The 144,179-nt window shown below is 41.4% G+C and overlaps 1 protein-coding gene across 1 annotated transcript; it reads right to left on the reverse strand.

Annotated features, from left to right (window-relative positions):
- Positions 1 to 1,806: 1,806 nt before the first annotated feature.
- On the reverse strand, positions 1,807 to 61,427 carry ptchd4 (patched domain containing 4). The gene is made up of 3 exons (XM_030405563.1): positions 60,366 to 61,427; positions 47,089 to 47,584; positions 1,807 to 17,763 (listed from the first exon to the last, which is right to left on the reverse strand). The coding sequence occupies exons 1-3, from the start codon at positions 60,963 to 60,965 to the stop codon at positions 16,082 to 16,084; spliced, it is 2,778 nt and encodes a 925-aa protein (XP_030261423.1). The 5' UTR covers positions 60,966 to 61,427; the 3' UTR covers positions 1,807 to 16,081.
- Positions 61,428 to 144,179: the final 82,752 nt, after the last annotated feature.

A 144,179-nucleotide genomic window follows, 5' to 3' on the forward strand; every position in this document is an offset into this window, starting at 1 on the left:
TGTTGTCACCTTCTTTCCAAAAAACTGAAAAAAAAAACTGAACCAAATATAGAGTATGTGATATTTATTAATCCTTTCACACAAAAAGGTCGTGACAATAGATGACTATATACATAGTCCCTTGGGGTAAAGCTTAGAAAGTTGCCTATGACATTCTTTGACATAGGCCATTATACTACAGGGTTAGGGTCGCATGATCTGTTCAACTGAGGATGTAAGTGACTTTACCAGATGTGACCTCGGCAAAAATGAGGCCTAGGCCATTATTTTAAGAAGGTGACGATATTATAACTTCCCTTTTTTTAAAACATTTTAATATGTTGTTCAGAAATCAAAGTGACATACATGTAGCTTTAAAATGTTCTATAGATTTTGCTTTGTAAAAGCAGAGGGGAATATTGTAGATACTAGGTGGAACAGATCTCTTATGATTCCTAGTACTCAGTATTGTTACGCAGCGTATCTATTTGTTCCCAGGCTGATACCGTGCGCGCCTCTAACCTTGATTTATCCAGGGAAGCTTTGCTGAGTGTACACGGGCTGTTTTCACATCGTCCAACTACCCACTTTAATCATCCGACACTCTCCCACGTGGAAGCTGCCCAGTAAAACCTTCCTTTTCTTCCATTTGTCCGGGAGCAGCGCCGCTGGAGCAGTGACTTAATTTGCTAAAGGACACTTTGATGGATGTAATTTGTTGAACGGGGAAGTCGTGAGCAGCAGTTGATGCTAGTTTTCTCTTCACTTCAGCTATTCAGCTTGAGATGTCAAACTTTATTTTTATGTGTGATTAATTAGGTAATGGATGCATGGTGGTTGCAATGTCTGCCCGCTGTGGACTACAGTAAAATATGATGTGCTGGTTAGTCAGATTGCGTCAGTCGCTGTCAGTTTAAGCTCTTTACTACTCTGTCAGGTTTAGTAGGCCCGTCTCTCCTGAAGGCAGAAACACAGGGACAATAGCTGTAAAACACAGACATGCGCTGGCAATTCAGTGATTGCAATGAGCGTAGTAAAAACAGGAACCGCAGCTGCACACAATTTGTCTCGGAGAACACCAGACAGAAGCCTCTCACCATCGAGGATGACCTTGGGTGTGACTTTATCTAAAGGATGCTGCTGAAAAACAATCTTTATTTAACCTAAAGCCGCTGCCGACCCTCCAGTGGTAACAAGGCGTGATATTAAGGTTGTATGAGAAAACACAACGCCCTATCTGTCTATCTATCTATCTATCTATCTATCTGGTCTTCAGCGTTACACTATGACACTGCACTCCCCTCTCTAGTGTCACATCTCACATAATGACATGACTTTTCTGCAGATATACTAAAGGGTTTTACAAGCCAGGACAGGCCGATGCTAGCTGGTTAGCATGCTAACTTCAGCAGAAACCTCTGCAACTTGCGTACCACACAAGACACAACTGACCTCGCATCAACACTGTTGTTTCTTCACATTTATATTCATAATGTTTATTTTTGGAATGTTTTTTACACAAATTCTGTCCATATCTTACAAATTGCCCCTTTTAAATATAATCCGTAAAAAATGTTGCCCATTGCAGCTTTAGATGTGATGTTGCGAAAACAAACTCAACGTTTTTTGTCTCACCACAATGATACGATTAGATTGCAATCAAAAGAATACCAAAGACTGAAATAACTTCTACAGACAGCTTTCTAAAGAACAGGACTCAGTTGCTTCCTGTCCACAGCCATGACTCCTAATCTCACTGATGGAAAATATACCCATGAAGTGAAAATGATACCGACAACAAAAAACAACAGACGTCACTCACAGGTGTTTCATAGACAAAAGCTCTTTTAATGAAAATCATTTTTTGTTTTTTTTCTTTTCTGTCCAGTAAAAAAGATTGATCATATGCATACTATTTATAGCTTCAACATAGCAGGCAGTAGAAAAAGAGTTTACATTTAAAATACTCAGAGCATTCAAAAGCATACATCGTCTAATAAATTGAAACTGAGACATTCCCGTACATCATCGACTCACTACGCTTCTACTTTTGGCTGGTCTGACCGGTGGCGTTCAGCTCCTCGCTACAAGAGAAATGTATACAGTATGCAAGCCTGGGCTCAAATTCTATCCAAAATCCCTCCACGTGTACGCCCACACCAGTGATATGAGGGATATCAGAATCAGGCTGTCAGGGAGCTGCTGTAATGTGTTGAGTGAGCTCGATCTATCGCTGTGAAAAGCTTTAGAATAAAGGATTCGGGATAATATTTTCACCCAGATGATTTCACTCTGACACATCTGACTTTTATTCATTTTTTTCTTTCTTTTTTGTTTCTTGTTTTCGTCAGCGGAGATGGCTAGGCTGGGATGTCCGAGAGAGCTTTGCTGCTGATCATTTATCTGCATTTATGGAAGACTGCTTGTTCATTTGCTGCTGCTGTGAAGCTTTGTGTTATCTCACACGGCTGATGTTGACATCTGAGAAGAAAGTTCATGAGTGCACAACTACAACAGAAGTCACACACGTCACAAAAATATACATGAGCTGATGTGTGTCATCTAACCGTCACCGGACACCGTGTGCGTTTATTTCACTTGCGACTTCTATCACAGGGCCAGTGCACGTCTGCTTATTGATATATTGGTGGTTTTGCACGTGTATCATGCATGTAGTGTGCTGCTGATCCTCGTGTGTGATTCAGTTCTTGACTGCAACTGAGGAGTTCTATTAATTTAAATAGTGCACACTTATTGTTTTAACCTAACATTTGGGCAGCATGATACTAAAGAGCTGGAGGCGGTTAAATGTTACAATAAAAACCACAATATCTGATCTTACACTGCTGTAATGAAAATTAAATGTGTATCATAAGTTCTGGTTTTTAATTAAATCATTTAGGAATTTTTTGTGCTATTCCTTTATTTGCGAGTCTTGGAAATGATGAACATTTTAACTGTTTTATGCTACAGAACCAGCAACTTTGCAGTCACATCCACAGGTTTTGTAGCCATCAGGTGCTAAGTCCACACTAAGCCAGCTAATTTTTGTGAAGATATCCATCTGTCGTAAAAAAAAAAAATAATAAAAAAAAAATGCCTGACAACTGCACAGAAAGTCATTCAGTGGCATACAGAAGTGGAGAATTTAGCTTGTCATTGAGTTACCACACCAGTGAAATAAAACAACAGACTATCTGGTGGAATACTGAGCATATTATATCATCTCGTATGGGGTGCTTAATAGACTGGACACGATCCAGTTACAGCATGTTCAGATTGTACAAATTCACCTTTGACTGGCATACACTGATTTACGTTATGTATCAATACAAAACTAAACAGTCTACACTCAGTCTTCAGTGGCATCAATACTAGTATTATTGTACTAATAACGCTCAGACACACGTCTTAATTTTCCATTCTTCTGAAACAGACTACTGAACTGTGCTGTCATGCAGTGGTTATAAATAACCTAACCACTAACTGAAAATTCTACAGGTCAAAGATCGATATGGGAAGTCTTATTATTCTCATGAATTACACCTGTAGCACACCTTTTCTGCCCTCACAGATTATGGAGCCAAAAGCACCATTCATTAATCAGTTTTGCTTAGATGATCTGCTTGAGAATGAGAGCTGCCAGTAAGCCAGACAAACAGTAACTCCTGCTGAGATCACATTAATTTCATGATTATGAAGTTGTCTCACAAACTCAACATGAATACACCTTAATGACAACAGCCATATTGATCAATCAGCTATCATTACGGTAAAATGAGTGATCGCAGAGAGGGTTCAAATTAACAAATTGCTTGAACTTAAGCCAGCAGGTCTAACATCATAGTTTCCTGAAAGCTCAGTTTACCCGACAGAGAAACACACCGGCTTACATAATACCTTTTACAGTCCTGTGTAAAGAAAGTGAAATTTTGGCAAAAGCAGCAGCTTCAGAATTTCATCTATGTCTGCGCAGGATGCATTTAGGCACAGTGTTAAGTAGGTCAGCCACTATTTTGGCAGCTCTCAGAGCCCAACACACAGTCATCTTAGTAATACTTGAAAATGCACTTGAAGCATAGAAATAGTCTATGATTTGGAAAGCAGTTCAGGCGGCAGTAAAACCAGCCCCATCCTCGCCAGGAAAAACAACCACATAAGTGAACTGTGAACAACGTTTCTTTGTAGGCAACTGATACGGCAGTGAAAGAAGGAGTTAAATGAAGAGGTATAAAGAGTGACAAGAGCTGTGAGATCGGGGGTGGACAGTTAGGTCGAACAAATACAGGACTTTCACCCAGGTGGTCGAGTTCAGTGTGTAAGCAAAGATTAACAATGAGTTATTTCAACTTAATCTGAGCAGGGACCTGTACAGAATGGTAAGTAATGTTGTGATCTTAACCCGAGCCACACTGTTTTCCTTACCATAAACAGAATTTTTGTTGCCTAAACCTAACCAACCTGTGACTGTAACAGACATGTGTTCGCTATAGTATGCTGTAACTGTTTTGGAAACGGTGATGTATCTTGTTTTGGGAGTTGCTGGCAATCGACCTGTTCAGTCATTGGGATACAAGGATGTGTTGGTCTGTGTCTACTCGGGATAGCTTCGGGCGCAGTATTACAGGTCAACAGCTATTCGGCAGCGCCCTGAACCTAGCACACAACTACTGTATTTACACCCGACAAACAGAAGAAAAAAAGACTTAAAGCATCTAAATATGTTTCGGGAAGTGGTTAAAGCTGCATGGCTGAAGTGAAACACGAGTTCTTCCACAGCCTCCGTAGACAGATGGATCGATTAAAATAGGAGCACATCTGGTGAGACACACCTGAAGTACATGACAGATGTGTGCGGATGGACGGCCAAAAAGTGACTCATTTTCAAATTTAGCTGGTTTAGTGTGGACGTACTCTGACTGTAAAGTTTAAGATAACATATCCTCATTGTATTTCCAGTGTTTTGTTTCTCTTAACACACTAATTTTTCATAACTGTCTATCATCATTCCATCTTTTGTAAGCATCCTTGCACAGTGATAGTCACAAACTGTCAGTAACTAATAAAAATCTCAGTTCACCCACTCTCACGTTCAGCAAAAGCTGATGGATTTGCCGTCTCTGTGAAATATATATTCATATACTACTCAACTCTATTCATTGCCCAAAGTCTTCAGGATCTCTTTTTAGCTGGAGAGAGGAAGAGCAGAAGAGAGAATTCTATGGAAGTAATTATCACAGCAGTCCTCAGCAGGGAGTTCAATAGGTTGTTAAAAAAAAAAAAAAAAAGCAATCCAAATGAAACAGATAGTGTGGAGGGGTACATTAAAGGAAGGTAGTGCTGTTAACAACAATATTGATCTATTTATATATTTATTTATATATGTGGAGTATGTATGGTGTATGGGGAGAACTGCAGATATATTATATAACTTAATGAAGGCATAAATTATAGAACTGATTGGTTCACAGCCAGGGAGCACACACTTGAAGGCTGGGACCTATGCAGGCACACAATAATGATGTGACACAAATCTATAAAAGGGGAATACCGATGGTGTTAAAGGAAGGCGCTCAGGAGGAGAGGGTGGGGGAGGAGAGAGAAGGTGAGAAAAGAGAGGAGGTGGGGTGAGAGGGGAAGAAGGTGGGATAAGAGAGGAAGCATGAATAATCCATCGGAGAATCACGACAGGATTAAGACAAGGTGGGAGCCAAAAATATCCCCGGCCAAGGCGGCTTGGCGCAATAACGCTGCAACGGAGCACAACACGACAGCAGCCACTCCTGCTGCCAGTCTCCGTCAGCTCAGGAAGTAAAACGCTGGCAGGGATTATAAAAAGCCACTGTGATGTCGCTGTGTACAGTAAAACTTCCAGCGTCATGCAGTATAAAGCTGAGACTCACACCAGTCTGTGCCTGTACATAACCCATAGAAGTTTTGGTGAATATGACGACAAATGAAGGAGTAGAACTTCCATTTTCCTTCGTCCATACAGAATGTTTCCTAAACCCCCCCAAATTAATTCTGATTGATTTTAATTTGCTGGTCTTTAAAGAGGCACTCCTGCACATCTAGTGTGTGTTTGCCAAAGAGAGTACTACTGCCTATGTGAAAACAGGTGCATAACGTATGTGAGCAAGAAAAAAAAACACAAGACAAAAACCTGATGATGTCATCAGTGTTATCTTAGCTTATGCTTAGATGTAACACATTTTAAGAGAAGGCTCACACCGGCTGCGAGTCCCCGCTTAGCTCAATTTACGACTTGCGGCTTTTCTCAGCTTGAGGAAAGTTTTACAAACATAAAACCTTTATGGGTCAAACACTGGGAATGTCAATCAGTGAGACCAGCAGAGACACAAAACACAAGTACATAAACCTCTCCTTAAAATAACCAAAGCTGCTCTTACATAACAAAGAACTAGATACCATGATGGCGACTGCTTCAAGGTCTACATCCAGTTATGCCGCCCACTGAATATGCGCAGTAGAGTTTCTTCCGTTAGTTAAACCTTGACAGGGTAATATGCCATTGAGTGAATCCTGGTTGGTTGCTGGAGGACGGCTCATTAGGGGCCCAAAATTCATTTTTGCCCCGATGCCCTATAATGAGTAGATTCAGCTCTGCACAGTGGGAACTAGAGTCAGGCTATCTTGGTCTTGGTTGCATTTATTCTGAGCTCTCTCTTTCTTTCTTCAAGTCACCCACCTTTATGGAAGTAGAGTACAAACATGCCAGAGTGCCTCTTTAAACATGCAATAAAATCTGAGATCATTCTGAGGTAATTCCATTTTCTCTCCCAGACTGAAAACAGCAGTGGAGAAATCTGCCCTTTTTAAGATAAGAGTCACTTTGTTTTAAAACAAGCAATCTGCTTTTGTCACAAGCAGCAACTTTACACGCTGTGAGTAAAATAAGTCAGTGGGACCCGTAACACCGGCGAAGGACTCGACTTGAACATTTCTCGCCGTGCCGCAGTCGCCCCCCCATTCAGACAACATAACCCATCCCCAGAAAACTTCCCATCATCCCTGCTGCTGGAATCTTCTCAAATTCAGATGAGGGCTTACCTCCTGCTTTGCCGGCATCCTTTTTCTTTATCTCTTCCCTCCTCTAGCACTCTCATCCTTGCCTACGTTTACTCACTCTTTTTCCACCCTGTATTTCCCTCTCTGTCACTTCAGTCAAATGAGGTTAAATCTCCCTGCTGCTTGGTAAGAGGCATAGATTAGCAAAACAGAGTTCAAGCTCTGCCAACACCTAAGAAGGCGAGCAGAAAAACAAGCACAACAAAGACCTGGCTGGTAATTTTTCCTGTTCTTTAAAGAGTATACCTTGGCAACATGTGCGCACATGTGTTTGTGAACGATACAGCGGCATGTACACGGGTCTCACAGCTGAGTGACGTTAGCATTTACATGACATAGGGAATGTTAACAGTGAACTAGAAATGGTGAGAAGGGGATTACAATTAATTCTTTTGCAAAATCCCAACATGAGAGCTGTAATTTTCTAGGCACATGCATGCTCTTCTCTCAGTTTCGTAGCGACAACATAGTTACAACCTCATGTGGCTGTAAGTGATTGTTGTAAGCTAAAGAGATATGAGAAAGGCAATAAGAATGAACAGCATTTGAAAGCCTAAATTCCACAGTACCACAACAATATCAAACGACAAAGTACCCTCCAACTCAATACACTTGCACTCACCTATTATACACCACACAAACAGCAAACATCAGACAACATTGTCGTCTCATCACAGTGTAGCTTTACTGCACCTGGTTCTAAAGACGCACTTCACATTGACATCTCAGTCACAATGTACGAAAAATACTTCACCTGAAAAATATTAACATCTGTACTGAAATATTGGAAAACACATGTAAGGCAATGCAGCTGATAATGTGAAGAGTACAGACTTATGAAGCTTTCAGGTGCTAACAACACTTAAAGAGGAATACCACCCAGTCTGAGAAACCACACCTGTCAGGTACAGAACGTCTGATCTGTCATCACGATCATGACTACTTAGAATTAGTCAATAAAATAAACTGAACCAAGGTGAACTTTGGAACAGCTCAGTGAGTTGGCCAGGGAGCTGTATATTCTGAAGTCAATTCTAACGCTGACACAGAAAGCAAAGCAATTTTTGTGACCATTGGATTTACATAAGTCAGTGCAAGGACATGAGTACAAGTGGTGTGAATAATTAATCAAAATTTGTGTAATTTGGACATTTGTATGAGAGCAAAATGTTCAACTTTTGATAGAAATGTGCATGTCTCCATGTCAATGGTGAACAGAGTTCAGTACTTTTTTATCAAAAACTTGGCCGGGGTAACCGAGCCAAAGCTGAAATCTTCTGGAGGAATAAACACCCGGAATCCCATTAGATTCTGCTCTGGTTCTGAGCCTATCACTGAGGTAAGAAGAGCTCAGAGAAGCTCAAAAGTGGATTTATCTTCCAACTTCCATTTATCTACCTGACCGCAGCAGTGATCCGCGGAGGTCACCTCCGTTGTCGGGTGTTTGTGTTCTGTAATGTTGACTGCTGAATGGAGCTGGAGGGGAAATGTACTTTACTTGATGAAATTACAGAGAATAGAGGGGGAAAAGATGAGAGAGAACCAGAGTCTCTGGTAAGTGCTGATGACTACAAACAAGCAAACTGAGTTCCATGTGCCTCACATCCTGCACTGTCCACAATCAGCAAATCAGCAATCATTTGCTTTGCAGTTGGTGTGTACACACCATAAGGTGTACTGTATCTTTAAGTGTTGATGAAGTGTTAAGTGTTGAAAATGAAAAGGTTGATCTTAAAAGGTCTCTTTTGATGACGTGTAAAAAGAAGTGGTTTGAGGGAGAGCTGACCATGCGAATACGACTGACTGGCACATGTACCTTCTTAAACTAAGCGGTAAACCATTTTAAGACACAGCATATAAGGCTCAGACTTTGGCTAAATCAAACTGACAAAAATCCCCAAAATACATGGTTACATAAAATAATAACTCAGAGTATTATGTGTCCATGTAAGACACCCTTAGAGCGTCTAAGACTTACGCAGGTATGCTATTCTTGTTGCAGGTGTTTCTGTCATCGATGTGAAATCAGGAGAGTTATACTAGATCAGTCAGACAATGCTGTATGTACAAGGATAAGGAAACAATAGCGCTAAAATATGCAGATATAAAGGTATATGGCATATGTTGATACTTCAAATGAATCATGAAGTAAAAAAAAAATAAATCATTTTATAAACATACTGAAGATAGATAGATAGATAGATAGATAGATAGATAGATAGATAGATAGATAGATAGATAGATAGATCCCTGTATTTAAGCTTACTGTTCTAACAGTGTATAAAGCAAAACACTGGCACTGAGCTCAAATGGGACTGATGTTACTAAAATAACTTCTCCTCCTTTTAAGCTTGTTACCTTCTGCACAATGTTGAAGCATTATGAAAAATTCTACTAGATGCCATTAAATAAGAGGTTTGATGAATGGGGTTGTTGTGAGCCTGTTTTTTTTTTTTTGTCCAGTAAGTTGACACACAGGATAGATGATTTACAATAAAACAGCAATTTGTCCTCTGAGGCCGTGGTCGAAACAGATCTGCCATGTAGATTATTCAACAAGCGAGGTGGTTGCATATTTTTATTGCCCTGTATTGTGGAAATATTGTGCTGTCCCTGGTTGTATAAACTGAAAATGTGCTGGTGCATGGTCAAAGGACTCTGCGAGATTTACAGTACACCCATCTACCTGCCCAAACTGTGACTTTACCACCAAAGATTAAAGTAATTTATTTCTATTTCAACTGTTTTTGCTGTTCGATGATCATGCATTAGTAGTTCATTAGTTTAGAGAAAAATAGATTCTGTGGCAACATCCCCTCATCCCATTTGAAGCCCATCTCTCATATGAATATTTAGCTGTAATGTCACAGTATCAAATACATTTCAGTTATGATATTTCCATAGAAGATAGAAAAGGGGCTACAACACACCATATAGCAGGAGTTTATAGAATGGATTCAATGAAACTGTAACATTAGAAAATGTGCAGCACTCGAAGAGGTATCATTGACTATAAAATGCTCACCATTATCTGTTTATGAGAAGGAATGCTGCATTTATGGACGAAGGTTAGTTTTTACATGATGATAAAGCAGGTGGATAAATCAAACAATCTCATTTCAGTACAAATGCATAGAGTCAAACAAACAGTATTTGTGCACAGACACGTACTCAGATGAAAATTTGAAAAAAACAAACAAAATAAAAAGCTTAGCTTTTTAGAGCAGAAAGCATGTCAACCTTGAGAGTATCTGTTTCCCAACCAATAAGGCTTGCAATGTTCTGAATCTTACTGTCAAAAAATCTCATTGAAAAGACCAAAACCGCCAAAGAATTTATCCTATTTACAAGTATTCTGTGTGGTCCCAAGGCCTGATTGGTCTCATCACTTTGTGCCTTGGAACTCCATGTTGTCCAAAAACTTCTACGAATGCACTGATGACTCTTGACTAAGTAACAATTATTAATACTGCAGTGTCAAACATGTTTAGGAAATAATTTAGCCTCCAAAATAAAAAAATAAAAAAATCAACAATATATAAAAAAAACGTACCTCTTCACTTGATCCCATTGAGGATGGGAAGAGATTGAACCCCTGGACTCATTAAAGATGGATACGAATAGGCTCGGTTCCCACTGAAGATTGCTTACCATCTAGGTTCCCATCTTTAATGTGGACAAATGGGTTTCTGGCTCAGTACCACAAACGGTACATTGGAAAGGGATGAGAGACGGACTAAGACATTGTTGGTTGTGGTCTTTGGTCAAGTGATTTGTTGACAATGGGAAAAAACTATGGAAAATACTTTAAGCTGGCTTTTCCTCAAAAGAAGTTCAAACGTTTGTTTAAAATACCAGCTATTACATGCTGTTTCATTAACCCACTAGGTACAGCCCAGACGCCAGGATAAAATATTGGAACAAACAGTTTTCCAATCCACTGATACTATCACATTTGTATGTGTCATAGGCTACGTAGCTTATTGACATTTCTATAAAATGAGTCATAGGGTTGCCAGGCCAGTGACTGCAGTTATCATTTTCAACATTTTCCACACATTTTTAGGGAGACCTCGGCCCAATTTTCAGTGACGTTTGTGGTGACAAAAAGACTGCTACTTTTGAAAGGAAGTCAGGACATCCCCTGTCATGTTTGTGCCTGACCAAACCATGCATCTTAAGCCAAAATATGATCTTTTTGTAAGCATTTTTGGTGCCTAAACCAAAACTGATCCTAAAGAAACATAAAGTTACATGCTAACAATGATAAGTTTCAACATATCTGTGGAAAAAATGCACATTGCCCATATTTATTCTGGCGATTGGATTGATTGGTAAGACTCAATGTGTTGCCATAGAAGAATCAATTCTACTAATTTCTAATGCTATTTAAATACACAGTAGCCTAATCAGACAGCATTTGGCATTGGTAATGATGCTAATTGTAAGAAAGCTGAAAAGTGGTCGATGCCACTAGGTCACAGCAATAGCCTTCGAGGCAGCAATGACAGGTTGCCTAAGAGGGCTCCAAATATATTAAGGACTGAAGAGTTAACAATAATGCTAAATATTGACATAATTGCTGCTAAGTTCTTCCTGCCATATAGCAAACTGTAACTGATGTATGTCAGACATAAATTGGAGATTCCATCTATACCCTGGAAATTTCTAACCTACATTTTTGTCTTTATAAAGCCTTATAGACTGTTCTGATTTCCTTAAATGTGAGGGCCAAGTAGAGAATATGAAAGAGTCAAGACACACAAACAAACAATAAAATGGTGGCCACAGTTTCCCATATAAAAACGTGAATCATCAACAAACATTGACACTGCAGTGTGCAAGGAATAAGATCTAGTAGTATACTGGTAACATTCCACTGTTTATTACTGGCCTACTGTGTTCAACTTTTTTCCCTTTTTATTTTTTTAAGAAAATTCTGTCATTAAAAATCTTTCTATAGTATATTTTTTTCTTAGAAAATATAGAAAAGAGTAATTTACAGTTATTTTACACATGGGATATCCTCTGGCTTTTGTTTTGGAACAGATATGACTCATTTTGTTCTTTTGCAGCACATGGTGTTACAGAATATGCATTGAAACAACAAACATAAGTCACTACAGCGTAGCCAAAATGAAAATACGCAGACTTCATACAGAAAAATTAAATACATGCTTACATACAATACAGTGCCATGCAAACACAGTCCATTTTGGGAAGTAAATTATTTAAGATTTGCATTTCTCTCCCGTGTTTCAAACATTTCATGCCTTCTCGATATACATACATGACATGGCTTTTACATAATGTGACGTTCACTGCTGCTACTGCAGGAAGTAGCTTGCCAAAAACTCCTCATTTCTAAGTAGGGCATTGTTTGGCTGATGAAATATAAGGTTTTTATCATTGACAAGTCAGCACTTAAGACTACTTTGTAACTCCACAGAAGCAGGGAATGTGTTTCAGGGAAAGTATGACAGTTAAAATATCATTATTTTCCATATTTGTCTCACATTGATTTCATCGCTTTTTTGATATCTACTGATTTCTCACTTGACACTGAATGACAATCTTCTTCCCTCACATACTCCTTTGTCCAGCATTCACACATATTTTCTCACTGACATTTGGTCCAATATGAGCATTTGAGTCTCCCCCAGCTGCCTGGTTAGCTGTCCTACACGAGAGCAATTCAAATTCTCAGTGGCAGCACAAAAAATACCCGGCCAGCAGTGTCCCTACAATGACAGCCCCTTAAAAACCAGCCCATCGCCCGAGAAGGTATTGACTGGTCTGCAATCAGCCACATCTGCTCAAATATGGGGCCTCTCTATCACATGCCACCAGCTAAGATCTGCCTGCCAGGGGTCAGTGAGAGATAGGTATCTGTCAGGGCTGTTGACCTTGAGTGTGTTTGTTTTGGGACTGCAACAGAGATTCTTATCAGGCCTTGGCACACAGAGATAATACTGTTTACCCTCTGGGGAGACAAAAGCCATTTAGGACTTCTTAGACTGAATACTGAAGAAAGGTATTTGTGGAATAGAACCCATTTTTGATGGAATGTTACTCTGAAGTATTAGGGCAAAATAAATTCAGTTACTTCATGGACAAGACCAGCTCCAGCCCTACAGGTGGCAGCAGTAGTCTGCACCTTCCCTTTTGCAACCAATAAAGAACTGAAGTCTTGACATCACTTCCAGGCTAGATCAGCTTCATTAGCCTCTGTAGATCAGTGGAATCTCATTCAGGGTGTCTTTAATTGTCTTTTCTGGAAACCTGATTTCAAGGGGTTTATTGTCCATATTCTAAGATCAATAAAGGTCTTTTAAACTAGAGTTATTGGCATTTGAACCAATCGTAATTGTTAAAAGGTTAAACAAAGAATTTATTGGCATTTAAAAAACTGTTACATCTTAAATTTGAAATCATGACCTTTTGCATTGGTTCAACTGGTTTATTTCATAGCATAGCTAGTATTTGTCCCATCATTAACCAAAAGCAGTCTAATGCATGGGGAATATTGTGTTCATGAAAGCACCGCTAACTTATTTTTGTCACTTTGTCTCAGCGGAACATCGTAGAAACACAACTTGCTGTGGCAAAAGTTTTCGGAAAACTGCCCTTTTAAACATACAGATACAGAGCAACATTAGCATTTGGGTTGTGTTTCAGAATGCCTGACTAATTATAGCAACATTATGTAACTATTTTACCTTAAAGGGTTAAATGAATTTTGAATGTACATTGACTGGAAATGTTATGAGTGGTGTCTATCTCAACCACACTACACCATAGATTTCTGCACTATGTAACCTTAGTGAGCACTTAACATCACAGTGCATAATGCTGTCAGGCAATAAATCACAGACAGGACCAACTGTCATCAGTTTGATGAAACTGGATCATATTTTATTGGAAGAACATAAAAATATCTGGTTTCCTTCTGCCTCAACTCTGTGATTTACAGTGTTTCCTGAAAGCAATCTCTAACTGCCGCATACCGTAGCTAGGAGGTAGCTCAGCTAGCTGAACCTACCTGGAGCACTGCCAGGGCGTGTTGGGTTTACCCCGCTTTCACAGCAGCTTTGAACCACCAGGTGGAGGAGGTTTTTCATGTCTGGGCGAGCAGGCAACGTAACTTGGTTTAGACGCCTTTGTGTAAAAGGCTACTAAAAGACACAGAGCCGCACTTGTTGTTGTTGAACAATAAATAATATTTGCTGGCTTGCTAAGTTGTGTCTTGTGCTCTTGCACTAACTTGATATTGTTAGCAAAGTCGTAAACTTGCCAAGGCAGCCCATTTTGACAGAGGTTTAGCTGTTAGCATGTTATAACTAGGTGTTACTGGTTACATTAGCTTGGCATGCTGTTACAGTTCTGTTCTGTGTGCAACGTTTGCCCTGCCAGTTTTCAAGACATTCATATGACCTCTTTGTAGTAGGCACGTACATTACATCTTACAAATTGTTCGAGAAACTGGGGATTTGTATTTACGATGGTGGTGTTCTCAAATCTCATAAAATACCAAAGTTCACCATTCCTTTAGGCTCTTTCCTGATCTCCTCTGACTCAGATCCAAATGTGGCCCTTAGCTGCTCAGCTATGTTCACCACCTAGTTAGTAATTTCATCAAGGAGATTATGAATGAGGTTTTTAACTTCTGCAACAAAACCTGGAAGTTCTAGTCTGACTTTAGCTCTCTATTAGTTTATTTTACACTATTCAGAGAAAGTGCCTCACTGTTCAATTTAAGCCTGTTATATAATCTGCTTCACAAACCTGAACATTAAGTCACTAAATTCTCTTAAATAATTCATGATTCATGACTTATGTGAAAGTTCAAACTTACTGAAACTTTTTTGTTTGTATAGAAATGTGTCAAACAAAAAGAAATTCTGTACACTATTTGGCACCGCTGCAAGTTTTGAGTCACATTCAGACCTTCCAATTGCCAGTGCCATACCAGTCAGCTTTTATAAGTGGATCACAGAGACATCCTTACTCTCATCGAAACTTTTCATTGATCAACCTGCTAGAAAGTTCAACATTTCAAGCCTTGGAAATGCTCTTTACTTTTGGTTTTTACTGCTCTGTTGCGAAAACAGTTAAGGATTTACTTAAGTCATACTCGGGCTTACTGCCTTTTCAAATACTGCTGCACGACAGTCACTTATTACTTCCTGTTCATACACTGCAGCCCACTGCGGTTTCTTTTGCCATTGCCAAGACTTTATATGACCTCAGAATTAAAAGCAGAAATATTTGCCTCCTGCTACTATAAACCTAGACTGTTCTATTCATAAGATGCAATGTGCAAGATAATTCTTCATTATGGACACAGTGTATGCCATCTGCCCAGTTCAGCTGTTCAGCTTTTACAGAAAAGCATGCGGTGTGCTTTCTTTCCACAGTTTCTCTCTTTCCAGCAAAATTTGGTTACCTTTCTTTTTTCGCTGTTATCGAGGTGTGCGCAGTAAGGTGCACAGCCATCTCCTGCCCTGACTTATTTATACACTTTTGTATGATCACACTTACCACCTCCACCAACTTGTCTGAATGTCCTTGGCTTAACAGACTGCTATGCTCCTCACTCTCTTCCTTTGAGATAAGGGCTGCAGGAGATGAACACTGAATTGCTAATATTTAAATGGAGTAACATACTGTATGTTTAGAATTTTCTTACAGATTTAGCAAGCATAAGTTCTGGTAACTAACTTGTTTTTATACACCAAATAGTTGGGAAAGAGCTGTAGAACCATGAGCGTGTTGCAGTTTGTGCAAATGAGATACACTGTCCAGACTGAAGGACTGAATGACCGACCAAAGGGGCTGCGCTCTACTCTGGCCAGCTGAGCTGCTATTGGTTGGGAGTGACCAGTGCCCACTCTGCAGGGGACATCTCGCACTCCCCCGCACCTCAAGAAGTGCCTCACCGTTTGAGAACACCTCTAATCCACCAAGAACTGACGGATACCCACTGATATTCATTGCTAAAATCACAAACTACTCAGACGTTTGTCACATGATCAGGATTCTCCCTGACTTCGATGCACTCTATCTCCTCCCTTTCTCTTTCCCTCTCCCTTTCCCGCTCCCTCTCCCTCTCCCGCTCTTTGCGCTTGGCCCGTTTCTTTTTCTTGTGTCTCTTTTTGGACGGCGGGAAGAAGGTCAGGAAGACAGGCAGGATGACAAAGCAGTGCAGCACGGTGCAGCCCGCGGTGAGGAGCGAGCACTTGAACAGTGTGTAGGTCAGATTGGAAGGCACAAACACCAGGGGCATGATACCAATCACAAAGCAGGAAGTGTTCTGCAGGATGGCTGCCCCGTGCTCCTCCAGTGCCAACTTGATGCACTGCGTCCTAGTGTGCTCGGTGGCTAGCACAAAAGTGTACAGGTGTGGTGCACAGTGATCCATGGCGAAATTGAGGGTATAAATAAGGCACAGGATTGAGATGCTGTCCATGCCAACGTTCCAGAGGGTCATCAAACCCAAGACGCCCAGCTCCACGGACGTTACAGTGAGGATGAGCCAGAAATTACCCAAGGGGTTGATGACCAGGAAGAAAGTGAGGATGAGGATTGTGAGTACGCTGAATCCTGAGGTCAGGATGGGCGAGATGACGGAGGAGCTGTAGCGGTCCATGAACACAAACGTAGGATTGAAGGCAATGAACTTGATGCTGTTGATCAGCATCAACGGACGAAGCTTTTCTAGAAGCTCCACCACCTCTTCGCGCTTCTTCTCCGTCGTCCGTGCCACAAGGTACATCCGTGAGGCAATGATGTCGTACTCATCAGTCTCACGGTTCTTGGAGAATATGATGTCCTCAGTGAAGTGCTGGTACTCCGGGCTGCGTAAGAAGGAGCCCTTGAGGATGTTGATGAAGTCGCTCTTGGTTGACGCACTCACATTCACCACCCGAAGGTAGTGGAAAAAGTTGTCCATCCAGGAGATCTTGTTGAAGCCATGACTCAGAGTCTTCAGGTGCTCCTGCACCGTGGAGTTCCAGTACTCAATGGGCTCATATATGTAAAACCCAATCACAGGACTGTAGTTACTGAAGTATTTTTGCTGGGTCAGAGCATATGAAACACTTGGAGAGTTACTAGCCAGTAGGTTCACAATATTTGATCCATCACTGATTTGTAAACATCCCATGAATGAGAAAGAGGCATAGATGAGATACAGAATGACCACAAAGGGTTTAACATAAGTGTTGGTGATCCATTCCGTGTAGTGCTCACGCAGGAAGTGTTGGATGAAGTGATTCTGGTAGGGGACGCTGTCGTGGTGCGTAGACAGGTCATGGCCATCACTCATCATGGTTTTAAACCATGTGGGCTGGCGGTCCAGATACTCCACTGAGGGGATTTTACAACAGAAAACACTGTGGTAGCGGTTCTGCTCCAACTGTCCGGCAAACACCAGGCAGGAGCCGTAGAAAGAGAAAACATAGAAGTAGTTGACCAGGATGGCAACGCACATGCTCTGGCAGAAGATTTTCACAGACTCAATGTTGGTAAAAGGGCTAGCTCCCATGCCAAAGGTGATGATGTAGAGCGAGCTGGTCATGGTGTAGCACACCATCACATCAGCGAAAGCATCGGCTACGCGCTCCTTGAAGGGGAGGTTTTCCCTTGTTCTCCTCCAGCCTGCCAGCAGCTCGAACACCCCTTTAGTTCCATGGCCTGGAAGAAAAGAGAGAGAACAAATTCAGTAAGAATGATGTTTGCACTGATGTGTTAGCACTGTGTTCATCAGAAATGACATTGAAAGAAACATTTTCTATTTGTATGATATACAATCATTCCTAAGAAGTGAAATGGTTCATTTCTCTGAAGGTTTTCAGAATATTTCTTTGTACAACTGAGAAACATCATTTGAATACTTTCCTGAAATTCAATATTGGTTACTGTTACACCATATCGAGATAAAAAAACTTTTTTTTTTTTTTTCAATTATAGCATCAATAGAAGAAATATAATTTTGCCAATAATCTCTCTTTATTTTAACATTATTGCTGTTGGACTTTGTGGGATGAGTGCAAGCACTGCTGCGCTGAAAAGAGAAAGAGTGGCGAACAGGTCAAAGTGACTGCCCACAGTAAAGGAGCTGCTACAGCCAACTGATGATGCCAACTCTCACCATTTGTTCAAGTTTTCCATTTGAGTTGTTGTATGTGTCTAAAACTGATAATAGCCAAACAGACAGAGAGTGACAAGTGCAAAAGAGAATGTTAAAAGATAGTTAAATGCTCACTATGTAATGTCTGCCAATTGTTGACTCAGCTCTGAAGGAGAGAGTCAGGTACAGAGCCAGACCTTCTTAGAGGAATAAACACCCCCATTCCCCTCTAATTCTGCTCTGATCCAAAGCCATTAACCAATGAGAGGAGAACTAAGAGATTTTTTTTTCTGAGATTCAAAAGTGGATTCATCTTTATAACTTAAAAACCTGATTGCAGCAACGATTTGCAGAGGTGGCCATTGTCGTTGTTTATGTACTGTAATGTTGCCTGCTCACTAGAGCTGACAAGGACATGTACTTTATTAGGCAAACGACTTCACAGAGAGGACAGGGGAAGAGAAGAGAGAGCATTGGAGTCTCTCCAGACTCCAGTCTGAGTGCTGAGTTTAGTTAGAGGTTGACCTGAATTCAAACAAACAGGCACACAAACCCTTGGTGAATGCTTTTGCTTGTAAGCTTACAGCTAATGTACAGTCATCTAGCTGTTCGGGACCAATAAACACCCCCGTAGCTTACTCAGGCACAAATGTTCACAGATGAGGTAATGTTTTAAAGTTTTATTCATGTTAAGTGTTTTGTTCACAGACTTCCCTATCCCAAAAGTAGCAATGCACGACAAAATTAAATGCAACGCTGCCCCGAGCAAACAGACTTCTTGGTGTTTAAACATTGCTGGGAATATTTGTGATTATGTGAGTAACATCTCAAACAAATACACAACAAAGGTATAGTCCTTTTGTTGCATGGAGAATGCTTACATGAGAAAAACTTTCTTTCCATAGTAATGGCAACTGAGGATCATTATTATAACACTCAGTCTTCCAGAAAAATATATGTAGAAACACAAGTGAAACTATGTATTTTTTTGTATTATCCGGCAGACGTCGTTGAAGAATATTGAGGAGATAACTAAATTAATATCAAAGTCTCATCAACTAAATTATAGGGCCGATATGTTAGGGTTAGGGTTAGGGTTCTATTTAGATGTTTTCTTATAATACGAAGATAAATCTTTGTGGGCTTTCAACCCTCCGTCACCATTCATTGGTGTGCGTTAATACGCATCTGTCAAGGTGAATAAAACATGTCCTGATGTTGTGGGTATTTTGTTTTTACCTGCAATGCATGCCTGCTAAACAATTTGAGCATGACAAGACAGATTAAACATTCAATTAAAACATACATTTACGCAGCCTTGGTTTGACTCCTCTAATAGAGACATGGGCTTTCCTATTTCTCTTCATATCTGAAATAGAGCTGTACACTGTCCTCTCTACCATGCATCAGCAAACAGCCTCCAAATCTGTCTGCAGCAGGTTCATTCATGTGAGTCAAATCTGTGGGATTTAAAAAAATATAGACATGAATACCCAACATTCAAAGGCATATGCTCCATAGTGCAAAATCTCCCACACAGGAACACCCGCCCACCCACGCTCACTGCTCATTTATTTGTAAAATGCCGGAGCGGTATTTCTGATGGGGGAGAAGACTGCTGTGAGGGAATGTGTTATGAATTCGTGACCACTTGAATCAGTTCAATGTTCCTCCAGCATGTAAATATTTCAGTGCAAGTGAACACTGGATCTGGCTCATCCGTACATTTCACTGTCAACATCAGCTTTGAAATATTCCTTTCTCATGTAGCAGGTGGACAGCGCTAACCCTGACAGCTTTATATATTTCCCCTTGTCTGACTCAGAGAGAAAAGTTAATTAGCTATAAAGGATTAGTCGTATGTAATGAGTCGGCTAGATGACTCTTTCTGCTTTTAGTTTTATTAAGCAGTGCCGCAAGTCAATTAGTTAGTGTCAGTTGGTTTAGAGGGTGTGGAGGGAGAGGGAATTCATGCCCAGGGTTTATACAACATTACACCAGGGGAGTCCACATGCGTTTCCCTTCACCAGTTGCCGAATAGAATGTTAAGTAGTGAGTCACTGTGTTTGACATGATTAGAAGAGCTCCTGGATTCATTACAGTGATTGATCTGGCAGGTGAAGATAGATAACTAACAAAAATCTGTTTACCTCATATTTCTACACTCTTCACTCATATCTAATCTAATAATGTGTCAGTAAAGGTTTAGAAATAGAGTACTGCAACCATATATTTTCTGAGATATAGTTAAAACATTGAAAAATTAACAAACAATGATTCTGTGCCAAAACATGCATAATGATTGGTGTGCATCTAGTTACTTTCGATTCTGAATCAAACTATTTTTTTAATCAAACAATTCTCGATTCGAAATTGATTGTCAATCGAATGAACAGAAAAGCGGGCTCTATTTTAATTTTTTTGCTCCAGTGTGTTGTGCGTTAAACCGTTAATTGGGGTCCTTAATCTGCTGAAACACAATATGAAACCCAACTGGAAATTAAGATAAACGATCGGCAGCCTTTTAATTAAAAGAATTAACAGCATCAATTAATGAATATATTAATTTGAAAAGCATGCATGTATGTGGATAACAAAGTAAAGGGTGTGCTCTACTGTGTTATTAGGGTTATAAGTCCAGCAGTGAGAGCAGCCTCTCTGCTGCACTGTGAGCTCCGAGGGTCCATCACGGTACAAGACTCTGAGCAGAAGCAGAGTTCTGGAGCAGGGTTATTTTCTTCACCGCAGAGTTTGTTTAACGTGTTGATGTTGCGGTGTGTTTGTTAGCTTGTGAGTGGTTGTCAGCTGTTCTTGTTTGTTGCTGACCGCTGCTCCGCTCTGTTAACGTTACATCATTACGTCTGGTGACACGGACATGTGGCCTGCTTAATGTTCATCTTGCAAAGGTAATTATCTAGTCATTAAATAAAAGAAAGGTTTTCAACTGCTTCCTTGTTTGAAGATCAACTTTAAGGTAACTCTAGCTTGTTAAATTGTTCGGCTGCGGCGTTATCCTCGCAGTTTAGCTTCACCTTTATGTTGCATCAACATAACACTACTTACGAATGGATAAGACATGGATTTTTTACAATTGTGAATAGATTCTGAATCGTAGGAGATAAGAATGGCGATGCTTAACAACAACCACCCATGACATACAACACAGGTCCCTGACTGGAGCTGATCAACGATGCCATGGCCTCACGGCATGTGTCCTAAACACTAGGCCACCAGGATGCCCTGAGGATGATTAATGGTGGAAGATCATGAAAACTTTTTTTCTGTCTTGATGACCAGATTCCTTTTACAATATTTCCGTACAAGTTGTTGTACAATATGTAACATTATCTATGATAAAATATGGTGCATGGATAGTCATGGTGCATGGATAGTGAGTTAACTGCGTCCTGCTGGAGTTGAATGTGGAAGGAGACACAGGACCTCGCAACATCACTGTGATTATTTTCATTATCAATTTATGTGTAGATAACTGATTAATCGTATGGCCTGTGAAATGTTAGGAAATAAAGAAACAAGTCTGACACAATTTTTTCAAGCTTTTTTTTTTGTCCAACCAACAATCCAAAACCAGAAGATATCCCATTGAAATACGAAAAAGAAATAGATGAATAGTCAAAAAGATTAATAAATAATCAAAATAATTGCTGATTAACTTTCTGTTAACTGACTGATCTATAAATTGGTGCAGTTCTATTTGGTTTCATCAAAATCAAATTGAACTTTATGATCCAAATAGTGTAATTAATTTGTTAAGTAAAAAAAAAAAAAAATAGAATAAAAAGATCTTTGTTCTTCCACTTTAACTGCTAGCTTCTCCCTCACCACCCATCCTCCCTCACAAACACACACAAACACCCCTCTCACATAGTCAAACTAGTACAGTTGAAAAAATCAAATAAAAATATATTTAAAAAAAAAATCACATCTATAATAATAACAAGTGTAAAAAACAAGTGTCGGGAGCTGTCTTCAGCCGGCAAATATTATTGTTGCATGATGATACAGTTAAATCTGCTGACTGAACGTCAGCAGATTTAACTGTAGCATACTCGTGTTTTTAGTTAATAGGGTAAAAAATTCCAAAGCACTAGTGAAAACCCATCAAACGGACACAATTTAAAAAGCGGTCAGACTAGTGTTAGTACGATGTTTTGATCAAGTCTGCTTTCTAGAAAGCACAGAACAATTTTTTTCAATGACAAAGGCTTAGGAGATTTCAAACCTGTCTTGTCTCTCTATTAAACTACCTCTGTCTTTGAAAGCTCTGTACTCAAAAGTGAGAAGAATCCCAATTAGAAGAGGTGAGAAGATCAAAAGATCAAAAACAGCAGCACACTCACTGGGGTGACGTGTAGGTCTATTCACACCCATGTCAAAGTAAGACAGACGCTTCAGTGAGCAACATGTTTGAACTGAGCAAAGGAAACAGCAAGGACTGGATGTCTAGTGAATATAAATGTGTTGCTTTCTCATGCATTTCCCCAAATCTAACAGGACATTTTGGTAATGTCTTTATTCAAACAAGGATTACAAATAACTTTGAAGTATAAAACATGTTGCCTCAGGTGAAGGTTTATTTGATTTGTATGTCAGTATTTTCCATGACAAAACAGAGACAAAGCTGGACTGAAGGTACGGGCTGCACCTTTAACTTAGCTTCATTATAATGTAAGTGGAACTGCATTAAAATGGGTTGCACCACATCAACTGCTTCTTACATCAATGCTAAATAGTGACAGCCTGCAACTTCTAGGCTGAACTGTTGGCTAAACTGATTTATGACAGAGCTAACATATGCCATTAAGACTGAATAATAAAATAGGCTAGGTGACACCGAATCTGACATAAGTAGCCTACAGTTTAATAATAATGGAAATTGGAAAGATTTTAAAATTCTACTTCACACAAAACACAATGGCACTAAAATGTAAGATGTAATGTAAGATTTGGGCTGTTGACTTCAGCTGAACATTTAATACAAACTCACCCATGACACTGATAGTATAATTACACAAAATAGGCTTCAGGCCTCAGCATCACACACAACTAATCCTAACCTTGGACACTGGAGCCCCCCAGGGCTGTGTGCTCAGCCCTGTCCCGTTCACACTGTACACCATGACTGCATTCACGGACATCAGTAGCACTCTATTGTGAAGTATGCTGCCGACATCACCATCATCGGCTGCATTATAAACAATGATGAGAGCTTGTATTAAGAGAAAATCAACAATCTTGCAGAGTGGTGCACAGAGAACAATCTACTACTCAACTTCAGCAAAACCAGGGAGCGGATTGTTGAAAGATGGACACAAAGACACACTCCACTATCTACATCAGTGAAGCTGAGGTGGAGCGGGTGAACTGTTGCAGGTTCTTGGGAATCAACATTACAGAGAACCTGTAGTGGTCTTGGAACATTGCCACCCTGGTAAAAAAAAAAAAGCACAGAAAAGTGTCTTTGTAAAGATATTTAGGGAGGCAAAATTCCACTATCAAAATCTCGGCAACCTTTACAAAGTAGCAATAGAAAGAATCCTAACTGAAGACATCACCAACTGACATGGTTCACTAAAACCACCAGGACATCACTGGTACCATCTACAGGGCATCAGTGAAGTGAGATATCTGCACAGAGCCCAAAGGATACTAAAATACAACACCCACCACTCAGCCGGTCTCTTCACCCTGCGGCCACCTGACAACAGATACAGGAGTACCTGATGCCGTACCTTAAAACTAAGAGCAACTTCCGCCTTCAGACTCCTAGAGCCATCTTCAAAATCAGGGACTTACAACTTACTTTTTGTTGTTCAGCCATGCGTTGTAAAATAACAATTAAATGGACCTTCAAATGTTTGTTAGCATAATTGAATGTTTCTAAATATATTCATCATTACTCATTCTAAACTGCTTAATTATTGCTAACTCTGACACACATTTATATGTGTACATATGAAAATCAAACAAAGTAATACTAATTAACAAAGCAAACCTTTCAATAGGTTTGGTCTCCTAAAACTGTGATTACTGGAAACTATACTCTAGTTGGGTGCACCAAATAAACTACTTATTGCGTAGTTATTTGTTATTAATTAATTAAACCAACTGATTGTTAAGTGTTACTATTGCATAGCTAAATTAACTGATGAAGCAAGATTCAGCTTGCTGATATAGCACTCATTTAGCTAGGAGCGAAAGAAGTAATATGGGACATGGGCAACATACGTGACCCAACACTGACCCAACACTCACCCAACACTCAAATAACCCAGTTGCCTTGCATGTGTGATTTTACATCTTAAACACTTTGGTTTGAAGTAAAACACTAGTTAGTGAACTTGCCAGTGTAGTTATGTAATTTTAAGAAATTTAGATGCAAACTTTCATCCAATGGGCAAATATAGGAGAAGTTTGCCCAGTGTGGACAGTGCAGGAGCTTAAATCAATGAAAAAAAAAAAAAAAAAAAAGCAGGAGAGAGAGGAGCACATGGCTTGCAGCATGACTGCCACTCAATGCTAATCAGCTTTGGAGGACACTGACAGTTCTCTCATCGTCTGAATGCTGATAGATGCAAAACTCAATGTCCATTTCTTACTTGGGCCTCTGCCTGTTAAGAAATACGAATGGATGCTGAAGGAAGAGCGGGGGTTGAGGTAACACAGCAACGGAGGTAGAGAGAGACTGCATTCCCGATTATTACAGAGATAAAGCTAAACCAGTGTCACCGTGATGTCCCCTAAACAACACCACACACACATAGACACACACAGTACATCTATCCTCTTAGAACTTTACAGCCGCGACTACGAGTCTGCAGGGAAGACCAGACTCTCATTTGCTGTTGCTCTTGCCATCTTCACCCACACAGAGACACCCCCACTGAAACACACTCTGAAACAAACACAATCGCACACAGACAGAAAAATGAACAAGTCTGCCTCCTATCACCTCCTGTTTTTCTCTATATATGAGACTGCAGGTGGTAAAATGCACTTTGTGGCAGCTGCAGTGAAAGCCTTCACGACTGGTCTTCAATATCTGTGAACAGCTGAGTGCAATGACTGAGGATTGTGTTACAACAGTAACAGCCTGTTAGCAGAGATGTCAACTAACAAAAACAAAAAAAAAGCTGAGGCTACTGTTTAGGGCAATGAGGTCATGTAATCTGTATTCTAAAGCTGCTATAAATGTAATTTTCTTATCAAAATAGTGTTTAATAGCTTTATATTATAGAAATCACTGTTATAGTGTTTGGTCAGATGTCCCACCTCCCTTGACTTATGCAGTAAAAGAGAAAAGACATTTTCTAGTATCCCTGCCCTCTTTATCCAACCAGGACAGAGAACCTCACAAAGAGGCGGTCCTGTCTGCTCGGGGGACCAGCGGAGAGCAGGGTCCTTCTGTTCTAGTACCTACACCGGCAATGGGGGAACAAGAAAAGTTACCAATTCAGTGGCTGATTCTACAAATGTGTGAGTCATGCAAGTGTGTTGACATAGAGAGGAGAGACGGGATTGCTTATCTTAAAACGCACACAGAAGCACACAGTACATCTATCCTCTTGGACCTTTATAGCCACCACTATGAGTCTGCAGGGGAGATCAGGATCTCATTTGCTGTTGCTCTCATCATCGACACCCACACAGAGAGGGGATAGATGGAATGGTACCATGGAACAATTCTCTCGACGTTAGGTCTTGCACTGATTAGCCAGCCAGTGATTTCACTGCATGAGAAGACGTAGTCAGTTCTGGTGGGTGTAGTCAGTTTCGTTTGTCATTTCGTAACAATAGTTTCTTTAATAGGCAGACTGATCGGCTCTGGCCAATAATTTGGGCCAATATTCAGCATTTTCTGATTATCTGTATCACCCAATACATTTACATGTTGTTAGAAAAAGTCAGTCTGTTGTGTTAGTCCCACTAACCGGACTTTTAAAGTCTATGTTAACAGGTTAGTCTCAAAGTCGGACTAACACCCAGATTATGCTGTTCGAAGTTGATTTACTCTTTCATGTATATGTTGGACCTGAACCGGCCTAGGTGTTCTGCACATGCACCACAGTCCCTGCATTGGGCAATGACCCAGATGTCGTCCATGGCATAAATCCATGGCAAGAAGCCGGGAAAAACAACAGACATCGGATTGGACAACATTGATCCAGTGCAGTGACAGACGTGTGAACAAAGAAGTGGGTGCTTGGGCTGAATTTTCTATCCAAACACATGCGACTTATTACATTTTACAGTTCGCAATTTATTTGTAGTTGCAAACGTGAGAACAATGCTCACACTGTACAGTCCTGGTTAAGACAGCTGCTGAATGTAACTAATGAAGTAACTTTAACTTAGTTAAATAATCAGTAAAGTAACTAAGTTACTTTTTCAAGGTGTAATCAGTAATCAGATTACTTTTTCAAGGTAACTGTGGCAACACTGGAGTTGGGGGTAGTGACATGCATGCAGTGATTGACTAGAATGTTTTATAGCCCTTGCAATAATAACTAAGAAGGCAGGGGTTTACTGAAGGGTCAATTGTCTTTCCCAATGTAGGCTGGTGCTATGGATTGGTCCCCCATTATCTCTTACATTGCTGCAATTAAGTGGTGAAGGTCCATTCAAAGATCCTTATAATTACTCCCTCCCCTGCTCCCTGTACCTGCATTATTAACAGTCTAACATGTACTCTGTCTGTGCTCTATCTAAATGAAAAGCATGTAATCTTGGTGTAATTTTTGGACTCTGAGCTGTAATGCGATGCTGAGGTCACTAAAGTACTGCAGTCTCTATTTGAGACGTATCACCAAAATCAGGTCATGATTTCATTTGCAGATGCACAGAAGGTCCTGCCTGCTTTTATCTCCTTTGGTCCTGACTATTGTCACACAGTTTTTTCAGCCTCAGCAGGCACTTCCACTCAAGACCACAGTATTTCAAAATCCATGACTAGGGCCACTGCTATTCCTTCAATATGGTCGCTTTATTCTGGCTATTCCCTGGCCGTGAATACAGGCCTAACTAATGTAAACCTAACCCTTGCCAACAACACTGATGAACTGTTGCAATAACACAGCAGGTACAAAACTTAAAAAAAACATCTGTACAACCTCTGCAAGCTTTTACTGAATCACCTGTTCCCCTTCCCTCTAATGGACAACAACCTGTGCTGTCTGCCAGCCACTACAGCAATGTGTCAGGAAGCAGGAATGGCTAAAAAGATAGAGAAAGATGAGAAGCTGTAGCTCAGAATGAAAGGAAGAAGAGGCAAGAGGCATCGTATCTCAAGCCTCTCCCAGATGCAGGTACAACCCTGAATGGATTGTAAGAGGGCAGTTTGTCACCGTCTGTCCTGCAGACTATTTTCTGCCGAGAGGAGAGGCGGGGGAAGAAAAAAGAAAAGCCTATAGTCTCACAGCCTGACCACGTTGCTCCGATAATGGAGGCCGAGGCTGCATTTGCCCTCCCCTTCTCCCCTGGCCCACACCAAAAAGCCACCGAGTCATTAAACTAAATTACTGCTGTAAAACTTCTGTGGCACGCAGGCCCGTAAAACACATCCATCACGTGGCGAGAGAGCGTGTCAGGCGCTCCCGCCCACCCTTGATTCTTCCAATCAGGATGCCTGTTAACCATGCCGGCTTGTCACACAGGTAGGAGATGACAGAGGAGCCAATATCACGAGGAGGAGGTCTCGGCACAGAAGGGTGATCCAAACTCAATAAAAACAGATGATGGGAGTGAAAGTAAGGACGAACACAGGGGAGCCCAAAAGCAATCTTCACATCTGAATCAATATTTAGGTGATAACACTCTTGAGAAAGCCAAGTCTCTTTTGTTTCTCAACAACAAACGGAATTTCTTAAATCAATTAACTGAATTTCAGCAACGCTTCCTTCACTGGTTGGCCTGGCAAATTTTTTTTTGCTGTTATGCTCATACACTGTTTTAACTGGAGGTGAGTTGAACTTCTGCTGCAGTGTCTTACATACCAAAGTCATGACTACTGAAAGACAGTGTCATTGCCCAGACTGCAGAGTGAGTTTCACATAGTGCTCTTGGGAAAAGCATCCGACAGCAATTAACGAAAACTAACAAGTTCAGGGACTCATTTCTTTTTGGCTTCAAATCCAGAAGCCAAAATGTCACAACATTAAAAAGACTGACAAATCATCTTGTTACAATGCCATGCTGTGCTTGGAAACCTTGGGTCCTGGCCGGCATGTGTAAGTGACTCTTTGTTTACCTTTGGCCTCACACGGGGCACCAAGTGGTTTCCTGTGTGAAAATCATGTGTTTGACCTGTCTGTCCACTCTGACCTCCTCCATATGTGGACTTCATCACCAATTATGCCTTGTCAACTGACTTCCTCCTTTGCTCCCATCATAATAACTACACATACTGAACAAACAGAAATATGCATCATGATAATCTGCCAGCACAGACATCCTATATCATCAGTTTTTTAGGAAGACGATTTTCAAGTCTATTTTTGGATATTTTTGGCATGTTTCAGGGTAATTTCTTGTTTTTCACTGTGTTTTATGATGCACTGTATGCCTACTGCTGCTTTCAATTGTCTATATGTTTTGTTAACCAGTCCAGTATATATTGGACAACTTAATTGATATTAAATTCAGTCCAAAACAGGCTGAAGTTTCCATTATTGACCTTCTTTATCTTTCTAATTGATCTGCGTTTTAGTTGCCTTACCCTAAAACTCTTACCCATACCATAACTGCTATGTTCGGATACTGTATAAAGCACAAAGGTAAAGAACGTCATAAAGTACAATCTTTTGCAGAATTGTCCTGTAGCCTATGTTTTCTTGTCACACAATAGGGTTGGTTTCACATAGAGTTTCCATGCCGAGTAACAATGTAATTCACTTGTTTAAGCCTATTTCATGATAATTATGTAGGTTTTGTATCATTAAATAACAGTCACTTTACTGCATACAGAAATATGCAAACTGTATGGAAAGAAAATTCCACCAAAGATATAAAAAACTGCTCAGCTTTTAATATCTGCGGGTTTTGCTGCATCGCAGATTGCTGTCTTGTATTTTATGATATGGGACACACTCACCCCCATCCACTCCCCCTCCCCTCCTAGAAACAGTTCAGCAGCAACACCATCCTGGATTTTGAGTAGGAGTCTGGCTCAGTTTGAAACAGATTCTCTGGAATAGCCCCCAGGTGTGAAACAGCAAATTTGGTCATTTGCATTTTCAAGTCCTCTCCTTTTGGAAGAATTATTGCTATGGCTTTCCTGCAGCAAAAGATGGCATTCACATCTATGGGTTATATTGTTTATGTCTCTCCAGCAGCAGGTTTTGTTGTACAAACCAATTAAAATGCACAAGAAGTAACCACAGTGTAATTTGTCGAAGAAGTTTCTCTGTGTGTTGAGTACTTTCAGCGTTGAGACTAGGCTGTGTGGTTATTTTTGTTGTTAGGTGAGTGAGCTACCTGCATTTGTTTGTATGCATGACTCCATTTATTTATAGACTTTTGCCTCTGCTTGTGTCTGCCTACAAATACATAACTCACAAATTGTCTCTGTCAGTCTGCCACACTAACATGGCACCCAAAACATTAGCACTCCCAGTTGTAGGACAAGTAAATAATCCTAGCTGTTTAACAAGATATGTGTTGTTAGTTTGTTACACTTCACATCAATAAAATGATGCAAATAAGAACCTTTTGAGTCACTGTCGGGTTTGGCCTCCCCTACCCAACATTAGCTTATACTTTTAAAATAAAGGTATTAAAACTGCTTGGTTTGGTTTAGGCACCAAAAGTACCTGATTAGATTTCAGCACTCAAACTAATTGGTTTCTTTTAGGCACAAAAACTACTTGGTTAGGGTAAGGCACTACCACTATTTTGCGAGGTTTAGGAAAAGATAACTCCATCCTTTAAACCATCACCGCAAGTTGGTTATATTTAGGAAAACATCACATTTTCACTTAGGACAACTTCATTCCGAAAAGGATTCACTACTGACTGGTTCTCACAGGACTCAAACCCTGATCTACTCAGTAAAAGTCATAAAGATTAACTACTGACCATCCCCAACCTTGTCCCATCGCAGAGTTCTTGCCTCTTTTTGCTTTGCATGTGACACTTAGATGCTGCCCTCAAGTAGACTGGTGGGTCTGTTACACACTTTGTCACAAGACTAGGCTAAGTATTTGTGTTTTGGCTGTATAGCATTTTGCTGGAGTTGTATTTAGCTGTTGGGATTTTCACTGAATTCTGAAAAAAGAAAAAGAAAACAAGAAGCCGAAAAAAACTTTTGAACGCTTTAATTAAAGAATAATTAATTTGATGCGTTTTCCCCTGTGTTCCTCCTGAGGATGACAACAGATGCTGAAGTACAAAGAGCACATGGTTACACCCAGCCCTTGAACCAATCAAATGCCTTTTGATTTCAAAATCTTTCCCAAGTGACTATCCTTTCACAGAACTGTCAAGTAAAACCCACATCTACCAACACGAGACTGAAATAACACGAGAGAGAAACATTGCTGTCACTCTCTCATCTTTCATGTGAAATGACTTCACAAGCAACCAGTGACATGCCGTGCACAAAAATACCAAAACAGACCAATATACAGTCGCAGGAAGTGTGATGTTCAGCGAACAAAGGCTGGACCTTTTTTTTCTGTTGATCCATTAAAAATGCATGATCTCACAACTCTTTGATGCTATATTTAGCATTGTTAAGCGGGGTCCTTTCAAGACCCTACTTCCTGAATACTGAATGCCATTAAAAATGGATAAGCCCCCAACACACCTGCTCATTGACTCAAATAAGTAAAAGTAGTCCTCATCCAGGTCAATATCCATACAATCGCACAAATGTCAAATCTAATGAGAAGGTGGAATGTAGGGGGTGGCATAATGTGGCTTGTTCAAATTAATGACTGGGGCTTTTTCATCCTGTGCACAATCAAAAATATATTGATTACAGCATTCATGGAAATGGTTAAGAAGCGTTAACCCAAAACAATGCATACAAATCTAATGTTACTCTCTCTCAGTGAGTGACAAGGCCTTAATCTAGGCTGCACATGTATTCCAATCATGATTTCTGTATAATGATTAATTTGCTTTTTGAGGTCCTGCCAGTCAGTTTGCTAGGCTCAATCGTGTACCCCAAACTGGGATACTTTTTTATTTGTTTGGGCGGGGAAAAATTGCATGATTAGCGTCTGATCGTTTTACCATTTGTGCAGTTTTTCAAAATTAAAGGTTAAGGTACTTTATTGTGCCTTCTCTCTTCCATTTACTGGGACTGTGGACTGTGAACCAGTAAACTCAACACTTCAGTGACTAAATTTATGGTGAAAAAAAACAAATTACATTTCAGTTAATTACAGCTTCATTGAATCTTTTCCTTTCAAATCTTTATCTGGTGATAAAGGCCTTGCAAAGCTGTTGCGTCTCCTAGATGGAAAAAAGGACTGGGAAAGTTTATGGCTCTGGCTGGGCTATTGGTAGTAATGGAATGTAACCAAGTAATATAACTCAAGTTCTGAACCGAAATACATTTTCTGGTACTCTATGCTTCCACTTCTTACTGATTGGTTTTTAGATTAAATGCTGCATCAGAGCCAAATGAGGGCATGTTTAAATTAACTTGTCATATCGACAATAAAATGACAAAATAACAGATTCAAATAATCAGAAAAATCAAACTGGTGGATCTGACAATTGGCCAGGCCGATAGTCGGTCGACCCAAAGCATACAGTATATGCATATGTGTAAATATACATATGTCTTATTCACTTTTACCTGTACCCTTGAGTTCATTTTTTGTGGGAAAACTACCGTTGATACTTAAGTAAATCTATAATCAGATACTTTCAGACTTTTGCTCAAGTACTATCTGCATGAGTGACTTTGACTTTTCATCTAAATTGTTTATTAAGTGCAATCTTATTTACAGCAGATAAACACAATCCACTCAAAGTTTTACCCAAATAATGCAGTTTTGTTTCTTTTGAGATAAATAATACTGATAGTGCCAGAAAAGAATACATTGGCTATAAATCAGACATCCAAGAACTGCATTTTGCAGTTTTGCCAACTGCTCTTGCAATGTGTTTATTATTGTACACTTTGCCAAAACTGACTGTTCAGTTGTATATTCATACTCAATTTAAAAAAAACAAACAGAACACACACACCCTTATTCATTGTGTACCATCATCATTTCTCACTTTCCACCAGTTGTTGGTCATTTACACTCAACAAGTAACTTACCAAGCATGCTGCTAGTTTACCAAAATTATGAGAACCGTGTTTCTTTCCAAGAATACCAACCAGCCAAAGCTTAATTTTGCCAGCTTATAAAACTTGATTTGTCACCAACAATTGTCATTTATGTTTGCAAAATGAAGAAGTGTAGACTAAAATTGTTACCACTTTCAGTTTGGTAATTTATAATCAAGACAATCATCAATCAGTGCAATCAAATGTGTGTCTCTTGTGACTTGGAAACTGCTTCCTTACTAATTGACTTGAATTAACTGTTCAGCCATCTCAGTACCAAAGTAAAAAGATGCAATGATTGCCACTATCTCTTCTCTTCAGGGCCAAACATGAGAGTACTGTTCTAGCATGATACAGACCTGAAGCCATCAGCTGGAGCAGTGGCTTCCCCATTACTCCCCGTCACACACATCAATGAAGAATAATCCAACTGCTCGATTAATGGCACGTAATATGTTACACTTGGTGGATCTGTAATAAGAAACTCAGTGAGGATACCTCGAGGGTTGATTAGAATTCAGCCACATTTTAAGGCATACTGGTAAATCAATAGATTACAGTTAAACCACACCATGCTCTGAATATAAATACGTTAGCATTGGCAGCATTAGCTTAGAGATGCACTGACCTGTTTGTATGCTTGAAAGGAAGGAGGTGTGTCAGAATATACGTGTGTGTGTGTGTGTGTGTGGGGGGGGGGGTTATCTATCAGTCAGGCTATCTCCTGACCAGGGAGCTCTGACAGTAATGTGAAGATCAATACTTTCTGACGTAAAGAGGAGGAGCTGCCGCAGTACAAGAGAACATTGCTCCATATGACACGTGTATAAATCTACGCACACGGACATGAACACACACACTTTCATTCTTTCCAGACATCCAAGCCCTGTTCAGACCTGGTATCAACATGTGCCCCGAGTGATCCAATCGCTAGTGGACAGCTTTAAGTAGAGGTGTGAACATCTCCAAGACACATTGAGGACACATTTGAGATCTGATCACTCAGACCACATTCAGAGATGGTCGTACTGGGCCTCAGTGAAGGACTGCCTACTCAACTGCAGTCACTACAGGTAGATGTACAAGCATGTAAGAAGACACACACACACACACAACACCACAGTTGGATCAACTGGGTCAAGGTTGGTGGCAGCATGGCAGCAGGGAATACAAATGATTCTCCTGTGATGCAAAAGGGCTAACAGATCAGTCTGTAAAGAAGATAATCTGATGTGTCTCCGCTCAGTTGTGTAGCTGCCGTCTGAGCAGCAGACACTGCACAGCGTCTCATGACATCCGCTGGGAATTCATGTTTGGTTTTGAAGCTCTGTTAAGATGCAGAAGTTAGGAATCGAATGCTATCAAAGCAAACTCTTGAAACTTGGGAAAATACTGCCATACCTAAATTCTGTTTCGACAGTGAACCATTTTTTTAAAAAAGCTCTTACATAACAATGATGCATTTGTGTGTTACTTAAACCAGGCTGGAAATAGATTTTGATGATTTGATTCTGGTTGCAAAAAAACAATGCCAGGAACTACAATAAGTAGCATTCATGGTCGGGCTCACAAAAAATAAGAAGTTGGAAGGTAAAACGAAAAATACCCATTGGCGGGATCAGGTTCGGACAGTCATATTTTGGGGAACTTGCAGGATTGTGTCACAGATGGATAATGCTGCAATATGTGCCATAGGTCTCACAAGGCATCATACAGGGGGACAGTTTCTAAATAACTCAGGGTAAAAACACTTGAGTGTCTTGAGCATGAGTAACGTTATTCCTCTAAACCAATACAACCACTTCAGAGCGCACTGAACACAAACTAATGATATAACTGCCCGGCCACTTGACAGACACTTTTGCTAACCAGTAGCCATAAAGACAAAGCTAAACAACAGAGTTGGCATACAAGCTAACAAGCTAGATTTAGCAACAAGCTATGTAGCTCAACTTCAGCATCGGCCATATGCACTATTGCGAGTATAACTGTAACCACAGCCACCATAGCCTTGTGGTTTAAACATAGAATCAAACATATATCAAGCAGGGGTCCTTACTTGTCCAGCAGAAAAGCAGCTTACTGTCGCTCTTGAGTCCTTAAAAATCCTGCTGCTCCCTCGAGTACGAACTGTGTGAGGGAGGGGGGCTGCCAGCAGTACGCAAGAGAGTGATTGACACTTCTCAGACACTCCCCTTGGCTCTGATTGGTTGTATTTAGCCGGGAGCGGTGGATTCTTGCAAATCAAATTAGGGCCACTAGGTGGAGCCACAGACAGTGGATTTTTACACAGCTGACCTCTATCGTATTCTACTGTCAGATCAGAATGACAATTTTAGCAAATATAACAAAAAGATTGTTACAGACTACAGCTTTAACTGTGTGCCTTATTCTATGATCTGTTATATGGCTTTATGGCAGGCTTGGTAGGCTACTACTGTCTCTCTGTTGCTGTAGTCTATATTTGACACACCGCACAGTAATAATAACACATTAAACTTATACAGTGCTCATCTAGATGGTCAAAGACGCCTAACAAAGATAGCTGGACCAAGTTTATGTATGTCAGTTAAAAATGTATGTCCCCCAGAGGGCAAATGACAAACTACGCCTATGGTTTATTCTTTCTGTTGTTCAGACAAGCTAATAAAAAGAAACATGCAGAGAGATGGCAAAAAGGAGGGGTTTTGCACCATTAGAACACAGGCGGGTAGTTCCTCTGTGGTCGCTATGTTTCACTTTTAATGAGAAACTGCTCCAAATGATACATGGAGTAGGACTCAACCACAAAGCAGTGTGCCTTAAATTCCTGTTTCACTCTCTAAGAGAAAATAACTGCACTACTGTGTTGACACACATATGTGTTACCATGGTTACTGAAGGGCCTTGCATACAGATCCCTTTCTTTGACAGGTCTCACACCATCTCACAGAAACGAAGTGGTGCGAATGGTGTCTTGAGGTAAACAAAAAATTAAACCTCATCTCTCCTGGAAACATTAAGTATCCTACTTAGTTTACCTTTGGATGTGATTCTTGTTGTATGCTTTGATGAAACTGCCACTTTTGTGTCAAGCAGAAGCAACATGGACGCTTCTCCTTCTATAAATAACACACATTTCACATTCATCATGTAAAGAAGGCAAGCTACCGAATACCAAACACTGATTTTTATAACTGTGAACTGAGAAGGGCCGAAGGGAGCAGACAAGCTACATCAAATCAGTCCGAGAGCAAGAGCCTGGGAATGGGACTAGGAATAAATCTAGTTCCCAGAATAAAAAATATTTTTTTTTTTTAAATCCTGTTCTACACAACATTACATTCTGGTGGAAACATTGGGACGAGTGTAGTGTATGACTCCAAATGGCCTAATCTTCCAGAAATGCAATTTTTCCATCTGGGACCGTATCATCATAGAGCTATATTAATTGATGTATAGACCTGGTTTATGATTCCTCCCTGCCGTCCTTAATAACGACCCTGAAGCTGTCATACCTCCATCATCCCACAGCCACTCACGGCAATAACATCTATAGATCGATCATAAGTCATCCAGCCCTGTTTATTGAAACAGGCAGGAATTCCCAGAAGGCTTTTCACCGTCGGCAGAGATGGCCACTGAGCACGGCTGGCTGTGAATGTTGAGTGTCACTATTTATCTTTTCATGGCAGGATAAAAATATATATATATATCTATTTATATATCAGTCTATAAAAACATCGAGGTTCGGGAATAGAAAAAATTCAAACAGCTTGTAAATCACACAGAAACACCGGCTCTGATAGATGTGGGAGAACACAGAGGGAGGAAACATCTTTAATGACCCAAACATATCTGTATATGGTTAAAATAGCACCACAACTTAACAGCTGCACTGTTTATGGGAGCAACCCGGTACATTAGTCCTAAGAGAGCCATCATTCAGTACATATATAGACTCTTTTCACACCAGACATTTTGACTCATCAAAGCAGGAAAAGTGCAGAGGTAAACAGATAAAATTAACGATGGCTCCATTCATGTCAAAGCTGTGGAACTGGCTCACCTGAATGGAAAAGAGCCATTATTCATGTCATTGATTCCACCTGCTTTGACAAGTGGGTTGTCTGCTGTGAGAAGCATCTAACTACTCCACTTTCCAGGTGGGCAGACATGTTTGTATGGAAAAGACATAAAAGAATAGGAGCCGCTGTTTTTTTTTTTTCAAGAGTGTTCAATTGACTGGGGCGGATAAAGGAATAATTCACCAGTTGGGATGCTTCTTGTTCGCTTTCTTGAGTGACTTAGATCATAAGATGGATACTACTCGTGTGTGTGTGTGCATGTGTGTGTGTGTGTGTGTGTTTGCATGAAATCTAAAGCTACCACAAGCAGCTGGTAAGCTTAACTGAAGACTTTAAACAGCAATAACAAAATGATTCTACCAGCACTTCTAAATCTCAGTGTTAATATGATATATCGAAAACTAATGTGTAAAAACAACACAGTGTTCCCCACACATTAACTTGTGGCGGTCCGCCACAATATCAACGTTGGCCGCCACATATTGATTTTCTTTTTTTTGGAGCTGCGCGTCCAATTTTCATTCACTCAAGACAGCACACCCGTCTGTAAATAGCATGATGTTATATACTCCGATACAGTAGCTGGCGGCGTGGTTTTTAGGCGCCTGCCAAACAAACGAAGAAGAGGAGGACTGTTTAATGCAGTTGGCTTGACCGTAACTTTGCAAAGAAGACGGCTGGCCTCATCATTGAGATCAAGACTCCACAAAGAGCACAAAATGACTTGTTTTACTGTCAGAACTTGAGCAATTCGATCCAATACTATCCAATAATTTTACTGGTACAATTTCTTGGGTTGATACAGTGACTTCCTGTTTGCCTGATAATATCATGGTGAACATGACGCTTTATCACAACCAAAATTTTAAACTTTTACCATTTAACTTTGGAGATTTTGAAACATTTTTGTCTCATTAATACCTGTAATTACTGCGTACATACTTCTGGGTATGGAACTGTTGTATGCACAATGTTCATGGATTCTAGGGCTGAAACGACTCCTTTAGTAATTTGTGTAACTAGATTACAAAAAAAAAGCCTTGAGGCAAATCATTTGTCGGAGTCAGTGAACAGCAGGGCAGACGGGGCGGCGGTGGAGGCAGTGAAGTTAACCGGGTGATGATTACTGAAGTTCGCCCGAGTCGACAGCAACAATGCTTAAATGCAATACGACCTTGACAGTACTCAATCAATACACCCGTTAAAGCTCACAAGTGTAAACATGTAGAAAGTGATATTTTATCCTTCGCTATCTACAGCCTCTCATCCACCACAAGCACAGCATGGTAGCTTGGCTATTAGCGAATGTTACAAAAGAAGCAGCTTAAACAAAAGCTGTCTGTATGTCGCAGCTGTTTAGCTCAGTTTTATTTTGTAACAGTATCTTATAATTTGTCAAACTCTTGTAAACTTTGCCTCTGGCTGACACAAACCAGCCCGTCCTCTACCAACAGTACCTGCAGGATGTGAATCACCTGAGCTGAGGGAGGAGGACTGATCCTGACTGCTGTCTGTGTTCTTTATTGTTTCGAAACTTCATTCACAGTTTCTGTTTCCATAGAAATATAGATGAGTTTATAGTGATTTTGCTGTTGTAAATATTACTGTTGCTGCTCTATAAACAATATAGATGTGTGTGCAAGATGCATCATTTGATCTGTCACACTACAGAAACAGACATCATTTACATGATTCTGGGTTTGTGTTTATGGTTTCCTGTTTTATTTTGAAGTTTTGCCCTCTTGTGTCGTGTGTTGCTTTTCATTTCCTCCTATGGTGTGATTTTCCCTCCTGTTTTGGTCCTCACCAGTGCGTGTTCACTCCACTCCTGCTCTGCATCTCCCTCTTTAGCCTTTCCCTCTTTCCAGAGTCTTCAGCTTTTGTGTTTGTCCCCCTGCTTGTCTTTGTCAGTTCATCCTGTGTTACCATCCTGTATTTCTCAACTTTTCAGTGTCTTTAGTTAATTAAGCTCACCTTTGTTTTTTTAATCCTGCCTGTCTCTCATATGTTTGTGCGTTCGGTTCCTCACCTTTTCACAAGGTGTAACAATTATTGCAATTTAAAGGGAATACATTAGGAGGGTTGGATAATGCTCACATTTAAACTGATACCTGTTCTGATACCAGTACCTGGAATTTGATACCTGTACTCAACAGTACCTACCTTAATCTCTCTGTAATGACAAGAATTTAATTTTCATTTCTAACTAGTCAAATCAATCACTTCTAGGGACAACATATCATGAGCCATATTTCCAGTAACAGTGCACATCACATGTCAGTCATTCTTTCTAAGATGTGTTTCAGCGGCATGTTGCCATACTGGATATAAACCTTAGACAAAACATACTTTTTGGAGTAAACTGCTACATTTAGCTGTTCCTGCTCATCAACCTTGCGCTGAGCCACACAGCACCAGATTGAATTAATAATGTGAAGTCAGCAGTTCATTTCTTTTCCAGAACATAGTAAATACTGTAAATGTCGGTAAGTATGGGCACACATATCATTTTATGTTAAATATGTGAATTTTAATTGAGCATTTGTAAATATACCCTTTACCACAGTAACGATTCTAACCTCCATAAGCATGTTAATGGGTATTCCCATAATGTGTTAGCACCGAGCTAGCAGGCTAAGTGCTTGTTATATGTACGCACACTGTTAGATTTTCTGCAAGACAGTTTGCAGTTCATATATTGTTTTTTATATCAAAACATGTACTGTTTCATAAAATCAAACAACTAAGGAATTTCACATGCAGTCAGTGGCTGAGTTTTGGGGAGATGTCTCACTCTGTCTTTCTCTAACGTTACTGTAAGGATGTGCACTCAGATACCAATATTTGTTAATTTCTACTTGGTAGTACCAGCGAAATTGGGCCGGTACCCTAAAAAGTACCAAGTTCTAGTACCCAACCCATTGCATTAAAACCATCAGGGAACTAATGATGTCACAAAAAATGCCCATTGACCTTCATTACATTGCAAACAAGCATGGAACACCTGCTGTGAACTTTGTAAGGGAGTGCATGGCAAAATATGCAGACTTCTATGTTCATGTCCCTTTTCATATAATAGAACTCGGTGAAATAGCTAAGTTAGTGGACACTGTGCTCAGAATATTCACCACAGATTTGTTCTTATCGCTGAGGTTGAGAATGAATCTCCACACTTTATCTAACTGCTATCTTTAGTGGTGATATTTCTTTCCAGTGAACCTCCATCCAACATAAATTCAAAAATGCTGGGACCACAAATGGCATTTTTAGTACAAAGGTAAAAAGATTTGTGTCTAAAAATGTTGGGAGGCATTTGTTGTTTGACTTTACACCTAAAATAAAACAAATACATCTGCACATAGTTCATGTGAGTCAGCCATTTGAAACAATTTATCATCGAAATGTGAGTCGAATTTGGCTGAGATGAAAAAGATTGCATTATGGTTCAGCAGCATGGAGCGGCACCATGTCCCAGTGGGATGTGCAGCAGCTGCATGTTGTGGTAAGTAAGTAAAAAAGCAGTTGGGAGGATCAATACTCTGAGCTGATTTCGGCCTGACACTCAGCATGTATGTTTCAGTCCTGCTACGCTTTCCTTCCTCTCCTCCTCTCCCGGCAAGTTTTTACACTTTCAACAGCCGTCACATATCCAGAGAGAGAAGGAAGTGACAAGCTCAGCTCAGCAGTAATTGGCCGGCTCAGAGATGACACGGCAGAAAGACGCAGGGGAGACGGACAGGAGGAAAAGCTGCTCCATATTAAACAAAAGGTCCATCCACACGTGGCGGCACTGGCCCCGTGCAGAACGTCTTCCTCTGCACGATTCAAAGGCCAGAGATGACATCAGCTTGACTCTTCAGACAGCACAATGGATCGGTTTCACTAGGATGTGGAAGGAGGCTTTGATGAAACGGATAAAGGGAAACCATGACACAGCTCTACTTTAACGAGCCACATCCAGCTTCAGAGGAGAAACTTCTCCCTCACTTGGACGCGATCAAACTTTGTCCCAGTGTTGCAAAAAAGCATCTTTGTTTGTGCTTTGAGTGTTTCATTACTGCGTGGCTTTAGGGTTGTGGTTGTACCGAGATGTCAAGTACTCTAAAGTCTTGCAGTTTCTTTGTGCCAGCGCTAACAAAAGCCTACCAATAGCATCATAGCGCAATGACAACACCTTACAGAGATGAACAGCCCCTCACGACACACAGCACTTACCACTTGGGTCAGAGTTTAATTTCCGTCTCGTCAGACTCAAGAGATTTTTGGCCTTAAGTGCTCGCGCATATACACCAGCTGCGTGGTTAGCTTTCACTCAGGAGTGGCTTTCAGCTGGCCACTTCACCACACAGACCTGATAGGAGAGGTGCAGAGTTGGATGGAGGTTTTGGTTGTTCCAAACCTCTTCAACTGTAACCCTGTGTCCTGCGAGGAACTGTTAGCGCTAATGCATTTACATATTCTGTGTAAGAGTTAATGAAGCTTTACAGCTTAGGTGTCACTGACATATGTAACCACATATGGTTAAAAATGTGTCAACCAAGCCAATTTTCTGTTCAGGTCCATTCTAACATTGATCAAAAACTATTAGTATATTGTGCTCTTAGGAATATCAGAGTATTGGTTACTTCATTGTAAATCATGATCATCAAATAGCATCCAATGGCTCATTCTCTAAAATATTTCCACAGTGACATTTTCTTTTCAAATTATTCAGAACTTTAAAGGTGCAGTGTGTAGGATTTAAGGGACCAACTGGCAGAAATGAAATATATCTTAATATATATAATGATGTTTTAGTTTGTGTATAATCACCCTGGTACTAATAATATTCTTATAATTACTTTATTATTTTAGATTGAGCCCTTTATATCTACAGCGGGAGGGCATACTCTTCCATAAAGTCTGCCATGTGGCACCACCATGTTTCTACAGTAGCTCAGAAAGGACAAACCAAGCACCGGCCTTTCAGAGGGCATTTTTTTGCTGTTGTTTGCAATCAGCCCTTTCAATGTGTGAGACATGTCTACCTGTCTATTCATATTACAATGAAAAAGGAGGCAGCTCCAGACTGTAGCTGTCATTTGCTTGTTAGCTCAGTTAGCCGTGCAGCTAGTGGGAACAGAAGCTGAACCGGTCCCAGCAAAGACACATAGAGATGGCTGGCTCAGGCAGAGACAGACAGGTTAAGTGTTAGTGGAACAAGACAGAGGTTGGGCATCATTAGCCCGGTGTTGGCCTGGTCCGCATGCACCTTCAGAGACCTGAACAATATATCAGACCGTCGGTTCTTAAGGTACAAAGTAGGGTTGGGTGATATGTTAAAGTTTTCCAACCGTCCAACATCAGCCAATCCAAAAACAAACCAACCGGCGATGGGTTGAGCCTATTGTCAATTGACGATAAATTTGTCTAATAGCCCAACCCTAGTACAAAGTTAAGTTACAAGACAGGCTGAGGGCAGCTGGTTAGCATGCTAACTTCGTTTGATGCCCCTGCAACAATAAAGACAGAACTGACATAAAATACAGTTCTTCATATTTTGCTGGTAGTTTTAGTTAATTCTAGAATTTTTAACATGTTGCGCCTTTAAAGGAAATACATAAAACAACTTAAACAACAACTTGGAAAGTTACTTAGTTAAGATACCGGTGTGGTCTTTGCCCAGTAGGCCTACAACTGCTGATAACATTGCCCATGGCTCGTAAGCTGCCAGCAAACATTCTTTGGCATCATTTCTCCATTTTCTTGCCAGCTGCTGTCAATCAAAACAAACACTGACACAGCCATCAAAATGACTATTGTGAGTGCAAAAAGGTGATTTAGAAAATCATTTTGGCACCTGACAGCAGTAGCACAAACAAAAGACCCAATGGCAATTAACAATGCACGATAACCCTGAGGAATACAAAAAAAAAAGCTAACAGAACCACCCGAATAATTGGAAAGATTCTATAAGGACGTCTAATTCTACACATAGGATCTTCAAATAGCACAATATACTCCCAAGAGTTACTGTAGCCTCCAAAGAGAAGATGAAGGGAACAAGAACCAACTAAGAAGCCATGAGGCTGTGTTCAGATAAGATAATTAGGTCTGTGGTGTATATAACCAGGACTAGGAGGCCCAGAAGTGTCTGATTATCTCTGCTACGGGAAACATGTTTGTTAGCATGTGGCCAACAGAAAACCAGATGCTTAGCACAAAAATAGAAACTAATTTAAGATGAAACTGAGCCAGAAGACCTTTCACACCATAAAATTGTTTACTGTATCATTGTACAACAATTTCATTGAAATCCATCCATCCATCCATCCATCCGTCGTGATATTTGGACACATTTTTGTGAGGCAGATTTAAAGTCCACCTCACAATGAACAAACTGTACTGCAGTCAAGCGAGGTCAAGTTTAACACTACAAATATGTATCCAAAAGTTTGTTTTTAACAAGGATGAAAATTAATGTATGTACATTGGTGAGTGATCGGCCTTCACTTACGACACATAGCCCTTCTCACTGTGGAAAGTTTGCTATCAAGCGGACAAACAAGTAGCATCCTAACAGGACCATCAGCTTGCCAGGCTAGTCATATCTTACACTGTTCAACATATTGCTACCTCCTACTTACGATCGTGATTGAGAGATTAAGAGATATGAGAGAGAGGGGTGCGTAATACCCAGCCCCATCATTACTGTGGTTTTCTATTCATGCTGGTGACCTCCCATCCCTTCTTCACCTGCATAAAAGCCAACACACAGACAAAAGCTAGGGATGTTACTTTTACTGTTAGGCAAACTTGAGACTGTCCTGACATGCTGGAATTTATGAAGCCTAAAACGTGGGTAAACGTAAAATAAGTGTGCAAACAAAAAGAAATAGGGAATGCTGAGGTGCTGTTGGAAATTGTTAGCTGTTAGCCGCACACTTTCTACTCAACACATGAGTAGAGAAGAGTGAGCAGCTAACGTTAGCTAGTAGCCTGCGTTTCATAGGTGTATTGTTACACTTGATGTCTAATGACATACTAACTGTTGACAACAAGCTCTTGCACTAGAGGAGCTACATTTTGTATTATAGTACACATCGAAAGAAAACCGCGTCTTGTATCCGTTTTCTTTATTAATTCACAAAGATAGCATATGATCTGCTCTGCTGTCAGATTGGATGTAAATGTGCACCTGACATGAGAACGAAACACACTGATTCTCCTAATTTCTTCACAGATCCAGTCTTGATGTAGCCTAATATAGTCATCCCAATCGAGTAATTGCACAGAGAAGAAATGTGCCTTTATATCCAGTAATAGTAAAAACAACAGCAACTACTGCTACTTATATTTTTATATAGGACTCGCTAATACAGCATTTTTAAAACCCATCCCTGTTTTCTTATAGTGTGCGTACATGCATTCATTACAGGTACAATAGAGAATATGGAGAAATGACCAGATATGGGAAACATGATTGTTCAATATGTATCTAATCATAAGTGATTCATTTACCACTCATTTCCATCTCTACCTAAATTGCCCACAGTCACTAACACGCACTGCGGTATGAGTGTTCTGTGGGGACACGGACTCGGTGACGCAATCTAATGTGATTGCTGCGTCTTTTCTCCAAATCTCTGCCATCACTGCTTGTAAAACTATGAAAAATCAAACTATAATTACATATTAATGTATTCGCTTTTAGTGTGATTTCCATTTAACCTCAATGTTGAATTCTTTAAGACCTTCAAATCTACAAGTTGCCTCTTTAAATAAAAAAACAACTTAACAAAGCTTAAAACGGTGATGGCATCTCGACAGGGGGCGCCACGTGGCCATTACAGATGGTGGATCAGTATCCATTTCACCTCTCAATGTCTGGCCTGATGTGGCGTTGATATAGTGATAGGGGTGTGTCTCAGTCAGGACCTCCCAAGAGGAGGGTGGACATCTGCTGCCTCTGAGGTCCTGTCACATGAAATTACAGACTTAATCAAGTCCTCTCCATCTCCTTCGCCCTTTCCCCACCTCCCTCTCTATGTGACTTTCTCTCTTTCTTCCCCTCTCCTCCACCTCTTCCCTCCGTCTGTTCCCTCTTCCTCTACACTCCCGCCTCCTATACATCACATACATTTTTACTCCCTGCTCTTTTCTCCTTGACTTTCCTTTTTAGCCTCTCTCACCACCCCTACCCCCTCATCACACCTCCCCACTCTCCTCTCCTCCCCTGCCTCTAGGTCATAAGGAGCGGATCCAGCCTCCTGTTCCCGAGTCTTACTTAAACTTCAGTTATGTCAGCCAGGCCTGCAGCAGCGCTCTACCAAAGCCCCAGGGATCCAGTGACCTTAGAAGCGCGCAGGGAAAAAATGCAAGATACACTGTAGTGTAAATGGCTAAAGTACATCAGATATAAGAAGGAGGGGCAGGAGGGACAGCACTTGAATTGGACTCGTTGTGGTTTGGTTTGTGGGCTCAAACAAATAATTAGAAATAAGTAATTTTGCTCCTGAAGGGGATTTCAGACACCATACGATATTTTTAATTCCAAAAAATGCATTTACTTGAGTGTTTTTTGCAGCGCTTTTTAATTTCCACACAGCAATTGCAGCCACTGTACAGATATAAGCTGAAGTCTGTTTAATGTCTAATGTCACTGGTACACTGACTGAAGTCTGTTTATTCAAGTTGTCACTCAAATGTTGCTTCAAGCGTGGCCACTTCAAAGACTCCTTGGAAAAGTGTATTTTTGGCAAAACAGCATGCTGCCCCTGTGAATCTGGGCTGCGTTGGCATCTGGCGTCATGCAGTAAAGCAAAGAATGGTAAAAGCAGTGTGAGACTGCGCCGTGTGGTGTAAGATCGGATATATTTCACCCTCTAAAAAAAAAACGCATCGCGAGGCAAAAGAGAGGAGAGCATACCAGGGACGATGTACTGTAAGAAATGAATGGTATTGGTGGCAACACGTTTTTGCACTTTGATCAGCTGTTTACTCTCATGATCAAAAATGTTTATGTGAAGCTTTAAGGCAGGTAAATATCTAAAATAAAGAAATTAATTATGGCTACCAATGTATCTGTATCTAAATACAGGGAGGGAAAAATACACACTCCTGGCGGCCAGCACACTGCGCACTGACTTGGTGTAGAATCTGCTTGCTTGTGTGTTTTGTTGACATCTGACCAGTCCTTTTGTTTTCCTTTGGAGATGCATCTTTCCCTCCATTTGTGCCTCCTACAGCAAATTCACCACTGTTTGCATCCACTCGTGCCTTTGTATTGACTTGGTTCTTGTGGTATACCGCGTGCGTTTTCCTCTCTCCCCGTGTTTACCTTCTGTATCTGCACAGTCACTGTGTTATACAAGCGAAAACTTAAACTCTAGAAAAGGCTTCAGATTTCGCAGTGAGAAGTCACAGTGATGCAGTTTTGGGTTTCCATTGAATAATAGATGGAAACAAATACACTGAACATGAACTAAACTGGCAACAGACAAATAAGGACAACCATCCAAGGGTTGGTTGGTACCCTATGAACCTCTCTTTCGCTATGATATTCAGTCTGACTCAGGGCTGGCTTTTTCCCAGAAAAACGAACGTTGAATTACGGCACAAAACATGTCAGTCAATAGATAAGCAAAACAGGAAGAGGCATTGTTTTCCCTGGTCACTATCCTCAGGTAACACTGGAATAATGGAAACACCACCCAAATAGATGGGGGGCAAAGACGCTCAAGGAGAGGTCAAACAAGAAGGTCAAACAAGAGTGAACAGGCAGGCATTCACTGGATGGAGAGCACTGATGTGTTGAAAAAAGCTGTTCCCCTGCTGATATGTGCTACCCTTTACCACCAGAACAATTTGAAACCATCAGTCCTTCTACTAGATCAGTTAGTAACAAAACCTGGTTACAACCAGATGTTTTACTCTGCATTTTCATAGCACTGAGATCGGGATTACTGCTGCGAGCCGTGGCCATATTGCCAACGCTGGCTCAGCCATAGTGGCGCCAACCTTAACACCACAGGTAAATAGACAGAGAACACTGTCACCACTAAAATATGACTTCAAACATGATATAAATATATTTGTATCAGACCCTATAATGAATTCTGGCAGTGCTTTCCATACAGAACTCTGGGATTAGGATGTGTGTTAGCCTTGTGTTGCTCCTCATGACTGATATACACTGTAATAGAGTTTATTATTAAATCTGCGTCACTGAGGATAACATCACCTGAAGCTCAGTGAAATAATGAAAAACGTTGCACGACAAAAGAATGTGTCCTCAATGCAAAAATCACAGAAAAAAAAAACAAGCCCACTCTCCTGGCAAAAAAAAAGTGCTGCACACATGGACACACAGAGTACAATACAATGAAGTGCCGGCATCCCCTCGGAGGAAAAGCCCATCACAATTCTGCTAATCCCTTCCCCAATCAACCCAATGTCAGAGTCAACCCCTGATAAGCCCCTTAACTAACCACTGCAAACACATATGAAAAAAAAAACACAGAGTGAATCCCACTCACCCATGGCAAAGAATGGGATCCCCAGCAGCGTGGAGTTGAACTTCCCGTCTGATATAAAGAAGATCCCTGCGGCAGTCACGTTGGCGATGCAGATGGTCAGCACCCCCAGGAGGCCCAGGAACGGCTTCCCCCTCAGGCAGTCCCGCATGGAGCTGGAGATGGTGGCGGCCAGGAGCACCAGCACCAGGCTGACCAACACCTCCCCCTTGGCCAGCACGCCCGTCTGGTGGAAGTCACGCCACAGGCTGAAGGAGGTGAGCGACTGGATGTGGAGCTGGTCTGTTGCGTGGGGCGCCTCTGCCGTGGACAGCCGGCTGACCAGGGCGCAGAACTCGTTCTCCCAGCGCTCGGCAATGACATCCTGCACCACGGGTCCGTGGTTGCGGAGGTAGTAGGTGATCTGGACAGCGCGGGCGAACTTGACCTGCTGATCGCGGCTGTTAGGCGAGAAGGACACGCCGCCCAGCTGGTGGCCGATGAAGGACACGCGGCCATCCTGTAGGGGATTTACAGATATCTCACATTAGCTCTGATGAAGGATAACATTTTTTAGAAAAAATATACCATTCGATACATTTCCAGTGCTCCTGGCCACACCCCAATAACTTGAATTCAGCAGACACAAACACTTTTGTGTGATTGGAGCCTCCAGCTGCTCAACATAGCAGAAAGTTCCAGCCCACAGATAACAGTGCAGCAACAGTTTTCTGCCCTATTTGCTTTCATTGTTGATTTACCGTTGACTTGAACTCACCTTACAGCTGTGGACAGCCATGCTGTGAAGGTTGATGTGCTGCTCCACTGTAATGAGTAAATTAATTTGATTTTACAGCACATGCACAATGTTACAGTGACACGAGTTTGGAGATAATGTAATTGTGCGAGTAGAATTGGGCAGAGCAGTGAAGAGTTCAGTGAGGCAGCGGGGACAATAAAAAATGTCTGTCAGTCTGTCAGGAAGAAATACAAAACTGCCGGGAACACCGTTATCATATTCATGTTGAAATGTTGCCAAGGCAGCACTGCAGATGTACATTATGCCTCAGGTTACAATATTTCATATTTTCAACTAGTCTGTGATTATCAGAAAAAGGAATACAGTGACCAACGGATAACACAAACTGAAACAATAAAAAATGTCTCTTGCAATTTAGCTGCTGCTGGTAACCCAAAGGTCTCTGAATGGATGTTTCAAAGCCTGGAGTAAGGATAACTGTGCGCCGCCAGCCATATGTTAGTAAGATCCATTCAGGAAACAGGTGAAAAGCACGAATACCTATCCAATTATTTTATAAAGTCAATACAAAAAGGGTTTTTGGTGTCTACATTTTAAAAGCAAGTAAAGCCCTTTGGAAGCACATAGGTACACAAATACGACAAACTGTGAGGTTAGAGGGAAACTTTGGGACAATGGATTTTAGGCAGCCTCAATTTACTCTCTTCCTGAAACAGGTCTGTATCAATAAAGCTCATATGCCTACTTTGTTTTAATCCCTGGTGGTGCTAGTGAACGTTTCCATGGTTAGCATGTTTCTACCATTTCGCACCATCAAAGGTGTCAAGACAGCTTTTCTGCAGCTCAGACAGAACTCTTTATCACATGCTGTCATCTCTGCTTAGCTACTGACTGTGTAGCGTCCCTCATCTATACACTGGCTGGTTTTGCTGACAATTTATTAGCAACAGTATGCCGCTAACTGTGAACCACAGCCAACAGATTACAAATTACTGGTACTGTTCTGTTAGATCTCTTACACACTAACAGGGAAAAAAACAGACATTCACTATTTCTCTGACAGTCACAGGTAGCCTATGCTATCTCACAAACATAGCTGGTTGAAATGGCTGAAAGGCTTCATGGCATCTTAGTGGTAACCCTGGCAATCTTAAACCCTGGCATACAGTAAGCTATGTGTCACCCAGTCTGATACAACAGTTTAGCCTCAACACTCAACACTTAGCCATAACCAAGTCAGTGGGTTATTTTTGAGTAAATCATTTAAAAGCAGTGTTTATAAGGATAATAGTTAATCAATTGCCTATTTGCAAAAGAGTTTTTGTGTCTTTTGTTTAAGTAAAAATTGTTAACCAGGAAGTAATTAGGCTACTGTAGGCCACCGTATGTCATGGCTAAGCAGATACAGCAATACTAGGAACAGGAATCAGAATTAGAGCAACATTATGTGTCTATTTTCCTTCAAAATTACAGCCTTAAAATTATTACAGCTGTTCTTGCACTATGCTTCTAGGGTGAGAAGGTATGACGTCCGAAGAGAGGTGTGTAACACTTTACAGTGCCAAGTCGTACACAATGTGTATGTGTGTATTATTATCCAGTGAAACTGGATAAAAATGTATGGAGAAAATGATTTCTTGTTTCTGCTAACTGCTGCTAATTGTAGCTGCTGTCAGCTAGTGAGCTCAGTTAGCCAAGCAGCTAGCTGGCTCTGCCTACAGGTGTGGAAGTTACTCGATTATAAGATGCATTGCAATGCGGATGAGGAAGCTTCTGCATCGATGCAGAGAAAGAGCATAATCGAGAGTCTGCAGCTTATGTAGATTGTAGATTGTCCGGCCTCAGCTCGACAATAAAATCACGTTACGCTGTTACCCTCATGCTTTAAATTGTGGGCTTACATTAGGCTAATGTTACACATGTAGGAGGTACGTCAGAGGGAGGCAGAGATCATCTGCGAGTGATACTAAAAATTCAGAGTACTTCTTTTAAACGGACATCTCTGGGCTCATGTCGGATTTCATTATCTTGCTGGGAAGCACGAACTGGACAAGACCAGTGCTGAGCTTGACTTCTACCTCACAACAATTACTAATCACCTTAGCCATTTTCCCCTGAAGACAACATCTGCAGCCATAAATAATAACTGTTACAGCAAGCCCAGCTAATCAGCCGAGATCCCAGGAGGCACTGTCACCTTCTCTGTCCAATTCTGAGAGAGGTGTGTGCAGCAGAGTCAATAGATGCCTTATCTAAAACAGTATTATTGTAGATTACAACAAATGTGTAAGACACTGCAGATGGATAAATGTTTTGTTTGTTCAGCTCTTATTTTGTAGGCTGCTGTAGCCTGATTATTGCAAGGCCTTTCTGAGTAAAAGGGGAATTTAAATGACGAAAAAGTAACCGTGTGCAGTAATGTAGATCATTGAGGATGCCACACACCAAGACGTATCGAGATGGATTTGTGTTCACACTGCCGTCATTACTACTTTTTCATCATAAGAAATGCAGCTAATCATAACAAATGTGTTAAACAGTGGTGTGTTAATCAATCCAAGTCCTAAAAAATAGGACTCTAAATTACAAAAAAATACCAATTCTTGCATGTTGTTGCTTTGCAGGTAGTTCACGGACTGAACATATCTAACCAAGACAAACACAAATGACTGAGGTGAAGATACAGTCCATTTCCTGAATATTGTCATGATTAATGCAATCATGCACATATATCATAGCCTTATTCACTAAGTTTGATTGTATAATATTTTAAAACACTGGCATGATGAATACCTCCCGCAGTGCATTTAATTAGGAGAGCAGGCACACCCACACAACGCTGTGACGTGAATCTGAATTCCTGCATGACACTGGTTTGTTGTTGCAACCAGAACAATGTCAACGTTAATTTGCAGCTTATTGTAGATATGATTTATCTTGTTACGAACACAATAATCCTGCACAATCAAACAGCCACAATATGCTGTTTCACAGTGGGGAGCGTGATATAAATCTCTTGCTTCTAGATAAATAAATCCCCCTGATTGTTTGGTTCACTTTCTGTAAACAATTTACTGCAGTGAGAAAGGAAAAGTGTTGAGTTATTCTGCGATGGCATTATGTCGACAACTGGATTAATCACTGGCGGTGGATGCTGCACCTTGAAATCACATAATTGATAACATTCATAGGTCAACAGCCAGATTTCCTGTTAGACTAAAACATTTTATGACCGGCTATCTCTAATATATCAATTTACTGGGCAGGATCTGCGCATTATTTTGGTGCTACATTATTATTCTCAAAACACTCCCACTCAGTGCTTCAGATTTGTCATTTCATGACAGTGTACAAGTGTGTTTATGTAATGTAATCACTCGGTAATTGCTAAGTGAACTCAGAGAGCTTTAGCTCTAATTTCACTTGTGTAATTGCACAAAGCTCAAATCAATCTACCAGTCTGACTTTCCAGATCCACTAAAGCATTTAAAATGACTCTCAATAGTCACAACTTATCCTTAAACTTCTGTATCCATACTGAGCCAATGCATGCTTAAACTGTGCAGTGATCAATCGATGCTTTCAAGGTCTCCCTTTGTGAATAATGAGACATAATCAGGGCAACAATTCCTGTATCACCTGCAAAACGTCAGTTCAGTGGAGTTTCTGAAAATGCTCAAGCTTTGTTTTCTATTCTTGTTTTTTGGCACCCTTTAGCAAAGAGAAAATATAGTTGTCAGTGTGTATTTGTGTGTGTGTGTGTGTGTGTGTGTGTGTGTGTTTGTAGGAGAGGGAGATGAAGAATCAGAGTAGGTGGGGGATGGGGCCCCACACAACAGGAAAATGTGTGCGTATGTGTGGTATCTGTGAGAAGTTGAGTGATATGTGAAAAGGGGGGAAGTGACACCTCTCGAGCATCTTGAGAAGAGACGGAGGCGACTGGTGGAGGAGGTGGAGGAAGAAGCTTCTAGGTTTTCTGAACACATTCAAACAGAAAACATTCAAGAATGCTTTTATGCTGTTACTTACTTCCAAGGCAACCTAATTAATAATTCATAGTATGACAATCCTTCGGTTAAAGGTGTATTCCGCAAATTTCATATGTCAGAGTATAATGTCGCCTGTGGCTCTGGTGGAGTGTGATAATTGATTGCGTTACAAACAGTGTTACATACTGGGAATGTGGAGTCTTGAAGGTGTGGACGTTTACCAGGGAAGATTTGTCGAAATATGTTATAGAGTTGCATTATGGGAATTGGAGGATCCAGTGTTTGTGGTACTTGGGGCTACAGAACAATTGCACTTTCCTATGAGTCAACATTAATTATGCTGGAGATCGTCACAAAGGACACACAAGGATTTACTGAAACAACTGTCGTTTTACATGAGACATAATGCCAACAACTGTGTGGCATTATGTCTCATGTTTTATTATTTGAAATTTGCAGCCAAATGTTAGGAAGTGTTTAATAAGGGGTGACGCCCTGATTCAGTTGAATTCCGATTCCTATTGATTTCATCGTATCGCTCTGAAAGTGATCCCATATAAACCTTTCACCACTGTGGTCATCGCTGTAAGTGCGGTGCCCCCTTTTAATGTTAGAACAAGTTTTGAAACAGTATATTTCCAGTCATTGTTATTGTTATTGTTCTTTCTGTGGATGGCCCTTTTGAGATGGATTTTCCTTTTTTCACATTAATGGTTGCAACAATCGTTCCTCCTGTTCCTGCAGACAGCAAAGACCTCCTCCTGTTTCAGTGTAAGTGATGGGGGACAAAATCCACACTCAACCCAAATTTGGCTTAAGCTGAAAAGATGAATCGATAGGTACCTTCACAAGCTAGTCTGTCTTTGATGAATTTTTGCCTTCTTGCCTGCACTGACAGGAGGCTGTCTGTAACACAAAGTAAAAAATCTGTTCATAAAAAGACTTTAGCTTTGAGTGGGTATCTTTGAGACGGCTGAAGCACCAGATACATTTCTTCTGAACGTAACAGTCACAACCAAAGACCTTATCTGTCTTCAGCCATGTCATAAATGTATAAAAACAAACTGAGAAATAAGAATCCTTTGTCCTGTACACATATAACTACTGAGCCATATCACAGGCTACAAATTATTTGCGCTATGCATGTCCCACATGGGGACTGCAAGAACTGTGATTGGTCAGCAAGAGTTGCTTTTAATCTTCACCCTAAAGACAACTTAAAAGTGAAGACATCTTGGTTCGGGTCACTTCAGTAACAAATATCTTGTTAAGCCATCTTAAAACAATTACTACTCTCAATTAATTAGAGAAGTGAAACACCGCGATTGCATGGGAATGGGGCCGGCAATGTTTCCATATATCTTTATCGTGATATGAGATTGTATATCATTTTAGATTATGGACTGCTGTATCATGATATAACATATGATTCTTACAGTTACATTTTTGGGGGGAAATACCAATGGTCACCCCTATGATATTGTCACAATATTGATATTGAACTATTCGGTTAAAAATACTGTAGTATTTGATTGTTTCACCCAGTCCTTGCATTTATGAAGTGCACTTGTATCGAGCCCAGCTCTCCATGGAAAAAAACTCCTCTCAGCCAAGAGTCAAGGAAAAATAGAAGTTACCTGGATGTAACTTGACTGTGAGGAATATAATCCAAGCAGGACAAAACCCAGTCATTTTTTTTTTCACAAAATTCTGTTGCCCAACTTATTGATTCCAAGTTAATATTTAGAAAAATCTATTTTCTGTTGAGATCCTTGATGAAGGGCAGTGTCGGGAGACTTTTGAGGATCGTATTGACTGTTTTTTATTGCCATGTACCCAAACGCATCCTAGGGCAAGCCAGTTATTGACACGCACGCACAGCTAACCCCATCAGCCAGTTCCTGTGCCTTGTCTTTTCTACCATCGTCCAATCACAGCCCTTCTTCTGCAGCTGTCACAGACCTCCTTCTGCATATCAGCTGTTTTTTCCTGCTTTCTCGCCCCAGCCTATCTCCCCTCCAATTGTAGGATTTATTAAAGAGAATGGGGGGGCAGGGGGTGTAAAACAAGCCCTGACCTTAGCTTGACATTGCCATGCAGCATACGTCCCAAACTGGCCAATAACTTAATTCAAGCACTCAATTTCACTGTCCTCTCATGAATGGAACAAGAAGCTTGATCTTGTCAAACACAATATTATTGGTGTTGGAATAATGTAATGAAGAAATAGCACACCTCTGCCTTTCAGAGGTTTTATATACGGAAGCCCAAAGAAGGCAGACTTGCTCTTTGATAAGGTCCCTCATCATCACAAGCAGATAATACAGTTATCCTATTACTTCGAAGTATCAAACTGGTATATCAAGATAATGGCTGATCAAGACAAATCTCAATCTTAATCACAACCACGTGACATGACTAAATACTATTCAGTGATCTGAATTGAATTACAGCCTGTTATCTTAAATATGATATAATCTGCCGATATCAAACATACATAGCCTGCAATGTATATATCTCCTTATCTATTTTCTTTGTGTTTAAAATAGGTCAGATTGTGCTTGTGTGGCTTCCCCACTGGAGAAGACAATCATAGATGTGTAGGTGAGATCTCAAATCAGGACCAGAAACCAGCATGCTAAAGGTGGACGAGATGGTGCTTGTATCAGTTACAGAGCACCGAAGGCCTTTCTCAATGGATAAACACAGCTAGAGCTTGATTCACCATCTCGTGGTTTGTTGACTTAGTTGGTTACAAATAGCCAATTATAGACATATGGCTCATCCAATCATCTGCTGAGTATTTTTGAAAGAGTCTGCCTTAATCTAAACACTTTCTAAGGACAACTTCACGGATTATTCTGTGGAACAAACCATCTGGCGCACCACATTAGTACAGAATAAAGCTGCAATATTAAAATCTTTTCATAATTCTTCAACCATTTGAGTTAAATTTATACAAACATACCTAACTTTTCTCTGGTTATAGCCTCTCAGCTGTCATGTTCCTCTTTTGTGATTAAATGATTTCCTGTACTTTCACATTTAGCCCTCATATGTTGTGTTGTTTTTCATTTCCTCCTTTTGTGTTATTTCCCCAGCTCTCCTAACTGTGTGCTGTTTGTCAATCAGCTCTGTTTATAATCTGTGTGCTTCCTGATGTCTTTGTCAGTTCGTCCTGTGTCATTCCCCCGAGCCTGTTCCTGTGTCTTCCTGTGTCTGTGGCATGTTTCCTGGATTTTGTTCCAGGCTTTATTTCATTACTTTCATTACTGGTTTGAACTTTGCTTTTGGTTTGTGCCTTGTTTGAACTTTTGTGTTACTACTTTGTATTTGGTTATTAGGATTATATGATTTTCAACTATTTATTAAAGCTGCCTTTTTGTTCTCAATCCTGCGTGCCTCCTGAGTGTCCTGCATTTGGATCCTCACCTTTTGCCACAACCTGACATCTATTGTGGGAATATGCTGCTTTTCCTTGTTTTATAAAACTGAAAACTGGAAATGTTTGGGTTTTGGACAAACAAGCCATTTACTTTACACTTAGTACAGAAATGGCTAATATTTATTAGAGTTTTATTTGATTAATATGTCTTGTTCAGACAAAACAATGTCTGGAACCATGCTAGCATTTCTGGCTGAATGGGACGTTTGTGCATGTATTGTCTGAAACAAAAGTTTTGAAGAAAGTCAAAACTGAACTTGATGATGATGCTACAGGGAAAGTCCCTCAAGTGACTGCAGACCCAATTACATAACAATCCATCATATCGTTGAGATATTTCAGTCTGGGCCAAAGTGTTGGACCGACTGTCCAAACAACACTGCCAGCCCTGGAGCCCTTCTGCTAGCACAGTAACCTTCAGGTTTCTTATTTAAATGTTTTACTTGTTGTGTGCTTATGGTTGACACATCATTATTACCTATCAGCCCTAACTCTAATACTTACAAGACAGAATGCCTATTGGGAACATTTTGTCATAACACACATCTGTAATGGATCAGAAATAGTTCAACCTTGGCACTTCTGAGCCTCTGTAATCAACTACAACACATTTAATCTATAACATTTGGGCCACTGTGCAACACAAGTTCATATTTGTATGACCCGAGACACACTGTGCCCTATCTGTCAGTAAGGAAAAACTCAATATATGAATTTTACATATAAATATTTGGGTCCTACTGGCTATCAACAGATAATAACATTCCCACATAGCCATATGTTCAATCTGTTGCTGTAACAACTTCGGCACTTCGTCCAGCAATTAACAAGCTCTAATTAACCATCGGACATCAGGGTGCTGATGGTGGTTCCTGGTGGCATGACTGCGGGATGAAACTACCATACAAGAGCTGGCAGGTATTTCCCATTCTTCAAGAATCTCATTATTGCATTTGAATCATGCTCATTTGTTTAAATCGATAGCCATTTCTATATTGTATAGTGTATACAATACACTCTCTGGTGGAGACAGTGTCATACTTCATGTGTTGGAACTGTCCAGATTGCTCATCTTACCCTATTTGCGCTATGCTTTTTTTCCCATCATAAACCTTGATGTATTTTTATCCTCATAACATCTGACGGTTTTAAATATATTACACAACTGACAATACAGCAGACAGAGCAAAACAAAGAATATATATTTTAAGCATTTTCTCCGGGGAATAGAGCTAAAGTTCAGCTCAGCAAAAAGTAGGACTTTTTTTTTTCTTTTACAAAGTCTACGTCTGTATAACAAGCACAGAAATAAACCCCGGCAGTGACATCAAAGAGGAGGATGAGGCATAAGAAGTCAGGCAAATGAATTAGCCCAGACAGCTCGTCAAACAGGCAGACGGAGAGAAGAAGGATTCGGGAACATGGAGGGTGCAGAGTGCCAGATACAGAGTGAGGATAGCTGGAGAGGAAGGAGGTCACACCAACCTTCACAAACAGAGGAACTGTAAATCATGTTGGAGAGGAGTTAATGATAACGTGTCAGCACGTGCACATACATCACGACTTAAAGGGTGAGTTCAACCAAATTACAGAAAAGAAAAAAAAAAACACTTGTAGGACTAATGATTATTAGAGCCTTTGTGTTATTACAGAGTGGTTACTAGGGCATTACTTCAAAAATTGCAAATGTCAGTTGGTTCTAGTGCAATTGTAAGGACTTTGTAAAACAAACACTTTGTTTTTGGAGACATCCCCCCTTGTTTTTGGAAACTGTGAGAGACTGTAAGAATAGTTAGTCAAACATTTACATTACTCAATAATCGATAAGCTAATTTCGCAATTAATCAGTTGACCATAAGAAAATGGGAATCCCATCTTAAGGTCTTCAGCTAACTTTCCCTCCCCAAAAAAGTGTGTGCGTCTAAAAACCCAAAGATATTCAGTTAATTATAACGTAACACAAGGAAGAACAGCTGACTCTCACTGAAACCATCAATTATTTGTCATTTCTTTACTTGAAAAACGATTCAAACTATCAAATCCGAAGTATTCGACAGCAGTTTGTCCTTTCATTAACAATAACCAGGATAAGTCATGGGCACAGTCAGCAGCTCTCACTGGATCTACTACTTGTGTCACATCAAAGACTGTACTTCATATTAGTCTGAGTGTTATGACACAGTAAAGCAATAAGACTTTTCAACAGCAGAGGTTTTGACATGTTATAGCACGGCAGCGCAGGTGAATTGAATGGCATTAAAGGAGCACTCTGTAGTTTCAAGTGAAGAAATGTTAATGAGAAGAGAAAGAAAGATCTTCACTGGCTGATTTCTTTCTGCCTAAATAAACAAACGCTCTCTGTTTTCATGAGTGAATGAAATGAATAAACAAACTGACCTTGAAGGACAACACCAGTTCAAACTGTTTTGTGGTGGACCCTACCACCTTTCTAGCTCCAAAATGTGTCCTGGGACCTTATTTTCCTCTGAGAAGGGCTTTTTTTTCTCGTTCATGGAGAAAATACATATTTCTGAGTTTGTATTATTATCTCATAAATATTTTCCAAAATTAGATGGTGCCCCTTTAACCTTAACAAATAAATGTTTGATTTAGAGCACACACACCTATTTTTCTTCATCTTATTCTTCTTCAAAAAGAAAAAAAACATGTAATTAATCATATAAAATAAGGTCTTCCTACACAAATAAAGGGTTAATAAATGCTGGTAACCTCAGCTCCCGGTCATTCTTTAGTTTTCAATCTGTAGCATTTGCAGACACCAGATTTATCCTGTTTTACTGGGAGATACAATGTGCAAGCTGAGCCTTCAGCCGTGGCTTGAGAAATCCAAAATAGCCAAGAAACTAACATAGGACTGTACATCAAGTCATTCATGTGAGGACTTTCATAATTATCTTGATTCATGATGATCCTGATCATGATAATCATTAGCATTGTTCCGTTGCACACCTGAGATGTTCATGTCATGTCTGCCTCTTTACAACCTGAAAGACAGGGAGTGTGTGTGTGTGCTGGGTGAAGATGTGCGACTCCACGTTTTGCACAGTGGCCTGCTAAGGATTGGTCAAACTCGAGGAGGGAAACTACAATGATTGGTCGAATTGGTGGAAAAGTTGTGGGGACTGAGTAACACCAAATTTGTGAATTTGAATTGGCGTTAACTGGCAAGTCACTGGAGGGGCTGCCTGAGAAACACAGCAGCATTTTCAGATGCGTGACACTACATTTTCAGCCACATTTGAACAGACCACTGCACAGCGAAGATATAAAAAGTAAAGGTATATTTATTGTCATTTTTTAAATCACAAAGGTTTAAAAAATGAAACAATGTCTGAGTCCTTTGAGTCCTGCTACGTTTAATTTGGAAAATGCAGTGTTGAGGATGAGTTCAGGAGTCTCGCGGCCTGGGGACTGAAGCTGCTCTGTAGTCTGGTTGTACGGCAGCAGATACTTCTGTATATGTTGTCAGATGGCATGGGTGAACACACTGTGGCTGGGGCGGGGGTTGTCCTTCAGTATCCTCTGGGCTCTGTGCAGACATCTTCACTTCTGCAAGAATCCCAGAACAAATTTGACGACCACAAGAACACACTCTGTGTCCTTTAACCTGGATACCAGGATCCAAACAGTCTGCAGCAGGACGATGAATGGCCTCACTGCTCCACTCCACAGACAGACACTGATGCTGCTGGGACGGCTCACGCTGCTGTGGAGCAGGTTTAGGATACACTGGATATGCTTGTGTCAGTTTCGAGCCCACGTTTAGGAGAAAGCAGCGTACAGCAGTGCTGAACGCGCTGGTTGTTATAGAGACTTAAGTCCAGGTATTGTTCAAACCTGCAGTGCCGTGAACACCTCAAGGCCACAAAATAGAGAATGGAGCGCTCATCGTGCATCGGGTTCACACATAACCTTGCACTGTATTAGTCGTGACAGTTTGACAGTGATGACAGCTGGTGCAAACCTGGAGCAAATAAATGCAAATCGTGCATTTGGGAAACAGCTTTTCAGTATAAAAGCCTGATCAGGCAAAAAGCAAAAGTCTCCAGGCCAGGAACACTGGTTCCAGACCGGCACCAACACTGTGCTGGGTTTGAGCAAATAACTGCTTACATCAGGGGTGGGGGTGGGGTTATCATGACCATGACCAACAAATACCCTGCCATTTTTAAAAAACAGAGCTAGTGTATCACCTTCTGACTTATCTGTGGGAGAATAAACACAACATTTGCACTATGTGCACTAATCAAAGCAGCAGTCAACTGAGGACCAGTCATCGGGAAGAGTCTGTGGTTCCACAGTTCCACAGTTCCATAGCTGTTCCTAACAATGCTGGGGAACTGCAGACGCATACAGTGACTGAATGATGTGACTCTACACTGGCTCGCTCTGTGTGGGAAAGCAAATCGGTTCTTAAAAGGTTCACAGGTTGAATCAACTCTGAACCAGCACGAGCACCAGGCCAGAACCGGTGCTGGGTTCATTTTGGTTGGAACAGACGTGCACCTGTACGTCAACATGCAGCATCTCTGCATGTTCGGTCGCGTGTTGCTACCGCTGAAAGCGTCTGTGTGATTGATGAGGCTGCATGTGTGCAGTCAGATCCCACTGAGCCACAATCAGGGTACCTGGGGGTCCATTAGCTGCCGGAGCCATGTCATGCTGCATGTGCAGCCGGGAGAAGCAGGAGGGAAACACTGCACCCAGAGAAAAAAAAAAAAAAAAAGACAGGATATCCCTGTGCCTGAGTGTGTGTGTGTGTGTGTGTGTGTGTGTGTGTGTGTGTGTGTGTGTAAGAACAGAGGGGCTACATGCAGCCAATCAATGCATCTGCACCAACAGGGAGGGTGAAAGCTGTTATGGAGAGGCTTCCCTCGTCTGGCTGATGTATGTAGCAATCTGCAGCCCCACATCACAGCCTGAGCGATGCGAGCCCGCTGCGTTCATTCAGAAATTATGGCAAGCTCGGAGGGCCATCCTGCTACTGCTATTCACATGCTGCCTGCTGCCTGCTGCTGCTGCACCGTCACCGGGCTCTGGTGGAGACACATCTCGAGTGCGGCTGACATGCAGTGTCAAATCTCACCTTTAACGTTGTGTTGGGGTAGCTCACGGGCACCTTATGGAAAGTGCTGTTGGAAAGCACAGCCTGCCTGATGTCTTCGAAGATGGTGATGATATCATCCAGGAGGCAGCGCTTGTCCCTGTGGCTCAAGACGCAGAGGTGCGCGAACGTGTAATTGAATCCCTTGTAATTGACGCGCAAATCCAACACCTGCTTGTGGACCTGCAGGACCTGGTCGGCCAGCTCCAGGATGTTCCCCCCGGACTTGGCCAGCAGGATCAGCCTGCCATATCTTCCAGGGGTGTGCAAATCCGAGTACAGCTTGTGCTTCGACTGGTCGATGGCAAACAGGCTGTTGGCGAGACTCCGCTCGATCTTGGCGAGGCTGTGAGTAGGGGCGACCAGCACCTCCAGGTCCGTCTCCGGCTTGAATCGGCTGAGCACGGTAGATCCGAAAATGATGGTGAGGACGGCGGGGACGGTGAGGAAGAAAACGGGGTGCCTGCTAACGAATAAGCCCAGCCAGTAGAACGAAGCCTTGAGCCCTCTGTGTATCACTTGCCGCAGCATCCTCCACAAAATCCAGCTTGCAGATGCCCCGTCTCCTCCGATGAAGCACATGTGACATCAGACTCCGTTCCCCGGCTTAGTCCAATTCGTAAGAGAATTACACCAGGCTACACCACCACCATGCACACACGCTCACACATTCACTCACTCACACACACACACACACACACACACTCGCACTCACTCTCTCACACACACTCACTCACTCACACACACACACACGCCACAACACCTGGAAAAAACAGCACTGCAGCAATCCGCGGCAAGACGGACGGACGCGCACAGACGGGGCAAACAGTCAGAAAAGCATCGCGCAACGGGCGATCGAGACGAGTCCGTGCTGTCTGCCTCTCAAGCCATTCCGCCTCCGTGTGATGGAGAACGAGCTGCGAGTCTCCTCCGCTGCACCGGCTGCAGCGACGAGCCGCGGCGGCGTGAAGTGCATGTGTGCCTCCCGTCTGCCTCTACAGCGCGCACAGCAGCGGTGGCGCCTGATTTATGTACTTAACTGTAACCATGTGGCGGGGGTGGGAGGGGAGGGGAGGGGGGGGATGGATGGAGGAGAGAGGGGTGGGGTGGTGGTGGTGGTGCCTGGTTATTTTAGGAAACAGCGGAGGCAACAGGCAACATGAGAGTTGTAAAAAAAAAAAAAAAAAAAAAAAAAAGAAATAATAAAAAAATTGTTCCCGCAGGTGGCTTGAATGACCGGGAGCACACGCACGGATGAGTCAGTGTTGGCTTCATGAATGGGGAAAACCCAGCGCGTGCCTGCTCCATGCTGAGTGGTTTATACAGGCCAGGCAGGGTGGTGTGACAGGAGCAGGCGGTGCGGACCCCCGGCTCCTGCGCGCAGGAATAACATGCCTGTTTAAGTGCTTTGTCACGGGGTGATTACTCCAAACACACACACACACACAAAATTCCCATATTACCACTTGTGATAGCCAGGTATATCATTTGAAGTGTTGTTCCTCTGTGTGTTGTGTCTGTGTACCTAAACGCAGGCAGGTGTGTGAATGCAGCAGCCCATCTCTGACACAATCCCCACAATTACATTATGTATCACCATTGTGGGAATGTTACAGGACATGCTAATTGAATCCCCCCCCCCCCGCATATGGCAGTAAGGGCAGACGAGATTTGACCTTGAGCCGCCTCCTTGTTGGTGAAAGTATCAGAGCTCCAGCAGCAGCAAGTGTTGAGAACAATCAATGTGTTCAGCCTGACTCATCATCAGTGGCCCCGGTCCGACCACCAGTGGCAGCACTGAGTGCTGTGGTGCTGAGCAGCACCATCTTCAAATGAGCATGCTTTCATATAACTTACAGTAAATCATGCTTGTTTGTTTCTTCACACACACACCTGATTTATTTTTCTTTTTAAAACTCACAAATGGCTAAACAAATGATTTGATGCCCTCCAGATCGAGACCGGCTCATATGAGGTTCATGTTCTGTTTTGTTATAGTTGATTCTTTTTTGGAACACTCGATGAATCCAGTGTTTGCTAAGGGCATCAGATGCCATGTTGTTTTTGGTGTGTGCTGCACTTTAGTGGTCACTAAGATTGCTAGCATTTTTTAAAGGAGCACTGTGTAGTTGTGGTCAAGAAATTCAAACTCAGAATTGTAATATTTACAATCTTAACGAGGTAATGATTCTGACTTTTTTCCAAAAGTGAATAAAGAAGCTCTTCTCAGAGCAAAATAAGGTCCTAGAACACCGTTTGAAGCTTTTTTATTAACATTTCTTCACCAAAACCTTTGAACATTTGAACATTTTGCCTGTATGAATGTCTCTATGATTACAATTTTAAAAAGAGGTATCATCGCAGTAGTAAGATACAATAGAGCTGGATCCCTAACAACAAGTTTGGGGCCAGTTTTCAGGCCTCTTTCTGCATTTTTCCACTGGCACTTTTGGCTACACGAGTCAAACCGAGCCACACTGATTTCCTTTTCCATCACCAGTTCTACTGCTCCGAGTTGAGCTGCGCCTCACCTGTGAAGGACCTGCTACAACCAGCCACACCCGCCTCCAAGCAAGCTGTGGTGAAATCTCGTGACTGTGGCCGATCCGTACCAAGCCCTGGTCTCGCCCTCAAATCCATACTGAACTGTCTGTGCAGGACACCTGAGAGAAAGATGATTTCAAAAGTCAGTGTGTTCAGCTCTCAGTACTTTTGTAGCTCCGAACTGAATCTCTTTAGACATCTGCTGTGATTTACTGTTGCATCGTGTTCACTTTCAGCTGTTTCAGGAGTCATGTTTAGTCACTTTTCTTTTCCTCCAATGTTGCTTCAAAATAAAAGCTTTAAATTGATAGAAATTAATAGGGGGCTTTTATTGGGAAGAAGTTATAGGAAATTATACGTGTTTGTAACTGAACTAGCAGAGCCTCTTTGTAGCTAGCTTGAGGTGCAGGACTGTAGCGCCAAGTGAAATGGAGTAGTGCCTGGCTGGCAGCTCTATATGGGAAAACACCAACTCATACAAGTGCTCCAACCTATTTTGTCTGACTGCCCTTATCAGGAAAATGACCATATATGTCCACATTTGGGGAAGGTTTGAGTGGATTAAAACAGCACAGGACTTTTTATGCAAGAGACAGCTGTTCATGTTCCACGTGAAACCAGAACAGTCAGCTATTTTAACTTAGTGATGTAGTGAAGGTATATCACATACGTACACGTGAGCTACGCACGTTCATGGACCTTCATAACTGAAGTTACCTTCGTAACAAAGCCAAACTAAGCTTCCCCAAACCTAACCGGGTAGTTTTAGTGCCTAAACCTAACCAAACTGTGAGCATATGATGAAGGTCTGGTTTGTCTGTCGCTGGTACGTTCAACATTGTTGTTTTTGGATCGATGATATATGTAATTTTGGGAACCACTGACAATTGACATCTTTGTCCAAGAACCCCAGAATCTAACCAGTCATCATCAAATCATATGCTGGGGTACCAGGGCCCCTGGGTGATAATAAAACACACTTTATTTTACAAATATAGGGCTAGAATGTTGACCTTAGCTTGGCAGCGCCGTCAGCTGCTAGGGTTTGCATCTCTCATTGGTTGTTGTGGTCTGGTTTGGAAAGTTCCGATGTAAGCATTCAGGTCTTAAATTGCTAATATATGTTCAACGTTAATACATTTGATTTTATTGGGGTGAACCTTGTTCAGGAGGCTTAAGACTGGATCTGCAGCCCCTCACATTACCAGATAATCTGTGCCAAACATCAGAGGACCCAGACCAGAATTCTCTTCCAATGTCAGGAGGGGTGGATCTGAAGTGAATCAGCCCTAAACTCCTGCAGTGTGAGCCCAGCTTGAATCTTCTCCTACGTCCATGGCATTACTATGTCATGACAGATGTACTGGTCAGTACCCAAGGAAGCACAGTGTCAGGTCTCATTTTATTTGATTGAGCAATCAGCATTACCACAGACCAACAAATCAGCCCCATCTGAACAGCATGTTTTGAACGGTCACTGCACTCTTCTAATCAAATTACCACAAAAGTAATTGTCACACAGTAAACCTGGGGCCCGGACCAGGAAGGTCCACGAGCCCAAGGCAATTGCCTGCTTTGCCCAGCTGGTAATCCAAATTTGGGATAAGTGTGTTTTTTTTTTCCATTCTCAAAAACTACTTCCTAACTGGAAACTAATTTGGATTTGTGCTAATAACAACAGTCTCCACAGTTGCCGCCTGCTTGTTGACCGTTTTCACAGACATAGAGTAATCCTCGTCCTGGTCTAACATCTTCTGCTGAACATCTCATCACTGAAAAATCAATTACAGCTCAGGATTAGGATTACTCGTGCTTGTCACACTGTAAATACCATTTGTATACTCACGGGTTTACAGGGTAATCATCGCTGAAGCCCCTTCCCATCTGTATACAAAGGAGGCCAGTGAAGAGTCTCCCAAACCAAGATCTCATTGCATAATTGTCAGAGACTGATGTCACTGTTAATGACCCAAGCCTTAATCCTGCCTTTGTAGATCCTGATTTTCCAGGCAGCAGCTCTTATAGTTGGAGCAGCAGCAGTGGTAAAGTAGCATAAAAAGTAGGCCATGTACAGTCGCTACCTCTGCACCTGAATAATTTCTTGGCATGAGTAAAACCTCATTCACCAGTCTGCCAAACAGGCCTCCCGAGCAAAAGACGCAGCAGCGTCATTTGTTCTTATTTGTTTCCTTTGATTGTCGGGGGCTGCGGTCAGTGCATTCTGCAGATTTAAATGACAAAGCGACGGCCCTGCTCACCAGACCTGCACAAAGAACTCCGCGCAATTCACGTCGGTGCAATCTCGCTGAATAAATCATTAGGATTTCAGGCTGCTCGGTGTTCCAAAAACTCATTCTCGTGAACGGCCTCCGCTGCTGAGGACCTGAGATAAACAACATTGTATTGTGGCACACTCACTATCAGCTGGGCAAGAGAAGCCTTAACAAAAGGCCTTTATCTTGACACAAAGCATTGGTATCAGAGAGCTTATGGTTGGCACATCTTGAGCGGCCCGTCCGGTGGAGAACCAGAAATGGGAGCACAAGACAGTCTAAAAGTGTGAGTATATCAAATGTTAATGCTTTAGCTTTTAAAAAATTCAGCCATTCATATTCATGCCGCTGCAAATATACTATGCTATGATATAGCTGGCGTATGCATCTAGCTTATAATGCATGAAGCCTCCTCTGTATGCACAGTTTGTGGTAATATAAATGCTTTATGGATTACAGCTTTAAGTGGGTGAGAAAATACTGTGTACTCATTCTTTTCTCATTCCAGGACAGTAAATCCTCCCTCTGGAAGGACTTAATTAAAGGCCACACAGTGACCACATTCCATTTAGCCTCTGATGGGATGCCAAGTGCCTCCTTTAGAAACCAAAGTCTCTGAAAAGTGGAGACGGGGTCACTACTGGAAACCTGACAGTGTATGACAGTCATCTGCAGTAAACCAGTGAGCACACGACAGCTTTTTTTAAAAACTTTAATAGACGATGGATGTTGTCACTGAGATGCTGTTCATACATTATTCATAACTTTGGATACGGGCCAAACCAAGGGGAAACTGATGTTATTCAAATATAGAATCTGGCTGCACCCGAATGCAAAAGTATCACTATAAAGTCAATATCTGAAATGACGTATGATTGGGACCTTTATGTCCGGCTACGTTATGGATGGTTGGGGAAAGTGGAGAGTCATCTGCCTTGCCGCACTGGATGTGGAAGATGTCGAGGACGTGTACATGTTCACGTTCATGACAATTGGAACGATCGCTTTGGGATTTGGAATCTTTATGCAATATTGGAAAATGAGAAAGATCGCTACTGAGCAGACCAGTGCGAGGGCGGACAACGCCAATACTCGGAGTGCTGTGGTCGGGATACGCTCTGACATCTCAACAATCCGCGACTTCGTGATACAGATGCGAGTTGATGTAGCCACCAATCGGGAGGACATGGCGAAGCTAGCAGCCATAAAAGCTGCAGAGGAGACTGATGAATAACATGAAAATGCATTAAAGGGCTCTTACACCATCCCAACACCATCTCAACAAATAATAAATACACTGGACTTTTGCTCTCTCTCAATTGGATATTCTGACTTTGTGGCAAGCCTGGCTATAAGATGAGGCCATAAGATGAGACTGTTGTTCACTCATGATGGACTAATATGGACACATGTGCAGACACACATGTAATCTGTATGTACTGTCTAGAGCTTGAGTTACCAGTTATGTAAAGGCCCAGACTAATGATGAAATGGCAGCAGAAAGTTGAATGCATGCAGGAACATGCATGTTTCAATATCGATATTCTTGTCAGATTGGGAAACCCATGAGAAACATTGGTATGAGACAAGGCACGTGAACGCCCCCACAGTGGCTCCAGTGGTCATACACTACACACTGTGCTTTTAATTTCAAGGGTCTCATCATCAGATAAATTAATGTTATAATGTTTTGGGAAAATAATTCGAACATGTAGCAGTGAAGGAGTGATGTGATCATATCAACAGTTCACAACAAAACCTTGGTTTAAAAAATGATTTTTTAATGTGAGCATTTCATGTGAACAACTGAGTTCATCTTAGTATTGATGCCAAACTAACATAAGCATAAAAGTGCACATTGCTGTGCCCCATTTAAATCCTTTCAGCATGTCAAATGAGAGACCAGTGACATGTAGAATATCGCTGTAATTTAAGACATATTACCATACCCAGATGTACCTTTGGTATGGTACCTTAACCAATGAAGCCCATGGCTGAACCCAATCAGCCAATCACAGCAACCAGACAGTACATAACCCCCTTAAACATTGAAGGTAGTAGGCACATAATGGATATTATGATGATAACAAATTTAAATGATGATATGAAACATGGCAGTGTGTAAGGGTCACTATTGATGATGAATCAACAGGGAATTAGTACATGAATTAGCAACTGCCTGCTACAGCACCAAACAGTAATCAATCACCCACAGTCACCACTATGTTCACCAGCTAAACAGCCGGAGATTTCTGTCAGGAGTTACAAAAGACCAGTAGAGATGACATTGGATTTACATGCATCAGGTGTTCAGAAACTTGACTCCAAATGAACCATTATGTTGCTCTGTGACTGCTGGATGTGGAGCAACAAGCAACTGTCTGCTAACAAATCACTGTAAATAGTGGTGCAACAATTTCCACTGACCCCAAATAGCCAAAAATAAAGAAAAGTTATTAAACTCATTACCTCATCCGCGACTCTTAGCTTTATCAGAATGTACAACAGATTTTTCTCAAGTGTAAAAAGTAAAGAAATGGTGTTTGGCAGCCTGAGACCAGTGAAACACAGGGACAAATTCGATCAAGTGTACTAACCATGTTTATTGGTGTAGGCCGAGAGTATTTCCAGCTAAAGTGTGTATTTGTATGTCTGCGTTATTGTGTGATTATTTGTGTGGGCTTCAGTTATTCAAATGAGGTATGCTTCTGTATGTGTGTTAGCTTGTGCCTCTTTGTGTGTGTGTGTATGTGTATGTGTGTGTGTGTGTGTGTAGGGTCTGTGTCACTTTATGAAAGTGATTTTCTGCCTGAGTGGCAAACCCTGGCAATGTCCTGTAATCCTGCAGGGCGCTCCGAAGGCTCCAGAGTCGTCCTCGGTGCTAATCAGAGCCATTCATCAGCACCTCCACAAAGACTCTCTTTCACACACAAGACAAGGCAAGACAGCTCTCACACTATAGGATGTTCAAATGCTATTTTATTTACAAAAAAATCACACTGACAGGAGCAGACACAAATTCAGGCAGGTTTTCATGCACGCATCTACTTTGGTAAAATCACAGTCACACACGTCTTTTGAAAGCTAAAATAATTGTCTTCTTTGTGGCATTGAACCTTAATTTTCCCCTTCAGAAGACAGCTTAGCTTACTGGCAAACAAAAGAAACTCTTGTCAAAATATTCATGAAAAAATAATGATTTAATTTTCTTGTTCACTGTCAACAAAGGCAGGGTCAGTGGAGCTAACTAGTTGGCTAGCTGCAGGCTAGATAGAATTTTATGCTTTAACTCTTTTTAAGTTTACTCTTTAGCAACTGAGCGAGGCTTCCTAAAGTCCTAAAAATCGCTTTTTTGTAATGTATTTTCTCTGAGCATCAGTAGCCTATCATATGATTTGGTTAAAATGTCAACACTGTAGTGCGTCCCTAGTGACACTGATACTCCTGTGTTAACAGGGTTAAAAACTTGCAATAGGGACAGGAGCCAGCTAAGGAGGGATTTAAACTAGCATTCATAGCAGCCAATAGATGAAGATGCGGCATCAGCTTTAGTTGTACGCGGACTGTCAGTTCTGAGACAATACGGTCGGACCAGGAGGAAACAGCACAGCCTTCGACATAACGCCAGTTTGACCACAGCGGCGATAGCAAATACGGGCGCTAACTAAGCTAATAGCTAATGGCAGCTCCATTTTGCTGAAGTTAGCGTTTACTTTATCAACAAAGCTATCAGTATCTAGTCATCAGAAAACTCCATTAAATCGTCTTGGTACTGTCTGGCCTCTGTCGTTCTTGGAGGCTGCCTACAGCCCCAGTCAGGAGGGAGCCATAGCAATAGCAGTTAGCTGTTAGTGGGGTCCCCAGAAACGCTCAACATTCTAGCGGTGTCCTTCTTTTAATACACCAGGCAGCGTCTGAAAAATTAAGAGATTGTTTTTTTGGATGAAAAACTGTTATATGCCCTTAAGTGCAAGGTGAGTCATCAACACTTTATTCTATCATTTCCCCGAAAATTATTAACTCAAAAAATACCAGAGATTTGGCACACCTTTTTTCCCTTTGTTGGGCCCAATACTATATACAGCAAGACATATTTGATAAAAACACTTAAACATGGATTTTAACATCTTGGGGACTTTAAACTATATTGTGAATTCTTGGAGACTATTATATGAGGGGATTCATACAGTGTGTAAATTATTTTCATTTGTAGGTGTTCGCATACTAGACCTGTGATAGACTGTCCCCTCTTGTCAGCATTTTCTTAAGACTGTACTTTATGAATATGGGTTACACAGAAACTGGCCAGGGACTTTCAGCAAAGCATGGCAATTTTCCAGTGGTTGCCAGACCCTGCAAACAAATGGTCGTAAATTTAGAAATTTGTCCACATCGTGTGGGGAAATGGGATTGCATTCGCAGGGCTGGATGTGTCCTTGTGTCCGTTAAATCTTCTAATGGTTCAAATGTGGCAGTAGTTTATCATCTGTATTGCCAGAAGAGAAAATAGCTTCGGTCTGCGCTGTAGGAGTGAAGAGAGGATGCTTTGATGTGTCTGTGGGCTCGCAGGCCATGCAGCACCACAGCACTATTAGACACTAAGTCACATAAAGCAGTGGTGGGCTCAGGCTGTCTGAGGGCCAAGGGTGAAAACCATACAAAGGGCACCAGCTGCATGCAGTGTGAAAGACATGATGCATTTATGGTGAAACAGTTCGCAACCATGATTAAGACTGAGACAGTTTCATTGTAGTCTTACAAATACAAATACATGTATTATTATGTGTAACAGATGTAAAGTGACTACTCCAGTATCACCATGTAATAAAACCCCACAGGAAACTTAGTCAACCAGTTAGAGGCCACAGAGGGCAACTCATGTTCCAGCATGAAGGGCAGTCTATGGCACTGCATCACATTATCTCCATAATAAGGGCAACCTGTATTCCTTTAGCTGATACTTTTGACCAATGTGACTTATAATAAGTGCTGTTCAGCCATGTGGATAATGCCTAACAATTGCATCTTTGGTCAAACCCTCTCCTTCAACCAACATATCAAACACATCACCAAAACAGCCTTTTTCCATCTCAGAACCTTTGCCCGCCTCCGTCCATCCCTCTCCTTTTCAGCTGCTGAGACTCTCACCCACGCATTCACCACTTCCAGACTAGGCTACTGCAGTAGTCTCATCCACGGCTCATAATCCAAAACACTCAAGAAACCACAATATATCCAGCATTCTGCCGCTCATCTTCTCAGACCCCTCATCACCCCTGTCCTTCATAACTGCCACTGGCTCCCCCATCCAACAGCATACTCACTGAGCTCCTCAGTGAATACACTCCCACTACAACCTCCTGTAGTCTTGTGTTGTTTTCTTTGTTCTTCTGGTGTTGTTTATTAAGTGTCTTTGCATATTGAGAAAAGCGCTTTATAAGTACAATGCATTATTATCATTATTATTATTATTATTATTATTATTATTATTATTATTATTATCTAAGTACATTAAACCTAACCTAATTGAATTTGCTGAATTGCTTCATTGCTATGCAACATTAAGGCCAGTACCCTCATGTCAGTGGACCTACCCTCCTGATGTTTTGGAAATGTGCAGGAGCCGGTTGCACATTTTTCACATGTTCTTGCACATTGGGCCCCCATCAAGAGACTTTATCATGTTTTACCTACCATAGGGGCATCCACGGGGGCTCTTTTCAACACATACTCACTCCCAACTCACTTTGTCACTTAAAAACAGGTTAACCTATGCACATACAAACTTGTCCGTCAGTCTCCTGGAGGAAAGTCCTGTGGATAACCCATTCATCAACCCCCCTGACATGGACTTTTCCTGCTTTTTTACTCAACTGCTCTTTAGGGGCGCCTCAAGAAATGAAGCTAGAGTGGTAATTCATATATAGAAGAACCAAGAGCTGAAGTTGTTGGTTGCAGTTACATATGACTGAACATCACTACATCTGTTGTTTTTGCTATCATCTTAGTTACGTGAGATTGGACCATTCTCATGTTTTTACATTAACTGTGAAACTAGCTTCAAGTTGCCCTCCAGTGTATTTTGATATTCTAATGATATTTCGAGTCCTTTTGCGGCGATGTTGATGAGCCACACACTTGCAAGAACGGCAGTGTGGTTGTGATGGCAATAACTACGTATGACTTCTAACCACACCTCCATTTTCTATTTGTGAAAGAATGTTGGCGTCAGACAGGAAGACACTGACTGGAGGGACATAAATAGGCTAGTTAGCTTAGCTCAAAAAAGAGCATGGGGAAAGAGCTAACCTGGTTCTGTCCCACAATTACAATATCCACCTACCAGTGCCTCGAAAGCTTTCTGACGGGCACATTATTGTTTGTCTGTGTATCCATTCAAAAGACCAGTTTTTTTACTCTGTTTTACTCTGTTAGATCTTTTCATCTAACTTCTCTCTGGGAATAAAAAAAAAAAAAATCTCAAATGTTGAATCGTTCCTCTGGGCTCTGATGTAAGTCAGCTCTAGTTTTGTTTAGAGAAAGTGCAAAGACATTGATTAATTTAGGATTTTTGACAATACAGAATATTTTAGTCCAGTTTCTTGTCTTTTTCTGAATTTTGAATGTCAGCTTACACTTTTGATGTATAAAAGCGTCAGATTCAGATCCTGAAATCAAATGGAAACACACATCTGCCTCCCTGAAAATAGCTCGGAGTCAGCAGAAGGAACGTCAGCCAAATGTCTCTTTTATCCCAAAAATACCTGCGCACAGCGAGGTTTTAGGATTCTATTTCTGTCTCCGCTCTATCAATAACTTTTGGGCAATAGTGACAGTTAATGAATGCACCCTTCTTCCTGCATGACAGCACATCTAAATCTGCTGAATCCATCCAATTGAGCATGCACGGCGTGCACAGCAGGTGTTGTCATTGCTGTCCTGGTTGATTGACACAGTTAATACCCCCTCAAATGCACGGACACGACGCCACCTAATTATGCAAAGAACAAAAACACAGACCTTTTGTCAACGAATTCATGCTTTTATTCACTTCAGCTTCTCCTCTAATGACCATTAATCTTCAGAGAAAGACTTCTTCATCCAGTTTTAGCTAAATTTAGCAGCCTCTCGGGCCATTCATTCTCTGGAAATCTTAATAAGACAAAGCTTTCTCATCTGCCTATTAATGTGACTTGGCAAAAAAAAATCTACAGGGTTTGCATAATGAGGGTTTGGTAGCGATGTCTCTGATTGATTCTGCTTGTACTCGACTGTTCCCTGCAGACTAGACCCTAATGAGTCCTCCTCTGTTCATAGTACGCCCACTTAACCCAAATTGGGTGCCATTAACTGGCCTTCATACCCTGCTCCCCTTGACTAAAGTAATCATCCATAGTTTGCTGTCTAAAATCAGAAAGCTCCGTATGGAACCAACAAGTACCTTTGTAGGAACTATTTGGGACTAACTGATGCATATTTATTTCCATTCTTTCCGAGTCTGATGATGACGATTGCTCTCAATTTCATATCTATGTGTAACAGAGAGCTGGGTGTGGATGTCTCCAGCCTAGATTAGCATAAAGACTGGAGGCCAGGGGGCAACTAGCTCGGCTCAGTCAAATAAAGCTAAATTGATTATCCATGCATCTACTGGTCCGGACTGGGAGCTTGGGTATCTGCTCCCAATCTCCACATTCTGTACATAATTATATCGAACTTTATACTCAACTAAAATTCTTACACATTGCACATTTAAGAAAAATACATTAAGCAACTATAAAGCTGAGTGATACAGGTTGCATCATGATTGTTGAACCTACACAGGAAGAGAAATCTTCAAAACAGAAAAAATACATTTTGACATATGAAAGGTGTCAGCATACATTTGACATCTCTCCTATAATTTTGCTTCAATAATAAATGACAAAATACAGTATAATGAATGTACTATTTGATTATACATATCGGTAATATAAACTGCGTGTAGGCTATATCAAAATGTTTAACTCAACATGTTTTGCATAAAATTAAATACATAATTAAATATATATTACAAACATAAGCATGTTGAATCTCACATTTTTATCCTCTTATGTTATACAGTATATGTCATATTATATATTGTTATACTGTATCTTGTTACAGGGGGAAAATATTCTTATAACACTATTTAATTGACACAGTTAATACTAATAATAATACAAAAATAGATTGTAATATATTTTTAAAATATACATACAGTACATGGAAAATAAGGGTGTGCTCACTTACATTCCCGGGGAACCCATGAGACAAGTTCCACACAGGTACCGTGTGGATAGGTAACTTACTGTTCACCTAGAGTTTTTGAACTTGATACCTTAAACACTTTAAGAAACATTATGTTGGAATTGGCATTTTGTGTGATTCGGCACCCCCACAGTTTCTGTAACACTTTGTCAGATATAATGTAGGTGTTAACTCGAAAAAAAACTCACAACATTGGAACAATGTGATGTGTTGAAAACTTGGATATGAGGTAAACATGTATGTAACGCCACGATCCTGTCCTCTCAGTGAAGTTACACAGAGCAGAAACAAGTGACAGAGACGCTGTTCACCCTGTTACAAGACACTGTGCCATCACCATGATTCTGAAGCTGTTAGTTGCTACCCATGAACATTGATTGGTGCAGCTTTCAAAAGGTTCACCATGACGTTGCCTACCTCTCTTACCGAAATGAATTGTGTGTAAACCAACAGTTGTCAATCCCCAAATGATAAGACAAAGCTGATTTCTTTACCATTTTGAAACTTGCATTTTTTACAATCATCTTCTTGCTTTTGTTAGAATATTGGAGCATCAGTTTGTCAGTCAGTGGCCTTCAGCTTCTAAATATGAAGCTCTACCTACCCCTCTAATGGCAGTTTTGGATTCTACGGGCTCCGTGTTTAAGTTGGCAATAATAGCTTATATGCAACCTCTCGTTAGACTTTCAAAATAAAGCATGCATAGAAACAGTTCACATATAAGGACTGCAATTTGGTTAGGTTTAGACACCAAAACTACTAAGTGTGTTAAGTCTAGGAAAAGAGCATACTTACTTGTAACAAGGTCACATAGGTATATAGTTTACCTAACATAAGTTATGTAATTTACTTACGTAACAAATTAAAGACAAATCGTCCTTGACTTTTGGTCACCAATGGGATGGGAACTTCGGTCTGTGGAGAGACAGTCCAGGGTATGACGCATACAACCATCCCAACACTCCCTCAACTCTGACTTTTCTCGTTCTTTATACTAACGCACCACAGGGGTGTGACTAAAGCATCAAACTTAGAAGCTTTCAGGCCCCTGACCAGGCTGCTGCATTTGTTGTGCTGGGCATGAAAATTGGCTGCAACTGCATTGAGTTCCTGTAACAAACAAACACCAGGTTTATTTAAATGTTCTCACCTCACTCTTAAAAGCGTATTTCCCAATGGCTGAAGGTGAGTTTCTCCCTAAAATGGCATTACTAATTAATGCCATATGGGTCCGAGGCAAGCGTTTTAATTGGTTGCCAAATGATTATTAGCAAAAACCCTGATGAGTTACTCCTGACACTGCTTGATTAGATTTTATACTACAATCAGCAGTACAATATGTACACGTCTGATTTGATGTTGTTCTTTTGTAGTTTTCTGATGTGCTACGTATCCATTAAAGTGTGCAGTGTGTGTCCTGTCTCGCTTGACTTTGTTCCTTGTTTTGTTATTTAGAAAAATAAATGAGGAAACACAAATGCACTCTTTTAATAATTGATGTAGGAAGCATATGAACATGCAGTAGTGCCTGCACTTCAGGACGATGCCGAGCATGTTTTATGAATCTGCAGATGCAGTACATAACAACTCCCTGAAGGACTGAATTTAAAGTTGTGCAGGAGGGAGAGAGTGAGAGCCAGAGATACCCTTCTGGGTTTCTTCCACCACTCACCCACATGAAAAGAGCTTTTAATCCTCAGAGACAGAGCAGAAAAAGGTGGTAGATGATAGAAGTCAACCGCTGCTGTGTGGGGGATGGAGGTAACCCTGTGCATAGTTTGCATCTTTCTGGCCCCTGAGCTTCACTGACTAACACCGCTTTACTGTACCTGCAGGGAGCAGAGAGAGCACTGAGCAGCAATGTCCTTGTGAGAGTGGGACTTACAGGTAGCAGATAGAGTACATACAGGGTGGATTTTCAGCTTGATAAAACATACCTCAGTGTCATACTCCCCGAGCGCGGATCGTCCTCTCCCTCTGTTCTTTAGAGGTTACGAGCCGTTGTACTGACAGTCCCTGAATGGAGGGCTTGTCACCTGTCCTCCTCGCACTTGTGCTAACACACATACAAGCATGCAACGCACCATGAATCACCTCCAGAGCAGCAGTCTGTCAGTGCGTCCACCCATTTTACGCTGCACTCCAATCTGTCAAGGCCGTCCTTTTAATTGGTAATGGGCCCACTCAATGGCTCTTCCATTCAGAGGAGTGACACTGGGCGGGGATTGTCCTCAGTATCTCCTAGAAGATAAACATAGAAACAAAGTCTTCTGGGTCCATAAAATGACACATTAACGTGTGTTTACAGATGGAGTACTACTGCATATGTGAAAGCAGTATGAAGCCTTTTGTCACTTCAGAGGAAGCTGCATGTAATCTGATAAATTGCCTCCAGTGATGTCACTCAGTTGTTTTGTGGGTAATGTAGGCATCAAGTGTTGAAAAGAAGTCCACTGGTCTTACATTGCACTCCTACTGTATAACACTGTTGGACTCATTACAGACAGTTTAAAATCAAGTGATTAAAATGAATAAGCAGAACCAGAGACATTGTCTTCTTTATTCCTTTCATTTATCTACCTTTTCAAAACCTTTTGCCTACATTACCCACAATACATCTGATAAAATTAGTGAAATCACTGGAGGCAATTTATTAGACACTTTAATGTGTCACTTGGTGGACTTACACACCCAGTCTGTTTTTCAGTGCCCATACATGTACAGCAGCCATGAGTGATGAGTAGCTTAACTAAAGCTAAAATTGAGGTGATAGCAAGGTGGTAGCTCAATGATACGCTGGGCTAGTCGGTGAAATCTAACTGCTAGCCACCTGGGAACATAATATGGTACTTAGTCAAAATACAACATTTGGTGAACTACCAAACAGTTATTGAATTACTGTAGCAGGACAATGTTAGCCAGCTGGGAAAATAATTGCGATACTCAGTCTAAGCTAGCTACCTTTGCAAACTGTAGATCCTGTTAGCAAGTTGCTAACAGGTCAACAAGTAATATGCGTGTATCTGTTTATGTTTTAGTACCACTGACTTATCTCACAACCATGCCACTTTTTAAAGCAGTTTATCACTGACTAGATGATGGTTAAAAATGAAGTGGTCGACACAACTAACAGGCTATAGCTTTTTCTTTTTTTACACTCTGGCTGTGGCATTTAACATTTTTCAGAAATGTATACAATGCTTTATAATATATTTTTTCACCGTCTGCAGCACAGACATGACAAAGCGTTTGTAAAGGGCTTTCATTTTTGTGATTGTGTTTTCAGTTTTTTGACCCAACAACGCTGTGAAACTTCAACATTTCAAGGAGTTGGTGTAATATGGGTGAGTTATTATCAACAGTCCAAGTTAATAAGCAATCACCAGCAGTTTGTTAAATGCCGCCAGGGTGATCGAGACCCCAAAGAGGAGGCCAGCTAGAGTCATTTACTGTATACAGGTAGTTACATGTATCAGTATATTGACAAGTTATGACCCATTTCTTCATAACAGGGACAAGCACACACCACATAAAAAATACAGATAGAAGACAGGACTCATTTTAAACTTTTACAAGGTGCATTTATGCCTAGTGTAGCCTTTTTGATTGATTACAGTGGAAGCGTAGCATTAAACAGCTGCTCCCCCCATGGTCAACACTTTCAATGTGGCCAGTCTGTTAGGCTTACAAAGGTCAGTATACTATCCACTATGGTTACAAGTTGAACAGTGAAGATTTGCAGAGTTCAGTGACAGTGGGCTTTCACAGAATCTACATTTTTATCCCAATGTGTCATACTACGACAGACATGTCAAACATTGTTGTAGCCCATTTCAAGCAATCAGCTTCCTGGTATTTCCTCTGATTCATTCATACCTGGAAAATGCTCAGTTCAACTGCTTTTGTTATTGGCAATCCTCCACTGAGTTCAGTCGCTTTGTCAAACCCTCACAAGTGGTACAGAGGGAATAATACACATAAATCTACTTAACCCACAGTTCCCCAGTCAGAGCAGGATGCAGCGATAATTTCTGCTCGGTTCTTTATCCATCAGGCGGCTGCAACACTACAAGTGCTGCTGGTTTTGTATCATTAGCTATTCCTATTATACATTTCATACACCAAATTGAATAAATGCCTTCACATACCCAACTGATCATGAAACACCTTTGAAAAGAAAGAGCAAACAAATGCAGTCATGGTGGAAGAGTCACCTTTTGTGTTGTAGCAGAGGAAAGATCTCAGCAGTATGCCACTGTTGTACAGAGATAGATGTTTTTGCGGTGAAATCTTTAATCTGCTAAAGAAAAACCTACGGTGTGTGCCCGAGCCACCAGTACATAAATGGTAATCATGGGCACATAAAGCGGGCAAATCCAATCAAAATGAAATACAGAATTAATTATATTAAAGGTGGTCTGAAGGGAAGTTTGAGAAGCGAAGTCAAAGATCACACTGGTTTTGCTGCCCTCAGCTTCTCAGGCATTGAGTAAAACTCTAAGAGCCTGGATGGCAAAGTCCCAATTGTCCCTTAGCTTTTTTTAATGTATTTTTTTTTATTTTTACCTTGAACTTGCCAGAATGGATCTGCTTTAGGATCTGGAGCTATGCACGGGGCTCCTAAAGACACACAGCAGTTGTGATTGAGCTGGAAGCCTGCATAATGCGCAATGTGCTACTTCAACAATGCTCGAAGAATAGCTGACAGTGACGGCCATTGTATACTGTATAACTAATATCAAGACATTCTGAATAATGCACTGGTACTGTATTAAAAAGGACATTTATGTTGAGGTGCATTCATACAATTTGCCCCCAGAGCAGCAGGTTTAATGCTGATCCATTATGTTTGCCTCACGTCTATTCTCGTAGTGCTCAGCCGGGTGTAAAGGGCCGGACACATTCTATAAGGAAAATCTATTCAAACAGCATGAGGGAAGAGAAGGTTTTGCATACCTCTTTGGAAAATGCATTATGCGACTAAGCATTTAATGGATTTTAAAAGTATTCACTATTTCTAAGTTATTTAATCACTACACCATGCTTCTAATCAGGACTCCCAGGGGACATGTGCTTCGAATCTTGAACCCAACAGTGAACAGAACAACAAAGACAGTCTAATCATTGCCCGATAACAGATCAGCTGTGAGCGATTGGTAATGACATGACTTTGGGCACATTCACAATGTCCACACTCACAGACTCACAGACATTGAGGTGTGTTCCCAGTAAGTCTGCTAGTTCAGGCCTTTCCCACCGTAGAATCGTAAAGTGCATAAGGGCTTTCTCATAGGAATTGTTTTATCCCTTTGTGGCCACTTTCTGTAAGTCAGCATTTCTGCAGACTTTGAGGATGAGCTGGAACTATGGGTCATTCCCTGAGGCAAAGAGAAAAAAAAAAACATATTTATGTTTCTTGTTAGGTGGCGACCTCTAAAAAAGAAATAGTATAAAGAGTCTGCATAGCGAGGGGGTCTGGGAACGATGCTGGGTCAAACACACAGGAATTTCACCCAGGAGACTGCTGCTCACGTCCCATGTGAATGCAAAGTCAATGGTAAGTTATTTTGATTTCATAGGGTAGTGAAGTTACGTCACATACGTTTCATAACTTAAGCTATGGACCTGATGTTGATAACATTCATAACTTGGGTTACAACATTACAAAAATGCTATGGCAATGGCGGATGCAGCAGCCTTCATTGTATCTCCATTATTGCTAAAACAAATTCTGCCCATGGCATCATTGGAAAAGAATGCGGGTGTTTTGGATTAAGAGCAGTGGACTAAGACCATGATGGCCGAAGGGGTCTTTGGACCATCCAACCTGATCGTTTGGACCACCCCAGGGAGGGAGAGAGTCGGAATAAGAACCATGCTAATCCATCTTGGTTTAAGGCTGCTCCTGGCTAATGTCTGGTCACAGGAAAAGGAAATGGACAAGATGGAACTCAGGCTACATAACAACATGAAATCAGTATTATGTTTCTGTATCACGATTAGGTTAAATATTCGTCTGGCCTACATGGAAAAACTATACTATACAAAACTTTATGTCACACCTGCATTGCAAGGATTTGTCGTTAATTTAATCACTGAGGTCTGGTGAAGTCCATGCCTGAAGCGGACTCTTGCGAAGTCTGTAGAAAGTCCACTTGCGGCCCCTTGGGGAACTGAATCAGTTGTGGGTTTGGAAAGCCCTCAGCACTCGTGAACGCGCTTGCAAAGTCTGCAAGAATGTGGGAGCTGCGAGGTTTGGACATTTGGATTCAGCCTCTTTGTCAGTCAGAAGGAAACAGTCGCCGTCTTGCTGCTGAGCTCTCACCTCTGCCTTAGTGGAGGCTCGTCACTCTCCATGGTGCTGAATGCTAGAAGTGGGGAGAACCTTTTCCAACAGTGCCACCTCTGGATCTGTCTGCTGAATATTTCATTGTGTAGAAATTGTTGCCACTGGTGTTACACTGCACATAGGGTTAAAGGTTAAAAGGATAGAGATTTACGAAATAGTCATTGTACAACACCAGGTTCTGCTGTTTTTAACTGGGACTACATCACAGTTTCTTCCAAAGCAGCTATCATTAAGGTCCGTAGAGTAGTTTGCATTTTGATATGATGTGTTCGTGTTAAGAGAGAGTGTCATGCTGAAGGCTGCAGTATATCCCAGGTGTGCTTGTAAAAAGTATTTCTCTGAATAAGCCATGCCACAATGAGCTGGAGAAAGCCAGGGCTTCTACTAAGGATCCTGAGCCCACCCCCAAGGCTTTATTAGGCCTGGACAACCCTGTGTTATCACCACCTTTTGTTTTACTTATGAAGCCTGCACAGGCACAGAGGGCTAATGGAGAGCACCAGGGTTCTACCAGGATAGATTTGAATTCATGCATGTGTCTACCCACACCCCTGATCTACAACACAGATCGTCAGAAATATTCCTGCACCATGAGGAACATAAATAACCCCGGTGGTGGAGGTGATTGTGTAAACTGGAGGTATAAGGTGCGCGTGTCTGCGCACGGAGAATCTAACCGCCTCCAGGATGCACTGCAAAGCGGTCTTCGTCAGAAAATATAGCACCTCATTAAATGACGTCGGAGCAGTCATTCCCGATCTCATTAATCATCAACGCGTGTCGCAAACCGATGCTGACATAGCATTTCTGGAAATATATGGCCCCTCCAGCCTGAGGGGGGATGTCTCCGTGAAACCCTCTTCCATCTTCCATCCGTGTCTTGTGGCTGTTCCCTGCAGACCTTCACCTGCTCTGACTCTTGACCTGGAACCTCCTCTCCAGCTGTTCTTCTCAATCTCGCCCACCTTTCTTCTAATTCAGCCATTTGCTGCCGTTCTCCCTCCGTCAATGCTGTCATTTTCCCTCGAGTCAAAACACTGCCAGCAGCATCCAACACTGCCGTCGGCCATCAGCCAAACAGGGAATGCCTCCTTTAAAATGAATGAAAGCTGCTCTGCTGCTGGTGCACTGTGTTGGTGTTGCAATGCAATACAAGTAAAAACTATAAATATCCACCAGTGGGCGCAGAGCAGTGTTTCTCAAACTTTTTCAGACCAAGGAACGCTTATACAATAAAAAAACAACAACACACAGACCATCTAATGTTAACTTCCCAACATCCCCCAAAACAATTGTATATTATGAATTATATTTTTTTCTTGCGTGTGTGTGTGTGTGTTTGTGTGTTTGTATGCTATGCGTGTGTGTGTTTGTGTGTGTGTGTATGTGTGGCAAATGTATTTTCTTTCCTTTCCACTGAAAACTAGTAGCCTAATAGTGGAATGCAGTAGACCTCTCTCTCTGTGCTACACCAGGCTTATGATAAACTGTATGCTGGGAATGTTAAATGGCTGTGACTCCTGATTCAGGAGCTGTCATCATGTTGTATTTACCAATTTATTTTAGACTATAGGTGTGTTTTGAAATTCAACAAAGACAAACCAATAAGCCACACTGGATGCACTGGATGATTTCTAATTTCTAAAAATCTAAAGTCAAGGTTACAGTCCTGTACATACTGATGATGATAACAACAACACAACAATGATGATATTAATATTATTATTAGTAATAACAATAATAATGATGATACTATACTTTTGGTTTGATCATGTCATTGCAACCAAGTATTGTATCGGTTAACATCTGGACATGGTGAAATAGCAGTAGATAGTTTGGTCATGGATAAGAGCAGTGTGCAAAAAGTGATCAGAACCTCACCAACCAAGAAGATAGCGAGACCTATGATGTAGATGTACCAGATGAACCCAAATGTCTGATGGCAAATATTGAAAAAGTAACTGCAGCTGGAAAAAGTGATGGAACCAAACTGACAGGTAGACACTGAGGTTGTAGAAAATAAAGTTGATAAGGCGATGACAGGTGGAACACTACTTTAGCTTGTGCGCAAAATATATTTGGAACAACCTACAGACGTATGGAGCTGTGTGACCTTTAGCCTAGCTTAGCATAGAGACTGAAAACAAAGGGAATCTCTAGCTCTCCCCAAAGTAATTAAAGGCACGCTGACGCCTTCAAAACCACATTAACACGTTGCGTCTTGTTTGCTAGTCTGTACACAAACAGAAATGTAATGAGTGAAGTGTCACAAGGAGTTACCTTCTTACGTAGGAGTCAGTGGTGTAAAGGTGCAAACATAAACTTTTCCCATTAGAGCTTACACCACTCCTTCTTTTTCCATTCTTCCACCTCAGTATTTCCTCTTCTCTCTACCCTTACCTCCCTTCACACTCCCTAAGGCCTTACCAACCTTCCCTTTACACCTCTGCTGGCTGTCTTCTCCTCCGTCCTTACACATGTGGGAAGTTGCTAATTAATTGACTAGGGGTTTTCCGGTGAAGCAACCCTCCCCACCAACCCCCACCCCCACCCAACTGATGGTGAATAATGCAGCAGTCGTAATGGACAGGAGGGATGAGATTTTTCTTTCTTTTCCTCTCATATACTTTTCCTTTTTTTTCTATCACCCCATCCCTCACACCCATCTTCCCCCCTCCCTTTACGCCATCCCTTCCTCCCTGTGTCATTAAAGAACCCTCCGCCCCTTTCCCTTCCTCCGTCACTGTGGTGGAGGTGACTCATTGTTGCCGCTGTTGATCTTGCAGCTGAAACAATCTGTCTGTCTAGGTGAAGGTCACTGGATTGTCCCGAGGGGGGTTAGGGTTATAAATCCATGGCTAAGTCAGGAGGAGGACACTTAATAAAGAATAGATCGTCGCTCATCTGCAGGGGTTTCCTGCAAAAGAGGTGAATGGAAATTATAAACTACAATGACCACTTCCTACTCATCAAAGTTGATGATGGCACTAAAATAATGATTCAATCTAAAAAAACAGGAATTATCACACCAAATATACTTGACTTCAGATTATTTTCTCTGTACATTCAGGTCTGACCTCTACACCACTTCTCTACAGTCCAAAATGTATCAGATCTCTGCCTCTAGGTTCCTTAACATGATTTAAAGCATGTATGGAGACTCGGACTGGCAAAATCAGTTCCATTCCAAAAAGAAATTAATATGAAATGGCTGTATGCTCTGAGGCGCAGACCAAAGTTAGTTCCCCACGTTTGTAATTGGTGAAGGAGGTCAGATATATTTGGTTAATGTGACTCCATCTCAACTCTTTTGCTTGATTTTCAGATTGTGTTAACTTTTAAGTCAAGTCAATTTTATTTGTATAGTGCCAGTTCACAACAATTGGAGTAGGTCGAGACAATATGCAATTTAAGGCCATCCATTTAAAAGGGATTTTTATGGGAATATTTATGAAAAATACTTTCATGTCATTGGAATTGCCACAGTCTGTGGATTTGCATGTGGGTGGGGAAGTAAATCTGTGCAAATGTGCTGTGCCAAGTTCATCTGTGCTGAACTTTGGCACACAAGTTACATCGCAGTGCCGACCTTTTATGAGACAGGACGCCATTATATGTTTTGAGTAAATCACGTCATCGGTTTTGTTGTATTTGGTAGATTTTGCTATTGCTGACAGCAGCTGCGGAAAAAAGTTACCAGAGGAAACGCTGGTGTTTCATGTGATATACAGTACATTGATGTTAAACACAGTACAGACATTTTGTGTTTATATGCAGTATATTATCACTTAAACGTGTCCATATTTGCATACTAATGTTTTTGTGCGTCCTGCATGAATCCAATGGATGCATGTTTGGTTGCATATATATTATATGTCTGTGCACACAGTGGTAACTAAGTATATGAGTGAATGTGTGGGTGTCCGAATGCATCTGCGCCTGTTTGCATTTACACATTGCTCCAATTCATCATAATGTCAGCGCTACACTGTGTGTGTGTGTGTGTGTGTGTGTGTGTGTGTGTGTGCGCATGCATGTGCGTGAGTGTGTGTGTGCTGGCAGGCAGAGCTGGATTAAATCATTAAACTCATCAACAGTGCAGATCCCATCTCCTCTTTAGCCCCACAGAACACACACACACCATATACAGGTTGGTGTACAGCTGTGTGTTGTGTGTGTGTGTGTCTGTGTGTGAGGGGGTTGTGCACACAAGCAAGACAGACACCACTTGATGAAAAAAAACGAACACACTGCTTTGTATATATTCACAGTGCCACACACACACACACACACACACACACACACACACACACACACACACACACACACAGGCATGCACATACACAGGCATGCACATACACACCAGTGGGAAGGAAAATACAGAGATAAGCGGCCGAAGAGGAGTCGGATGTGATTTGCATTTATAAATGGAAATTGATTGTCACACACTCGGTTTCTCTCACATTCCTACCAGACTGAGGGGGTGAATGCTTCCATGCATAGATCCTGAGGAAAAGACAGCACAAAATGTGTAAATTTTGAAAAAAAAACTGTATATCAAAAAGTAGTCAACTGTAAAAAAATCAAAACACCAAAACAGTTAGAATGAGGCTTTCACAGAAAACCAGGACGAAGACATATCTATATGCATGATCTTGTTTGCAGGCACTTGGATATTTTGGCTATTAAAACATGAAATGTTTTCATCTATCACCATATATATATATATATATATATATATAGGCTCACATTTACAATTGTTAAAACCCTGTAGCCCCTCATCAAAAATATCCAGTGCCTACCCACTTACAAGTGTTGAAACGTAGTCCTGAACAGTTGTCATTGGCTTGCCAGCCTTCGGATATGACATGTTTTGTACAAATGCCAATATGTTAGGCAGCATGTATGGCATCAGTATATACTACATTAGTCTACTTTTCCAATTTCCATTAGCAACATGACAAACGGCATGAACCAATAGACGCTACTCAAACTGCGACAGACATAACGGCTAATTAAACTCAGGAAAAAAGTACTTTTTCAAAACGTCAACCAAGTAACTGTATTATGCGTGCTGGCTACTTTTTCAGATATTCTCTTTTGTACATTTGAATGGCAGTCTGTGAGGGTGAAGCTGCTGTAGCTAGTCTATCCATCATGTACACAGCATTCATGGGTAGTAAATCCAAAAGGTATCAAATATACTTTTTTCCATCTACAAAAGTATTTTTTTGTGTGAATGCAAATCTCTACAATACTTTCAACCTTTTTTCTTTCCATTCTCCTCTCTCTGTAACCTCTCCTCTCTCCTTCAGTCTGTGGAATATCTTTGCCCACTAACCTCCGCAGCATGAGTAAGCTACACCATCGCACACCACCCCGCAGCTCTTGCTGGCTAGCTGGGATATATTCAAATTACCCCCCCTGGAACAATGAACGTTTTTTTTTTTTTTCTATTGAATATGTTAGCGGCTAGTTTGCGATGTTCAACAAGGCTAGCTTTGCTTTTTCAGTCTTATAAATACATAAATAAGCAACTCTGTTAAATATCACAATCATCTAAACAAGTAAAATAGCCACCAGGAACGTACTTCATTCCAAAAAGCTACCCAGAGCAACAGTTACTTCTTACTTCCAGTTACTTACTTAGCTGCTAAAACACAACGTTAGCATAATGACATAATTTTAGCATGGCTATTGCCAGCAATCACCGATATCAAATTAGCACGTTAGTATAGGAAAAATTTGACTGCACTTTTCGTGCAACTAACTCGCTAATAGCTTTAGCCATGTACCTCCTGAGCCTTGTCGACCCTCACCCTTCTTTTGTTGCTTTTCTGTTCAAATTTGCAATAAATCTGGATGGTAACTTGACTGATATCGCCATCAGCAGAACTGGGGCTTAACTGCTTTACGCAGCTACATTTTAACTGAAATGATGTGTTCTTCTGCTATGTAAAATTCATTTTGACACATTAACAGAGAGATCATTTACAGCTGTGACAGAATTACAAACAACAAAGCTCCATATATAAAATGTCTTTTAATCTGATGGTTATGATGCAGCTCGGCAGTGTAAGCCTCGCAGAGCAGCTTTTCTAGACTATCTGGTTGCATCAGCGCAGGATTTTATTTTCCTGTTGTCTGACACAGCTGTGAAATCAATAACATTCTCAGATGAGCTCTGCTTGTATGTCAGCAATCATTTCATCAGAGCTTTTCAAATGCTAGATGTGGGACCAATGTCTCCCTCGCTGCGTGCCTGTCTGCCTTCCTGCTCCGTCCCAGTTTCTCTGTTTGGGTTTTTGTCTCTGTTTTCCGCCCCCTTCCAGCTCCGACGGCGCAAAGGAGGCAGCCTTGATTGCGAAACTGCACAGAGCACAGATGTTGAAATTGTCAGAAACCTTTCTGTCGAGTGGAGACGAAATTTGACCAAATTGAGGGAAGGCTGCTTTGATGAAAGGACTGGATGGGGAGCTAATCATGTCTAATTTCGCTAATGAGGCTCTTCACCAGCGATGTTAAGTAGGGCATATAGCGCCTGGGAATGCATGAATACAAACGGATAAAATGTGGAAGTTCCAGGTAGAGAAGAAACTCCGCTTTATGATTCAGAAATGAGGCCAATGACTCTTTATTTTAATTACAATTTATAATTGCTGTTTTCAACCCATCGTTTATATGTGTTTGGTTATTTTCTGAAAATGTTGCAAGAGTCGGATACTTAATACATTGGTATAACTATAATTTACCTGTTCGGGTGTATTTTCAGGTGCCTGATAAAGTTTGATGTGGTCAATCCTGCATCCTTTGTTCTCATTCCACAAACGCTGCATTTGCCGATTCTTTTGTTTTCATCTTCTGTGTAGCTCCTACAGACAAAGCTTATGACAAACAGGAGAGCAACAGCTGTTCTTGTGGGTGTCGACATTAAGTCATTGACACCGGTGGCCGCTCGAGCTCGCACCAGATGTGTCAGGTCGTGCATGAGTGAATGACGTTCAGTTCGTCAGATGTTTTCTCAAAGTTTATGCGCCAAAAAATTAAAACGCAAACTATTGTTCACAAGTCCCAAATCCCTGTGTCTGAGTCGAGCCTCAAGTCTTTACAGGGTGAGTCTCAAGTCAAGTCACAAGTCACTGTGTGTGCAACTTAAGTATGACTCGAGGTCCAAGTCGCAAACTCCAGTCCCCATCTCTGGTTACAGATTACTTTTATGAAAAGTGAACTAAACAACATATTAAAGTGTTACATTACAACAAAAAAGTAATCTGATTACTCTGATGGATTACTTTGTAACAAGTTCCCCGCAACACTGCTCATGTCTCCAGAGACTAGAAGCTTGGAGCTGGGACTGTTGGTGTTTACACCGCAGGAAACAGAACTGCGCTCAGCAGCCTCCCAGTGATCACAGCTGGATTGGGAGCAGACATGGCCTCAGACACCAGCAGGGGCAGGACTGACATCAGGCGATACAGTGCTGGGCTTTTTAGAGGTGTGAAATGTTGTTCCCTGCTCCCTGTGTTTTCCTTAGCTAGTTACATGCACCCAGGCAGGTTCACTTGTTCCGTGATCCTACTGTCTAAAACCCAACCTGCTCCTCATCAGGAATATACATAGCTTTGAGAGCAACACGCAAGGTCGTCACTGAGCACCTGTGATATGGGCTTCTCAGTTGCTGGAGAGAAAAGAGACAGAGAGGAGTCGGAGCCAGCTCTCGGTTTATATTATTATAATTGGCAAAGAGCAGGGAGAGAAAAGAAATAAAAGAGAGAGACTAAAGGAAGGAAAAAAGAGATCTGCAGCCGAGAGGAAAATCAGTGATAACCAGGCGGATTATTACAGCTACACTCTGCTGATCACAACCTGAGAGAGCAGCGTTCAGTTCCTCAGAAGACACGTGTACACATGTTGACACACACACCTACACACACACACACACACACACACCCACACACACACACACCCACACACATTGTGGGATTGTGTCAGTGAGGACCAGTGTCAGCATTCTAATAGGGATCCAGATGGTCGAGGCAGCGTCCAGGTCAAAGTTCACTCAGAGGCTCCACACCTGCCCTGCTGCTGCTGCTGGACACTTGCAGACTGCATGTCCACACACAAACACACAGTATTACAGACACACAGAGCTATAGAGACTTTTGAGTAAGAAGACAGACACTATTGAGGACCTGCAGATCCTATCACAACCACACTGATGGGCTAAAATTGCTCACTGTCTGTCCTGAGCTAGCATGGTAGTGCATTACTGACTGCTGAGTCGGCTAGTTTTAGATAACCAGACAATGTTAGCAGAGGAACAAAAAGGGTGAGGGTTAGGTGGGGTTATATGTTGGCTATGTTTTGGCCAGGAGCAGAAACTAGAGTTTCAAGTCAGTGTGCCAGGCTAAATTAACCGCATCTTGACTCTGGTGTTTGTCTCCAAAAATGGCATAAGTCAGTACAGAGACACATACACAGACACACACATACACACATATATATATATATATATATATATATATATATATTTATATATATATATATATATATATATATATACATACATACATACATACGTACATATATATATATATATATATATATATGTATATATATATATATACATATATATATGTATATAAAACGTGCCTGTGCTCTCCACCTGCTGTCAACCGCCTCTCGTTCCCAACTCTGCTAGTTACTGAAGCAAAAAACAGCCGTGGAGTAATTCCTCTTGCCTGCCCAATGTACTCACATCGTCACTTGACATTGTCTGTAAAAAGGGTAACTTTATTCCTTCTTCGACGCTGCTTAAAATGCCAGCGGGAGAGAAGCATGCAAGCAGGTAAACATGCACAGATATTAAAAGATTGCATCATTAAGGCGAAAATCTTTTCCTTTCGCCTTCCGCAGTAATTCAGACAACAATCCATTTCGCAGCAGGAAAATTACTTTCCCTCTTTGTGCGGATTTTGAGCTTTGCATTCTAAACTAGGTGCTTTTATTGCCAGATTTTGTTCCACTGTACATATTCCAACTGTATACATATTTTTTCCTCTGTTGAGTGGAGTGATTGCTATAATGACTCCGGATTCAGACGTAATCTCACTGTAAATGTGTTTACATGTCAAAGCCTGCACAAAGATTTGTGATATGTGCAGCTCTAACGCAATGACTGTCTCATATGAACACTTACTATCACTCTCCAACGACAAAAGAAACAAGAGATTTGAGAAAAAAATGTGTGCCTTAATATCTCCTGTGAATGTACAGCACTCCTGTATTATTATTAACAGCTGTAGCCATGTGCAGGTGCTCACAACTGTCTGAAATAGCATCCATAGACGTGGGAGATGATACACACATACATATACTTTATTTTATGCTTGAACTATGTCCATGATAGATGACGCTGTCAGATTCACGGCCTTGACAGAAATGATGATTTATTGCTGTATTAAAGCCTGCCAAAAGTTACTAAAATAACATCGTTTTGGTGTGTTAAACTGTTTTATTTGCAGGAATGGTGAGGAATAAACTGTAACAGCAGTTAGGCCCATTGCTGACGTCTAAAGATTCACTCCTTTCTGACTGGATGGGTAAGATGCAGCTGGATGTGGAGAAAGCGAGGGTGTCAAACACAGACACGCAGTGACCTGCGTGATTACATTAAGTCAGAATGACACAGTGTACTTTCTAATCACCTTGTGATTACAGGGAGGGAGCTGGGCCTAAAAGGAGTAATTGGGAGGAGCAGAGATGTGATAAAATTGTTGTTGGTGCTGGTAGATAAGCTGTCAATGTGTCAGCAGCAATTTGACTGTGCGTGACAAGCATTCACATCTCTGGTAATTGATTATGACACCGTAGCTGGGAAAATATCCAAAAATTGCTGCGTTCGTGGTGGGTGGCTGTTGAGCTATTTTCAAAATGCTGCACAGTCGACAACATATGATGTGGACGCAAAAAGCTCCTTCACATAGAGGTGGATGAAGCTCATTTCCATCTTTTGCATCTACATTCTGAGGTGATATTGAAAGGTATGAGGCTGGATGGCAATGTCATTTCAGTCCAGAAATAAAGTCTTTATCCCAAAGATAAAATATTCAGATGAATGTTAAAATGTTACAAAATGTTCAATTGTACACGACAGTGGATGAACTAATGACTTCAGTAATCCCCTGACTTTTCATCTTGTGCAACCAGCATTTCAAATGTTTCAGTTAGTCAGTAAAATATCTCAACATTTACCTGTTGGAGTAGCAGAAATGTTGGTACACACATTGATGGTTCAACAGTCCCTAAAGACTTTGGGGAGTTACCAAAGCTCCTCTGTTTGTTCAAAATTCAATATCACAACAGCAATTGGATGGATTGCTAAGAAATATGGGAAAGACATTCACTGTTAGCGTGTGATGTGTGATACCACTGCTTTTCATTCCAGTGTGTAAAACTTGGACTGATATGGCCAATTCCAATACAATACTGATACTTGGTACGCAACCTTCATTATACTGCATTCTGTAGTTTTAAGAATGCGGGGAACTCCCATTGTTTGAATATCAACACACAAACTGAAGCCTATTACCGATGTAATCACTTCTTTAAAAGTCAGTGACAGTGATAAACGTTGCCAATAGTTTCATATCTGCCTCTGCCTGCCACATCTTTCTTTCCTTGTGCAGATCGCCACTCATAAGTTTATCATATTCTGTATTGTGATTCAATTTCAGACGCTTAACAAGGTTTGTGGTATTGCAACAGTACTTCACAGTACTCAGACACACAAAACATGGTGTTCTTGCTGTTCTGAAACCAGAAAAACCTCCATATATGAGTCATCATAAACATCTATTACCTGTTAGTGGCATCTTATGCATTTATAGAGCTCTAGCTCCACATCAATGTGACTATGTTCATTCCTAATGTGTGCTGTTGATGATAAAACACACAAATATTCAAAATTACTGATTTTCAATCTTTTAATCTTAAAATTGGTCCTCGGAATCACAAGGGAAGATAGGGGGACTAGACCCCCCCCCATCCTAGAAAAACAGAGAATTCTTAATTTGTTGTTTGTTTGTTAGTGTTTAGTTCAGTCCTTCACCTTGTGTATGCATCATGTGTGTCGACATGGCTTTGTACTTTTCTCGCTAAACAGTACCTTTGATGGCAGCTTGGTTTTCCCCCTCAGTAATTGCTGATGAGAAAATGTCCTGTTTGTTGTCCCTCCCAATAGTGAAGTGAGCTATCCGCCCTTGCTGGGAGTAACATATCTAATATTGCTAAGTTGATGGTGGAACTTCGCAAATGTAAACGTGTTGCTAGAGAGGTACCAGGTCATAGTTGGAAGCCTCAGGATCCTCCAGGCAGAGCTGGAAAGCATTGCTGGGGAGGACGGATGGATGGATGGATGGGTGGATACAGTGGCTTGCAAAAGTATTCACCCCCCTTGAACCTTTCCACATTTTGTCACGTTTTTAACAACAAATGTAAATTTATTTTGTTGGGATTTTATGTGGCAGACCAACACAAAGTGGAAGGAAACTGATACATGGTTTTACTTTTTTTTTACAAATGAAAAACAGAAAAGTGTGGTGTGCAAAAGTATTCACCCCCCTGAGTCAATACTTTGTTGAACCACCTTTAGCTGCAATGACAGCTGCGAGTCTTTTGGGGTAAGTCTCTACCAGTGATGCACATATAGAGACTGAAATATTTGCCCATTCTTCCTTGCAAAATAGCTCAAGCTTAGTCTGATTGGATGGAGAGTGTCTGTGAACAGCAATTTTCAAGTCTTGCCAGAGATTCTCCAGTTGATTTAGGTCTGAACATTGACTGGGCTATTCTAACACATGAATATGCTTTGATCTAAACCATTGCGTTGTAGCTCTGGCTGTAGGTTTATGCTCGTTGTCCTGCTGGAAGGTGAACCTCCGCCCCAGTCTCAAGTCTTTTGCAGACTCTAACAGGTTTTCTTCCAAGATTGTCCTGTATTTGGCTCCATCCATCTTTCCATCAACTCAGACCAGCTTCCCTGTCCCTGCTGAAGAAAAGCATCCCCACAGCATGATGCTGCCCCCACCATGTTTCACGGTGGGGATGGTGTGTTCAGGGTGATGTGCAGTGTCAGTTTTCTGCCACAAATAGTGTTTTGCATTTAGGCCAAAAACGTCAATTTTGGTCTCATCTGACCAGAGCACGCAGTTTGTTGTGCCCCCCACATGGCTTGTGGCAAACTGCATGGCTTTGTTTCAACAATGGCTCTCTTCTTGCCACTCTTCCATAAAGGCCTGATTTGTGGAGTGCATGACTAATAGTTGTCCTGTGGACAGATTCTCCCACCTGAGCTGTGGATCTCTGCTCTCCTTGCCCAGCCTGTCAGTTCAGGTGGACGGCCATGTCTTGGTAGGCTTGCAGTTGTGCCATACTCTTTCCATTTGCATGTGATGGATTGAACAGTGCTCTGTGAGATGTTCAAAGCTTGGGATATTTTTTCATATCCTAATCATGCTTTAAACTTCTCCACAACTTTATCCCTGACCTGTCTGGTGTGTTCCTTGGGCTTCATGATGCTGTTTGTTCACTAATATTCTCTAGGAAACCTCTGAGGCTTTCACAGAACAGCTGTATTTACACAAAGATTAGATTACACACAGGTGGACTCCATTTACTAATTAGGTGACTTCTGAAGGCAACTGGTTGCACTGGATTTTATTTAAGGGTATCAGAGTTAAGGGGGGTGAATACTTTTGCACACCACACTTTTGTGTTTTTTATCTGTAAAAAATAATTAAAACCATGTATCATTTTCCTTCCACTTCACAATTATGCACCACTTTGTGTTGGTCTTTCACATAAAATCCCAATAAAATACATTTACATTTGTGGTTAAAATGTGACAAAATGTGGAAAAGTTCAAGGGGGGTGAATACTTTTGCAAGGCACTGTAGATGGCTATTCCAGAATATGCATATTAGCATTCATAAACTGGACATTAATTAAAAGACAAAATGTCCCTTTAAATACTTTGGCCCAGGTGACTCTATCTGTATCTTAGGCGTTTTCACACCTGCCCTGTTTAGTTCGGTTGAATCGAACCCTGGAGCGTTTACCCCCTTGGTGCAGTTCGTTTTGGAAGGTGTGAACAAATCAATCGCACTCGGTGCGGACCAAAACAACCGACCGAGACCTTGTGGAAGAGGTGGTCTCGGTCTGGTTCCAAACAAACTCTGGTACAGTTCGTTTGTGGTGAGAACATGATCCAACTCGATCCGACCCAATTGCAGGAAGCATCAGTGCTTAACCCCAAATTTCCACTGGACACGTGTCCGCTGCGTTACGGCCGATCAGGTGTTTTGCTCTGCCATCCGCCGTCCGGTAACCCCCGGTTGCGTTTTGAGTCGGACACGGCGCAGTGCAGTAGACAGCTGGCGATCACTTGCGACCGCAGTTATAGGTCTGTGTCATAAAAACAACAACACGAAGTGTTCCCGACCAAAGGATCAGCAGAAGAGCTTGTGTTTGTCTCTTTTTTGAGATTTGTGTGCTGGTGTAAACACGGAGCGTTTTATTTTGAAAAGTAACCGGATGTCATATTGTTGTCTCAGTGCTTGACTTCCTGTCTGCTTGGTGCTAAATTCAGCTGAAATGCTGCCTCGTTTTCGAAATTTAGACCAATTAGAGAGCAGTTTCCTCGCGCATCACACATTTTGGTCCACTTGTAAATGCTGCTGTGTGAACACAAACCAAACTCGAGGTAATATGCAACATTGTAACAAGCTGGTCCCTGATTCGGACCAGAGCATACGAACTATAGGTGTGAAAACGCCCTTAGTCACTGATTGTGTTCACTGGAGCAGTTGGGGGTTAATTGCTGTGGTTCAGGGCACCTTTAACTGTACACAACAGCAAAAAAAGGAGTCCTCATTCACTTTCCCAACATATAATTCAGCTGGGATTACAGCGGGCAACCTTCCAGCTGCGAGTCACAACTTCTCTTTACTTTTCAGCCACTGTAATTCACACACACACACACACACACACACACACACACACACAATTCACAGCGGACCTCATCACTCTGCAGTGTGTTTTCTCCAGGAGCCGATCCATCCCTGGCAGTGCTGACAGATGTTTTCAAGGACACTGGCTGTTGGGGGAATAAATCAGCAGAAATCCCCAATCTTAATGGCGCGCTCCGCTCAATCACAGCTAGATCAAATTGCAATGGAAAAGCCATCATCACCTACTCATTCAGTGGCAGGGAGAGTCTTTTTGCTCAGTGATTCCCGGCGATTGCAGCTGATTAGGGAATTAGTTATTAAAGTAATTGATTGTAATTGATACGAATTCATAGATGGAGATAAGTGTTGCGGAAATGTGTAGTTCCACAAAGAGCAATGTGAAAAAAAAAATCCTACATCTAACCTACTACTCTGACCATTTAATTGCCCTCAAACTAGGCTTAACAATCACACTATTTCTTCTTGACTGTCCCTTAACACTAAACACTTTGGTATTGTTCCACCATGCTGCAAGAGACAGATAATGGCAAAACTACAGCTTCCATGTTAGAACTCATTAACGATCCATATGTGAGCTTCAGTTTAACAGGACTTCCTCCTAGCCCCCGTTAAGAAGAGACATCTGATGGAAAATTGTTAGTGGACACATAAAAAAAGTTTTCCAGTTGTTTTGGGGACATTTAAATCAAAAATAGTTTGAAAAAACTAAGTAAATGGTGTATAAAAAAGAGTGGGTCAGTTTGCTGATATGACAGCATTGTTATATAATTGTGTTATTTTTTGGGTGTATGTTTACCATTGTTGTGTTAACATAATTATAAGCTGTGTTTCTTGATAATGTAGTTCAAAATAAAGAGGTGAAAACAATAGGATGATTGAGAATTATGAATATCAGCCCATACGAAACATTGTCATCATGTTACACTTTTTAGCCATATTGACCCGGCTAACTATACATATATATATATATATATATATATAGGATATATATATGTTCATGCTGATGTTTAGTAGGTAGGCCATGTACACTATCTTGGCTTGTTAGCATGCTAACATTTGATAATCCATGCTTAAAACAAAGTTTGCTTTTGGTCATAAACAAGCATATGCTGACCTGATTATGGAGCTAGATGAAAAGTTGATGGACGATCAAAGCACTTAGAATATTAAACTGTCTTGAGAGGAACATGAATGAACCAACGTTACATGGGAATACATTCAATACTTTTCAAAACTACTGCAATATCTGCTCTCCCTCGCAGAGCTCAGGGGCCGGCCGTCCTTGAGGATCCCTGCATGAGTCAATAAGCATAGATATCTAACACACACCACTGACAACGACAATATCAATGGAAGAAAGTGTGACTGTGTATTTGTATATGGGTAAGAGAGATGGGAGAAACAGTCGAAACCTTACAGGAGACCTCCAATAAGACCAGACTAACTGGGGATGTGCACAAGCTCATCTAAGCCAATATTAGATCAGTCAAATGACGCTCAAATGACTCCGTCTCAATCAAATGTCCCCCCATTTTCTTCTATTCACTGTCTTTCCCTCCCATTTACCCCCTAAGTGGCTGTACCCCCACAAAATAAATGCTCTGCAGACCTAAACGGCGGCTTCATCTGCTTGAGTGATATGCACATTCTGCACTACAAGGCTTAATGGACGCTCGGGGTAAGATATGCATTATGCACACAGTGGGCTTCATGCAAGGACCATGTGACCTGGGAGATTTTTGCAGTGACAGTCAATCAGCTTGAAGAAGTATTGGGTTTTTTTTGCACAGAAGCAGACAATTGTTTGCTAACACTTCTGAACTCAGTCTGCAATTTAGAGTGTCACTTAGTTGTATGAATGAGGTCTAATAAAATACTGGGTCATGCTGGTACCTAAATGTAGGTACATCAGAAGGTAACTAGACTATGCTGAGCAAGGGAGTAACAACTGACCATTTCAGAGAAAGATAGAAAGAGCATACTATCATCGGGGTGGGCTGTATTCTGTTTTCATCATCATCACTCTTTTACAACATTGATAATTACCACGATGAATGTCATTCATGTGCTTTACCATGGCTACGTTAACAGGGCTGAACACATACTCCTAAAACTGGAGTTGCATCAAGTAATTGATGTAATTGTTCTAACAATTGCCGACATTGGTAACATAAATCAGAATGTCCTAATCAGAAAAATTTCCAAATAGGTTGACTGCAGCTATGTATGGCCTATATGTACTGTAGCTGCTAACATAAAAACTTAAGGACACATCCCAAAGAAGGTGCACATTTTTGACCATAAGCTGCGGGTATAAATGTCTTTTGAAATCAGTGTGGGATCTTATTATGTATGTATGTAAGCAACATACTGACTTTAATGAAAGACACATTGCTCTGCAAGAATATATATTTTTGTCACCTATAAAGTCATTAGGAAGATTTCCAAGCATCCAGTGAGTTTTTAATTTGGTTTCTTTTTTAACAAACGTCGTGAGAGGATCCGTAACTGAAAAGCATCACATATCTACAGTTTTGTCTAACTCGAAAACATCAGCTTGGGCAACAAATCACATCCTGATAGGCTATTTTGTTTTTTCTTCATGGACGTGAGCTGTTTTGACATGCAGGAAGCAGTCGTAGATTTCAACTTGAGAGATATTCTCCCACTAAACAGAATAACAGATAATTTGAAAGCTAATGGAAACATGAGCTGATCAGAGGTTGAATCAACAATTCATTAACCTCTCGAAGCCAGCTTTTTCTCTGAAAAATGAACCCTTTGGGAAACATGTTTCCACACTGGTGGACAAAAACATTCTCTGTATGCCTGTTCCAACACAAGCTCTAAGATGCTTATCCCGTGTTAAAATATTTAAACCTAAGACGCCATGCAATGTTTTTTATTGCACCACATCAAATAGAATTATTCCTAAGGTCTGGTGCATTATTTAATACTCACATTCCCCCCAAACTTGGCCTAATATAAATTACTTTGACGTTCTGATGCCAAGTCAAATCTAAACTGAAGTCGTGATGATATGAGCATGGCTTTGGCTGCACGGCATGTGTTTTGTAGTGGTGGAGATAAAAACTGAACAGCCACTGTGACTGACACGGTTCACTGGTTTAAGTCATGATAGCAGCACGGCTTTATTGATAGCAATGTAAATCCACACCCTCGTTCCAGAGTGAAATATTTCAACAACTAACAACTACATTTGGTACAGACATTTATGGTCCAGAACTACTATTGACTACTATTAATACTATTGACTTTTATCACCTAAACTTATACACAATCTCAAATGCATTAGTAAACACATCTAAGATGGGAAGGCGAAAGTATTTTTTTACCATCTTTTATTGGAAACGTGCAGATTATAAATCACAAAATCAACATTTAGAATAAATCCAGTATGATCCCCAAACCCCCTGAACATCAAGCACAAGTAAATACTCACACACAAGGGCCTTATTAAGATGGACTAAAACAAGAAAAGAAAGAAAGCTTTATTTTTGTAATTTTTTTATTAAAATAAAAACAGAAGCAACCTGGACTTGAAAGAATCTTATTGGCACTTGAAAATATCCCCATGGCATCCCACCTTTCCACTGTTTGTCACCACAAACTTTCATGTTCTTGTTTGACAATAGTTGTACCTCTTTTGCATCCCTAATTTCTGAGCATGAACTATTCTGAGATATTAAAATGCAAATATGGTTATATTTGCATTCAAACAAATGTTGTGTTTACTCAGTAGACCATGGTCCAAAATGATGACAGTGGTCTCTGTGAAGGATTTGGGATTTGCACACTATTTTGAGCAACCCCCCCAAACAAATGTACACACTCAAACCTGCAGAGCATTTAGATCTACTGCAGACCCTGATAATCAAAACGCGTTCGCACTCCCAACTTGTCAAATACAGCAGCTTGGTCAGTGGCGCTCGACCTGCCCTTCTAGTGGCAGATTTAGATATGAAGGGCTCTGGTGTCAAGTTAGCAATAATAATGATAATGGTATGCAATAAGCAATGTGCAGTTAGACTTTCAAATTAAAACTTGCTGTAAAACACATTTAGGTACAAAACTACCTGATTAGGGTTAGACACAAAAACCACTTGGTTAGGTTTAGACACAAAAAAGACATGATTATGTTAAGGCACAAAAATAACTTAGGTTAGGTTTAGATTCTAAATTTACCTGTTTACGTTTAAGCACTAAAAGTTCTTGGTTAGGTTTAGACACAAAAACTACTTGGTTAGACTTTAAGACACCAAAATCACTTGGTTAATGTTTTTAAAATATAACAATTATATAAGTTAACTGATAACCATGATTGCAAATCCCTCCCAGCATTCCCATCCCTTAATGTCCTAAGACCCTTTACATTTATCAGATGATAACTTTTTATGGAAATATTTTTAGTATATTTCAGAGGTGATTCTTGGCCACTCAGTGTGGGTGATGAAAATGTGAAAAAGTGAAGTGCATACCAGTCCATTCAGTTGTGCCCATTCTCTCATGCTCTGGCGTCAAACGAGCCAGATTCAGTGTATGTGTCTGTACATCTGGCTAGCACAATGCCAACAACCTTGACATCACTGCTGTAAATGCCTTCATCAGCACAAACCAGACGGACAACCATGAAGCATGAATATTCATCAGGGATGAGTCAACATGTTCTGTGGCGTGATAGGTGAAGCTGTGACTCTCAGTTTTTTCCACACGTCATCTTTTATATAAGATTGACAAGGTTGTCGAGATTTTGTCAAGTCTGTTTGAATACGGTGTCCACAACATTCAGATCCTGCTCCCCTTCAGTAGAAGTTGCTCAAGTTCTAAAAGAAAAGTCTGTCATTGTGTGAAACTGTACCAAAACCTCAGACTAGAATCTCAGGTGAAGGTGGTTTATGTGGTTCTGTTTTTCATCCTTTTGTTAAATGTATACTAACATTTAACAGTCAGACATGCTCTCTTCATTTCTGAATGGAACACTTTAAACTGCATTTAATTAACGCATGAGTGCTATAAAAATAAAGTTAATCATTTTTTTTTTAATAGTTTATAGTCAGGCACACTCGGATGTATTTTATTTATCTAAAGTCCTGCAAAAACTATTGCTGTCACATAACTGTAGTGGAATGGAATATGTAGTTGCATAAATGTTGGCTTTACAAGTTAAAGTTGTACAATAATTAAAACAGTATATGCATCAATCTACTTTGTTGCTTTCCATTATTATGTTTAAATTATAACCTGCATGTAACGTGCATGCAAAATACCACCAAGTAAAACCCAAAAACAAAAGGTGTGATCATGCGTTTATCCTTTCTGACATACTTAATAGAAAACAGTGCAAAGATAATATATTTAATGGTTTACCTCAACATTTTTTGTAAATATATACTTATTCAACATTTACATGCTCCCTCTAGCTCAAATAATGGAAAACAATGAAATTTGCTACCATAGTTATGCAGATGACACACAAATTTACATAACCATATCACCAGGGGACTATAATCCCATACATACCCTGAGTAGATGCATCGGACAAATCAATGATTGGATGTGTCAGAATTTTCTTCAGTTAAACAAAGATAAGACTGAAATAACTGTTTTTGGATCCAAGGAAGAACGACTTAAAGTCTCTGCTCAGCTTCAGTCTGTAATGTTGAAAACTACAGACCAAGTCAGAAACCTTGGTGTGACTATGGACTCAGACATGAATTTCAGCAGCCATATTAAGACAGTTACAAAGTCAGCCTACTATCACCTTAAGAATATATCCAGGATAAGAGGGCTTATGTCTCGGCAGGATTTGGAGAAACTTGTTCACGCATTTATCTTCAGCAGACTCGACTACTGTAATGGTGTCCTTACAGGACTCCCTAAAAACTCCATCAGACAGTTGCAGCTGATTCAGAACGCTGCTGCTCGAGTCCTAACAAGGACCAAAAAAGTAGATCACATCACTCCAGTTCTTAGATCTTTACACTGGCTTCCTGTCTATCAAAGACTAGATTTCAAAGTCCTGTTGTTGGTTTATAAAGCATTAAATGGTTTCGGGCCAAAATTCTTTTTCTGATCTGCTGCCGCGTTATGAACCATCCAGACCTCTGAGATCGTCAGGTACCGGTCTGCTTTCAGTCCCCAGAGTCAGAAGTAAACATGGAGAAGCAGCTTTCAGTTACTATGTGCCACAAATTTGGAACAAACTCCCTGAAAATTGCAGGTCTGCTCCAACACATACCTCTTTTAAATCAAGACTTAAAACATTTCTTTTTGCCACTGCTTTTAACTGAAGCAATTCAAGTCTTTGAACTGCATTATTACTCTGACTCTACAGTCTTGTTTCTTTTAAAGCTTCTCTATTTTAGCCTACTTGTTTTGATGTTTGTCTCTTAATGTTGTTGTGTTCTTAAAATGCTATTTTTATTTCTTCTTATTATTATTATTATTATTTTTTTAATGCAATTTTTAATGTCTTTTAAATGAAATGTTTATGTCTTTTAATGTAATTTGTGTGTGCCTGTAAAGCACTTTGAGTTGCCTTGTGTCTGAATTGTGCTATACAAATAAACTTGCCTTGCCTTATTGTGAATTTGATGGCAGCAACATGTTTCAAACAAGTTGTGACAGGCGCAATAGAAGACTGTGAGAGATGTGGAACGCTCCAAAAGCGCCTGGTGGAACATTCTACAGGTAAACTGGTACATTGGTACCAGGTGGTAGTGTCATGTTTGGGTATGAACCGGGCGTCCACGATGGCTCAGTCGTTCACAGGGCAGGATGGGACGAAGTTCACCACGTTGTCAAACACATGACTGTATAAAGAGATAACTACATAGGCTCCGGAACACTCCCTCACTTTTTTTCAAATCAGGGTCGCAATGAAAATGCCTATAGAAAATAACTGTTGCCTAATATGTGGTATGAATAGTTATATTATTTGGAGAAAAGTGCATATAAATCATTAATTAATTAATTATTAAACAGTTTACAGTAATATTAAAACAATTCACTATGACTTCCTCTGCAATATTACCATAAAACTACAATATGTTATTCTATATAGTGATGTACCCTAATCACGGTTTTCAATTGCAATTTGCCATGTTTTACTTCATCCTTATTACAACTCAGTAACCAGTAAATTCCTGTCAATGTACAGGGTTATACTACATTAAAATACTGTCATTTAATATGTAAAGTGTATTTAATTGGCACATATTTTTTTCTTCAGATTGAAGGAATACAAACAAATATTGTAATTGATCATCTTTGTGTGAACTCAAAATACAGACAGTGACAATATCTTCAGAATTGTGTGTAGAGAAGAAAACAGCAGTGAAAACAACATGAAACTAATCACTGACTTTGTTAATCAAACTCTGTATCAAAAATGTAAAAATAGTCGCGGATGATTTCCCCTACGTTTTATTTTATGTACATATTATAGACATTTGTTGCCATGATTGTCGTTACTCTTCAGTGCCTTGTCGGTTTGGTCAAAATTCTGTGTTTTCATGCCTGCAGCATTGTCCGTGAACCCACCACAGGTGAATGGTGATTGGACACATTTCGAGAAAACTGCACCCAAACTGATGAGATGAAACATCAGACAGCAACTCCAGGATCACATCAGCTTACTCTTGTTAGCCTCTTATTCTTCAGCAGCATTTGGGCCTTTATATGACCCCTTTTTCTTTCCCATTTTCAACATCCTTCCCGCTCCCTCTCTGTTGGCTGGCACCGAGTCGAAACCAGCGGCACCTTTCTCCTTGTCGATGGGCCTCCAGCTCATTGGTAGGCATCTAGAGGGGCCTGCTGGATATCACTGCTGCTAATGAGGACTCGCAACTCAGAATGTGTCTGAAATTATAATGGGTTAAAGACAAGTCAAATCAGACAATACCAGGATATCAGAAAAGGGCTGCCACAAAGGGATTCCCAAAGCTGAACCCACCAGGTGCTGTAGATCCAGAACATAATGTAGATCCCTGAATAAAATATAAGAACCACACAGAAATGGAAAGAAGAGCTCCTTATACAGTCTGCAGCACTTTGACACAGAACATTGTGATGCAACCCATTTCCTCTGGCTGCACACTGCACAAGATAAAGTATTCTGTTTTATCTAAAAAAAGTTGCGTCTGTCTTTTTTTTATCCGGGCTGAAAGACCAACAGATTACAAACGCAACACTTTGAATTTGTCAATCTCGTTTTCCGAAAACGTATCGTGAAAGCCACAGCAGGTTTTTCGACAAAACCGTTTTGCATCTCAAAGCAAATTTTTCCACCCTACCAGCGTTCTGTCTTTTTCAGAAGGAACTGAGTTATAGGAAGCAGAGGCTGACATGGCAGCATGTTTTATTTATGCCGGAACAGGTGGTGCGTGAGGCAACCTAACAAATGGCCCCTGGCAAAATCGAGGCAGGGAAGAGCCTCTTTTATGTGACATCACAACTAAAGTCCTACAGTAATCACCAAACATCACTGAACACAGTTTGGCTCGGGTCTCAAAAGACTTTCGAAGGATGCGGAGGCAGAAGTGAAGGGAGGATAACACCTCGAGAAGACGAGGACCTGATCATCGACTGCTTAATGGCTGGAACATACGACTTCTGCAAAGTCAAAGTCATTATGAGAATATAAGAATAATTACCTGTGCTTATGGTTGACAAGCATTTGGAAAGAAGGTGGAAAATAAAGGCAGCCCAATAATTATAAGAAATCCAACCATACAGTATGTCAACACTGTTAAAGCTGTAGTACCTAATGCATCATATAACATATCCAAAAGGCAGCTCGGGGCCAATGTGGGCCCCCCCGGTTCAGACATGTCACAGTTACACTTTGCATTTTCAAAACAAGGTTGTGTTTTTTTTAAGGAATGGTTTGTGGAGATTATAGACAATATACATCATTTGTTTCTTGCTGAGAGTAAGATAAGAAAATTAACCATCCTTATGTCTGTTCAGTTGACCTCACGGCGATGCCAAGACACCAGGAAATTAAATCCTGGCCAAGACACGGTCGAGCCAGATGCGTATTTTTTATATTTTACTTTTTTTTTTTAATGTACATGTCTTTTCAACATCCGGTTAGATCTTCTGACTGAGGTACATCCTGAATGAGCCTGTAAGGTTTTGGACACTCTGTTTAAAGTGCCCTGTGTAAAACCCACTAAAACCTACTCCAAGATGTATATATAAATAATTCAGATCATATGACGACAGCATTTCTATTTTAATCAGGCGAGGAGACGTCCAGCTGCTTGGAGAGAGAGAGAGAGAGAGAGAGAGAGAGAGAGAGAGAAAGAGAGAGAGAGAGAAGTGGGGAGGGGAGGGGAGCCTTGAGGAAATACCCTGTTCAGAACACAATCACAGCTCTGAGACCCCAGCACCTGCTCTGTTAGAGCACCTGATGGTGTGCCAGACAGCCTCGCTAAGCGAAAACTGACTGATGGCACAGCTCTGTGTTGCATGAAGGGAAAGCTCATTATGTGAAGGTCACATTCATTGTGGTGGAATGGACTAAAAATGGCACTGCAGTCAACGAGTCAAGCAACTTTCAAGAAGTGGGGAAACACGTGGAAATAAACCCGACTAGTAAACTATTGATGAGCTTATGGAGTGTTAACAACTGGCTTGCGTATCGAGGTGTGTTTGTGTGTAATATGTCACTTTGAGCGCATTTAAAAGGACACACCAAACTGCAGTCTTATTACACATTTTGCGCAACTGAATGGGAAACACCATTGAAGTGATGGTGGGGGTGTGTTGATGTTGGGTTGTATGAGGGTCTTGTATTGCCAGCAGTAGATGACCGTCAGCTCTCCCTCTGTGTGGAGAAGCAGCAAGCGGCACCAACAAGCGTTGTTACTGCTAAACGGCAGCAACAGCAAGACGTGTTCTAGCAACCTGAAAGTTAAAACACCTAAAAAATAAATATCTGTTCAAGTGTATGCTGTATTTTGAACATCTGACACTTTACATTGCCGTCAGACAGCACTTTTATTTGGGACTAAATTCCCTCACAGGCACAGCTATGCCTGCAAAGCACAGTATAATGTGGCTGGCTGACGACAGTGACTGGCATCGATTATAAAACAACACATTTTACCCAAAACTGTGTTGTGAGATTATTTGTCTTAATCAATGAAATGTATGGTGTGGGCCGTCAATGGTGCCGTCACAGTATATACGCTTATTTTTCAGACGGTATAACTGGTGTTTTAAAAGGTATACCAAAAGCCAAACTTAAGTAAGATATCATGCTAAAATACTATTTTGGTAAAAGTAAGAAACATCCCTATGAACAGCAGCACATTGAAGTTATAGTCTCAAAGGTGCATTATGTGAGAACTGGACACATTTTTAAATCGTACTCAATTAAACAATGAAATAGTTGTGGAGTGGGAGTATAAAGCAGCAGACCGGAAATACTCAAGTGAAGTATAAGTACCTCAAAATTGAACTCAGATACAGTACCTGAGCTAATGTACTTGCATGCATTCTATGGCCAGATAAAGGCTGTGCTCATATATAATAATCACGTCAAATATACTAGCATTATAAAACATTATGAGTCCTGCTTTATGGATTGGGGTACAGCATGACTGTGTTATGAGACTGCCCTTGCTCATGAATGTAGGAAGCCATTTCTGTGGCTGACAGCTGCTGCTAAGTACTATGGCAGTATGGATCGAGGCATCCGTCTCAGGCTGATGATGCGGGCGGCCGGGACTGATGATGCATGTCGATGGCAGCCAGGTAATACAGCGGGATAAGGTAGCTAATGCAGCTTGTAAAGTGCCAGATATATGGATAGCTTTTCCTGGGCTGCATCAAGGTTGCCAAGGTTGTTCTTCCTGACCAATGAGCTGTGCAAATGGTCATTAAGCCTTTGAACCTCCTACACCGCTCTCCCTCTTCTCGCTCATTCCTTTGTTCCTTTCTTTTGTTTTAATCTCAGTTTTCCCGTCTTCCTTCCTGTATCAATCTCTCCCTGTCCCTGTGTAAATAAATCTTCATCTCTATCTCATCTCATCTCCATTAATCTAAACATAGATGGCATCTGGATAATAGTCCCCTTCACTCCGCTCCCTTCACCTGATTTATGCCAGTAACCAAACTGGAGTGCCAGCTCAGAGGCTCAGCAGAACACCAGATCTCACAGCGGACCCCAATGATTATTTCATGCTTGGTCAGCTGGCGAATGGTGCATGACGCCATCCAAGGGTTACAGAGGAGGGAGGTCAGTGGATGTTGATTAGCAGACAGAGGGCGGGGTCACTCAGTGAGAGGTCAGCTAAAGGTTTGTTTCTGATGATCATGTAAAAGAGGCCAGGCCTTTTAGTTAGCTTAACAGTGGGTCAGCACCAAATGATGTTGTTTTCTTCCAAATTTAAGTATTTTAACTGATAATTCTTCTATTTGTTCACCAAAAATACAGCCATCAAACTCACACTCATGCTCATGGGAAGTCAGGTGAAGTGTCATAGTAAACAAAACATTTCTGGAGCTTCACAGAGAAACAGTGTGATAGATTTCTGCTGACATAGCTGAAGTAGCTGAGGAAAAAAAAATAAAAAAAAGGGTGTGAAGGTTTCAGTCACACCGCTCACATTAACACGAGCATCCATTGTAGCCCAGATTATCTGCCCGGCAGCAAATGGCTGATTCAAAGTTAGCGACAAGCTAGTGAACTAGTGGAGCATTACGCAGCGAAAGACCAGATATTTCCCCTAAATGAGGGTGAATATTGCACACATACATGACTTTAGATGACTGCACAGTTTCTCCTGAAACAGGCAACACGCTAACTGCACCAATGATAGCAGTGAATGGTAACCAGCTAGCTAACACAGAGTGAGTGCACGGATCTCAAAACTTACAAGACCTCCCGTCGTCACAGACTCCAACACTAAAACACTATCCCTGACTATCCAGTGACCTCACAGCAGAGGACTAACGGAAAACTGCTCACAGAGGATAGCTCAATCCAAACACATAACTTTATAGACCTTTTGCATCTTCTTGCATCTTTTTGTAGTTGCAGCTAGCGTCGTGAAAAACATGACAATTCAATGAAAACAAAAAAAAACAGCAGACTTGTGATACATCTCACTATGACTTGGCAAATGTACACAAAACCTGCCTTCAATCCTTAATTCCAAGACCTCAACAAATTACATCAAACATAAACGCACAAGATAGGGAATTTAAAGCAGTCCTTGATACAAGATCAAATTCACATACGTCAGACGGGAAATGGAAAGCCTCTTCCAATTGCGCTGAGTAACCTCATTGATGTCACGAGCTGCCTAATCTTCAACCTCTCTAAAACCATCTCTCCTGACACAGCTGACAGTCCCTGGGGAGCCGGACAGTGTGAGTGATGTAGTGTTCGCTTAAAATCCACTGGTGCAGTGAGTCGTGAATACAGGAGCGGGGGATCGTCTGGTAATTCATTGACAGGAGAAACACACACATGGTTCAACCGGCCCGGTCGATTCTCTGGAGGAAACCCACGGGGCAGAATTGAGTTCAAAGGTCAAATGAGTGGTAGTGACCTCAAGTTGACACCCATCTACAGATTGCCACTCCCACTGATAATATAAGCATTTATGAAGCCCAGTACACTGCAAGAACTGCACTTTAGTGAAATACTGTTTTGGCATCAGCGCTGTGCACCTAGACTGGAACAGCCTGCCAACCTTGCTCTGCAAATATCTTTAACAGTCACTGTCACCGCTGTCTTTTCCTTAAGTTCTTCTTTAATTCCCTAAATGCTCTAAATCATGCACCAGCCCATGAATTCTGAATTCTGAAATGAATTATTGCGGCGCACAAGCTTGACCATGCGTCAAGGGTGTAAATCACGTCTTTTAAAATCAATTTTGGGGTCTTGGGTCTTTGCATTGAACTGTACAAGCTGTATGGCGCCACTTTGTTCCGTGTCTGGTCAGCATATAAATTTGAAATTGTCAAAAGCTGTCCCCCTGCTGCTTTAATGTAATGTTAAAAGGAAAAAAAGGGAAAACTGGGTAATGATTCAAGGTCCGTGACTGACCAGCTGTAGATCAGTTTCTCAGCTACACCCACAGACCAGCTGTGTTTCCCTGAAGTGTGGCACTCTGTCGCACATTCTGCAGCACAGTGCATCAGAACCGCATCAGCAGCCGTTCCAGTAATCACAGGGTCGGTGGTTCCGTCCTCGCAGGCTCCTCCTGTCCGCATGTCAGAGTGTCCTTGAGCGAGAAACTGAACCCCCAATCCCCCCTGGTGGTCAGGACGCTGGTCGCTGGCTGTCATCAGTGTGTGTGAAGTGTGGGTGAATGCACACAAATGAAATGGCTACATGGTAAGATTCTGCATCAGTCGTGTAATTGACCAATTACTGGAGGACGTATTTTTAGTAGTGTTAAATTATGGAAAGAGCTTTAGTCAGACTAGTTTGTTTGGGTGAATTTTGTGCAGAAGCTGTTGACATATTGTGCATATGACCATTGGATAACACAAACATTTAAATGCACATTTCTCTTCAGTTCATATCTATATTCAGTTTCCGAATATAGTCCTGGGGACTGTGGTCATTTTTTAAATTAATCTAATATGCTTTACTCATCTTTGTCAGTGAGGTGACTGAAGTTGTTAGCTAGTGATGCATCAGGTGTTTTGATAGTTAGATGTTGTTCCAGTTGGATTTGAGGCGTTTTCATTACAGTAGGTAAGACATCTTACATGTCTGCCTGCCTGTCACAAAACAGTGTTTACAAATCCAGCAAAACAGGAATCTTCGCGATTGATGCTTAAAGATATTAATTATAATATGAAGATGTTTGCATTAATTTACATAAAAGTGAAACACATGGAGAAGAAAGTGGGTGTTGTGGATTAAGAGTAGTGGACTTAAAGGTTGGCATCTGACGGTTGGGAGAGAGAGAGTTGGAATACCCCCCCAGTATCCACCGGGCTGGGACACAGTCACCAGAGCTGAACGTGTCCTGCTCTCGTTTCCAGCAGCTGCGCCACAGCTCGTCTCAGCAGCATCCCAGAGGCGACCCTCCTCTCTGTTCCATGGAGAATTCAGTCTGCACAGAAGCAGGTCGAGGGACGTCGACAGTGACACGGCAGAGTGCAGCCAGTCAATTTTCTAAATAAAAGACCTGGTGCCGACTTCAACAAATTCAGAAATATAAACAGTAACACACTTAAAACAGACAAATAACTGCATGATTTCAGTACATAGCCTATCCAACCACAGTAGAAGCACAAAAACTAAGGAGAAATGATGAAATAAACACAATCTCTGCAAGGCAACAACATCAGGGAGGCATGACGCTCACTTCTGAAATGCTCCCAGCGGGATATGAAGTGGCATGGAGCACGGAACAAAATAGCAGCAAACATGCCAGGTAACAGAGACATGACCAGTGGAAAGAACCATGCTAAACTACCTTGGTTTAAGGCAGCTGCTGGCTAACGTCTGGTCGCAGGCAGTCCAAAGGATGTGACTTCATGCACGTTCTCGAGTGCCTCGTCTCCTCGAGAGCAACAGGAGTGAAAGGTGCTATATGTAAGAACTGGCAACTTGTTAAATTCATATTCACAACATAGGGGGTAGCACATCACCAGAGTGACAGCTAACTGCTGCTAACTGTAGCCGCCATTAGCTAGTTAGCTCAGTTAGCCTTGCAGAAAGCGGTTTAGACTATGAGCTTGGGCACCAGGGAAGTGTTAGTGTCCACACAACCTGCACAGGAGCTTTGGACTGGGGCGGGCTGAGGCTAACTGGTTAGCATGCTAACTTCAATAGATATCTCTGCAACACAATACATAGGCACCGTAATGTCCGAACTGCTTTATTTAATTCCAACTAAAATTTGTGCACAGACTTACTCAAACATCTGTTAAACAGGTTCACTGGTACCAGGTGATAGGATCATACCTGGATGAGGAGAGGTTCACCACTCTGTCAGACACCTGACTGCATAAAGCAGGTTACTACAGGAACACTCTGGGGTATGTTTTTCAGTATTGTTTTATTTAAGAGGCTGTGGCTCAAAAATGAATACTGAGATAATCAACCAATCACCAACAGACTAAGAACATGGTGTCAGTTTCTCTTGTTGAAAAGAATGATTCCCCATCAGGGGGAGAAGGGTTAATCACATCAGTGATACATCTACAGGAAGAAGAACAGATGTCATGCCTGAGCCTGATTGCAGGTGACAGAAGTTTGACACAGGGGTAGATATTAGAGCATCCTGCCTGTTTGAATCACTTAAATGATAGCATTTCAGTGCTAACACATAAGTGCTCCTTTTACAGTGTTTCAGCACTGAGTTCACACAGTATTACCAAGATTACACCTACAAATTACAGGGCTCAGAATGCTCCGTGACATTTTCCTGCTCTGTGCGGGATGTCTGTTGTCAGTCAGGAGCTGGTGAGCAGTGTGGCAGAGCAGCTGTTCTTGAAGCGAGGACCTGTGTCCACCAGGGCCGAGCTGACCTCTCGCCCTGACCTCTCCGTATGTGGGAGAAGAACAGTAAGTCATCACAACCAATCAGCGTCTCGTTTACACATTTGTTCGAGGCGCCTAGAGGCCACGACGAGCATGTGCGACACGATGACAGCTGTCAATCATACCAATCGTGGTCGAAGCTGAAGGTGAAAGGTAGTTAGAGGCGGTGTGGTTCTTGAGATGTGTTTAAGCGCAGCACTTGAGACACTGTCTAGACGATCACCCCCGCCGGATGTCTGCTGGTACAGATTTAGGTTGTTTTGCTCTGTTTCCAGACATCTGGGATGGCCATTAATAGACACTGGCCTTCTTTCTGTATCCTCAGCAGGGTGGTGTGATTCCTGATCACAACCTCCTAACTGATCTAAACGTCCTTGTGCCACCCAGGAAATAGGGCAGCAAAGGTGACTCTGAGAGTTGTGAAATATTAATCTGGCTCGAGGTCAGAAAACAGGCTTCATGCTTGAGCATCAATAATTTACTTCCTGGGAAGTGGTCATAATATTGTCACAACAACTTACACTCTGGGTGTTATTTTTTATCACAGGGTGATAAATTAGGGGTGACCAATTATGGTTAAAGAGTACATGATTGGTCCTTACTGACAGTCTTAAAGGTATCCGGTTTTTAGTAGCACCATGGAGCAAAGTTGAGTGTTTTAGTCGAGTCGGTCCCATTTTGTTTTATATTTGCAATATAATGATGTGCACAATACATGTTTCTGCCAACGCTGTCACATTTTTCAAACTCGTTGCAAGTTCGATATTTGAAACTGATAACACAGAGTGAAACATGGAAATGCACTATTACACAGGCTCCTGTCTGTTTAAATGGAGCTTGCCTTTGATAATAACCCAAAAATACAGAATGATGAGGTGATTTTACTTCACCCTGTCGAAAGAGGGTTGTATTTAAATGGTTACATGTGTAGTCCTTGTGTATGCCTGTGACACATTTAACAGATACAGACATCAAAACTGTAGTGACACGCTGGTATGATGTCGACATGACTGTCTACAGGTCGTTTTTTTAGCTAAAAAAAATAGGCGAGGCTCTAAATCTGTAGATGAAACACCGCTGCAGCCTCACCTGACACGTGAGTGAAAAGCGCGACTCACTCGCCAGAGGGTCTGCTCTAACCTCTTTACATGAAACAAAAAGCTAAGACATTACGCCACACACACACACACACACGCGCACACACACACACACACACTGCTCATACATCCCGTGTGACCAGCCTGTCTCAAGCACACATAGATGTAAACAGTGTTTTGTAAAAAATAAAGTACATATTGCTAATAATGAATAAAAAAGAGAGAACAGAATGTAAAAGTAACTGTGTTTGTTTCAAGAAAACTTCACAGAGCATTTCTGATATGACACCTTGACACGTTTGCTGAGCAGCAGCCCTCTGGCCAAAAATAGAGACGATTTATTTCAGCACTCCGTGGACTGTTGGTCTCTGTATTGTCTTCCATATTGCTTGCAGAATCTATTTTCAATCCTCCTCCAAATGTGGATTTTTTGCAAAACTTGGTTTCCATGTGTTTTTTTTTCCTGCATATACAGAACAGAGCAACAACATTGCAATTTACAAGTTGCATTGACACAATATCTTGTACAAATAATAATATATGCAAAGTGTGTGGATCCGGGAGGAAGACCGAGCAGGCCGAGGCGTCAACAAGTGGTGCTCGAGCCACGGGACCTCTCCTCCACCGTGGTGACCTGGAAGAGGCCAGGCCACGCAAGATAATTAGCACAGGTGTGACTAACGATGGCTGGGTTTTACTGAAGTGTCGCAATCAGTCATGACAGCGTGATAGCCAGGCAGCCTGCACAATACCAATACCCTGACACTGAAGCTGCTACATGGACCTCAGCTGTCATCCATTTAGTTCATTTCACCTGTGCATTTCCTCGCCGTCGCTTGTCACTCAAACAAATCTGCTGGGCAGAAGAACTACTTGAAGAAAGAAACTTGAAATTCAGTGCAGGAAGATGCAACAGTCGGTAGCTCCTCCAAATTCTGCTACATTTTTTGTTTATTTTAAACGTCATTTTTTCAGCTTTATCTCCGAAACAAAAACTGCCCATGGCAGAACTGCTGTCATCATCCTTGGAGAATAAAGCGGGTGTTTTGGATTAAGAGCTGTGGACTTTGAGGCCATTACAGCCCACAGCGTCTTTTGACCATCCAACCTGACTCTTTGGACCGCCCCAGGGTTAATGAGAGTCGGAATAAGAGTCATGCTAATCCAGCTTGCTTTAAGGCTGCTCCTGGCTAATGTCTGGTCACAGGAAAAAGAAATGGACAAAATTGGACTCAGGCTGCAAAACAACATGAAATCAGAGACTGTTGTGTCCACAGAGACCTGTCTCCACTACAACATGTCGGATCAAGCTGTTACACTCAGCGGTCACCCTGTTCTGAGTACAGGCTACAGCTGGACGAGGTGAGGTGGACTCTGTGTTTATAACATCAATGCTTGGTGCTCACACAGTCAAAGTTAATGGACAGAGTTTCCCAGAAGTTGTAAATTCACAATTACACAGTTTCAAAAGATGCACTTATGCAGCCCTGTGTAATAAATGACCTTGTACCTTGTAATATAACATCAACCTCAAGGAGCTCATTTAAGGTGACTGAAATTCTGTAATTTGGTAGCCTGAGTTGTTTAGTCCCGCTCCTCAAAAGACAGCCATTGTCCTTAGCATGAACATTATGCTGGGAAATCCAGCAGACACATTATGCAGGTTTGTTTTCCTCTGTCCTCTTCCCTGTCTTCATCCTGCTCGCTATCTCTTCCTCCCCCACTTGTCATCTTTACTTGGTCCCAGGTGAAATGATGATAGAGGCTGTCCCTTCCCACCCCCCTCATTCTCCATCAGCGGTATATGAGAAATAAAGGACGCCATTGCATTTAATTAGCTGAAACAAAAATTTCAAATGAATCATGCTAATCCGGCCTGACATGATCTACTTTCTCCATGTCTCTGAGCACCAACACAATTAAACGAGAAAAAAAAGGACATAAATGATTACTACATGGACTAAAAGACACAGGAGCTGCTCGGCTGCAAGGGGGAGTTCATCTCGGATCCATTTTAATGCCCCATGTGTGATACAGTGGTGTGTATGAAGGGGCAGAAGAGGGGACAGTCGCCCGAGCCCTTTATCCTGATAGCACCCAGGTGCCCACTAACACTACACCTTCACAGCCTTAAACACATGCACATCAATGATAAGGATTATTATTTGACAAAAATATCTCATAAAGGAGTTTTTAATGCAGAGCAACTGGGACTGTAGCATGATTTAGGACAAATGTCACCTCCTATTTGTACTGTTTGAAGGTGATTCAAATATATATCTCAATTTGAGCAGCCACGGGATAACAAATAAATGGAGTAGTTATTGTTTTTCCTTTCAGTTCAAAAGATTTTAAACCAGTATGTACATATCCATTAGGTTTGAAGGATTGAAGGGTTTCCTGTTATTTTATGATTATTTCTTTCCTTTTTGCAGGGTTCCTGGAATGTATTTTTGTACTGAAATTGGATTTTAAACACAGAGCTGAAGCTTTTGATGAAATGTTTGTGTTTTTTTTTTTCTAGTTTCCCAAAGATACTCTTTCCTGTTCATAGGATAATGTGGTGGCAGAGAAACAATTTAGTAGTAGACAATTGCTGATGTGAAAAAACATGTTTCGGATTGATCTATAAGATGCCTGTTTTGTGTTGCAGGGATATCTATTAGCATGCCAACCAGCTACCCTCTAGCCACACTGTAGCTCAAGAGGTAAGAATTCAATCGTAAACGACACAAGTTAGCTAGCTCGAGCTAACTGCATGAATAATTGCGCTCACTGGCTAACAGAAGCTTCAGTTAGCGACAGTTCGCAGTTACGCTTGTGATATGCTTTCCTTCTGTTTGTTTTGGATTTAACAGGTTGCCAATTTTTACATATTGCACCTTTAATGTCACCAACTACATTAATCTAAAGGGTGAGTGTATTTTCGGAATCCCTTATCCACTGTTAATTTTGGGTGATCAGTGTGTTCAATGCTGCTCCGTACTCTTAACTGGGGATGGATGCTCGATCCCGCATGTGCAGTTAAAGTGAAACTCTCTCCAAAAAGCGACCGAGGCTTTATTTATGACTGAAAATGAGTCAAACCTTAGTGTAAAAGCACAATAACAACGAAAGAGGCACTTTTAAGATTTACCATAGTTTCGTTTTCGGGCAAGCTAATTTTCAATGGAGTGCAGGGGGCACTCGCACGCTAGCATCAAAATATTAACTACTAATACTACTATACTAATACTATTTTTAAACACTAAGAAGTCTCGACACGACATGAAACTTTGCTCGTAGTATCACCAGGGTCTCTACACATGAACACGAGCATTGAGAACATTGTTTGTGTACACAGAGTTTACTAAAAAGAAGGTTTTTGAACAACTCACGTTAGCAGCTGTGTCTATGGCGCGCAGTCGTCATGGCAGACAAAAAGTGTTGATCCCCGAGTACGACCTAACAGGCAGGAGAGTAATGGTGGACCGCTCCTCAAGCCTTCCTGTTAGGGCGCAGCCTAAAGGCTAGGTTGCTTTTTGGCGAGAGTTTCACTTTAAGCAATTTGCAAAGGTTGGCATGTTTGATCTCCAAAAAGCGGTACACAGCAGCGACAACAACATCACCACTGTCAAAATGGTGACCACTGAGCTCCTTCTTCATTTTGGGAAAGAGTTAATCGTCTAAGGGTGCCAAATGAGGTCAAAAGGGTGGGTGCTGGACGAGCTCAAATCCACATTACTGGAAGGCAGCCATAGCCACTGTGGACTTGGAGGCATTGTTGTGGCGCAAGAGCACTTCTCTTGTCTCTTGTCTTCTTGATTTTCCTCCTTGAGTTGTGCAAGAGAACAGCATAATGGATGATAGATTGTGATCTCACTGGAATTGTGCCACGAACAATACGTACTATATGTTTGTCAATTTAAAAGATAATTTTTACAACTTATTGACATTAAGATTTGCCATAAAACTTAATGACATAATTACATTATTATAAAGACTACACAGCCAACAGTTGCATTTGTGATTTTGGCGAATTGAACGGTCACCAAAACCCTTAACTTAAACATTGGTGAGCTGCTCCCTTATATGAGCAGCTCACAGAACTGACCAACGCTACTTTCACATAACTGCAGTTTTATGGTGATTTTCATCATTGTCAGTATTTTTCCGGTGTCAAGGCAGTGGCGGTGTTGGTGTCGGTGCAATATGTAGCGCAAGAGGATGTAGTTCACTGAGCACTTTAACACATAACTAGATAACATTTTGCTATCACAATGTCGGACATTTTAGACCGAAAATTATTTTTTTAAATTCACAAACATCATTTGTGAAGTTCATGGCTAAATTCTAATGGGATCAAACATGATTTTTCTCTCCCCATTGACTACTGTAAAACGTTTTTCTGAGATCAGGTGCCATGAAATCCACTGGAGAAGAAAATGGATCTCATCACCTTGCCTACCGGACCTCACCAATATGACTTTATTGGGACCAATAAAGGTTAGATTGTTATTTTCTCTGGTTGCAAGTAGTAGACCTTAATCTCAAAACTCAGCAAGAAATAACAAGTTCCTAGCCGTGTTAAATACGCTCTCATCAGGCCCAAGACGTTTTGGGACCCAGTAAAAAGACATCTTGGTCATCTGGAGGCTGTTGACCTTTGTTGACCTTTCAAGATAATGTCATGGATTTTGTCAATGTTTGGAGTCATCTTCAAGGCTCTCTCTGCCATATTTAAAATCAACCCCACTTCTTCACCATGCTTTAAGAAGGCGCTCTCTCCCCAAGTGTTGCCACCAAGTCCTTTTGGACCTCCTTGTGTGTTAAGCCGTTGAGTCTTTGTTAAGTTCTTGTGTGTCTCGTCCAATGGGAAACAAATGTTTACATTTGGACAAATTTCACATCTAGGTGAGATTAACTGGATTGATGCAGTTTCAGGTGGAACTTAATTGTTCTTGTTCTCTGCTGTTTTTGGATTAAAAAGTAAGCCTCTCTATTGTTTGATGATGTAGTATGTCCCAACACTCTGGACTGTCAGGATTGTGCAAGTCACTGACATATTATGATCTATGGATTAAGAAAGGAATAAAACATGGCAGTAAGGTAAGCATCTTTGCTGTTGATGGGTATCTAAGGAACATAGCTGCTCCCAGGAAACTGATCTAATTATTTTCTATCCCCGCTCAGCCATTGATTCAATCAACAGGACTGGTGTTGATTGATTTAATTACAGTTTGCTTACTGCCTAAGAAGCTGGCTTGCATGTAAATAGCTGTTTTGTTTTTTCCCATTGTAGTTATTTGGTTAATTTGAGGAGGGATGCCTCTGACACAGTGGCACTTCCTGGGCTTGGATCCTGCTGATGTTCAAGGAGCAAACTTCTGAGCTCTACATCACTGACTTAAACAGGTGCTGGCTCTGCGACAATGAACAGAGAGTCTGAACATGTGCATTTAGATTTTATGCCAAGTTAAGCATTTGACATTGAACATACACTGGGAAATATAAAAATTCATCAACATTCAACAAAGCATCAACACGATGACAAAAGTTGGAAAATGAAAATAAACGACTGGTCGCTTCATGTAATACAGTGTAGATAAACATTGTGTGAGGCAATCCAGGAAAGCCAAATATATAAGAAAATTGGTCAAACAAGAAAGGATCAAAAAGCCTTTATTATAGAGGCTGAATGATTAAACGAAGCCAATATGTTTTCACCACTACATCTTCATCAGGGCTCCAAACACCAAGCAGTTCCATTTGTTACAGACATCCATGTTGCACTGAGGATAAATCTCAAGATCCATTGACTTTTCATCTCGCTCAACCAGCAGGTCAAAGTGATCATTTGTACAAGTAAAACATCCAACAGACTGACTGGTATAATGTTCACTCATGTTCCCCAGAGGATGAATCCCACTGACTTCTGTCACTACTTGACCTCTCATGTAGCATCATCATTTGGTTTACATTTTTATATTTTTGTTAAACGTATCCCCAACTTATGGGTGGGGGTTGATTATAGTAACGTTTTATGTAGAATATCAAGAGAACATAAACATAAAGAAAAGTTTTGTCCGTTCCCTTATGATTTTTACTGTATAGTACGTTGAAGTCCCCGGGACAAGTGCCAGTCTTTGAAGTCAATTTGACATATTGGCCAGAATGTGTACCTACATCATGTGATCCTAAAAAGCCCAAACATACTTTTTCCCATAAGCTTACGCTGTTAAAAAAGTGGCTTTGAAACTGTATATAAATTTTTTTTGGCGTTACAGCCTCGGCACAGTGATTTGTTTCACGATCAAAGTTTGATCCACTCAGTCTGATAAACTTTGTCAGAAAAGGAGCTGCACAGTTAAATCATTTTATCCCTAATCAAATTACCTGAGGGGCTAAATCGGAAGATCCAGTTAATTTGGAAAACCAACTTTTCAGGCATCATTTGGCAGTGAGCAGCTTTCATGGGGTATAAATTCTAATGTTGCCTCCAGTTCTCAGTCTACCTCCATAATGCAAAGCAAACAGAATGCATATGATGCATGATTGATTTCTGACACTATTCCCTGATAATACAATGCACAAAGAAAATTCAGCTGGAAAAAAAAAGAAATTAGAAAACATTTTGAATGGTGGTAAAACCGCTCCAAAAATATTGGAATTAAAAACTTTATAATTTCCTGTTAAATGAAACAACTAATTGTGCCATTCTTATGATACTAACTTCTAAAACAGTATACTGTACATACTACACAGTGTATAGAATTACTATTTGTCGTATGGATAGTCTTAGTCTTGTTTAATGCCTGTATAAAAACCAGAAAGAAAATCAGCAGAACTTAAATCAAGAATATGCTGCATATATTTAATTACACAAGCTGATGATTCAGCAACAATGTGCCTGCCAGTAGGCTTTTCTTTTCTTTTTTTACCATTGACTATCTTGTTCAGCCATTTCACTCGCAGATCATAAATAAGATGTTACTATGCTTCCCTGAAGAAGGCACGCTCTTGCCAAAACATCGACTCATGGAATAGCATCTACGCTGCATATCCATCCGATCATGTTGTTAATTATATGGTTTGTCCTTCTCCTTGTTTTATTACTTTAATGTTAATTACTGCAACTTTACACTCCCTGAGTTGAGCAGCATGAAATCTGCTTACACAGTTTTTAACTGAGTCAGGCCCACAGCAGATGTCTGAGAGTAATGGAAGTAAGAAATGTTTCTATAAAAGTAGGAAATGGTGTCCTGGAGATTGAAATGGCAGCTCAGTAATGGCATTTTAGCTGCCAATAAGCGCAACTTAATGAAAATGAAAACAAGCAATATTTGTTGTAATTAAACGGTGTTCAGTCGAGAGTTATAACCCACATGAAAGCTCTTGCAGATGTCAGGAACATGAGTCCCTGCACACACACGGGCAAATGGTATCAAAATCAAAATGTCTAAATCTGTTCAGGGCATATGCCAGCCTAAAAAAGGCACACTGGTATCATCTTGCAAAACTCCCCATCTCTCTGACCCAAATACATCTTTAAAAATCAGCGAGACTCAAATGGAGAAGTGTCACATCACTTTATCTGGCCAAATATCCATCGCTGACATTTCTGCCTCGACCTCAATACTAAAAGGTGAATAGCACTTTGTTTGTGGTGCTCGCAGCGCTGTAGACGACATCATCTCTAACTCACTGTGCAATAATAAATGTTCAGAGGCATGAACGTAACTGTTGTAGTGCTGAGGAATCACTCTGCTGCAGTCTTGCCCTGCAGCTATTTGGAATGTGTTGAGAGCGTAACATCTGCTGTTGGGAGCAGAGAGACCGACGGTAAATGTCTTCCTCTGATTCCTGTTCAGTTGTTGTGAGGTTTCCATTTTTTCGTGGGGTTTCAACATCCTAAACTAGTACATGATGGTGAAGGAGCCAAAGGGGTGTGCGTCAAAAGGGTCGTTGCAGAAAGTGTTTTTCTTTATGTATTGATGGAAACATCACCAAAAAATTGGGAGAGGAGGTTTTTTACTTTCAGTAGTATTGCTGGATGCTTCTCACACTAAAGGGCAGTTTGAATGGGTCATCTTATTAACATTTGGTTTGTATAGGTTTTTCCAAAATGGAGCACATTTTCTTCTTGGTCTTATCAATATTCAGTGACTTCGGGAACAGTCCTAGGATGCATATCTGTGGACATATTGGTAGCTTTTCAGATACAATTTTTGATAATATATCAAGCACATCTTTCCAAAGGTTCATGATTCTTGGGCACTCCCACAGACAGTGGAACAGTTTATCTTTCTCCACATTACATTTTACATTGACAACCATGAGGTTTGGCTCAGAAATGAATTTATTACTGGTCTTCTGAAAATGTAAACAAATCTCCACAAGCTTCTTAAAGTCCTCTGTCGAATTTTTAACAACTCCTCTTGACAGAATCGGTCAAGTTCGACTAAATTTGTTGCCTTCTTGACTCAGACTTGTTTCTTCAGTACAGTCCACATGGTCAAGATGGGGTTCAGGACTTATGATGTGCTGTGATTGCACCATGCACCATGCACCATGCACCCTGGAAAGTGACAAGTTTAAATTCTTTGCTATAAATGACATGATTACATAATCACCATCAGTAGACAGTGGACCCTGTCTGATTCACTCTCACTCATGGGGAGGGATGCTGTCTGGGGGCGGGGGGGGAGTTCACTGAAGTCTTGGTCAGGAGGGCTGACTCGGTGAACAACACAATAGTGGCAGGCAACATAGACATGGTGAGTTTTTTTTACATCTTTTAAGTTAAAGTTTTTTGCTCTAAATCACGTCCCATTCTACTGCGTGAGCCGCCTGGCTCTGCTGCCGGAGATGGATGCTGTTTTCCTGGCAGATGTGTGACCAAGTGTCAGTAGGACAGACAGGATGACAGAAACATTTTTCACATATAACTGCATTTTTTTTCCCCTCACAAATTGCCAGAGACTCTACCAGTTACCACGTAACTCTTGTTTGGGCCTGTAACATTGCTTTGTGTGTTGAAGTGTGGGACTTTTCTCTTCTATTTGATGAGTGAAGGATCTGTTTAGCTGTCACAGAGACAGGGAGATGACAAACAGCAAAGCTCCCTGGACAGATTTGAACCAGGGATGCTGCTGGTCCTCTGTTACCTTCCATACCTTTAATTGTAGTTAATTAAAGGTATGGAAATCTATAGAAACATGAAGTATCTACACAGAGACACAAGATGAGTTTATAAGAGAGAACCTGCTCACTGCAGTTTTAGTTGAGTTTTAGTGGTGCATTTTCAGTACAACGTATTTGAAATTAAACCCAATTCCCTGGAGGTCCTGTGCCTCCAGAGTCTGGGCCCAGAAACCTTTGCCTTGTTTATAATCCAGTCATGCTCACCGCAAACACCAAACAACAGCTCATTGGCATGAATTCTAATCAGTCTGGGCACACGAACGCTGACTCCTCAAGAATGACTTATTCCTTAAAAAAATAATTCAAGTCATCATTATAATCAACAATCAAGTTAAATTGTGAACACATTCAGGATGGGTGTAGCTTGCTAATCGCCTTGAATCAAAAGGTTTTCTGTCACCAAATTATAATCTGTGTGTGAGCACCTGCATCCTAACACCTGTGTGGTGAGGGGACATCTGAATGCAGCCCCTGCACTCCCATCATCTGCAGCAGCTCAGATGAAGCTCAAATTAGCCGTGACTTCGTCAGCTAAGATGCTAGCTGTTAATTGCCTCGCTGAAAGAAGTGAGTGAAAGAAAGATGGAGAAATTGTTAAAGAGAGCAGAGAAAAGGAAGACATATGGTTTTATACTGCTAAGTCCTTCATTGACTTATGTATGCTTGTACAGTTTTGTGAAATTTGCGCTCTCGCTTTATGAGTCCTGTCACGAGGAAACAAACCTTGACTTACTGTTTTTCTTCTTTTTAATGCTGCAGGTAAACCAAATCATCAACCTGTCAGCCCTGACAGAGCCCTACAAGCCATCTCATTATCACCAATGTCTCCCTCACAACACTTCCATCCAATTAGTACTTCTAGAAATGCACTAAGGTGTCACAACCGATGTGCTAACACACCTAAATCCTAGCGCACGGTGACACACAGGTGTGCTGTACCATCAGTTTCTGGCTTTTCTGAAGACTGACACAAACCTTTCGTCAGCTGCGGTTACCAAGCAATATCCCCTTAATGTCATAAATCGAGCCTTTGACACATATCTGCGCATCTCTCTGCACATCAAGTTGGACATGTACTGTTCATTCTCAGGGCCTCAGTCATCAGGGGACGTGCCTTTAAAACACATATAAAACACAACATACAAAACAATGTGACCGTTGCAGCCCCGCCTACCAGTGACAGGTGTACTGGACCTCCGTTTTAGACTTGGAGTTTGGTTACCCACTGAACACACCGTGCTGCTGAGCTGCTGCTGCTCACTCACGTGTCACTGCTTTTGCCTGTTCCATCTGTTTACATGGAGTTTTGCTATGATAAATTTCGATAAATGAGAAAAGGTGGGAAAAGTGGAAGAGGGAAAGAAAAAAAGAGTTCACAGGAATAAATCTGCCCTTCATCTGTTGTATGTATTCTGTTCATGTCTGTGACATATTCTACAGACACGGACATTAAAACTGTGGTGAAACGCTGGTATGATGATGTCATGACCCTGTCGCCTCACTTGAGATGAGCGTTAGCCATGCTACCAACGCCGATATTGTGTCCGTTCTAACATGTTTGCATGGACAAAAGCATGCAGAGTTTCCGCCAAGCACACGCACTGCTCACTTAGGCAGTGTGTTCCACCCGTTACGCACCAAAACCACCTGGTTAGGTTCAGGAAAACATTGTGGTTTGCCTCAAAATAACTGGTACTTCTGTAAGTTCCGTTACTAATGTAGATTACACAACTACATAAGTTAAATGAGAAAGTTAAAATAACTTACTGCTGACTTCCTCCTCCTCAGACTTTTCACTCTTTATACTACTTTTCCTCACGTTTTTGTTTGAAGCGGTGACAACTACATCGACCGCTACAGTTACAGGACATTTGTGGTAATTAACTGCTTTAATAGTCGGCCTGTGGTAGTTTTTTTCTGATGAGGACTGGCTGTAGGTTTTGCCATCTCATTGGGCTCTGTAATCTTAGGGAGTGGAGCCTGATTACCACATCCACTGCCATGTGCCAGCACACTCAGGATGACCCACTCCCCATCCATGCACCCTGCTCAGCAGAGTCCCAGCTCCCACTCCCTGCCCGTCCTTCCTGTTCAACACAAGGTGAGAAAAGGACCAGCCAGCACAGGCAAATGTCAACTGCATTGTAAGGCAGCAATGCAAACAACTGGAAAAACAAATACTGCATCAGCCTGTCTTGCAAATGAAGTCCAGCACAAAAAGTCTCGTACGGCCATCTAATGTGCGTGCTGAGGACGGACCTGGAGGAACGCCAGGGGCGAGCTTTTCCTCAACGGCAAAATCAGGAGGCATGTAATGAGGGATGGCTGTGCTGAGGCATCATGCAGGGAAGAGCATATTACAGTGCAGGTGTATGAATGACGTTTCTCCTTCACGTGGCCTTGCCATTTCTCCTCAGCTGTCCCTTCTTCGTTCCCCCTGGTGAGTTATCTCCTCCATCTCATCACAGGAAGGTTCATATCCATACAGCAGCCCTGCCAGCGTGTCAGGAGGCGGCAGGCTTGAAGTTGTGTCCTTCGCTTTTTCGCCTCCTCTCTGGAGCTGCACCATTCATGCACCTTAACCTTTAGATCACTCACTTACAGGCCCGACGGACGGATGGATGAATGGATGGATGGAGGCTTTCCACTGTCACTCTGTTTCAGTGGAGAAAAAAACACGGAGGCTCTCAACCCCTGCGACCCTGCAGAGATGAGTGACATGTAGGAATGATGGCAGCCTGCATGGAAATTTGACAAGCGACTGAGAAAGGAAAGTGTGTAAAGTATGCGTGGAAGTACGGGGGTTGGAGAACATTTGGAACCACAATGTGACCCAGCAAACAACAGGCATCGATCGGACGTCAGTTTCTGGGTCAGATCAGCTTGGCCTGTCATGTTTGGCCCAAATATACTGCTTTGAGATATGCTACTGTTTAAAATAGAGAGTAATTACACCACAAGTAAGAGAAATGCAGATGTGCTTTGGTCATACACTGACCTTTAGCTATTTCTTTAGATCAGCCAGGGAGTTTCAAGGACTTGGGTTCGGGTAAGAGCCAGTGTTTTGTACAGGGCGATATAACTCAGTATTGTCTTATAAAGTGAGGCTGATTTAAAATGCTCATTAGATAATTAATAAGTGATCCTTTGTGTAGTGCTTTAGCAATGGATCGCCTGCAGCTTCAGTAATAAATAACCTAGATCTTCCACATAGCTTTTGCGTTTGACCCTCGGATAAGCTCTTCCACACTTTACACACGTCATTGGACCAAATTCTAAATAACACAGTTCACTTCGCGGAGGCTGTGATGCTAAAAAAACAAGTATCTACCATTGAACTACGGGGTCCTTTTGGTCCACAGTGCATCAGTGTTTGTGTTACACCTCTAAACAGGGGAAGACAGAACTTTAATGAGAAACGACAGCGACTGTTCCACTCGATATGCTCTCTTACACGAACCGGGAATCTCCCCTAGCGGTTGTTTATGGAAGTTACATCATTAATAACTTTCCCTTTCAGTTCCCTTCAAAATAAGATAATAATACAAATAAAAGAAATAACAACATGAACAATCATAGCATTGTATTTGACAAAAAGTGCGAGACTTTATTTATTTATTTTTTTTGCAAGATTTTGTTTACTGAGAAACAAGATTAATTTACAAGAACTTAATTAGTTGTTATAAAGGAATGAATTAAGCCAACACTAATCCCCAGTTTCCACCAGGCCACGATAGAGTTGACGCAGCTGATCGCAGTCGTTCTGGACAATGCTCAGGTCTTTCACTGATCGAGCCGGACGGGAGAACGTCTGGTTATCTTGTTAATGTTAGCTTCACTTCTGAAACTTCTGTCGCCACAACATTGACATACAGCGCTACCAACTTTTAACACAGCTTAAAAAGAGCATTTCATATGGGGGGAACTAGTTAACAAACATTTTGCTCATTACACATCCAGCAGAAACGGTGCATGAGCATTTATTTAGAATAATGTTTCTTGCCTCTTTGCAAAATGCCAGGCCAGCATTTACTCTGCATCAGCTGTTTTTGCTTTATTGCGTTTTGCTGTGACTCGCTTGTCTGCTGTTTGGGGCTGGGAAGTACAGCGGACTTTTCTGAGCTTGCTAAGCTTCCTGCGATGTCTGGAAACGAATGCACGATGAGAGCGATGAAATACAATTGTAACGGTAACAATTTGGCTTGTAAAACCAAAAGAACAAGTGAAGGAACACTAGAACCTTTGAACAGAGCTTAGAGGAACTGTGGATTCAGATGAATAAGCCTTAGGCACAAGAGGTGGTGGATACAAGTACACTAGCAAACACCACAAGTCGTTCAGTCATTGTGTCATTGTGGAGCAAAACACAAGTTTAAAGTGAAAAATGGTACAAGTTTGTGTACAGCCAGTCAGCTTAATACATAAAAAATGTATTGCAGCTCATCGGGGAGGCTGAGCAGAGAGGAGTGTGAGGATGCTGTTTGTATTCTAATAGCTTGTACTTTTAAGATATTACATTACACTCCCCTTGCCTGCCTGCGAAATTGTGCCATTGAAATAACCAATTTGGCTCGGTTGAGCGCGCACAGTAATGGTCGCATTCTCCATCGATGGCGCCGTGCTTTGATTGTGCTGTCAACTTGTCGTTACTCCTTTCTCCGAAAACAAATGGCAATTTAAGTCGCCGCTCGCTTATGTGAGATTGTCTTGACGGGCCTTTTCTTTTCTCGCCCCGTCTTAGTCGCTCTCCTCCGTTTGCTTTATTCTCCGTGCGCCTTAATGAGGATCGTTTGTACGAGCAAACAAAAAAAAACCTGCACTTGCTCTTGGTGCTGACATTGCTGTCAGTGCAGCGCCGTCTGTTTGTTCTCGCGGTGTGTTTGGTCTCTCTAAATATAGAGAGTGCTGCTTTGAGGACACTTTGAAGGCGCAGACGTCTCAGGAAGCATTTGATGCAGAGATGTTGGAGTAAAGCGTGGATCCGATTTATGAAATGCATATTAATAAACCATTTTAAGACGGCAAACGTGGCGCTCGTCCTGGGCACTTTTTTTTCCCGAGCATCATCTTCTTCCTCGGCCATGCGAACCCCGCAGCCTCTCTCCGCCGGCGTTGCACAAGCCCCTCCGCCCTGCGGTGAAGGCTTTAAAAACATGCTGCTTTCATATGCGAGCACCCGCTGTCTGTGAGGTCTGACATGCCACGTTGAGGGGATGGATTTGGGTAATGGTCCAGCAACAGCCTGGGCATTAAGCTGTCGCGCAGAGGAACCCACCGAGAGAATGGGAAAACGAACAGGACCCAGGACTCCCACAGACCTCAGAATGGAAGGAGGAGGGGGAAGAGGAGGAGGAGGAGGAGGAGGAGGGGGAGGTGTCCCCCCTTGTGTCAATCTGGCGCTCATTTCAGTGATTCACCATCCAGTGACGTTGAGATGGAGATAAATGCACTGTCACAGTGAATACGACTGAAGGCTCTCTGTGCTTTCGTACGATCGTCAAGCTTAATGTATTTGACATCTGTTGGCTTTAGGATATTATTAGTATCATTGTGTTTCCCTGTGGCACTACTGTTGGCGTCGCTGTTGCAGAGACAGCGTTAGCGACATTGCTTCTGTTAGCATCCTGGCTGCTGTCCAGCACAAACAACAGCAAAGAATCCCAGTTTGACCTGGAAGCCCTGGTCTCAGTGCTCTGAGTAAAACACTGGGTTGTATTAATGAGTAGGCAGGTTTTGTTACTCACGGATCTACTAGAAAGAATGCTGGTTTTGAACTATCTTGTTTAGTTGGTAACAACTTTCTCTCTCAGATCAACTTTCTTTTGCCGTGTAGAATTTCCACATTTATTCCAGTGGTTACCTGGGGGCAGCGACCAGGGAAAGCAATACCTCTTCCTGTTTTGGTTGCGCACTGGCAGATGCATCTTTCTGCCATAATTAAACCTTTTTTTCCTGGGAAGAATACAGCCAGATGGCAGGCTGAATAGCATCGTGAAAGCAGGATTTACAGGGAACCGGTCTATACATGGGTGCTGTCATCAGAATCAGAATTCCTTTATTTGTTCCGCAAACGGGGACATTTCTTTGTCCCAGCAGCCAAAGGACAGTGATATTACAACAAACAACAATAATAGCAAAAAACAAACAATATAATAAAAAGGTAAGAAATAGAATAGACTCCTAAAAATATGTTTAATAAACAGTCTGGCAGTGTATTGTTATTTGCAAATAATAAATATGGGTATTAAAAATTGTTCATGTAGTGCAAAAATAAAATGAGTAATGAGTTATGTATAGAATTTGTATTGCACGTTGCACAGTGAGGTCGACTGGGAGCATCGCTGGTTGTAGAGTCTGACATATAAGTTAAAGGAAAAAAGTTGTTGATTGCCAGTTTAAATTTCTATTCAATTTAACATTTGTCGACATTTTGAATGTCAAGTTTCAGCTCGACAAAAAAGTTCATGAATCAGCAATATTTTTCTGCATTATCTAATTACTCACTTGCGTGTGCAGATCATTTTGAAAGCTATTGATGGTGATGTTTTCCTTTGAATAAAACCACCTAAAGTGCCCTGTGGAGTTTTCAACCCCCAGTAGCACCCTCAAACAGTGTGTTATACTCGTACAACCCTTTCTCAATTTCATCATGTCATCTACAGCATTTCATCATGGGCCATGGCTGGTCCAGTGTCACATCTGCTTCCTGCTAACTAACATTTTAACGAAAAGGCAATGTAAATTTAAAGTGTGTTGCAAAACAAAAAAAAAAAAACCATCACGACAGGAAGTGAAATCATTCGTACAAAAAATGGTCTCTGCAAAAATGGACCTGAGAACGAGCTGTGGACAGTCATATCCACATCATACCAGCGTTTCACTTGAGTTTTAATGCCTGTGTGTGCAGAATATGTCACAGACATGAGGAGAATGCACACAACAGGTGAGGGGCAGTTTCTTTCCTCTGCACTCTCTTTCGCTCCCTCTGCCTCGCTGCCTCTCGTTCCCTCCTCCGGCTTTCTCGCTTCTTCAGCTGGGTAAAGGAAAATCACGTCCTCATATGTATTGATTATTATCAAAGTCAAACTCCATGTAAACAGACAGGGCAGGCAGGAGCCGCGCTGCAGCAGCGACGCAGCCTGTGTGAACACCAACCTGAGAGTGAGCAGCAGCAGCTCGGTAACCCAGCTGCCACGCACCACACAGACATCCGGTGTGTCCAGACTGTTAGTCTGTATTTTGGGCTTGCTGCAGTGATTGATTGCTAGCACTGCATGATAAATCCATACACGTTAAGCACTTAAACAAATGAGGGTCAATATGTATATAATCATTCTTATTTTTTTCCCTCTTGCAAGCTAAAATCCGGGCAAATAGATTTGGCATTTATCACTTCGACACTTCCCTCACTTACTCTATATTTGTTATTCTTCAAGACACAAAATCTATTAAGTACTCCCTTTTATAATGATTCAAATTTGTGTAAAGCATTTATTCCAACTACAACTGTATCATTCTGCAGCTAATTAATACCTGCAAAGATCTGACAGCACACACATGGCTTTGGTTGATGTTGATCAAAATCCTTTTGCCATGCAGCTGATGAAATCTCACCGGAATATGAATTCTTGTGTGTTCGTGTGCCAAAAAAAACAAGAAATGGAACTTGTGATTCCAGTCCTAAGTATCAAACCTGGTTCAAAAACAGGCATTGAGCAGTTTTAAAGTGAGGCAATGAAAATATTTTTAACCCCACACTTTGATGTCAAATACACCTTTTTTCATAGCAAACTCTCCATAGCAGGAAAAGCACACGGGTAATTGAAAACAATGTTAATCATGAACAGCAACAGAGAAGGGAATAATAATCACTAATCGTGGCGTTTGTGGACACGCAGAGCTGTACGATGACACATCTACTCGTACTGAGATAGGACAAAAAAAAAAGAATTTATGGTGTAAAAGCAAGCAAGGAAGTTGGACTACCTGGTAAGTCATGGAAATATTTCTCAGCACAGCATATCTCTGATCGGTTAGACAAACTGTTTATTTGTCTTCAGAGCTGACAAAATGTGAATTTTTACCACTTTTTACAAGGCAGCATAATGATGTTGTTATTGAGGCAACCTTTTGATTCATTTATTGCCATCAGATCACAGAAAAATCTCTTTGTTTTGGGTTCATACCGACTTGGTAAAACAGATTAATTCAGTCTACGTCTAGTTGCTGTCTATGTATTGATTTTCACGCACCTATTAAGAAACTGCCACTGGGCATCAGTCGGCCTCAGGTAGAGCTGGGTGATGCATGAGTAATGTGATTAAACTCTCAAACTCTGCTGTTCTATATATATATTTTCACGTTGTGTTTTGTCTGAATGCAACATTACAGGGAGATGAAAAAGAGGCGTCTTATGTAGCCTAACGTAATGTTGCAGGGCCTTCTTACAGGATTGCTTCCTCGATATAGCAACATGTGTATTTAACTGCTTTGGCCTATTTATTACATGTAGCATGGTAAGCAAAGGATTTGCATAAATGTGTACAAGGTTTATACAGATGAATTGTAGATCCCTGCCTGAAAAGATTTCATGATCACACTGTGGATTTGTTAATATTTCAGCTGTGTTAAAATCACATTTGTTCCATCAAAAAATCCTGTGGTTGGTCAACTTGTTTTCACAGGACAAACTAACCACACCAAAAGCTACTTGCTAGCGGACTAGGACCACCCTTTCGTGGCAGTGTTAGCCGGCAAGTTAGGTCGCACACCTGAGTGTGATTGTTGTGTTCATGCACTCCAAAACGAACAGTTTCGAAACAACTCCTCCAGGCAAAGCCAGGTGTATCTACACCTGCCACTGCCCCCCAGCAGGGCACTATACCTCCAACTGTTCTGGTTGAGCGTGTTTTTGTTCAACTGCAATTTTTGGATTGTGTGTGCACTGAGTGAATGTGACACACAGGGATGCTGGCCTGGACAATGTGAAATACCTCCCTTTGTTGTGGAGAGTACTTGCTCATGGTTAAGACTATGCTCCATTCGGTGCCGATGGAAATAATGACAAGTCCTGGCTGCCGTCTTGACATGTACATTGCTGCTCTTTGGATGGATGGATGACCAGCTGACTGGCTGGGTTGTTAGGCTTGCAAGGTTGATTGGCCACCCGCCGGTCTCTCTACCCGCCTCTCGTACAAGTTGCAGGGTACAATTTATCAAGTTATCCACTCTGAGAGATAAAGAATAGGCGAGGACAGTGTATGTATGTTATTTTATATGCCTATATACATGTGCATGTGTGGGCTTGCCTTCCACTGGCAGCACTTTGGGTCACCAGCAGAGTTTATGCTTCAGACAAAGGCCTCTTTCCCTCCACTGAACTGTGAAGTGCAGCAATTTATTTTTACTGGGGCCTGATGGCTCGTGAATGGGTGCGAAGATAGCGGCTGGGCTATGATACATGGGCTTTCCCGTGCTCACCTTGGGGTCTCCTTTTCTGCTCCATATCATTACAAGAGCTTCTACATTATCACACTGGGAAATGGAAAATGCTTTGTTGCAATGTGGCTGAGGAGAGTGCGGATTACAGGAGCTATTTTCCAGCCGCCAAAATGAAATCTGTTCTGTGCGAGCGGCTGCACAGAGAATGCCCCCGCTCTTTTTTGCGATGTGGATGTGTTTTTGGTTTGTTTGCCACCCTTTATCATTGTGCATGTTTTCCTGTGGGGCCGTGGCGTTTTAGTTTCCATGCGTTTTTGTTACGCTGCCCTGATTTTAGAGCAGCGGGCTTTTGGGACCAAGGCTGCAGAAGCAAAAATCAATAGCTTCGCAGGCAACAGCATTTTACCAACGACGAGTGCATTCATCAAGTAAAAAGCAGCTCAGCAGGTGAATCTCCCTGTATATTACTCTTCAGAGCTGCAAATGTGCTGTGTTATAAATGTAGCCTGTGAAAACTCCAGGAGAGAAGAATCCTTCCTGTCTGTCACTGTTGTTAACTTTACGTCACCCTCAGGAACCACACTTACTTTTCAGTGGGGTATATATGTGCTTGTAACTCTTTTCATATGTGGCCCAGTTTTGTGAGGATGGAATTTAATGAGTGTTTGATCCTGTGGGGACCCAAGTGGAGGAGTCAATCCGATGGTTACAAACATCAGCATTCAGCATCAGCATTTGCTGTTACTGTTCTGCTCTTACTCAGTTGTGTGCTTAATGCAAACAAAATTTGGCACGTCATAACATTTGTCTGCCAGTGAAGGTTTGACATTTTTAAGAGATAACAATGTCATGACGTACCAAATTTTGTTTTGCATTAAGCACATTATGATATTATATATGACAAATCCTCAGATAGAGTCCTGGACTTTGTATTTGCCTTAACCCTAACCCTAACCCTAACCCTGGACTTTGTATTTCCAACAGTTGTGTTGTACTCAGAAACTGTGGGGGCAGCAAATTGCACAAAAATACTGAATTATCATTATCAACAAGGAATGTAATGTGATAGTTGTTGCTGATAGTCATGATCTATTTCTTACCTTTTAATTATATCATTCACTTTTTATTATTATTATTATTGTTTATTGCAGTATTTCTGTCCTTTGACTGCTGTGATGCAAACATTTGTCCAGTGCTGTGTTCCGATATCCATACTTCCATGAGTACACTTAAACGTAGTACACTATCCACACTTACTAAGTACGCAGATTTCAGCAGGTGAGTATTGTTCCAAATCTAATACTCCGTGGTGCACTTACCGGAAATTACGATCGCGACAGCCGCCGCGGCGGCAAAAACATCCCGCTTTGAACGGTGAACATAAGACATCTACGGCTTTACTTTTTAACAATTACAATCCTACAATCCTGCAATATGGCTCCGCTGCAGGCGCTGTTGTCTCAGAAGCTATTTAAAAAAAAAAATCCGAGCGGAGCGCCTCTGCCTGGCTCCGCTTCTTCCGCTACGTAGACAAGATGGCGGCCGTTGAGTGCGCAAAGTGTACATCGTTGCACACTCAACGATTTTGCCGTAATGAGTGCAACATCCGGGTCCTTTAAGTACACTTCTTTTCACCGCTATCGATATCGGAACACCCTACGTACTCAAACTAAGTATAGTAAGTACGGAAAGTATGGATATTGGAACACGGCACAGGACTAATAAAGGAATTCTGATTCTGATGAATGTACATTCACCAGACTAAGCAGTGTCCTTCAGGTCTACAAAGTGTTGAGCCTATTTCTGCTGATTATGTTAGCTTTTCTGGCCACAGACTCATTGTGTTGTTGTCTGGCAGAGGCTTTGTCCAAAGCTATTTTCAATGAGCGACAGACCTGCTGTATGCCACCTCTCCTGCACAAAAATTGCAAACAAAATTATCAACATTTTGGCCATCCTAGTGGATTGTGTAGCTCCATGATAAAGAAAAAACAACACCATCATAATTGTTGAAGTTAACAACTTATTATTATTATTATTAATATGAATAAGTTGCTACTATAATACTACTACTTTGAGTTTCCTGGGAGCCAATGGGAGCTGAGCTCCCATGAAAGCAGTAAAATCACACATATGTGGGGGGCAAACTTAACAAACTGTGAACCGTCACAGCATATTCAGAATCACAGGTGCCTTGGTGTAAATTCGGCATTAAATACAATAGATTAACATGTTTGTTTCTTTGTAAAATATGTCAATGAGATTGCTGTGAAAGCCTGTCTTTTTTTCATGTTTAAAGTGCACCTCATCCCTCTCTACAGTGCTTCTTCCCTCAGTAAACACCAACTAATATGGACTACTTCTTTCGAGGAAGAATGAATAATAAATAAATGATAATAAATATACATGTTTCTTTCAATGAGGTAGGTGTATATTTGCATGTAGAGCGGGGATGTGAGATCAGATATCAAGTTGTTACAACACGCATGTTGAGATGCATTTAAGGTTAGGTGTGCATTGACAGGCCTGAAGCTGTCCACTTATGATCTGATCACTCGGGACAGACGGTAAAACCAACGTGAACAGCCTCTCTCTCTCTTTCTCTCTCTCTCTCTCCCTCTCTGTACGCATCTGTTTGGCTATCAGCCCGTTTATCAATCGCCACCCTAAAACCCTAGTTGGGGTAAGGGCTAGTTAATTAAAAGACCCCCCCCCCACAAAACTCATATTATTACTCAAACCCTGCTACACACAACAAATTGCTTTAATCAACTCTAACTCCACACTGGTCTCCAGTCCAGAGTCCTTCAGCCAGTCTGAATTTTGTATTTCAGTTTTCAAAGAGAATATCTCCACACAGCAGAGTCGAGGATCCTGCAGAGATGAGGATGAAATGTCACCGCTGATAGCATCACAGATTAACGTAGCCTCACATTCAGAAATTAATCTCATCAATATTTCCATTTGTGAAAGAGAAAAACACTGCTGGCGTAGTTCTGCTTCCGCGAAACAAATCCCAGCTCATAGCCGACGTCTTGATTACTGTTGCTCAGTGGAAGCTTGATAGATTTTCTTCTTAAACCAGAGCGGTTGGGCTCATTGCTCATTACACACAGTGCCACTGTAAGTGAATGGATAGGACATTAGAGGGAGGTTATTTGCAAATGTGTGAGCCTTGTGCCCATTTGTTTGCATGCTCATAGCAGTGCAGCAGCCCGGTGGCCCAGTTGTCAGGCAGATTACCCTGTAAGAGGAGGGTTGAAGGTTTGAATTTGTCCTTGAACCATTACACTTTAAGTGCTTCTCGACATGAGAGTGTCACTCAAATGGAACGAATGTAAATGCATATAGGCTCCTGTGCATCGAGGCCAGAAAGTTGCGGATGTGTGTTGTTCCTGGGTGTCATTTTTATTACACTCAATGACTTTATAGCGGCCGTGTGGAGCGTCAAGGGCAACCATAATAAATGTTGGGGTTTTAGCATCACTGCTCTCCCGGTGGCTCGGCAGTGAATAATGATAAGGCTCTGTGTTGTGAGGACCTCGTGCTTGATCCAGCCGCTATATGCCTGACCTTCAGCTGAGGCCTGGACTCTGTGATTCATATAAGCAACCACTCGGGTCTAAAGACCAATATAGAGTTGTCCTGAAAAGGGCACTTTGAGGGCCCATTTGCAATATGAGTTGACAGTCCTATATATATTAAAAGCTCTGGATTTACTTTGTATTTAAAGAAGAGGGGACACGCTTTGGCCTTGAGATTATTCCTTTGCTTTCATGTTGAATTTTCTGATGATTAAATACTCAATTGACTTCATATGACAGGATATCTGTTTAATAGTCATACATTAAAAATGAATTTAATACTAATGTCAACAGAGCTGCCTGATAGAAACTATGTACAGAACATCATTTTACCAGTATGACTATGAGAAATTGCAATATCTGTCATCTTGTCAAAACCAAGTGTGAACTCATCAAGACGTCACCCACTGGTTTGTGCACTACCATTCTGAAGCCTTGAGTTTAGCATTACAATGGTCGCCATCTTTAGAGTCAGAAGTCACCGTATTTGGAAGTGAGGGTGGAGCTGCAAAGGATAAACAGCGACACTTCACTGTATGGTAAAGTACTTAAAGGGGCACTATATAATTTTGAAGAAGAAATTCAACCTAAAAATGTTATTAATAACAATTAAATATTAATGAGGTAATAATACAAACAGAACACAGTTTGAAGCTAGAAAGGTGGCAGAGACTGCCAAATATAAACAAAGTATTCAATTTTTCAACAGGCATTGCTAACAAAGGAAGAAGATGGTGTGAGATCAGCTGCAGACATGGATTTGTGTCTCCAGCACCTCTTTGCCTTTGGAACCATCAGTGGCTGCTGTTTCCAGTGTGTCTGGATAGATACTGTACTTCTTAAACGTGATCTTCAGCTGGTCTTTCAACCACTCTGTGTACCACCAGCTGACCCGTGTCCCAGCCTCAGTTGGTCATCGTCTCACTCAGGGCAGTGTCATTGATGATATATTGCTTTAGTTCTTTTGCGATCAGTGCAGTCTGACAATCAGGCCTAACTGTATCATGGCTGGAGTACAGGAGAGTTCTTGTATGCCAGGTTGCAATCTGTAATTTAATTAGCTTAACTGTGTTGTGTTTTCGACTGCACGAGGAATGTCCTGATCGTTGCAGCGGTCTCTCCTGAACAGTATGAATGGACAATGTTTGGGCCAACTTTTCTAGGTCTCTCCTTGTATAGGGTGAGCTGTGTGGTCCCTAAAGAGGGCTGCTCAGACACCAAGGGGTCCCAGCTGCTAGCTGCTAGCCTGTACCGCTGTTGTGTACTCAAAGGTCATTCAGCCCTGCTCCAGGGGGCTGCAGGAGGTTGCCAGTTGACCCGTCTGTTACCGCCTAAAAGCTTGTTGCCACAGCTTGCTTTTTTCTCAGTGTGTGCTCCCCAAGCCTTTGTCTGCCTGGAGTTACCCACAAGGCCCCAGGACACTAGCTGGCTGATGTCAAGATGGGCCCAGTCATCATGCCTTCAGGGACCAATGCAGCTCTGAGATCCCTTACTAATTTAGCCTGGAGTTGCAAGACTGCCAGTTACCATGAGCTCTTACAAGGAGGCAAGGTATGAGTCTTGGTGAGGGAGAGGCTGTGTATTGACCTCAGAAGACCTCAGAAGACTTATGTTCTGGGCTTCTTATACCCAGGACTGTGACGACTGTGGCAGGAACTGACGGAGGAAGGTCACATGCAGCACGGTGGCGTAGTGGTTAGCACTGTTGCCTCACAGCAAGAATGTCCTGGGAGTTTTCATGTTTTCCCTTTGCTTGCGTGGGTTTCCTCCGGGTACTCCAGTTTCCACTGACTCAGATCTCTCTCTCTCTCTCTCTCTCTCTCTCTCTCACACTCACTCACTCACACACACACACACACACACACACACACACACACAGTGTTGTAATAGTGAAGCACAAAAACACACTTTGGGCCAGCTCTTTTGATGACTTTTAGGGTATTTAATTTTAGTTAGCTTTTAGTCTTTATCATCACTTTCACCTAAATGGCCGTGACAAACTGAACATTCAGTGAATGCATAGCCTCAATCAGGCCTTACAAAAAAGTACATTTCACAGTAATTGAAGACACATAACACATAACGTGTGACACATAACTAATCAAATCGACACAATAAAAGAGAAGTGCAATACTTAAAGTCTGTGGTAGGGTTTAACTTATAATAAAAACATTATACAATGTTTAAACATAACTTTATTTACAAAGAAAGCTACGTGCATCTCAGGTATGGGACACCCGGAAAAGGGAAAGGTCACTCTGAAGTTGAGTTGATCCCACACTGTTCCCAAAGTAATTAAATAGAAAATCCCCTTCCCAATAGTTTCCATGATAACATAATGGTCTGAACTGCATCATCGTCTTCTGATTTCTCCCCTCAGATGACTGACAGGGCTGATAACATTGTGATCAAACGGGGCAGGTCTGACTGATTTCCGCTGATGAGACTGCAGCTACACCGCGAACAGCAGGATGAACGTGTTGACGAAAAGATTAGTCATTCCCCGGCTCTCTGAAGTGTGTTCTTTCATTTTCTGGAGGTATTTCTTCATCAGAAGTCAAACAACGTTCATATGTTGGGTTTAAGTATATTTCTCCATGCATTGCCCATTGACTTCAATACAAACGGCACCGCAAGCAGGCCCTGTAGCAAGATTCAGTGACATAATAACCCTTGCATCTCTTTTAAGTTCTTTGGTCTTGTTTAATTGTGTCCTCTTTTTTCTCTGCAGCTTTGGGAGCATCTCCTTGCCGTTTATGCAGCCTCTAGATGTGAAAGTAGGCAGGACCAAACACATGACTGAAGCAGTTGGCACATTACAATTACATTTATTTTCAGCCATACATTAGAATATCGTCTTGTGAAAGTGTTTCTATTCATTGCCTAATGCACCAGAGACTGTACCAACTATCTCAGGTGGAACCATGTCTACGCCAGAAGGAACAAACTGTAACTTGCACCGGTGTCAGTTATAAAATAACTCAAAAGAAATCTAGCCATAAACATGTGGGATATTTTGTTGCTGCCAGGTACTGAACCGTGACCCCAAAACAGAGATTTATCCAGAACTGTGACTTCTGTGTACCATTGCACACCTAGTTTAAACCCATCATAAACCTTAAACTGCAGCTCAGCTATTAACAGAGCAACAGCCCCAACACATTGCTGTGGATGAATAAGGTAAGAAGACGACTGTGGTCTTCCAATACCTTGGCTGCCCCAGGAGAGTTTTTTTCAGTGTTCCCGCTCTGCTGCAAAGTCACAGGAGCCAGTCCGAGCTACAGTTGAGATAAAACCCCAAACGATGGCCCCACCATCTGTCCTTCTCTCATTAAAGTAGAGCATATGTTAATGCAGCCACTCTGCAGCCTTCGTGTGCTGCTGCTAAGTCAAGGACAAAATTGAATTGCTCCAGGAGATTGCATCTTCCCATATGCTTGGCATTTCGGCTGCATTATGCCCCCTCATGTCCGTCTCTTCGATATCTTCCTCCCCTTTGGCGCTGAAAGATTCTTGGGTAATTGAAAAAAAAAATCTCCTGGGCTCTTTTTTTCCTTATCTTGCTCACTCTTCCTTTATCCATAATTACTCCAGGGTCATCTATTCTCAGGACATTCGTATCCCTGATTTGCGGTGACACCGGCATTTTGTTGGTGACACTCAAGTGGGGCAGAGCAGCATGGTTTTGCCTGGAGCTCGGAGCAGCTTTTCTGGAAGTGTCAGTATTCTCTGTCTGTCCAAGATACTGCTCCATCCTGCAGGCAAGCTGTTGCTGCAAGTACTGGAGCGAGTGCCTGAATGAATCACTCAACAGCAGCAGCAGCACTTCCAGTGACCAGCACCACTGCCAAGCTTTGAGTCAAGCTTTCAGGATGTGGGTCAACTACCAAACACTGTGCTGCCCCATCAGCATTTAATAGCAGGGCTGAGGGTCACAGAGGTTAAAGCAAGTGACCGTTGATTGTTGAATACAAGAACAGTACACAGTTTAAGATGTCATTAAATAGATAGGATGACTATTTAATGGGTTTGATAGATTGTTCAATGAAACCGAAATGTCAAAGTCAAAGGAAACAGTTTAGTGTAAATATTACCATTTCCACCACTACAGGTCACAGTTAAAACAAACAGTTCGAAAGAGTTGTGTACTTTAGTTATGCTTTCAATGCTTCCAACCCTGTTTTTGGGAAATCAAGCCTGGTAAAATAAAGAAGCAGCGAGCGGACACATATCTGGTGGAATCTCGGGGTGAGAGTGAATGTACATATGAAATTCAAAAATGAACCAGTATCTACTTAGGAAAGTTTAGAGCTGCAATACTTAATTGATCATTAGTGATTGAATTCAACTTAAATGTTGATAATTGGTTAATTTGAGTCGAATCATTTTCTTGAGGAATAAATTCCAATTCAAAATTCCACCCACTCCTCTCTGACAGTAAACTGAATATCTTTCTCAGTTGTGGACAAAACATGACAGTTGGGAATGTCATCTTGGGCTTTGGGACATTTTCCACAATTCTTTGACCAAACAACAAATGGGTTAATGAAAAATAAGATGAAAAAATTGACAAAAAAATGTTACTTGCAGCCATAACTATCTTTAACATTTAAAGGGAAACTACAGTGACAGCATGGGCTTTATTGTGCAAAATAACTTCTTACCAGCAGTTCCTGAGATCTAAGAAAGACTCTCAATAAATGGGTTCAACGGGATAACAGGCACAAGCAGTGAGACAGTCATACAGGTTTACAGTTTTTCCACACTTTCTACACTTTTATATGTGAAGGTCAAACCAATAATGTGGTTACAGGTAACCCTCTCATCCCGACCAGCACATATCCCCTCTTCAAACCATGCCTTGTAGTTTAAAAAAAAAAACTTTTTCTAACAGATTAAACAAATGATATTGGACATTTCAACCTTGGAAATTCAGAAGTGGTTCTAGGTGAATTTCATTACCTTTGAACAGAGCCAGGCTGGCTGTTTCCCATCTCCAAGCTTTCTGAGCTTAGCTTACTGGCTCTTAGTTATAGCATTATATTCACTGTGTAGACATAAGGGTCCAGCTCTCGTGAAGAAAGCCATTAAGTGTGTTTCCCGAGATGCCAAACTTTTGCTGTAAGACTGTTGTTAGATAGATTTTAGTGCTCCAAACGAAATGTATCCCGCTTCTTCATTTCAGCCAGACTGGAAATCTCATTGGCAAACCTGTATGGTACTTTTTTTCAAAATGGTACACTTGGTTGGGTTATTCATTGGACTTTCTCTCCCGATGCTGCTGTTCACGCCTCAAATGTGACAAATAGCACAAGTTACGTGAAGTTTGTAAATTACATTAAGTATGATCTTTTCATAACTGTGTATTTTTTTGCTGTATCCTAAAGAAGTTATTGATTTATTTATATTTATAAGTCATTTTTGGGGCAAAACCTAACCAAACAGCAGCTACTGACGATGTACATATCATTCCAGACTTCATAATATGTCATATTATGAAAACTGTTTGTCAGTAGATTTTACTTTGAAACTCGTTTATATATTACGTTTTGTTGCTTACTTGACTGCAGAGTCTGCATTGTGAAAGTGTAGCTGGACGTAGCATAACACACATTAGTGCGAACTTAACTGTGGAGCATTCATGTATAAAATTAAAGCTAAGAACAGTATCCTTTAATCGTGATTGCCTGTGTAGGTACGCATTTTACTGAAAACACTTTCCGACCGGTGGTGTTTGGAGCTTCACGTGTGGATCCAGGCTCGACGCGCTGCTCTGCTTTACTACTTTCTCAAATCCCAAACATCCCTGAAGCTAGGCTTTACATTTCAGCCTGCCTTCAGAATCACACAGAAACACACGCCGACACTAACACACACACATAGAGATGTGGATTCACACACTCACACATGCACCTGATTCAAGGATGCAAACCATCAATATTCCAATCACATTGTTACGTCTCTAGCCTATAGGCTGATCTCTGGTCCTGTGAATCCGTTTGGAAACAGACATGTCTGCAAAGATTTGTCCAAACAAAGAACAGCTGAGCAGCGATGTCCTAATTTGCTGTTGTATGAAAATGAGTATTTGTTATTCACCAACGCGGTAATTTCCCCCCTCACAGGTTATTCGCAAAACGAAGCAGAGGGAGGTGACAAAGCAATTAACCCCTTAATAAGCCCATCTGTGCACGCCGCTCGTGTAGTAAATCTGTGCTGAAATAACATCTTCCTTCTACATTCATTAGAAAAAGATTTTAAACTATAATTTAACAAGAAAATTGCAGGAGCTGTGTATGTATTTACATAGGTTCCAAAATTTAAAAGCGCTGCTTTTAAAAAGAATAACACGATTGGTTCTTCTCCTCTGGATTTGCTTAAGTTTGGCAGCGGTCCAGTGAACTGCGAGAGGAAGGGACATTTAATCATCACGGCAGCAGCTCTTCTTTACTCCCTTCATTTTCTAAACTCAAGTGGCCTCAGAGCAGGTGTACATCATCCAAACACTGAGCAACTTCCATAAATATCTGCAAACAATGTCATCTCAGGTACACACGCACACACACACACATGCACACACACACACACACACAACCACACTCTTTAAACACAGCTGAGCTTGAGGTGGCAGACAAGAGCTGTGTGAAATCAGGGTCGCTTCGTGTTTTTGTGCAAAACTGAAAGAGAAACGGACTCACACACACACACACACCTACACACACAAGGGCACATTCAAACATGCACATGCCTACAAGCACCTGCTCATGCACACACACGCACGCACGCACACACACACACAATAGAATCTGAGCTGTTTGAAATGCATTGAGGCTGCCCTGCAATGTTCTGGTTTCTAGCCAGTTCCGCGGAGGGGTAGTGTGTTGTCCTCCAGCAGCACTCACAGCTGCCGAGGCTCCAGCTTTCCAATGCATTTTCAAACAGGTCTGTGTCTATGCGTCGACTCTCTGCCTTCATAACTAAGGCTAATTCTCCCTCGATCAGCACTTTGTTCCCTATCTCGGAGGCCCGGCAACAGCATGACCCAGTTTTCTAATCTCTGGTCTGAGAATACAGTCAACAAGACTGTTTAGTGGGAAGAAAGAGGCAGATCTGATCGATGTTAGCAACTGAGCTGCATTCGTGTGAAATATATGCGACTAGGTTCATGCAACAGCCAGTCAGAGATGATCAAACAATGTCACCTGACTAGAAGTTGAAGTAGAGGACTGTTGTCCCTGGAGGAGGAATTCCGGCGACATAATGCACCAAGATCTGCATGAGGAGGAGGTCATGGTGTTTTGGATGGGTCACTGAAGGGGTAAGGTTGAACTTTTGTAACACTGAACAATCTGGAAAGGCCTGGTAGAAAGTGAAAGGGGCAGATACCCGGCAGGTGATTGGATGAACCATTTGTCCACTCCCTTCTATCACAGGCTTACTTCAACCAATCAGATGAACAGTAAAAGAGCCATTCCAGCAGTGCAGCCGATTGGGTAAGAAAACTCTCATTAAAACCAGTTAAGAGTGTTTTTGCTCTTCATTCAATTAAATATAGTGTCCTGTCCTGGTATTACTGTCTACACTATGTGCAGTAACCTCTAAAGAAGCCACCATGTTTGTTTTATCGTACTGGCCAATTTGTTTCTTAAAAGCCACTAACTGGACCTTGTGATTTTATGAACCCAACTGCCTGGCAAAGTGAGGTAATCCTAAAGCTGAAAGACTGACCAATGAATTGTTGTAACCCAGGAGGTAGAGCCAGTCCTACAGTAATTGGAAGGTTGCTGGTTTTATTCCCTGGCTGTGTGTCAAAGTATCCTTGAGAAAGATACTGACCACCAAATTGTTTTTTTTGTGTACATTTGTTGGGACATGACACTCTTTTGTCCAAAACACTGTCCTTGATTGCCTCACTTACAGTGTGATCGGGGTTCGGACTTAGCAGTGTTTTAGAAGAACATTATAAATACACACAGTCAACTACAAATCAATTAAATCTTCCCTGAAAATCACAGAGAATGGCACTTTCCTTTTGTTCTAAGAGGCATCTCCTGCTTATTTTATTTATTTTGTTTATTTATTTAAAAGGGACAATGCACATCAATTGACATTTTCAGTTTACACTCAAAATGTAAATATGCCAGAGTTAGCAAAAAAGCTAATTTTCATCTGTAGTCCCTTGGCAGGTCAACACATCATCACATTTCATTAGTGGGAAAGAAAATAAATTAAAAAAAATAAAAAATCAAGAAGGATAGAAAGCAAAAAAGAAAGAGAGAGAAAGAGAGAGAAAAGAGACATGAAAAATAAAAAATAAAAAATAAGTGCAGTACAAGGAAGTGCACTTAAGTGCGCTTCTTGTCAGGGTGCAAATTTCTCCAACAGGTCCCACTCATCAGATGGTGAAGGTAGGCTGGATGTAGTCTGAGAGGCAGCACCCTTGGAGACAAGTTGGAGGCAATCTAGATACAATTTTACCGGTTCAGGACTTCACTCACCTGGATCATAACACCTGGACACTTAATTTACAGTAGGGGAACCCTCTTAAACTTGAAGTGAGGACATCTCTTCAACCTTCACCACGAGCCTTGAGAATATATCCTAATGACGTCCAAAGGAGGCAAATTAATTCTCAAAGTGTCTTCACTTCAAGGTATTTCCTCACACTTAACTCCCCCTTTGATGAGAGGAAATCAGAGCCTGCGTCCATTTAGGGGCTGGAGGCTCAGGAGTACTTCATGAGAGGTACTTCTGTCTGAGAGGCGCGGAGAGCAGCACACAGCGAGAGAGCATGGATCTGTGAGATGCTTTTGTGTGTGTGTGTGTGTTTGTGGATGCATGTAGTGGTTTTGAATGTCTTGGTAAGGCTCATAGTCCAACATCTCTCAGTAATACTCCAATCTCTTTTTCAAAAGACTCTTAACGTGCATGTTCTCGAAACCTAAAATCAACTTTAAAAATGTTCACAAAAAACAAGTGCAGCATATATAGAGAGCCAGCAGTGCAGTTTAGCCTTTTAATATTGAGAGTTTAGAGTTTATACTCCTACTCAGTCAAGTTAAGTAGCTCTGTTTCACCCTGGAGGTTCATACACTGACACTGAGAGCCACCGTCAAGGCAGTGGATAAGTTGTGGACCACAGCAGCATGACCAGCACCTCAGGAGCAGTTTGGGGTTCAGTTTCTTGCCCACGGACACTTCGACATGCAGACCAGGGGAATCAAACCAGCGACTTTCAATAACAATACACTGGCACTACCCCTGAGCCACAGCCGCCCTTCAAATACATCCAGTTTCTTTGCCACTAATATGGCGGGGGAATTTCCTGACCTTGCATTAAAAAAAATTCTGCTTTGTGGCGCTGTCATGGCTGCAAAATGTCCCATCGTCTCGTCATAACAGCGGCTTTTGTTGCCTCAAACAGTGGTCTTCACCGCCCAGTCTCCCTCCTCATGTGGGAATTTGTGGCAGGGCTTGAAAGTAGAGGATGAACAGTTCCACTATGTCAAGAACCTGCAGTTCCCAGATTGTCTTTTAGAACAATTGATCAAAATGTTTCAGCATAAAATCTAATTTTGATCAGACTAGAGTCCTATCCTTACTATGTCGAAAGGCATGAAAAAGTTACAGGCACTGTAAAAAAGTAACCGTAATCACCCCTCTGTTAAACCTCCACCTACAGTATGTTTGTGTAAGGCACAGCGAGGCTCTGGGGAGTGTGTAAGAGAGAGAATTTGCTGATAATGAAGGCAAGAAACCAGGCGGGATTTACTTCCTGGAGATTTGGTTCAGCGGAGGCCAATACAATTTCCCCTGTTCAAGTGTAGCTATTGAATAATGACAGATGTAGTGCAAGATTCAGTTTTATGAGCCACTGTGATTTGGACTTTTGGCGGCGGTGTGTGTGGGGGGGCTTCCCCAGAAATTTCACAAGCGTAGTCACAGTAAAACTCCTCTTCATGATTCCTTCCTGCCCATTAGAATGCTGTTGCAGAAAAAGTTCTGCTTCCTGGAATCGACGCAGCAATTTAGCCGAAGTCAGCACAGCGCAGACAGGAAGTCAAACACCAACACAACAACACAACATCCGGTTAATTTTCATCATAAAACAGCACAATATCTCAAAAAAAGACAAATCCAAGCACTTCTCAGAATCTTTCAGTTGGGAACACTTCTTCTTGTTGTGTTATAACAAATAGGTATAACTGCGGTCGGAGTGATTCTGTAACTATCGCGAAAACTCCTCGGTCTCGCAACTACAGCCATCCGGCAGTGCCGCGCCATCCTACACTCAAAAGCCTACAACCAGAATAACAGCTGCTTATCTATTCAGCTCAATTAGCCTTTCAGCTAGCCTGACTGACAGGGTAGTGCTGGTGTTTATACCGCTAGCACAGGCGCTTGGAGTCACTGGGAGAAAGAGGTTTTCAGGGTAGCTTGGTAGCATGCTAATTTCAGTAGATATCTAAGTAGTAGTTATGTTATCAATTGACATATTTTAGAACCACAATGTTATATAAAGCCTGCAGAAACACCTATAAAAACAAATAAAATGAATTGGGTCACAGAAGGACAGCAGATGTTGCAGATGCAGATGTTTATTAACAATAATTAAAACTGTAACCAAATGAACCTGCACCGTCCAACTAACTCTCTATCATTTAGCTAAGTTGGGAACTGGAAACCCCTCAAAGACCAATGTTGTCCCCAGACCACTGTTTGAGAATCACTGCTTTACAAAAAACTACATCTGATGCAGCCATTGTCGTGGTTTTGTGTTGTCAAATGCAGTCGAGAGCGTGGCTACTTTGGTGGTATCCTTATGGGGAGGGATGATGTATTTCCGCTTTTACGTAGATCCCAGTGGAGAGTGTGCACTGTGATAGGTTTCCTTCTTTGACAAACACAGCTTGTGTCCAATAGTATTTTAGAAAAAAAAAGAGCAGACCTGAAAGTAACGAGTACTTTTCAGCCTTCCTAGAAATTAACTCGAGTATTATCAGTTGACAAATGTACGTATTGTAAGTGGCTTTGGACAAAAGCTTTTGCTAAATGCCCAAGATGTAAATGTAAATTGCAATATTTCCCTTTCCTATTAAATTGTCAATCTAGCTATGCAGCCAGCTATCTAGCTAGCTATGCTTTCCTTATCCCTTTCCAGCACCCTTTAGCCCTCACCGTTTTCCCGTCAGGTAGGGCCGCCTGTGTGAAGCTTGAGAGATGAAACCTGGACCACAGGAAGGCTGCCAGTATCCTTGCGGAGGACTTAAACAAGTGCATCAACACTTTTATCAACTCAGGCCTCTCTCAACTAGACTAATGTGGCTGAATGGTCAGAAGACACTGTAGGCTCTGGTGAGAAAAATGAACTTGGAACAATAAAAAGGAAAACAACATCCTGGCTGTTTGGCTGCCATATAAATTGCCAAAATATCTGTCACGTTGAGTTCAACCTGGGTGAA

This window comes from Sparus aurata, chromosome 22 (assembly GCF_900880675.1).
Source record: "Sparus aurata chromosome 22, fSpaAur1.1, whole genome shotgun sequence".
Taxonomy (NCBI): Eukaryota; Metazoa; Chordata; class Actinopteri; order Spariformes; family Sparidae; genus Sparus; species Sparus aurata.

Excerpts from the sequence above, each read along its gene's own strand:
- ptchd4 (XM_030405563.1), bottom strand. The coding sequence starts at position 60,965 with ATGTGCTTCATCGGAGGAGACGGGGCATCTGCAAGCTGGATTTTGTGG. Across the intron at positions 47,585-60,365 it reads ACCCCAACACAACGTTAAAG|GATGGCCGCGTGTCCTTCAT; the intron begins GTGAGATTTGAC and ends AATCCCCTACAG. Across the intron at positions 17,764-47,088 it reads GATCCCATTCTTTGCCATGG|GCCATGGAACTAAAGGGGTG; the intron begins GTGAGTGGGATT and ends CTTTTCTTCCAG.